A 144,179-nucleotide genomic window follows, 5' to 3' on the forward strand; every position below is an offset into this window, starting at 1 on the left:
TGAACCATTTATCCAATAACAATTAATTATTATGTTTTAATTTGGGTTCAGATTTTCCACCATCTCTGAATGCTCCTCAGCGTTACAAAGATCATTAAGGCTAATGGTAACGTTAGCCACGCAACGTGCTAACAAAGGATTCTCCTGCTACTGCATGCACTTTTAGCTAACTATTTTTATCTGCCAGTTTTAGCTATTTCACTTTTAGCATTGCTTAGCTTGGCATAGCATAACCACTTTATCTGTCTACTTCCTGTAGCTAACTATTGCAACGTTTATCTGCCCCTTTAAGCTTTTTCAGACATTTTAACTTTTAGCTACATTTAGTCATTTGTCCATAACTTTAAGCTATTAATCACTATATTCATCCGTTATTTTTAGCTAGCTAACACACCTTGCTTTTTGATAGTTAATTTAATCATTTATCTATTACAATTAAGTAGATATTTCTGACATTTATGCATTACCTTAAGCTATATACTAGATTTATTTTTATGCTATTTTTTGTTAGTTTCAAGTGACATTTTCCACCATCTCTGAATGCTCCTCAGCATCACAAAGCTCATCAAACACAATCGTAAAGTTAGCCATATTAGCCGCACAACATGCTAACATAAAGGATTTCCTGCTGTTGTGGAGAAATTGCCATCAATAATGAAAATAATGGAAATAAAAGCCAAGTCGAAAAACATTATAACAGTTTAAATCAGTGGACTTTGTTCACCCTCAAGCTTTGGTTTAAGGTTTTGAGGAAGTTACAAATAGAGAAGAAGGCTGGGGTCTTGAATTGGGCAGCATATGACCCACAATTTGAACCTGCCAGATTAGACAGGGGCTTTAAACAGTGGGTTAAGAGAGGTATCACATCATTTTGTTCCCTCACCTAAAACAATACATTTCAGAGTTATGAGTCAATTTCAGACACATGGATTGGAAAAACAGGACTTCTATAGATACCTGCAAGTCAGAGACTATTATAATAAAAAACTACAGACCAAAAAGGAGGGGGAATATAATCTGATTTCCATATTTCATGATGTGTATCAAAAAAAAGACAACAAAAAGTTGGTCTCAAGGATATACGGAAGTATACAAGCTTCTAAAAATCATTCTACGACACACATTAAACGAAAATGTGAGAGGGAGTCAGAAACACAAATATCAGAAGAGATTTGGATGGAAATATGTGAAACACAAGCGACCACTGCAAACTCAAGATCGTTGAAGAGTTCGGCTGGAAGAATGTAGTGAGATTTTTTATAACTCCTAAAATAACAGCACTGCAAACAGGCGTACAGAGCCGAGGTGTTTGTTGGAGGCAATGTGGTAACTCTATGGCTCATCACTTTCATGTTTTTTGGGCCTGCCCGAAAGTCCAGTCATACTGGAGGGAGGTGGCAGCTGAGATAAATAAAATAATAGGGGTATATCTAGATTAATCTTCTGTTACTTTATATCTTGGTAAAATACCAGCTACAGTCCTATATAGGGACAAATATTTATTGAAAATAGTTTTGGCAGGTAGGAAAGTTTTAACCCAGAAATGGTTGCAGTCGGACCCTCCAACATTGGACCAGTGGCGTGGGATCATTAAAGAAATTTATTGTATGGAGAGACTTACTTTTGTTTTAAGACTCGAACTGGAGAAATGTATCAAACGCTGGGAAAGATGGATTGTGTATGCACCTTGAATGATGTGACATTATATTGTGATGTATGTGTAAAAGAATCTTTGCTGTAATTGTGACACTCATGACGATCGCATGTTCTGTTTGTACATGCAAATGAATAAAATTTTTTAAAAAAAAGGTAAAAATAAAAAAAGAAAATAATGTATTTCGTGTTCACTGCCTTACATGCTGGGGGTGCATGAAGACTCTGTTCACTCCTACAGTCAACAAACATCTGGTGAATTTTGAAACATTTTACAGTTAGCCAAAGCAGCTGTATGAAGTAAATAAACCTGATGGAGTGTGAGGCTGCTGAACGGTTCACCTGGAAGTAGTGAACAGCTTACAAAGTTTTAGCTGGATGGCTACTGGTTCATAGTGGTACATAGCATTTAGGTCTAGTTCTCACTGACTTGTGAAGCTAATAGGCTAACTCGTTGAGGGGGTGCTGAGTAAATGTCTTCACATCTTAACTCCTCAAAGTTGTAACTGCAAAACGCAATAAAAATGGATTTTTATCGCATAGAACCTTCAGTCTTTAAGAAAAGACTGAAAACCTTCACTGAACACCTTGTACGTGAAATAAAGCAAAAAAAAAAAAAGAGAAAAAAGTCCTTTTTTGTCCACACTGCATGTAGACACCACGGTCCTATGGCAAATGGCATTTTTAGGCAAACAACTAGCCTTCATAGACCAACAACTGGCATTCCAAGGCTCGCTACTAGAAGTCCGTGGTTAGCAAGCAGCGTTAATGGGCTAACAACTGTCATTCCTAGACTAGCAACTAGCAATCCTGAGCTAGCAACTGGAATTCCAAACCTAAAATTTGAGGGCTGACAACTGGTATTCCACAATTACTGTGCTAGCAACTAGCATTCCTGGACTAGCAATTTGAATTCTAAAGCTAACAATTGGCCTTCTTAGGCTGGTCCTTAGCATCTCCAGACTTGTCGCTACCATTCCCGGGCTAACATAACATTCCCAGGATGAACTTATTTTATGTTTCTCATCCAGGTTGTTTTCTCCTGACTAGATCCTTGCTTGTGTCGAATCCACTCTCAGATTTACATCACTTTGGATAAAAGTGTCTGATAAATGAAACTGTAGAACCTTCAGATAAATACCACCATCAACCACACAGGACTGTCAGCCAGAGTTCATCCTCTGTGGGCCATGAATGCAGTGTTTCCTGAGGTGTTTGAACTTGCTGAGGAAGTCGTGCAGCACTAGGATGACTACAAGGAAGATGACGTGTAGCTTTCATTAGATGACAGTGGAGTGAAACCGGTGTTTCACAACACTGATGCAACTCTGAGTAGAAAGGACTAAAATTGCAACAGATCAGCTGCCAACAAAAGCTTTGTGTAAACAGTGAATTCCACTTGACTGTGCTTGTTTGTTTAAACTCCTTCTCCTTTCATGCTGCGAGTCAGACAAGAACCAAGCGAGGGACCTTCTCTTTATCAAAATAGTTTATTTGGAAGGCTTTTGTCACAAAAGCAAAACATATCTTGTCTCTAAATGTCCCCGTTCAACCTCTCAGACTCCTCCAACTAAAAATGTGACACAAATTAAACATCAGTTTATCACTTGAAGAGCTAATAAAACAAAATGCAGGAGATAAAAAAAAGAAAGAAGAGCAATACTTCACATCACTGTTGTCTATAATCATACGCTTGAAAGAATCTCGATGAGTTGCTATTTTTGTACAAAGTGCGACGCTACCCGAACACACAGAACGAGTCGCCAGTGTGAAGATGAACAAAACCTCTGCTTGTGATGGTCACAGGAGCCCAGAATACAGAAGCTCATGAACTTTAGATTTATACAAAGAAGCGCTGTGAAGCCTGTTGGGACAGTCACACCACTCCACACTGAGGAAAACTAAGGAAGAGACGCGAGAAGACGACGATAAAAGGGGGCAGAGAAAGACAGACGCAAGGTTCAAAGTGTATAAATCTGTTACTCGTCACGCCACATGAGGAAGATGCTTCCTTTTCTACTGAAGGAACCAAGTGAGCAGCAAGTAATCATCTCCTCAAATTCCTGAGGCGTCCCTCCTTCGCCTCTGTGGTGAGGTAAACTGTCAAAGGGAGCGACGTGGGAGCGAACAGCGCTCTGAAAACGGACCTTCTCTGAGGGCGAACAAGCACAAGATGGTTTTCGTGGTGCCACTTCCTGTTCACTTACACAACAGCCTTTTATACAAGAACCATACAACATTTTTACACGTCCGCTGGGAGGCGGCGGACTGACGCTCCGACCCTCCCGACGCCGTGCAGGCAGAACCAGGCGAGGGGTGAGCGGCCGATTATTTGGCGGGAATCTTGGCTCGTTTCCGGGCGATGGCGTCCTCCACCGCCTTCAGCTGCTTCAGGAGCTCCTCGCGGCGGGACAGTGTGTTGCTGGGTTTGCCGGAGCCCGATGCCGAGCCGGAACCGGAGGCGGCGGCCGAAGCCGAGCCAGGGGCGGCCGGCTTCCCTGATGGTGCCGATGGGCCTTTTCCAGATGACTTGGGTGGCGGAGACAGAGGACGTTTTCTAGAAAAAGAAACAAAGAGTCGGGTTTTACTCTGATGGTACGACATGAGTCAAAACAAAAGAAGAAATAACTAAATATAAACAGAATGAGAGTAAGAAACTCATGACTGTCCTGTCTCAGTATCGTCCAACTGCTATTTATATCTCTGAAAGAAGCCTGTTGTGTTGATTTATCACACCACACTGACACATGAAGAAGAACTCTCTGATTTGCACAGCTAATTATGTTTTACACCATTTATAAACTGGAGTTAACACCACTGATAAAATACATTAACTACAATACTTTTGATCCAGTATTAGATTTTTTTTTTTTTGAAAATCCACTACTCAGTTTTATTTCATCAGTTTTATCCTTAATTTAGCTTTGTATAGCTTTCCCCCCATATATCGGCTGCCTTTAGCTAACTATTTTAAACCTGTCATCTGCCACTTTTAGCAATGCTTAGCTGAAGAAAACATCACCACCATTTATCTACTACCTTTAGCTAACGATATCTGCTGTTTACCCATGACCTTTACTTACGTTTAGCTTAGCATAACTTCTTTACCATTTATCAACTACCATTAGCTAACTATTCCAACTGTTCATCTGCCACCTTTAGCAATTTTTAGCTTAGCAAAACGTCACAACCATTTATCTACTTCTTTCTATTTAAAGTCATTTATCAATCACATGCAGCTATATCTAGTTTAGCAAGACTTTATTTAACCAGTTATCTAATACCCTTAGCTAACAATTTCAACTGTTAATCCATCACTTTTAGCTGTTTAGCTTAGCATAACTTCTTTACCAGTTATCTACCATCTTTAGCTAACGATTTCAACTTTCTCCACTGTGTTGACTAGGTTTAGCTAAGCATAACATATTTTTCGACTACCTTTAGCTAACTATTTTAACTTATCGGTCACTTACAGCTGTGCTGAGCTTAGCATAACTTCACCACTATTTATTGACTACTGTTAGCTAGTCAACCGTTTATCCACTTTCTAACTTACTTTAAGCTATGCTTGGCTTGCCTCACCTTTAGCTAAAGATTTCAACTGTCTATGTATGGCTATGTTTGCGTAGCTTAGCATAACTTCACCACAATTTATTGACTACCATTAGGTAACTATTGCAACTTTCTATGCACCACTTTTAGCTATCTCTGTCATTTTTAACTAACTTGAAGCACTGTTTTAGCCCTTCATTGAGGACTGAGCTATTAATCAGTATATTTAAGGATTATTTTTAGCTAAACAACACATTAATTTTGCGAACTAACTCAACTGTCTATCCATTACAATTATGTAATTATTTGAAGAGTTCATACATTAAGCTTTAGTTGTATATTTGAATTTTGTAACAGCTTCTTTTCATTAAATTTGCTAACTAGAGGTCACCTTTCACTGCATAGCATTTAGATTATTATTGTTTTTAATTATTCAGGCCTACTTCAAAGATCTGTCTGTGCTTTAGGTCTTAAATAAACATGAAAAATACACACCAGTGACTCTTGACATTATGATATCTGCGGCCTAAAGTGCATATTGTTTCAGCTCAGGAGTGCATGACTCAAAATTAGTCATTTGTGGTGTCAACATCTTTTTGTTTATCTCAGGATCTGAACCGAAATCCACTGTATCACAAAGCTCCTGTTTCGTGGTGGGAATTTTGTGCAAGAGACAGTGAATATTGCAACACAAGCAGAGCTGCTTTAATATCTGTGTGTTTCCACTTTTGCGGCGGGTTCCTCATTTTTGGTTAAACCCTTGCAGTGAGGCTTCGTTCTCTGAAAACCCTGAAGAGTTTGGCCAGAGTCACCATGACACCTGCAGCCGATAAGGAACGAGGTGTTTGGCAGAACAGATGACCTTAAAATTTCCAGACTTCCAGATGAGCGTTGCCAGCGATAATTCTCAAAGTCTGTCTGCAATAATAAAGCGTGCAGAGGGCTGAACCAACCTGTCTCCCTGGGGGGGCATCGGGCGGGGCCCCTGGCCTCTGGGCCGGTCCATTCGAGGGGACAGCGGGGGTCGGCCGGGTATCCTCTTATCACGGCCTGAAATACACCAGTTTGAGAGTTGAGGAGGATGTTAGAGCGCAGCAGGAGGTGAAATCTCTCAACAGCTGTTAGTAGTTTTCATGGAATGTTTCTACTTCCACTTTTTGGGGCAGTAAATTAGGATGTGTTTGTTAAAGAACTTTGGTTTTCACAGCCGCATGCAGTACTTCCAAATGACAACAGGAACAAGAAGTAGTGAGATGACAGAGACTTCTGTGACGCGTTTGTCCATAAAAACACTGAGAAAGTGAAGAGCTGAAATGAAAACCTGATGCAGAGGAGTTTAAAAACGTTTTTCATCTACAACGCACCATTCTTAACACAATCAGTAATTATTGAGGGAAATAAACTGATTTTAGTCTTTCAAAATAAAAATACAGCAATACAAATACATTATTCTAAATAATTACAGTACAGAGTTCCTCAAAAGGATTTTGGGCCCATTCATTTATGTCTTCTGTCATGGACATTTGTTTTTTGCTCTGTCAAGGAACGTGGCGGAGGTATGTGACGATTGCCTTTGGTTTGTCTGTTTGTTTGCAACATTACCCAAAAACAGACAAACAGATTTGGATGAAATTTTGATAGAAGGTCAGAAACGACACAAGGACCAAGTGATTAGATTTTGGCAGTGATGCAGCTTATAGTCTGGATCCACGGATTTATGAAAGATTTCTGTATCATTGCCAGATAGCGGCAGGGCGTTGCTGTAACCATGACAACAAGTGAACACTACGTCAGTTGTCTGCTACATATTTAGGTCACGCAATTCGGTGTCCGTACATAACATACACATGCATAACACACGCCTGTGTTCAGCACAAGGTCATTTTTTATTAAAGATTTTATCCGTTGGAAATAACAGAGCGACTGGGCAGCCTTGGCGGAGTACTGCTCTGAGTGCTTTTCTAGTCATTCATATCTTTTTACTCTTTTGAATCCTAATTTGCTCAGTCGAGGACATTCCAGCCTTTCCAATCATGTCATGTGACTGGGAAGGATGAGGGGAACTTTTTTTTAACCTGAGACAAAATGGAGACTGCTGTTTTTTTTTCCATTCTATTGTTCACTACAGTGAACATGCTGTAAAATGTAAAATACAAGAAAAGCACTCAGAGCGCAGTACTCCTCCAAGGCTGCTAAGTCACTATCATTTCCCATGGATGAAATCTTTAAAAAAAATTGGTGGTCTGCAGCGGTCAATTTGTAGTAGGATCGCAATCGTGATCGTCAGCAGGCAGCTGCCGGAGTGTTCACTTGTTACAGTTACAGTGATGCTATCTTGCAATGATATGGAATCTTTAACAATTTCGTGGATCTGCACTCTAAAAAATCTAATCACTTGGTCCTTGTGTCATCTCTGACCTTTCCTGAAACTTTCATCCAAATCTGTTAGTCTGTTTTTGAGTAATGTTGCTAACAGACAGACGGACAAACCAACGCCAATCATCACATACAGTAACTCCATCGCAGAGTAAAAAATATTTTTAGAAAATTCTAAATTGTGACTTGTTGTTTTAGCTCCAAATCTTCAAATCAGAGAATTTAGACCTTTTTTTATTTTTAAAAAAAATCAAACTGACCAATTTATTTTCAAAACAGTAAATTAATTGTTGCAATAATACAAGATGTCATCTTTAATTTTCTAATTTTTAATTTCTATCTTTCAACCTTCAATCCAATTCTTTACTTTTTAAACTGCCTTTGTTTGTGTGCTAATCTAGCTAACTACTCAATTAACTTATCATTTATCATATGTGAACGCTGTTTTAAGGATGCTATATAAATGGAGTTACTAAATAAACAAGATTTAATGCGTAATATTTTACTACCACAGCGTCACTGCTCGCACTACTTCCTACTTTAATAATTATTTTACAGCCTCTTTAGTTTCAGTAATGTATCATACTTAAATTTTATTCCTTCCTAAAAGGCGCGGTACTTCCTAATGTTATGTAATTTTGTTTTGGTGAAAAAATGTCCTTATCTCACCTTATCTTATTAAAACATAGCCTGTTTAAATACACACAACCAGCACGCATGAGTACACATGGAGACATGACTGAAAACTGCAGGCAGTGATGAAGTAAAGTGCTGCTAATGTGTTAAATGCTGCTGCTGGTTGATGAGCTTTTCTTTCACCTCTGTCTGGAGACATGGCCATCCTCTTGCTGAGGGGGGAACCCGGCCGGTCTTTGTCTGAAGGAAGATACCTCTTCCTGTTGCCTTTGTCTCCCTGCCCCTGGAAAATAAAAAGATATGGAGTCAAGCAATTAAAATAAACACAGCTTACGTGAATACTGCAATTCTAAGAAATGAACAGATTTAATTAACATTTAAAGACACAGTGAGTAATTTCTGCAACCACAGGTTTCTTAATCAAACTAAGTACAAAAAATGTAGTTTGATGACATCGTAAAGTAGCAATGAATCATGGGAGTTGTTGTCTTTACCATCACTACCTGACAGGCAGAAATCTAGTTCATGGACAAAGGAAAGCTAGCTAATGCTAACAGCTAACTACCCATATAGCGACTGTAGCTAACATTATGTGGCGATTTCAGGGACTGGGTCAAAACAATCAAAACTAAAATAATATCGATCCGTCAGGAGACAGCAATACAAACAACAGAACGTTAAAAACAAGAGATGCTACCTAGCTAGCTAGTTCACCGACCTCGTCTACTTAAGCTACTTACTTTATCTTTTTTACTTTTAGCTCTGTTTAGCTTAGCACAACATCCTAAACTACCTTTAGCTAACTTTTTAAACCATTTATTCCCCACTTCCAGTGCTGTTTAGCTTATCAGAACTCCACCACTACCTCTTTCTCCTTCCTTTAGCTAACTATTTGAATCTGCCACTTTTAGCTATTATATCCATTTATTAGTTATTTTAAGCTACATTTAGCATAGCATAGCCTTTTCTCCATTTATCTACTATCTCTAGCTAACTATGTCAACTTGTTATCTGCCAGTTTCAGCTAGTTTTTACTCAGTTTAAGCTATGTTTAGCGGTTAGGGTTAGTTATGCTAACCCTAGCTTAGCATAATTCCCCACCAGTTATCTTTTATGGTTAGCTATTACATTTATCTATTACCTTTAGCTAACTACTGCAACTGTTTGTCCGTAACTTTTAGCTACTTCAACAGTTCATTCATTACCTTTTGCTCTATTTAGCCTAGCATAAGTATTACTGTATTTGCTACTTTTAGCTATCCTTTTAAACCGTTTATTTCATAGAAGTTTACACCTTTACTATACTACATATAACTTGACCACTACTTTTTCTACCACCTTTAGCTTTGCGTTTCAACTGTTTATTGGACACACGTAGCTATTTATTGCTTACTTTATGCTACATTTAGCTTAGCATAGCTCCTTCAAAACAAATCTACTACCTTTAGCTAACTATTTTATCTGTCTATCTGCCTGTTTCAGCTATGTACACCACTTAATCACTTTTAACTTTTTTTAGTTTTTACCATTTAACTAAAACCAGTAGCAAATTATTTCAATCGTTCATCTACTAGCTATTTTTGCAATTTTAAAGTATCCATTAAGTTCAATTTTTGGCACCAACACATAACTCTGAGCTACTCATTAGTGTTTTTTTATCCATTATTTTTAGCTACTCAACACTTCTAATTTTTGAAACCTAATTGAAACGTTTATCCATTAAAGTTACAGAATTATTTGGAAATTTACAAGTAAAAAAGTTTGGCATTATTATTACAAATGTCCTGTTTTGTCAACAACCCATAAATATTCATTTTACTGTCATAAAGAGGAAGGAAACCACAAAACATTCACATTGATGAAGCTGCTGTCAGAGAATTTTTCTTACATTTTTTAAATTAATAAAACTTATTAATCGGTACAGTTCTAATTACAAGGATCTTAAAACTGCTGACTGACTCTGAAACTGTTTGTTGTTGTAAAATATTTTGTTGACAGGAAACGATGGTAAAGGTCCAACCATGACTCTGCAGCTAAATGACATTTTATCCCACGTTTTGCCCCTGTAACATGTAGCAATCTACAGCTGTAACTGTGCAAATCATGCTGTGCAGATCTAATTTTACATATCTAGGCTTTCCCCTAATTTTAGGCAGTGACTAATCATATCAATGTTGGGGTTAAAACTGGGATGTGAGGCACCTGTTTTACATATGAGATAATGAAGAATGATGCATGATGAAGAAACGCTGATGTCATCTTTCGAAATGCCATTACAAGGCCTTCAATAACTGACATTTTATCATCATTCATACTTTAAACATCACATTTTGGCTGGCACAATGATAGTATTTGTTTGTGTAACGGGTTTAACTTTTCTCTCGCTTCTCCCTTTGACGTTTTTGGGGGATTTGGGTGAAGAGACGTCTTAGAAAAGATCAATAGTAACCTTGTTGAGGAGGGTGAGTTTGATGTCTTTGTGGGAACCTGAACCTCCGTAGCTTCCCGGGGGTCCCATGGAGCCGGGTGGAGGGTGCATCAAGTGGCCTCCCCTGTTTCCAGGTCCTGATCTGGGCACCGGGTTTCCTCCTCGAGGCGGAGCTCCAGACGGGTCCATCTTCCTTCGGTCGTCCTTGAAAGGTTCTTCTTTCTTGGATGGTCTGTCTGTGATGAGGAGCAATGGAGAGCACGATGAAGAACCGACAAAATGCATCTAATTTAGACTCGGTTCAGTTTTCACAAGTGAATTCTATGAATTCTCTGTTGAATAAATATGGAAACATGCATCTTAAATACAAGTGTGCTAACGAGAAACTTTTTTTTTTTGCAATAATTCAAAAGAATAAATGAAGAGTTCATTTGCAAAAACAGGTTAACTTCGTTTTATAAATTTTCAGAAAACTCTTTTTTTTATTGTTTGAGATAACACTAATAATTTATTTTTTCTCTATTTTGTCATGTATTTTTCTACTGAGTCAAATCCACTACACTTCAGTTTGATTGATATTATCTCAAGTAAACAATAAAATAAAAAGTTTTCTGAAAATTTAGCAAAACAGAGTTATCTGTTTTTGCAAATTAACTCTCCAAATAATGTAAAATTGTATCTTTTTGTCATTTCAGCTTTTCCTCTTCTGTAGGGCTGAAACGATTCCCCAAGTTATTTTGGTAATTCGATAACTGCAGTATACTATATATGTACAATACAACTGTACTACACTATACATGTACTATACTATACAAACTATAAAAACACTACTTTCATTTACTAGTAGTTTCCTACTTTTGATTGCCGTTAAGCTGCTGACTCAGATTTCCTGCAGACGTGTTTTATATCAAAAGGCATGCAATCTTTTTGAAAAAAATGCCAAAAGAAACACCTTTTAATCAGCCAGAAATGGCTAAAAACAGAAAGAACAGTCAAGTTTTCAAGTGTCTTTGAACTAATCTTGTGCCACGCATGGCTTCGTCTGGAAAAAGACACCAAAACTAAGCTTAAAATTGAGATACTTCCTTAACCCTTTACGCTTCAGTGCGTCGTAGGTGTACCGCCGGCGGTACACCTACTAATTTGCATAGGAATTTCAAGAATGTCCCCCGGCTGCAAACACGATTATACAAACACTATACGCCCATGGAAAGCTTAGATTCTCATGAATCCGCCGGTATAAACCACTTTCAGATGCGATTACCACAGCGGGTGAGAAAAACACATTTGTCCGACAAAAACGAATATTCATCCATCCGTTCTCTATACACGGCTTCAACGCACACAGCGCGACTCACATTTCCGGGTTCATTATTACACACAAAAAAAAGATTCCACAAAAAACAGCCATAATCCAACCTTTTACATCCAGACAACACAAGCCAGTAAACTGTTTTGTCCAAAACATGTCCTGAAGTCGTATAAAATCCCCGAATCGGTCGTTTTCAAGGAAATGCACCTCGCAATGCCCGTCCAATATTCCCCGTATTTTTCGTAATTTTTTTTATTTAAAAATAGAATATTAGCGATTTTTTGTACTGAAAACGGCTGGAATTGACTGAAGCTTAAAGGGTTAAAGCGCCTCTTTCTGTTACATAAAAATGTGTGTTCTTTGGTGGAACTGACAAACAATGACTGCCTCAGGTGTGACCAACAGTCAAAAAATGCAGAGTTTTCAGTTCCCGTAACTGATAGTTGGCCGCCAACGACTGATAAATCTTCAAAAAATATATAACATTCAGGGGAAGATCGGGAAACTGAACAATGTACAAAGCAGACACCAGGTGACTGATTACAAATGACAAATATTAGTTTAATTCTACATATCGTATTCTAACAAACCATTTGCATGACATGGGAAAACTAGTCATAGATGGTCCTTGAATGCACCACATGATACAAACAGTTCTGTCAGACAATAAAACTGAAGACAATAAAAACTAAGCTTTAAATTGTGATGTTTCGTGAAAATCCAGTCATTCCACATCGAAAAATCGACCAAAAACAAAACATTTGCAAAAGATTCTGTTAAAAACAGACAAAATTAAAATTCTGAGCTCCTCAACACAACAGTGACCAACAGTCAAGCGATAAAAATTCAGTGAATACTTGGTTGAACTGCAGGCAGTGTTTCCACAGAGACTGAGGAAAATCAAAGCTACTGGATGAATAAAATGAAAGCAGCATGGCTCAGAAACAGTGAACAGAGGAGAGAGTTGTTGAAGATACATTCAGCATGGAGAAACATCTTTCTAGAATTGATGCACAGAGATTGAAATGTGGTTTAAAACTTGCCCAAAATGACTTAAATTCACCTAAACGACAAAATCTTGTTTAAAATGACAAATTTCTGGATATTTTCAGGTATGGTCAAGTAAATTTGGAGCGTTTTTGAGTTATTCTGAACAATTACTGACTCATTTTGGAGATTCCTTGTTACCTTGGATCAGTTTTAGAAAAGTTTCAAATAATTTCAGACTAAAAGTAATAGAAGTTTTTGGATGAATAAAATAAATGCAGCATGTCTCAGAAATGGTGAAAAGAGGAGCAATTTGTTTGAAGATACAGCATGGAGAAACATCTTTCTACAGACGATTGTGTGAAAAAAGTTTGCAGAGGCTTTAACCCTTAAAGAGCCAGGACCAAGTATACTTGGTTTACCCTTACTCGTACACACAGCCGAAACCGAACATTCTCGGCTCTTGTTTATGATTGCTAATTAACATAAAATATGCACACACCCGCATGTTTGGTAAGATATAGACAAATTTGCTTATTTTCAAACGATAAAGCCGTATGAGCCGTTATAATGAAGCCACAATTACGAAGCTTTTATCAGGGCCGCGTACCGGCCAAAATTCACAATGGCAAACGTCTATGACAATGCGACCTCGCAAAATTTGATCGATAATTTTATGGATTAAGTGGTTTTAGTGTATGTTTTAATATATGTACTTCTCCAGAAACATGGCCTGGTAAGGGTTAATAATGGAACTAGTTATAGTAAGTACAGACGCCAATTAAGCAAATTTCAAACAGTTTCCTTTACTAGTCATATGTGGGAGTCATAGGTGTTTTGGTGGCCTCCCTCACTAGTCTCTTGTTGCTCGGTCTCTGTTTTTTAAGGACGTCCTGCTCTAGTCAGTTTACTCACGCATCGTATCCCTTCTATTTCTTAATGATGGATTTAACTGGACTCCAAGAGATATTCAAGAACTTAGAAAGTTTCTTGTGTCCATCCACCGATTTATGCTTTTTAGTAACTTTTAAACAGAGTTACTTGTAGTGTTCTTTAGTGTTCATGATGTAGTTTTATCAAGGGGTACTGACTCGCCAGTTAATGGAGCTTTCAACAGTGAAGAAAAGGGTGACAAGAATAAATAAAAACACAACCAAAAACTGTCTGAGTCCAGCGGTTTTGGATTAAGACTAGCATGTTGCGTTCACTGACCCCTGTTCTTGTCTCTCCCGTGTGGAGGCCTGTCTCGTGGCGGCCCTCGCTCCTTTCGGGGATGGTTTGGCGTCGGTGACCTGGAGCTGGCCGAGGACACCGGACTCGCCAGGTCAGCGTACATGTCCTCTGAGTCAGCACTTCGCACGGAGCTGCTGCTGGACGACGCAGACGAAACCGACGACACGCTGCTAACGCTCAGCGACCTGCGGAGGAACACCAAGCATCAAACCGCGAGTGAACAACAACAACACATGCACAAAAACAAACCCTGAACAATGAGGAGTCTACCTGGATTTCCTGGAGGGGGTTCCATGTGGAGACGGTGCATGAAAGGAAGAGGACAGATCAGAACTCATTAGCATCAGGCTACATAATCGTTACATAAACAGACTAAAACAGTGACTTAACAGGAAGTGTTCTTTTATTTTGTAGATAAAATATGGATATTTATGAAATTTTAGCTTTATATATCAAACTTTCCCAGATAAATATATTTTAAAAACTCTCCGTTGATTCACTTTAATCAAGTTTTTTTTCACATTAAATTTTTGTGGCTGTTTGAACAACAATATCTCTGCAGCTATCCCTCACTAGTCTCTTTCTTCTAACTCTTTAAGAGGATAAGAGGAGTCATGTGTGTCTTGGTGACCTCCCTTATTAGTCTCTTTCTTATAATTTCTTCAGAGGAATCATATGTCTTGGTGGCCTCCCTCGCTAGTCTCTTTCTTATGATTTCTTCAGGAGTCATAGGTGTCTTGATGGCCTCCCTCGCTAGTCTCTTTCTTATAATTTCTTCAGAGGAACCATGTGTCTTGGTGGCCTCCCTCACTAGTCTCTTTCTTATAATTTCTTCAGAAGAACCATGTGACTTGGTGGCCTCCCTCACTAGTCTCTCTCTTATAATTTCTTCAGAGGAACCATGTGACTTGGTGGCCTCCCTCACTAGTCTCTTTCTTATAATTTCTTCAGAGGAACCATGTGACTTGGTGGCCTCCCTCACTAGTCTCTTTCTTATAATTTCTTCAGAGGAACCATGTGACTTGGTGGCCTCCCTCACTAGTCTCTTTCTTATAATTTCTTCAGAAGAACCATGTGACTTGGTGGCCTCCCTCACTAGTCTCTCTCTTATAATTTCTTCAGAGGAACCATGTGACTTGGTGGCCTCCCTCACTAGTCTCTCTCTTATAATTTCTTCAGAGGAACCATGTGACTTGGTGGCCTCCCTCACTAGTCTCTTTCTTATAATTTCTTCAGAGGAACCATGTGACTTGGTGGCCTCCCTCACTAGTCTCTTTCTTATAATTTCTTCAGAGGAACCATGTGTCTTGGTGGCCTCCCTCACTAGTCTCTCTCTTATAATTTCTTCAGAGGAACCATGTGACTTGGTGGCCTCCCTCACTAGTCTCTTTCTTATAATTTCTTCAGAAGAACCATGTGACTTGGTGGCCTCCCTCACTAGTCTCTTTCTTATAATTTCTTCAGAGGAACCATGTGTCTTGGTGGCCTCCCTCACTAGTCTCTTTCTTATAATTTCTTCAGAGGAACCATGTGTCTTGGTGGCCTCCCTCACTAGTCTCTTTCTTATAATTTCTTCAGAGGAACCATGTGACTTGGTGGCCTCCCTCACTAGTCTCTCTCTTATAATTTCTTCAGAGGAACCATGTGACTTGGTGGCCTCCCTCACTAGTCTCTCTCTTATAATTTCTTCAGAGGAACCATGTGTCTTGGTGGCCTCCCTCACTAGTCTCTTTCTTATAATTTCTTCAGAGGAACCATGTGACTTGGTGGCCTCCCTCACTAGTCTCTCTCTTATAATTTCTTCAGAGGAACCATGTGTCTTGGTGGCCTCCCTCACTAGTCTCTTTCTTATAATTTCTTCAGAGGAACCATGTGTCTTGGTGGCCTCCCTCACTAGTCTCTTTCTTATAATTTCTTCAGAGGAACCATGTGACTTGGTGGCCTCCCTCACTAGTCTCTTTCTTATAATTTCTTCAGAGGAACCATGTGTCTTGGTGGCCTCCCTCACTAGTCTCTTTCTTATAATTTCTTCAGAGGAACCATGTGTCTTGGTGGCCTCCCTCACTAGTCTCTTTCTTATAATTTCTTCAGAGGAACCATGTGTCTTGGTGGCCTCCCTCACTAGTCTCTCTCTTGTAACTCTTTCACAAGAATCATAGGTGTCTTGGTGGCCTTCAAGAGGAAGTCAGTGAATTGGAAATGTTCTGGTATCCATCCTTTGATTTATGATTTGCAAAAACCTTTTCTCACATTTCTATCCAGGAGTGCTGATCCAGCAGAGACTGGACCTTCCAGATACAGGAGTCTTTACACTTCTACTGCACACAAACTGATCTTTACTTCCCTAAATGTAACAGCAACCTGTGTTGAATTATGTGAGTGATTTACATTTTAACTGACAGTATTTTGTAGAAATCTTTTTTCATGTTGACAGGAGACGGTCTTTTTTTTTTGTGGTAATTCTCATCCAAAGAGCCAAACTAAAGTGAGCTGATTCAAGTCTGAAAAGCTATTAAAAGGGAAAACTCTCAAGAAGTCTGAATACTTTTTTTTATAGAAACTGTTTATTTAGATATGCCCACGCCTCTGCATTCCAAAAGGGTTGTTGATGATCCAGCTCCTTTATCAGTCGACTGAGGAATGCAGAATATGTAAGGTCTATCTCTGACAACTGAATGGAAACTTGAGTCTTTGGTGCCGTACTGATGCTGAATCCCTATATTTTTAAGAACAAGGCAATCAACTCAAGTAAAGATGGTAAATCCCTGAATGCTTCAAGTCCAAAGTAGTGCTCTAATTGCACATGTAAATCCCATAACTGCACATGAGCAAACACCAGCATAAATTGAGGTTGTATGTGTCTTTAAAGGCAGGCTTTCGGCAGCTCCGTTTACAGTCAAGGTGTGGGCTTCTACCTGGACTTTCTGGATCCAGATCGTGAGCGTGACAAGGAGTTGGATGAAGATCTGGATCTGGAGCTGGAACCAGTATAACTGCTGCCACTTCCACTGACACTCCCACTCACAGTTCGCCTAGAAAAGACAGTCAGACCCGGTGATGAAACACAGCCGGTACTTTCTACCTTTTATGCAATCAGTCAAACTCGGGTACGTGCCAACTCCTTGTTCAGCAGCTTTAGCACACGTCAGCATTTTTACAATAGAAACAAACCGAGGTCGTAATTCTAATCACACCTATTAACACACTGTTCCAGTCTATCTCAGTCTGCCATTTTTTCCATTAACATGGCACAAAGTTTTAATGACCTCTTAGCTAATGCAGATAAGGAAAAAAAAACCTTTAATTTGAATTTACCACTCTATTAAACCAGGAGCACAGGTAATAATTTTAACCAGAAATTACAAAGACACAATTAATAAAAATAAATCAGGATATTGATACACAATAAATAAATAAATGATGTAAAACAAAAAGGTGCTCAAATTGCAAAATATCTCTCTAGGTCAAACTGAAAATAAACATTTCATTATTCATTAATATTATGGTTTAATAACCTAATGACTTTTATAGTGCAATAACATGAAGGTGTGGCAAAACTGTGCTGTAATTATTTTTTGCGTAGCTGATAAACTTAGAATTTGTGCAGCGCTTCGTTATGCACTTTAAGATCCTCGCTGATCCTGTGTTTATGTCAGGGATGATTTATTTATTCTAAGTACTGAATGAAGTTACTGTGGTGTTATTTTGCACGTAAAAACACACACAAGACTCTTATTAATCCTGCTGCAACAACATTTCAGAGGAAGTACTCGAAAACAACCGGAAGCGACAAACTAAACTCCAGTTTGTTGTGATTAAAACTTCAGCCGAACAAAGTCTCCACCTTCACTGCCCTTCCAAAATAAAAAGTCACAGTCTAATATTTAATTGGACCGCCTCTAGCTCTGAGAACAAGACTCATTCAGTGTCGCATCATTTCAATAAGCTTCTGCAACGTCACAGCATTTATTTCTGTCCAGAGAGGCATTCATTTTCTACCAAGATCTTATATTGATGATGGGAGAGTTGGACAAAGTCTTCTCCAGAACATTCCTGAGGTCTGGACTCTGTGGAGGTCAATCCATCTCATGCTCCCTGATCCACTTATTCTCAGTGTGAACCCATGAATCATTCATCTTGGAACATGTCCATGCCGTCAGGGAAGTAAACCTCCACTGATGGAAAGACCTGGTCATTCAGTATGTTCAGGTATCAGCTGACCTCATTCTTTGGGAACATAACGTTGGTGAACCTGACCAACCCCAGGCTGGTAGGCACTCGTCATGATGAGTTCATCACTTTATCTGCCTCTCTTCTTACCCTGATGCCCCCATCACTCTGGAACAGGGCAAATCCGGACTCATCAGGCCACATGACTTTCTTCCATCGCTCCAGAGACCAATCTTTATGTTGCCTAGGAAATTAAAGCCTTTTTTTTTGGTTTTCTTAGAGCTACGGCTGTTTAGTCCCAATCCCTTGAGTTCCCTTCACATTGCCCATGAACAAATGTTCTTACTTTCACTATTAAACATAGTTTAACGAGTTCTACTCTTGATTTCCTACAATCATCTAAGAGTTTGTTCCTGGAAGTTGATGGTTCTCCACTATTCTTCAGGTTCTAATAATTTGTTAGATGGTTCTTAACATGATTTTAGTCGTTTCAGAAATCTCCTTAGTTGTTTCTTTGCTTGATGCAGGTCAATAATTTGACCCTTCTGGGACAGATTAACATCCTTTCCATGACCACAGGATGCGTCTTCCAACATGGTTGTTTAAGAAATGAGAAGCTCCTCACTGCATCAGCTTAAAGAAGTTGTTGCAGCTGAAACGTATTCATCACTGCAGTAATTATCCAATGGAAGGCTCTTTATCTACTGTAGTGTATTTTTTGTGCTTGATGTGATGTTTTTAGGTGGGACACACAGCAGATTGATCGCTATGTTAAGAGTTCTCTGATGCTACTTTCACTTAGAATCTACCTGGACTTCAGAGTTTCAATGATCAATCAGATCTGCCCATAGAGACACAATAATGGGAATAAACTCGGATTACGTAAACCAGAATTCTGCTTTAAGGCTTACAGGGCACTACAGGGCCCATTTATCTTCCTTTGGGTAGACAGCAGGCGTTCCTCTGGAGATCAGATCTTATCTGTTCATCTGAGCGAAGCTGTTAAATGAAAAAGAACAACAAACAGGTGCAGGAACTGGTTTTCCTGGACAGCTTCCACGTGGAATCCATTCTGCCCACACAAACACCTACACACTACAGAAAACAGCCTCGCGCATTCTCGCTGTTCTTCCCCAACCTTTCACTCTTCTTCCTCTCTGCACTGTAAAAAATAACCGAAAAAAAACAACCAAAAACTGAAAATCCCCCAGCAAAGTTACTAAAAAATAAATATTCTGAAAAAAATCTGTGGAATGCCTGAACATAAAAAACAAACAAACTGAGATTTGGCATCTTGAAAATAATTGCAAATATCTATGATTTTTTTTTACTGATTTGAACAGCAAAAAAAAAGTATAATTTTACGGTCAAACATTTCAAAAGAGCAAGCTACCATTTGTAAAAACACACATTTTTGATGTGGACATTATGTACAGTTTTCAGCTATTTGTTTTTAGCAGTCAAAATATAAACATTTTTATTTGCGGGTTTTCCTAGATATTGTCTGTAATAAAAATCACTAAACTAACAGTTAAATTATTTACAGTATTTTTAATCCTATGTATTCTTAATTCTCCTCTTAAATAAGGGCACATATATTTAAAGAAAATAAAATATAACAACATCAACAATAATAATTATAAGAATAAATCTATATCTATATTTAGTTGATTTAACTACTGGAAAATTGTGTAATTTTATCGTCAAACATTGAAAAACAAATTATTTGTAAAAAGAAAAAATACAGATAATTGACATGGATGCCATTTCAATGCTAATTAGGCCAGTTCATTTTCAAGGATTAATGTTTAAATTAAATTTTAACTCATTTAAATGAATAATGCATTAATAAAAACCCACAAAAATCTGTAAAATGACAATTTAACTTTATTTATTTATGTCGACCAATTTCTAATTCGTAATAGTCATAACTTTTCTTCAGAATAACAGTACATATCTGTAAAATCAGAGTTTTTTTTAAGTCTATTTAACTACTGTAAAACTGTAATTCTATGATCACACATTGTAAAAAAAAAATGCTATTTGTAAAAATACACATTTTTGAAGTGAATTTTTTTTTTTTGGCCATGCAAGTTAAGATTTTTTAATGTATTTTTTACTAGATATCTTTTATTTAACAAAACATGAAAAATCTTTAAAACGTCAGTTTTCATGTGGAGATTATTTACAGTTTGGTTTGATTTGTTTACATTGAAGGTGTAAATTAATACATTTTACTGTGCTTTCACTAGATATTTGTAATTTAAGTGTAAATTTAAAGCTTAAAAAAGATAGGGGACTTTAATTTTTTACAGTGCGGCTGATTTTGCTGTCAAACAAGCACACGAACAAGTGAAGTTTGTCCTCGAGCCATCCGCCCACTTCCTCACCCACGCGAAGTCTCCGTGGTCTGTCCCTACAGTTTATTACTGAGCAACACAACTGCTGCATCACACACACATGCAAACATGGAAGTGCTAGGAAACACAGCTTTGATTATTGGTAATTTATCCATGAGCTATTGCCAGCGCAGTCAAATGTGAGGCTGGTAAACAAGCGTGCAGGCGGGCCAACGTTCTCCACCCACATGCACACACTTGGAACAGCACTGCATCCAGACAATTTTCCCAAATGCCCACGCTGTTCTCACACTGGAAAAACATCATAACCACTCTCTTAAGAGAAGTAGTTCATAAAACAATTAACTCTACAAATCATCAGTGACAGGTCTGCTCAATAAAGCGACTGATTTCACTTTGCAGGGTTTTTTCCTGCATACAGGAACGGAGGGACAAACGGAAAATGACGAACAACACTGTTTTTAATCAGCAGCATTGATCGGCTTCACTTCCTACACTCTCTGCCTGAAAATGGTGTTAATGGGAAATATTTTCGCTGTGAGATCAGTGGAACGGGAAGGAGGCAGAGCGGTTTTCCTGATTCCTGTCATTAATCAAATTCCTTTCGCTGTGATCTAACTGCACATGATCAAACAGTTTTCTTGGCTAATCTGACTGCTTAGCAGATGATGGCAAATGAAAAGAGTCAGTGCTTGAAAGTAATTCACCAGAAAACATCACAAGAGAATGATTAGTTTGGTATTTATTAGTCTCCTTTAAATTTAAGCACTTGGTTTACCGATAGTCTTCTATAATCTATCAAACTTCTCAGCATCATAAGATTCCATCACAGGAAAAAGACTGTTCTTGCATTATTAGTCTCCTCTCCCTTCCAGCACTTGGTTTACCAATAGTTAAGCTTCTATCCTGAACGGAAGGAGGTCACATCTTAAGTTCCCAGATACTCCTCAACACCAGGCATGACTCATCACTCTTAAAATGGTGATTTCAGTTTGGGAAACAGAAGCCAGATAATACTTTTAAAAGTTCCTGGCCTCACCAGAGAACCCCACAGGACAAAGATTGTTCTTCCATTATTCATCAACACAATCTCCTTTAACTTCAACCACTTGGTTCACCAATGTTCAAGCTTCTATTCCTTCATGGAACAAGGTCACATCTTGAGACCTGAGATACTCCTCAACACCATGCACGACCTTCTCATCGATCTGATAATACTGATTCAAAGTCAAATGTAGCTCTGAATCACTAAAAAGTTCTTGGCCTCAACAGATTCCGTCACCGGAGAAAGATTGTTGTTGCATTATTTTAGAACACAGTCTCCTTTAATTTCAAGCACTTGGTCTACCAATAGTCAAGCTTCTATTCCTTCATGGAACAAGGTCACATCTTGAACCTTCAGATACTCCTCGACAGCACGCATGACCTTCTGATCAATCCTGAAAAATGGTGATTCAAAGCCACATTTGGCTGCTTCTGTCACCTGTAGTGTGGTCGAACGCATTTCTTGGATTACAGTTAGTATATTAACTGTAGTCTACAGTCATGCCCCAAAATGAGGGTTAAGCCACTTGCTTCCTCTCTTTGATGTACCCTCATATTATCTCAAGATGCTTACCTGCGGGGAGGATGCTGCTGCCGCTCTTTCCGCCTGCCTTCTCTCGGGTTGGGAGGTTTTCCAGGTTCCCGAGGCGGCGGCGGTCGCCCGGCTCCACCCGGCCCCGGCCCGCCGCCAGGACCTCCGGCCTCCCGAGGATTCGGTGGAGGCTTTCCACCCTCTAGCATCGGCTTTGGAGGCCGACCCTGTGGTCCACCAGGTGGAGGAGGGCTGGGAGCCTTCTTCATGGGAGGTTTGTCCCTGCGAGGAGGGGGCATGGCACCCGGCTTCAGCGGCATGCTTTGGGAAGGAAAAGGCAACTTTTTCAAGCATGCAGACAATGATGGGTTGCAGGCATGTGCTAAAAATAAGCATGTCAGCAAAGCACATGCAACGACTTAACGAATAATCCAGGATTTTCCAGCATTGAGGAACTTTTGGGAACGGACAAGAGGTTTTAATTAATACATACACTACCATTCAAAAGTTTGGGGTCACTTAAAAGGTCCTTATTTTTGAAAGAAAAGCAGTTTTTTTCCAATGATAACATTAAATGAATGATAACTCCAGTGTAGACATTGTTAATGTGGTAAATGACTGTTCTAGCTGTAAACGGCTGATTTTTAATGGAATATCTCCATAGGGGTACAGAGGAACATTTCCAGCAACCATCACTCCTGTGTTCTAATGCTACATTGTGTTTAGCTAACGGTGTTGAAAGGCTCATTGATGATTAAAAAAACCCTTGAGCAGCTATGTTAGCACATGAATAAAAGTGTGAGATTCATGGAAAACATGAACTGTAGTGTAGATATTTTTACCCAGTTTTGTTGATCGAGATTTAATTTATTCAAGCATAATAACAACTTCTGTTCATCAAATGGTCAGAAATAATCACAAAGATCTGTTGCCTTTAATGTACGTCGATCAATATTACGATCATTCAGAGCAAAAAAACCCCTTGAAAATCAAGAAATAATTTAGGGTGGGTGGAAGCAGATGACAGAAGCGTGATTGAATATAGATTAAAAAGATGTAAGTGCTGAAGATTTACCCTTTATTTAACACAGGATGAAGGTCAGGTTTGTTCTTAGCGTTCCTCGGTGCTGCTGGACTCGGTGAAGGAGACGTGGAAAACGATCGAGACCTAGAAATCAGCAAAGGAGTCATGAAAGTGGAGTTATTTACTTACATCACATCATGCAATGGTTTTAAAACTAAGCTCAAGACTGGTTTACATATTGTCTAAAATCAGGCTTAAACTTGTCTGCTTGTGTTTATTCTGAATTCTCTTCATTTTTAACTATTCTTTTAAATGCTAATATGCAGTTTTTCTTTCTTTTCAGGCATTTAAATGCATCATGTAAGTCACTTTGAATAGACTTTGCGCATGCTCTTACTTTGGAAAAAAGTCATACTTGGCTCTCTGTTGCTCCATAAGTGAGCTGATTTCATGGCAAAGATGAAGTGGTTAAAACGGTGGGGTGATGCTATCAGCGTATGGAAAAATTTCATTAATTTAACAATGAATCAATTATTAACTGGCTGACTTTCGGTAGTTGAAATTGCTCTGCATTTGCATGCTTTGACCTTGATTTTGCATTCCTTTTTGTTGGCTCATCTGTTGGATTTTGCCTTCTGGGTATCCGAGTATTGCTCTTTGTAGATCTTTGTTTTCATAAACTCATGCTGGCATTGCTTGCATGTACTGCTGCTCCATCGGTGTCGGTAAACCTTACCCACATCTTAAATCATCCGAGTCTCCTGCTGGGAACTTTTCACATTTTACAGAAAGAGTGTGCTTTAGTCAGGTGTAAACTAACAGTGACGTCACCCGTTGGTTTCAACGCCGAGAAAATGAAGCCCGGATTTTGCTACTTCCTGGTCGCCATTTTGGATTTTTTGGAGCCAGTGACGCAAAAAGCGTCATCAAACAAACTGGACCGGAGAGCAACTAGGGACAGGATTGGCTGAGGACTCTCTTATCCCGCCCACATTTTACCGCAGAGGCTTCTGTTGCTGTCCATCAAGTATAGCCACGCCCCCTGGCTCCGCCAACTTTAACGATTTATTTAAAATTCAGTATTGATTTATTTTAAGATCGGCCACCTGATCTCTCATTTTGACCATGAAAACTAATGGGAAAAAAATCCTGAGCTGTAGAAAATCAGTCTATCAAATTTTATTTTTTCCGGTGATGAATTGAGGTCTATGGAGAAAAAGCTTTTTGGAGCCAACCCGAGCGGACGGCGTGATATTGCAAGTTTTTGACACTTCCGGGTTGGCTTCAATTCTGGAGCCAGATGCTACGTCCATCTTTATATACAGTCTATGGCTTTAGTCCTGGTGTTGAGAAAAAAATGTCTGCAGGTCGACTGGGTGTAGCAGAAAAACTGCTGAAGTGTGTTTATACACCCTGACCCAGAATTATGTCGTCCGTATGTGATTTAGTACAAACATACAATGTTAGTTTTACTGCCACATGGAACAAAGAAAAACATCCCAACATTAGTTAATCCTTAGATGCTCCAGTGATTGGACCCAGCACTCTTCCAAAAGTGGGTCCAAAAATTACCTGTATAAGAATCAATTTGTCTTTATGCCATTTTGGTTAAGAATAATAAGTTGTATTATTGTTTATATTATATTTTTGTCCACACAAGAGTGATTTCATGTTTGAAATGTGCTTATTTTTCACTTTATAATTGATTTTGATTATTGAAAAAGAAGAATATTACAGAGAACAGCAGCAGAAGAATGTCCACATCCATTTTGTCGACATTTTTCCACTCTTTTCCTCCAAGTTTGTGCATCACTTCTTGTATGATATTATCAGTGATTATGCATCCAAGGGTTAGTAAAAAGATATTTCTTTGCTGAAAGGCTTTAAATGATTCTCAAAGCTTCAGATGAATCTACGGCTGATCAACTAAGCAGCTGAAACTGATGCTGATGGAAATTAAATACGCATAAAGTTGATATAATTGCTGCTTTAATACTCTGTAGTATATATTTTCTGGATCAATCAACTGGCTGTTTTGTCACAAAATGGTGAAAAATGTTGGTCAAACGTCTTATTTTGGTCTTTTACCTGGAGCGGCTGCCGCTGAAGGAGCTTCGCTGGGAGGAGTGGCTGGAGTAGGAGCTGAACGAGGAGGAACGACTACGGGAACGAGACGAACCGGAACCTGTGTAGGACGAAGAACGAGACGAAGACCTGCAACACAAACAAGATGAACAGATTTAGACCAAACAGCGATCAAACACGGGCGTATTTTTGCATGTAAATAAACTCTTACACAAACATAAGACCTGGAGATGTACACAAATTTTATTCAGTTGCATCAATCAGTGTTGAAATCAACTTTGCATCAGCGGTTGTATTTAAAAAACATAGAATCCTCTACAAACAGCCGATCAGTTTAGTTATTTGTAACTCTAGAGGAGTGGTCATAATCCATAAAAATACAGCTATGCAATTGCAACAGCAAGACAATTTTCTACGGTCCAGACATCGTGCACATAAATAATAATCTCGTATTTTATAATTTTAAAAAATCTGTCCTAAATGAATAAAATTAGTTTTAATTCTTGAATATGTCTTTCCTTTTTCTTCTCCCTCTTTTCAAAGAAGCTCTCCATAGACGTTTGTTTTTTATTCATTTTGGCAGATTGACGGCTTCGTTGAACGGCCGATCAGGAGAATTGACAACGTCACGGGAAGACGATCTTGTCATTTTTCAAAATAAAACATGTTGCAGATTCTGCCTGAAACAAAATAAAAAACTAAATGTTTTTATTCTTTCTGGTGGTTATGGACCGCTGTTGTAGAATATAAAAGTAAAATCCAATCGTCAACATTTTTGGGAAACGGCAGATTTCTAATGGAATATCTCCATAGGGGTACAGAGGAACATTTCCAGCAACCATCACTCCTGTGTTCTAATGCTACATTGTGTTAGCTAATGGTGTTGAAAGGCTCATTGATGATTAGAAAACCCTTGTGCAGTTATGTTAGCACATGAATAAAAGTGTGAGATTTCATGGAAAACATGGAATTGTCTGGGTGACCCCAAACTTTTGAACGATAATGTACAACATTTCCAAGTATTTTAAATCCATCATTACTTACATCCATGTTCTCGAGCTTTCAGTTTTAACACCACGGAAAAAAACCAGGGACTTGTCCTTACGTAAAAGTCAAAAACTCCGTGGGAAACCTTTAGTGGGTCAATGATAAAGTAGGACATTCATCTTCATCTACTTCCTCGTTGCATCATGAGTTATCTGCTCTGCCTGGAAGGTGTTGATGTACTTCTGGTGTTCATCTGCGCTGCCTCGGGCACATTGTAGTTAGTTACAGCTTTAATTACCGCAGGTGTGGTTTGGCTTTTGACAGGCATCACACAATGATTTTTATAATAAACGCTCACCAGTCACTTTATTACTCGGTGCGCCTGTTTAATTGCTTGTCAATACAAACAGCCAATCAGCCAATCACAATGTTGCAACTCAGTGCATATAGACAGGTAGATGTGGTCAAGACAACTGGCTGAAGTTCAAACCGAGCATCAGAACGGGGAAGAAAGGGGATTTACAAAACCACCACCGTCGGCCGTGGGAAGTTGTGTAACATATTAAAAGTCGACCAACGGGTTGTTTTCCTACAGGAAGTCATGAAAAAGTTCTATCCTCCCTGCGAAGAGGTGAAACCCTGATGTGAAGATGAGTTCCTACCTGGAGGAGTTGGACAAGGAGGCCGAGGAGCCCGAAGGTCGATGTCGCCGGCGGCCTCGTGGTGGGGAACCCAGCCCAGGGCGTCTCCGGGGGGACTTGGACCGACGCCACGGGTCCTTCCATTCGTCTGGTCGCCTCATGACTGGAACAACCTCCTTCTTTGACGGAGGCTCCATCGGCCTGCTGGGAAGATTAAAAAGATGTTGTTAAAAAAAACCTCTAATCTTTCAGACATCAAGTACTAAACCCAGAAAAGTCACAAGCGTGTGCAACAACTTTGCACAAATTCTTCACCAAAATGTAGACCCAGTCTTTCAGCAAAAAGTGGTAAACCCTTGGATTCACCTGAGAGTTTTCTACCATATATATATATATATATATATATATATATATATATATATATATATATATATATATATATATATATATATATATACACACGTGGACAAAATTGTTGGTACCCCTCAGTTAAAGAAGGAAAAACCCACAATTCTCACTGAAATCACTTGAAACTCACAAAAGTAACAATAAATAAAAAATTTATTGAAAATTAAATAATCAAAAACAGCCATTACTTTTGAATTGTTGATTAACATAATTATTTAAAAAAACAAACTAATGAAACAGGCCTGGACAAAAATGATGGTACCTCTATAAAAGATTGAAAACTATTTGACCAGAGTGACATGATTAACTCAGGTGTGTCATTTAATTGACATCACAGGTGTTTCCAAACTCATAATCAGTCAGTCTGCCTATTTAAAGGGAGACAAGTAGTCACCCTGCTGTTTGGTGAAAAGGTGTGTACCACACTGAACATGGACAACAGAAAGCGAAGGAGAGAATTGTCCCAGGACATCCGAAAAAAAATTATAGACAAACATCTTAAAGGTAAAGGCTATAAGACCATCTCGAAACAGCTTGAAGTTCCTGTGACAACAGTGGCTCATATTATTCAGAAGTTCAAGACCCACGGGACAGTAGCCAACCTCCCTGGACGTGGCCGCAAGAGGAAAATTGATGACAAATTGAAGAGACGGATCGTTGGAATTGTATCCAAAGAGCCCAGAGCAACCTCCAAAGAAATTAAAGGTGAACTCCAAGGCCAAGGTACATCAGTGTCAGATCGCACCATTCGTCGTCGTTTGAGCCAAAGTGGACTTCATGGGAGACGACCAAGGAGGACACCACTGCTGAAAAAAACTCATAAAAAAGCCAGACTGGAATTTGCAAAAATGCATGTTGACAAGCCACAAAGCTTCTGGGAGAATGTCCTTTGGACAGATGAGACCAAACTGGAGCTTTTTGGTAAGGCACATCAACTCTATGTTCATAGACTCAAAAACCAAGCATACGAAGAAAAGAACACTGTCCCTACGGTGAAACATGGAGGAGGCTCAGTAATGTTTTGGGGCTGCTTTGCTGCATCTGGCACAGGGTGTCTTGAAAGTGTGCAAGGTACCATGAAATCTGAAGACTATCAAGGCATTCTGGAGAGAAATGTGCTGCCTAGTGTCAGAAAGCTTGGTCTCAGTCGCAGGTCATGGGTCTTCCAACAGGACAACGATCCAAAACACACAGCCAAAAACACCCAAGAATGGCTGAGAGAAAAGCGTTGGACTATTCTAAAGTGGCCTTCTATGAGCCCAGATCTGAATCCCATTGAACATATGTGGAAGGAGCTGAAACATGCCATTTGGAGAAGACACCCATCAAACCTGAGACAACTGGAGCTGTTTGCTCATGAGGAGTGGGCCAAAATACCTGTTGACAGCTGCAGAACGCTCATTGACAAATACAGAAATCGTTTAATTGCAGTGATTGCCTCAAAAGGTTGTGCAACAAAATATTAAGTTATGGGTACCATCATTTTTGTCCAGCCCTATTTCATTAGTTTGTTTTTTTAAATAATTATGTTAATCAACAATTCAAAAGTGATGGCTGATTTTGATTATTTAATTTTCAATAAATTTTTATTTATTGTTACTTTTGTGAGTTTCAAGTGATTTCAGTGAGAATTGTGGGTTTTTCCTTCTTTAACTGAGGGGTACCAACAATTTTGTCCACGTGTGTATATATAACCCGGGCCTTCAAATGAGTAGATGACATCTAGGGGGTGAACACGGGATGCTGGGATTCACTGCTGAACCCTCTGTAGGTGTTGTGGGCCTATCAGCAAAACACCGATGAAGGAGGGCGCCTACTTGATAACCCAGAGGATGAACTCACCCACTTGACCATCCCAGAGTCGTAGGTGTCTCATGTATGCAAGAAGGGATATCAACATCTAATCTTACACAACAGATCCAAATCTGCTGTAAAACATCTTAAGAAATCCTTACTTAGCTGTCAAACAGTTCTTAGTTTGACCTTGAAACATGCAAGAGTATTTGACTGTTCCTATTAGCCATGTTTTCCTGCTCTGCATATTGTATTTATTTGAAAATTTCCATAATTTTTCCCCCCCATTGTTTCCTTCTTATAATGAATTTAAATGAACACTACCAAGCCGTTTTAAGACAGTGGAGAAAATAAATGCAGAATTCTTCAAGAACTTTTGACGGTAGGATGAAGTACTTCAGATCAACTCCCGGCTCCAAGGTAACTTTTTCAGTAATAGGACTTTCTTTGTTGGGCACAGCAAAGCTGAATCAAGTAAATCTGTCACTAGAATCAATAATTTTACTATTTGCAGTAGAGCTGTAGATTGTAATGTTGATATCAACGAGCAATTGTTCAGGTGGCGAGGCGTTTTCGGTGTAACTGCATTTATATTCATACTTCAATGCAAACATTCAAACATTATCAGGCGTATAAAATAAATAGTTCATCCCTAAAAGTCTGAATACTTGTGATAAATAATCGCCTACTCAATATTTATATAAATAATCCTGCAGCCACAGAACAATTAAAACAACATATTCATTGCTTTCTTGGCATAGTAGCCTCATTGCAGCTTAAAGTCATGTGTTCTCCATCTACTCCTCCTCAGTTCAGCTGCTGTACATCTGTCATTTCTAGGCTCTGGTTGCAAAACAGTTTGTAAGACGGCGTGAGAGAGCGACTGCTGTTTGACTCATCAACAAGCACTGACCTAATTTCCCTTCCTTCAGTAAATTACTCCCGGAAGGCTGAAACGAATAAGAGGTCAACGAGAGGTTTGTAGACACTTATCCCGAAAGACCAAGTGTGATGAATGAAGGACGGAGAGCAAATGTCCATATATGGGTGCTATTTGAAGCAAATACGTGCACGTATGTTTAGCATAAACCGGAAAACAGCGCCAAAAATATCTCAGAATTTTTCAGCCTGGTCTCGGAAATTCTTTGTTTCTCACAGATTTACAGTTTTGATTGAGCAAGATGTTATATTTGGAAATACATATTTTATTTCTTGAGTTTTTGTTAAAGGTATTCTGTTTTTCTCACCCTACCTAAACCCCCAATGAAGTGTATGTAAACTAACCTTGCATACTGACACATCTCGTTATCATACATGGCAACAGGAAATTCTGATTTCAGCTGAAGACTATTGACTTGACCGGGGGGGGGGGGTTCTGAAGCGGAGAGATAAAAATAGAAGTCAGTTAGACTGTTAAAATGATCAAAAACATAATAATACTGCACTTGTTTAAGTCAGCAAATTTAATACAAAGTTAACTTACATGTTCTTCAATCTTTTCTCACTATCTTCAGTTCAAAATATTTCACAAATCTATAAGAGTTCTATACTACTATGTACACTATCTCTTTGCAGCAAGCTGTGCAAGTCTCTGGACAACCTTCCTTTTCAACTACTGCTGGTGGGCTTTTCTTGCAGCCATTTCCTTCTCTTTTAATGTTTCTTTTGCCTTGGCACTTGAAGTAGCTGTTGATGCTGCTAGTGTAACTAGACCCTCCAGAAAAAAGCGATTATGCGATCGCATGAATTCCCACATTAATCACCAAAATGCCGCTGATTATGCGGGGGTCAATTATTTCCCAAAAGGCCGCATAATCCCCGCAAAACAGCGCATAATTCCCGCAAGAATCTCACATTTCCACGAAAAAAAGAGAAATATGCGGGTCCCGCTTGATTTCACAATTTCCGCATAAAATGAGAAAACTATAACCGATATAAATGGAGTTGTGAGTTTTTATGTGACGCCCGGCCTGACGTCATCAGTTCGCGCATTCACACACACACTAGAAGCACGAGCTGATGCGGAGCGCAGCGCCAGTGTTGCCAATTTAGCGACTTTCTCGCTAAATCTAGCGACTTTCCAAAGCGTCCTAGCGACTTTTTCTGCCGTTTTGGAGACTGACAGGAAAACTCGGATCATTCTGCAGTTACTGTCCTCAACGAGCAGCAGGTGCTGCTGTGAGCTTCTCCCCCTCCCAAAGCACAGGCTGTCAGTCCAGTAACCCCGCAGCAGACCCAGTGTCTGATTAGAGGACACATCCCTCCGCGGCCTGACGGCAGGTGAATCGCGCATATTTTTGCATATTTCACAACTATTCGCTTGAGTTTCATTAACATCGGCGACAATAAAGTACCTAACCCCCCTGTCACGCCCTCCTGCTCCTGTGACGTGGCTCGTCAGCGGAATGACAAGCGGCTGTGTTTCCAGCACAGCCGGCGTGAATTACTAATCAGTGCAGCATAAAGCCTGTTGCTCTTCACCAATTCAACGGTGCATCATTGACTGAAGGAACCTCCCCGCTGCTCCACTTCCCCAACTACTCGCTGTTTCACCGTCTGCTGTTCATTACCCCTGGACTTTGTTTTTCCCCGGATTACATTCGTCATGCTTTGCTCCTCGGACCCTGTTTCCAGTTCCCCGTCTTCGTCACATTCATCGTCGGCTCAGTCTGCTCTGCCCTTCCTGTTGTCCATAACCCGGACAACCTGTAAGCCACCTTCCCCTCACTTCTGTTAGGTTTATGTTTAGTTTTACTTCGGCCTTCGGGTCCGTCCTTTGTTTAGTTAGTTCTGTTTATTTTATAGTTTTTTCCTCAGCCTTCTGGTCCTCCTTTAGTTGGTCAATTCGGTTTAGTTTTCCCTCCTGCTTTCTTACCTCCTGCTTATTTATTACGAATTTCTGTTTGATCTATTTTTTCTATAATTTAAAACCCTATTAATTCATCCAGCTGTCTGCGCCTGCTGCATGGGTTCACACACCCCGATTCGTGACACCCCCCTAAAATTTTCTTAGCGGATTTAGACGATTCACAGAAATGTTCAAATTTCAAATTAAATCAGCGGAAACCTGCAGACCCTCGGAAAATTGCCATGTATGCGTTATACAGACTGATATAATTTTTAATCGATACTCAATGAACTCAACAGGGGAAACTAAGCAGATGCAAATGCATGGGAAACACTACTGCTCACCATTGAAACTGACATTACCTAGAAAACCACTGACACAGTCACCTTGTTATCACTGTGACGCTGATTCATAGGCTGCTGACAGACAGTCAAATGTTATCTGCCGATAAAATAACAAGCACTTTGAAAGAGGAGGAAGGAAACAAAAACAACGAAGAGATGTGAGGCAGAAAGTTTCTATCAACTGAGAATATGACAATGAGTAAAACTCACGTTGGTTTTGGTTCAAAGGTGAATCTACATAAACAGAAACAAACACCGAGCAGTCAACCGGTTTGGAGACAGAATAAAAGGAAACCAAGTCAGTTCAAGTGGAATAACAGTCAATTATTAAATTAATAAACAAGAAAAGCACTCGGAGAGCAGTACTCCTCCAAGGCCGCTCAATCGTATCATTTCCAACTGATGAAATCTTGACAAAATTTGTGGCAGAAATCACTGCAACATAGAACGTAGAATTTAATACAGATGTACCCACAAACAGAATGACCTTGCGTTGAACACAGGCGTGTGTTCTGCATGTGTACGTTATGTACGGATACCGAATCATGTGACCTAAATATGTAGCGGGCGGTGGGAGTTGATGGGACTCAGAAACACCCCCACAATTTAATCAGTTGTTCCTTGTATCATTTTCAACGGATAAGTCCCAATAATTCCGCAACGGTGGACTGTCAGTGACGCCGTGCCGCTATCTCACAATGATACAGAAACCTTGAACAAATCTGTGGATCCAGACTATAAGCTGCATCACTGTCAAAATCTAATCACTTGGTCCTTGTGTCATTTCTGACCTATCAAAATTTCATCCAAATCCGTTAGTCCGTTTTGAGTAACGTTGCTAACAAACAGACAGACGTCGTCACATAACTCCGCTGTTCCTTGGCGGAGTAAAAATATGTTAGACAAACAACCTGCATGTCAGAAAATGTATTGTAAATTGTCATTCAACACTCGTGTTATTTCGGTAACCTGTTGTTTAAATTTTTAAAAAGTGTATTTGGCCAAAAAAGGGATTCAGATTCCAACCACTACTCGACTACTGACGAACTATCGGTTAAGCTAACTGTTTAAAACTTCATCTGTAAGTTATGTAGCATAGGCCTCGGAAATTCGCAGAAAACGCCAGAATGTTTTTGAAAAAGTGGAAAATACCTGAACACTGGGCGGTTCAACCTATTCATACAAAGATCTCGATACAATTTTCACACAACATGAAGAAACTTTGCTTGTTACGTGAGAAGAAACTCAATAGTTGAACATTAAATAGAATGATTCATAAACATTCTTCCACCTGAACTCACCATAATGACAAGTGTCTCTTTCCAGGAATATATTTTAAGGTATAAAACCCTCAGCGGCATTTTTTTCCCCATGTCTTCGTTAAAACCCAGGATGTGGAAATAGGGGGGAATCCTTGTTTGGCATCATCTGCACCTTAGGTAGCCTTTAACTTCAGGAGAGAAATGGAAAACTGTGCCAGACGCTACCATTCGTTGGCAAACATGACAAACCGCTAATCATCAGATGAGTCACATTCCAATACTTTTCTAGGTAACTATTGGTTCGATTCGCTTGTGCTGAAAAATGCAAACTGTAGTCTTAACAGTCATTTTTTGTTGCTCTTGCTTTAAAATTAGTTTTTCCCTTTTCACAAAATCTGTGCAAATTAATACTAATCAATGACAATTATTCTTAAAAAATCTACCTATAATGTGGCGTTAACTGCATTCTTTCAGGTCATTTATGGAAAAGTTTGCATTACTAACTTTAGCAATAACAGACTTTCCTACGTTGTGATTCAGGATGGACAACTGTGATCAAGGTCCATTGTCAGTGTTTCTTCATCTCTCCATTGTTTTGCCCACGTTTTCAGTCACTTCTCTTTTGAAATTGTGGAACTTTGCAAGGTATTTCTCATCAGCCTCAAAGGCAGCGACCATAACAATGACGCTCCCATCAACAAATGAGCCAGCGCCCATGTTTTGCTTTGTGTTCAGTGTTGAGTGACGTAAAGCACTTTGGCAATATCACCTGCCAGAGGCGAAGTGGAAATCCTTGTTTCTAAGAATGTTTTCACTTCATCATGTTGGAAGAGGAACTGGTTTGACTGATCTCTGACTAGTGCTCGTGCAACGTCGAAGTACAGAAACTTTGGGTCAAATTTTTCCTATTGAAGGTTTAGAAACTCAAAAAGTAAAAGATTAAAGAACAAAACCACCTGCAGTAAAAACATCTGTCCAACTCTTTCACTTGTTCAACATCTGGTTAACAAAATGCAGAACGTTAGGGCTGTAAATCACAATTACGACATATGACACTCTTGCACAATTTCAACTTAACTTAAAAGTGTGCAATTGATATGCAAAGATGTATTTACCATTTAACACAACCAGCTGTCTGCATCAGATCAGAAAAAAATGCTTAAAAAAGAATTTCACTATTTTTTCTCAACTCATCCAGAGATTTCCATCAAAAACAATTACTAGACTCTCTGTTGTTCACTGCAAACTGACATTTGAGTGCAAAAGCATCTTTCAAGTAACTTTAAGGTGATGACAGGATTGTTTGTTTGGTTATTCCCCAACTGAATTCACCAAAAACTGGTGGTGTTCATATATATAGAGGATACTTTGAGGCCAATTTGAGCTTTACTTGTCCATATGGCTGCAAGGGAGTGATGAAAATTCGATAATCCAACCAAGTCCGTTTTTTATTCGGCCCAAAGTTTGTGACCATACAGACTGTAGACAGTACATGAAAGTGTATTTTGCTGTTAAACACACTTTTATAATTCATAAAAACAGAAACTTGTAATAGAGAACTCCCTTCAGGACTTTGGGGCTGCTTTGATTGGTCCATCGATGGACCTCAAGCACTGCATGAAGTCCTAAATTCTCCAGATATCCTGGTTGATTCAACTTAGGAAGAATCTGATACTGTGAAACAGGCTGATCTATACACTTCTACAATTCATAACTAGAGAAATTGATAATTACAGATGCTGCTCCAGGACTTTGGAGGTGTTTTGATTTCTGTACTTTCCATCGACAGAGCCTAAACACAGTGGGAAGCCCTAAATTCTCCAGATATCCTGTGCTGATTCAATTCAGGAGGAATCTCTAATAGTGTGAAAGAGATCAATCTATGTCACTTCAGAACTTTGCAGGTGTTTCGATTTCTAAGTTATCCATCAACGGAGCTCAAATATTGCACGAAGTCCTAAATTCCCCAGATATCCTGTGCTGATCCAACTCTGGAAGAATCTCCGATACTGTGAAACAGACTAATCTATACACTTTCATAATTCAGAATTAAAGAAATTTGTAATTAAAGAAGCTGGTCCAGGATTTCGGCGGTGTTTTGATTTTTATACTTTCCATTGACGGAGCCTAAACACAACGGGAAGTCCTAAATTCTCCAGATACCCAACAAGGAACAATCTGTGATACAGACCAATCTGTAATTAGCTTGTACATTTTCCTCATAAAACCGCATATAAAATCAGAAAGAATCTGAAATAAAAAGTAAGTGAAAGCATAAATCTATAAATTTAAAAAAGATAAAAAATAATTACATCAGCATAGAAATACAAAATGTAAAAGTGAAAAATAAATTAAAATAGAAATAATGAATGTAGAAATTAATAAATAACTGCAGAGATAAATACATGTAGAAATAAAAAGTGTGGAGAAGAAAAAACAAATATATAAAATTAAATAAATGTAGAAGTAAAAGAGTGCAGAGATTAAAAAAATAAATGCAGAGATAACAAATTAGAGCAACGAGATAAAAAAACAAATATATAAAACTAAATGTAGAAATTAAAAAATTAGAATGCAGAGAAAAATATATCTATTAAAAATAAATAATAAATAGCTAAAAAAATGTAGAAATAAAAAAATGAAAGTGCAGGGATTAAAAAATATATTAAAAATAAATAAATGTAGAAATAAAAAAATCTATAAAAATGGAAACAAATCAAGATTTTTGCCATGTCAATTTTCTTTACTTTTAAAAAAAAATCATTCATGCATTGTTAATTTGTTCCTCTGTACTTTAACAAGTCCTAATATGTGATTAAATGTAAGACAGTAAACGGTGGTGAATGTGGTCACATGTTTTGCATTTCAGCACAAGTTAAAGCCAGAAAGTTGCCTCATTCCTTTCTCTCGTCTCAACTTGCCCACTTCTTTTTTTTTTTTAATTCTTTTGTTACAACCACACAGTGTTGAATTTCAAACTGCGACGTCAGGGTTATGCATAGTTCATCTGCTGTAAAAAATGGAGCCTCCACCCACCGGATCGGCTCGTGTTTTCCATCAGATCCCTCGGAGTGATTCATTAAACCAACAAAGGCCTGCAAACATCCTATTACAGCCTTTTGTTGAACGCTGTGGGCTTTATTGCCCAACTTCCCTTTTTTTTCTCCATTCCTTCCTCATAGGAAATATGTAATTAAGCAGGGAAAAAAAGCTGAGCTAAAAATAGTTCCCGTGAAGCATCTTGGATTACTCTTGGAGCTATAAAAAGAATCACAACAGAGCAGCTATTTTTAGCTGCACTTGATCGGGTCACTTCTTAGCTCTTGCATCACTCCTTTTGAATTTCTCACGCGCTGAGGGATACATAGCGTTTCACGTACACGCAACCATGATGCAATCTCAGGCGCAGTGTGTTTAACAAACTAACACGCGAATAATAAACCAAAACATTCTTCTCACGCTTCACTGGGCAGCCGGCGACGGACTTTTTACGAGTGCTTTCAGTGGGAATATCCATTCCATGTGTTCATTTCCTCAAAGAAACATTCATGATGCACACTTGGAGGTAAATCTTGAGGTAATATCTGCAAAAAATAAACACCTGGAGGAAAGTCCCTCACCTGCTGAGCGTAAATGTCGTAGCTGAGCACAGTTTTATGGTCTGCTGCCAAATACGTCTGTTAGCTTTATTAGTGATTAAAGCATTAATCTTTGCTCCACTGCAAACACGAGATAATTGGTGGTGATGGTGTTTAAATGATGCTCAATTGGTACGAAGAGGTCTAAAGTGAGCCAAAAAACATCCTCCACACCATTATACCACTGCCAGTCTGTAGCCATGTAATTGGCTGATTAGCTATTTGTGTTAACAAGCAATTAAACAGCTGTACCTAAAAGTGGTCGATGAGCGTTTATGTTATTAAGAAAATCATTGTTTAATGTTAGTCAAAAGCCAAACCACAACTGCAGTAATCAAAGCTATAACTCAGTAAAATGTGCCTGAGGCAGTGCAGGTGAACACCAAAAGTTCTTCAACACCTTCCAGGCAGAGCAGATAACCCATGATATGAAGAGGAAGTAGGTAGATGTACCTAATAAAGTGACTGTTGAGTATATAACAGATGTATTTGTATTTGTCGGTGTTGGTGAATATTCAGATACCAAAATTAATATCCGGATACCACCGTAGCGAACGAATATTCGGATATTTGGGTCCAGCCCTACACAGAACCTCCTCATTTTGGTGAGTTTTTCAATGAGACACGTAGAATAAAATGATCTTGATGAAATATCATGATTGAAGGTTTAGATTTTGTTTAGTTCAAGCTAAAAAAATCCAATGATTCTTTGTGTTTTCCTCTAAAAAACTGGCTGTGAATTAAGGATAACACATCCTCCCACTGACTCAGACTTCAGCTGGATTTTATAACAATGGAGTTATTGTCTAGTGACTCCAAAAAATACCTAAAAAAACAGACCAAGGTCACTGCTGTCATTTGTCAGAAGCATCTTTGCTACAGTTAGAGGCAGATTCAGTTTCTGCGTCGTCAAAAGATATCATTGTCTGGAGGATGAACTTACATGGACTGTTATCTACACCAACATGTCTTCCCGCTGACGTAGATTTTATTGGTCTTTATAACAATGGAATTTTTGCCTAAAAACACCAAAAAATACCTAAAAAAAAACAGACCAAGGTCACTGTTGTCATTTGTCAGAAGTTTCTTGGCTACAGTTTGTGGCAGATTTAGTTTTTGCATCGTCAAAAGATATTGTCTGGAGGACGAGCTAACATTGACTGTTTTATCATCTACACCAACAGGTCCTCCCACTGATGCAGACTTTGTTGGCGTTTATATCAATGGAATTATTGCTGAATGACACCAAAAAATACCTGAAACAAGCAGACGAAGGTCACTGGTGTCATTAGTCTGAAGTTTTTTGGCTACAGTTTGTGACGGATTTAGTTTCTGTGTCAAAAGATATCATTGTCTGGAGGATGAACTTCCATGGACTGTTTTATCATCTACACCAACACGTGCAGACTTTATTGGTTTTTATGACAACAAAATGAATCTGGGTGAAAAGCCACATGAGAGTTTTTCTAAAGCTTGAGAACAGTGTCAACAGAGCTCAGCCCATTTCAACTAGAATACGCTGAAAGGTTACAATGGAATTTTTTCCCAACGATCCCAAAAAACACCTAAAAAACAGAACAAAGCCTCCGCTGTCATTTGTCGGAAGCTTCTTGGCTACAGTTTTGGGTGGATTTGGTTTTTGCGCCATCAAAAGGCATCAAAGTCTGGAGGACGAACTTAGATGGACTGATAGTTTAAACCTGCGTGTCAAAGGAGTTGGTTTGGAGACTAATTAATACTTTGGACTGGCGTAAGTTCACTGGAAGAAGAAAGGTGAAACTCAAAAAGAAAACCACAACAATGTTAAACCTTCATAAAAGAAAATGTCCTTTGATGTAGCGATCATAAGAGCGGTATGTTTAAATGAACTGCTGTGTTGTTGCACCTCCCACACTCTCTGGCAAAAACTCCAAGGCTGTAAATGCCTAAGAGTCACTTTCATTTCACTGAGTTGCACAACAGACAGTATCATCATACCAGTATGCTTGTATCGGGCTGCAATTCATAAAAATATAACTTACTGCAGTTATGGTTTCGTTAAACTGTCCACTGACGCGTTTCACACATAAATTTATTCTCCAGCAGAACAATGATCCCCAACATACAGGCACAAACGAAGAGAACTATCAGTCTCACATTGCACTTTGTGTTAAGTTACTAGACAAAAGTACAAATGTCACTATCGTTAAATGGAATTTCATGTTGTTTTTACCACCAAAGACTTCCGCATGAAGCTTTGTGTGCAATCAATATCTTGACAGTCGAGTTGCATTTCATTGATGTGTGAAACTCAAAAACCTCCAGTCTAGTTTTACATGATATACCAAAACAAACTGTAGTTGAAATTCACTGTATTAGAGAAAACTGAGAAGCACTGCTGCGTCACATGATAAAAGCGGAAATGTACTGAGACTTGTTTTTGGGTGCATATTAAGAAAACTATGAAAAAACAATCCTGACTCTACGGTGTTTATTGATCAGTTGAAACCTCCACAACACCAGCAGGTTTCTGTATAGCCTGCAGTAAAAGACTATATTATCCCCATTTCTATTGGTCAAGATAAGAGAGGCAGAAATCAGTCATCAACTAATCAATTAATCTTCAACTATTTTGATAATCGATTCGAGTTTAAGATGTCAAGTCTAAATTCTGTCATTGCAACTCTGAACTGCAAACTGTTCACCGATGTGACTAATCTGCTGTATTACTGTGCCATCCAGCTATTGAAAAGGAGTTCATCATGATATTTTTTTAGGTGCTATACTAAAGTTTATTGAAGCTCTTACAAGATGATTGTGAATATTTTAGTACTGCGGATACTTCCTCTAGAAGCAGAACCTTAAAGCTCCACTCAAGTCTGCTGCTGATCACATTGACAAAGAAAAGGCCTTCTGCAGGAAAGTTCTGTGGTCAGATGCAACAAAAACTGAGCAGAAATCTGTTTAAAAGGGGGAAGGGTGAGGCCTTTAACCCCAAGAACACCCAACCTACCATCCAGCATGGTGGTGGCAGTATCATGCTCTGGACCTTTCTAGTAGTGCTTTTGAACTGGCATCAGACTGCATGTTGGACTGTCTTGGGACTGGTTTATGTTTGGTTTTGGATGAACAGTTGGTTTAGGATTTATTTCACACTGGATCTGGTCCTGGCTGAGGACTGGTTTCAGATTGTCTTGGGTAGGTCTTAGACTTTTTTTTTTTTTTAGAGTAGTCTGGGTTTGGTTGTGTCCTGATTTTGCACTGTTTTTTGTTTGTTTGTTTTTAAAAACTTTTTTAGGACTGGTTTCAAACGGTTTCTAAAACTGGTTTCAGTTGTGGCTTTGGACTGGTTTCAGATGGTCTGGAGTGGGCCTTTTTATTTAACCTCAAGAACACCAGACCTACCATCATGCATGGTGGTGGCAGTATCATGCTCTTTTTAACTGGAGCTTTACACAAAGTAAATGGAATAATGAAGAAGGAGGATTACCTCCACATTCTTCAGGAAAACCTAAAATCATCAGCAGAAGGTTGATCTTAGATGAAGTTGGGTAACATACACATCAAAATTGGTAAAGAAATGGTTCAATCAGGCTAGAATGAAGATACTAGACTGGTCTCCCCAAAGTCCTGATTTAAAGGGGAACTTTGTTTTTTTTTCAACCTGGGGTCTGTTTTCATATGTCATTTCATACATGTGAGTGATGGAGAAATGAATTTTCGACATAGCTCCAGTATTTAGCCAGGCAGGCAGCTTAGCAGCTCAGCTAGCAAAAAGTATGGGGCAACTTTCCCCCCGTGTCAAAGTCCGCCCTAACGTGCTTTTTTCCCCCCCACACTGACCGGCTCAGATAGTCTCAACGAGTGTCCCACAACATACTAGAGATGAGAAGTGAACGAAATCCTCCACATTACTTGGCGATGGCTATTTGTTGTGGTCTGTATCCAAATCTCAGGATGCGAGAAAGCAAATCTCGTTCCGAAATCGTGCGATAGCTCGCGCCAAAACCGGTGTAAATGCAAGGTGACACACAGGTGAGGAAAATTTTTGGATTTGGTGTGACATCGTATCACGACAGGCTGCATGCACGTACAGTGACGCACAAACACACAGACAAGTCTGCTAATTGTCTGTGATGACTCATGCCATCATGTGGCTGAACTGGATTCCACCTCTAGTGATTTGTTGTATTTAGCGCCACACATGTTTTACCAACAATCAGGTAGACGCCAGCCAACAGAAACCATAGCACGGGAGAGGGGAAGTGAAACGTTTCCCTGATAATCAAAGTCTACTGTGTAATTTCCCCGTTCTTGCACATCATATTCCTTCCTTTCAGGTCAAGCTGGCATATGTTACAACAAGCCTGATCCACCCAGAGCGCAAAACACTTCAGGTATTTTAAATGCTCTGCACCAACAGGTACGGATCTATCAGACCACTTCGCTAAACTGCACTTTTATCAGTGTGTACAAGCAGTTCCTGGTCGAATAAGTTTTATCTCTTTCATACCAGAAACCTAAAAATAGCAGCTAAACATGTTTGTTTTAAATAATGCAATGTAGCATGGCGGACATGGTTCAGTGACAATCTTGGAATGGAACACTGCAGTCTGGTTTCGCATAAGATACAGAAACGAAAAAGCGAGAAGAATGCATGGATCACATGAGGGAACCGGTCATTCATTCATCCTGGTCACTTATCTGTAAAAGATGCACCGGCAATCTTACTAGGTTTGACACAATAAAGTTTCTGCACAACTTTTAGTTTCACTGTTTAAGAATGCAGGAATAAATTGGGCTGTTATTTATTTGGACGCTCTCATGAGTTGGAGTTGGTTTTAGTCTGTTATTGCATTCTTCAGGAAAACCTACAATTATCAGGCAGAAAGTTGGATCTTGGATGCAGTTGGGTTCCAACAAGACAATGACCCCAAACCCCCAAGAAATGCTTCAATCAGGCCAGAATGAAGGCTTTACACTGATCTCCCCAAGGTTCTGACTTAAACCCATCAAGAAGTTGTAAACTGAAGAAGAAACAAGTCTCTGTCAGAAAGACAACAAATTTAATTGAATCGCACCATTTCTGTCAAGAGGAGTAAAAGACAAACCAGAAGATTGTGGGCAGAAATCAAAAGTGCTTAGTTGAGGTTATAATACAATAGTTTCTATGGCATCAGAAGAAACTAAATTAATTCTCTACAACCAATCCACGACTGTTAGACATGTAGACATCCGGCTGTTGTGCCTTGCCTTTGTAGGGTGGCATAAAGCATGGTGGTGGCAGTATTATCCTCTGGGGCTGTTCTGCTGCTTTACACAAAATCAGTCTATACCTCGTAAGAACTTCATGAATTTGGTTTAACGACATATTAATCAAACATAGCGAAAGGGCCGATCGAACAGAAGGTAACTTTGAACATTTCTTTAACTCAGACAGGTAAAGAGTCGCACGGAGTCACAGTTTATCAGCTGCAGGGAAATGTTTTGTCCTCTTCTTAAACATTAAAATTGAAAGTTATCAGGAATTAACTGGGCTGTTAGTTATTTGGACACTCTTATCAGTTGCTGTTAGCTTAGTTTTACTCTGCTACTGCAAGGAAAAACTACAATTATAAGGCAGATGGTTGGATCTTGGATGCAGTTGGGTTCCAACAAGACAACCACCTCAAGAAATGGTTGAATCAGGCTAGAATAAAGGTTTTACACGGGTCAAAGATACAACCAGAAGCTTGAAGCTTGCTACTAAAAGCGCTTAATGGAGGCAATAATGAATACAACAGTTTCCATGGCATCTGAATTTAATGTTCTATGACCAATCCAAGACTTTTTAAGACATGTAGATGCCCAGATTTTGTGCCTTGCCTTTCTAGGATGGTTGATGCTACGGGTACGGACCCGTACCTGTAGCATCTGTACTAGAGGTACGGACCCGTTAAGGTCACTGAAGAGCTGGCGCCGGTTAACTACTATTTGCTGCACATTACAGGCAGTTTATATGAAAGACTTTGACGGCGAACATTGTATAATTTAACCAAAAATACACCGTCTCCTCTCACACTTTAGACATTGCAGTTTTTACGCTTTTAGATGCCGTGTATAAATTGTTTGAAGTCCGGTTCCTATTAATTAGTTTACCGCGTTCAGTGGTGGAAGCGGCTGACGAACTCCATTGCAAATGTTCCCATTTAATTTCGGACGCTAATTTACAAGATAAAGTTAAAGATGTCGAATATGAAACAAACACTCGTGAATGGTGAGGAGCAGCTCTTTAATTCGGCATGAATTTAAAAAAAACCACAAACTCGATTTACTGTGATATTGTGAGATTTGTTTGTGGTTATGTAACTTAGCCATTCAACAGAGTCCGCTAACATTAAAGTGACTGATGTGCAGTGTCTGTGTTGACAGACGTAGAAAATACGTCAGGGTTTTGTTTAGGTTGTTAATATGTAATAGTCTGTCGCTACTTTTGAAGGTAAAAAAATACTTATAGTTTGCCGGCTGTTAGTTCCGCCATTTGTTTTGTTTGCTGTTTGTGCTTTATTAGAACAAGGTCGTGAATAAAGTTTTGCTATTTTTAATAGTAGTGCTGATTTCAACCCCCAAATCGCTGTCCGTGAAAAAGTCAGATAATGATATTTATAAGACATTATGCATGATAGAAAAGAGAACAGCAGATGACTGACATGACAGGCTCGGCACGCAGATTCACCTCGAATCACGGAAGCGCCTTCATCACTCGGATTACCAAACCGGCTCATTAATATTCATGTACGTCAGATTACCAGCCAATCACAAAGCGCGTTCATCAGACGGCTCATTAATATTCATGTACGTCTCATTAATATTTATGATAAGGTAAAGTGCCGTATCCGTAGGCCACAGGCTACGGGTACGGGTCCGTATCTGTAGACACTACCTTCTGGGATCGCATTCTCACCATCAAGCATGGTGGTGGCAGTATTATGCTCTGGATCTGTTTAGCTGCTTTACACAAAATCGGCCAACACCTGGTAATAACTTCATAAATTGGGTCTAACTACACATTAGTCTAACTTGGAGAAAGGATTGTTCTAACAGCAGGTAGACATGCCGTTGTAGGATGGCATCAAGCATGGTGGTGGCAGTATTATGCTCTGGGTCTGTTTTGCTGCTTTTCAGGAATAAACTGAGATTTGTAAACTTAGTTATTTGGACATTCTGATGAGCTGCTACTAGTTTAGTTTTATTCTGTTTCTGTATTACACGTCACTTGGTGTGCTGACTGGTATCACGTCAATGACAAACATGGTGTTCTTACTGTGACGTTCTCAAGCACTATGGGCGATCTTGTGTGAATGTAGACGTGAGGAACGTCCCATCACTTGAACAGACTGGTGAACCCAGCAGTAATATAAACAACACAATAAAACTTACTTTGGTGGGAGGTTGAGGGGGGACCGAGGCTTCAGTTTGTCCTCGTCCTTCTTCTCTCGGGCGTCCCTCGGAGGCCTCATCCTCGGCCTCTCCTTGTCGTCTCTCTTCATCCGGTCTCTCTCCCACTCCTCCTTCCGTCTCATCCTCTCCTTCTCCCTTTCCCTCTCCCTTTCTCGCTCCCTCTCTCTCTGCCGACGTTCTCTCTCCCGGTGGTCTCTCTCCCGTTCGCGGTCACGTTGTCGCTCACGAGGGTCTCGGTCACGTTCGCGCTCCTGTTGAGGCGGAAATCGAGAAAGACGTGTCAGTTACTGAGGAATGTGATGAACCCAGATGTTATTATTCCATGTCGAGAATAAAATTTGGGTATTTTACTCATCCCCTGAACTGCAGGGAGTGTTTAATTTGGGATGTTATGAACTCTCTAGAAACTATTACACAGTTTTCAACCATAAACGTTACTAAAACAGTGCAGAACATTTTCAGAACAAATCATTTTTTAGCTAAAACCCCTGGAACGAAAAGCAAGTTCTGGGTGTTTTTTTTTTTTGAAGAACATTGTGGGAACTAACAGAGAACCTCCTACTTAAAACATTTCTAGCACTCCGAAGAACATTTTTAGAACAAATACATCTGATTAGGCAACTCTCTTAACCCCAAGAAGGCATTTTTATTTATTTATTTTGCCCCAATAACAACATTCTACGACCTAGAACTCGGCAGAACATCATCACAACATTTTAGAACAAATGCATTTGGAAGGAAATCCTCTGAACCAGAGCAATTTCTGGGTGTTCTTGCGACTATCACATTTTCCCACCTTTCAGAAGAACATTCTTGGAACCCAAAGAGAACTTCCGACTAAAAACATGACAAAAAGGTTCAAGAACATTTTAGAACATAAAAATTTTAGCAGGAAACCCTCTGAACTCAAAGCAATTTCTTGGTGTTTTTTGCCACTGTTGTGTTGTTCTGAAGATAAGAAGATTCTAGGAAATAAACAAGAAGCTCCAACAAGAAGGCTTTACAAAACAATTTCAGAACATTTTAGAACAAATAAAATTTCTGTTTTTAAAAAAATAATAATTTAATATCCTAAACAATAATATCTTTGATGTTCAGAGAGTTCTGGAGTTCATTCTGGAGAAAGAAATCTTTTACTGAAACATCTGACTAGAAGCTGGACTGCACCTTGTGAAGTCTCCATTAAATATCTGTTTGTTGTCGTCATTAAAAAAAGACAGGTAATTTTAAGATCAGATTTGTTAACTTTTTAAAAGAAATGGGATGTCGAATGAATTCTCAAGAAGAAAGTCAGATGAGTCTCTGTTCTGACAGTTTCTAGCTCTGACAAATGGTGCAATTTGTTGTTTTTTTTTTAAGGAAACCATGCATTTCGGAGGTAGAGTTAAGAAGATACTTACACTGTAGTGATAAGGGAGAGGAGCTTCCGTGTACTGCACTCTGAAGTTTTCATACTGGCCTCCTCTCCACAGAGCCTCCATTTCATAGTCGTAGTACGGGTCAGCGTACGGGTCGCTGCAGAGGGAAATGGGGAGATATTTTACCCCACAAAGGATTCTTAGACATTTAATACGCACATAGTAAATAAATCTGTGTTGCTGGTTAACTGTCTTCTGTTAGGTGTTTTCAGAAACAGCCATAAAATAAGGAATTTTACAGAATAATGCAGATTTGGTTTGAACATAAGCAGAAATCCTCAGGAAATCATGAGGACCAAATGCTATATTTTCTGCATTCTGGTGATTTTTTTATGCACCAGTTTGTTCGTTTTCTGTCAGTTTACACTGGAAAAAAATAAATGTAAAATATTCCCAGCAATCTGCCCCTGTGTGTGTGCTTTCTCTGAAGTTCTTGTCGCTGAAAGGTATTTCATTGTCATTTAGTCAAACACAGTGAGCAAACATTTTAAAATGGAACTTCTACTATAACTTCCTGATGCAAATCTAAATGCGGCTAAGAGCTAACAATAACACCTCCCACACATTTCACAACATGTAGCGTGTGAGGACTCACGTTCTGACAAGGAGCCAAAAATGTAATTATTAATAATTTACACTTACCCATAAATAGGATCTCTGAATTCCATTTCACTGAAAGAGGAAAAAAACAGATCAGTATCAACATTTACTTTGCACTAATGGTGTGTACATTTTAAAAGCTGTGTGTGTTGAACTGCGGTGGCAACAGCAGCATGAACGTCACCAGAGTAAACAATCGATCGGTTTAGCTCATTTCTGATTGTTTAATGAATATTGTGCTTTAGGAGTGTGTTTTTGATGTAGATTGGGGCTGGAAAACAGTGGGATAAGCAGGATGGAAGGCGATAAAGAGAAAAGCTGTGATGAAATCAGAATAACTTGCATGACTGAAACGGGGAAAAAGCTGGTCGAGGCGAGATGCTCACCTTCAAATTATCTATTTTTTGTGTGTTTATTTCCGTCAAATATACTCGATTTTTTCTTTTCTTGCACCATAGCAATCTCATTGTTCTTTAAATACTATTAAAATCATTTTACTGGTCTGATTAAATCAAAACAAGCGGTTTTGAGCTAAAATAATGTTAACATTCTGACAGAAACACCTACAAAAATATACTGAAAAAATTAAACAAATCCATGTCAAATATTTAGTGCTTTTTTAATTATTTCATCGCAAATTATTTTTTAAAACAATTAGAGAATTCTAGCCATTGGTTTGTCTTATTTCTGATTATTATTTTATGAATACTATGCATTAGAAGTGTGTTTTTTGTGTAGATCAAGGCGGGACAACAGCGGGTTTAGCAGCCGATAAAGAAAAAACTGCTGCGATAAAATCAGAATGCATGATTTAAACAGGAAAAACCCGGTGGAGGTGAGATGCTAAACAGCCCATCTTCACATATTCTTTCTATCTTTTGTCCCTATGTGTTTATTTCTGTCAGATATACACTCTTTGTGGTATGCTTTTCTACCTTTCTTTTTGTTCTATATATAAAGACGGACAATCAAATCAGGGTCAAGTATGTGCTACGTAGGCGAGCAGAAGTTGTCACAAAAAAGGGAAGACCACATAGCATTATGCTAGCAGCATCAGGATGAGTGTTACAGATGTTTTAGTAACCGATGCTGGGTGTGTATCTGTTATTTCTCAGAGTAAACATCTGGTTCTGTGTCATTTAGCAGCTGAATCACCATGGTAACCAGAGGAGGGTCTGCGGCTACCACCAGGAGAAGTAACAGCAGGATTTAAAAGCGGAGAAAGGCCGTTGGTTTAGGAACACCAGGAGCGTGCTCAGTTTCTTCTTTAACATTCACATAGCTGTCCACCGGGATATTCACCCGTTTAACTGTGATGTTCTGAGGTGTCCGAGGCAGCATCTGCACCTACTTTTTTCTCATCTACAAAACAAAATTCAAAGTAAAAGGTTGCTTTGAAGACGTAGTTAATTCTACAGATTCATTTAGCAGCCGTACATCTGAGAGCAGATCCAACACAAGCAAGGATCTATATAAGAGAAAACAGCCCGGATAAGAGCCAGAAAACAAGTTCAGGTGTGAGTTAAGGAGCTCTCATCACAGATTGTGCTTAAAAGGGTTTGACCAATGTGGTTTTGAGGGCTGATACAGAATTTTAGTGTTCAAAAAAGATTGATAAATGAAATTCCGAACCACCATTAAATATTTTATATCAACAGCTTGTGATAGCGGCCTAACTAGATAATTTCAATAACAATGATTACTACAGCTGAGTATTGAGGGCTCCTTTTTAGCTCTTCCGGATCAATTAACAAGATATAAAATTCTCTTCTTACAGTTGTTCATGTGTAATAATATCATGTTAACCACTGGTCTTTTCCACCAATATCTAGTGGTGCAACGGATCATCGCTGATCTGTGATCCGTACGGATCGCTCTCTCCAGTTCAGAACACATGTGGATTGGTTGATGAAAAAAAATTTGTACGTGGTCACGCAGAGAGCGCATGTTTAATCCACACTAGTTGAGTGCAGCAGTAGTCATGGCTAGTGGAGGAGCAGAGGAACTTGAAAAACCTTCTGCGTCATTTAAGTCGTCCGTATGGGAACATTTTGGCTTCCCTGTAAAATACAGTGAAGATGGAAGAAAGGTGGCGGACATAACTGTAACGGTATGTAGGCACTGTGGCATGACAAAGCCGTATGAGAGTGGAAATACATCGAGCACGATCAACCATATGAAGCGACATCACCTGGACGTGTCAGTGACAGGAGCCAAGACGAAGGCTGTTCTACAACCGCTCATCACCGTGGCATTTAAACAGCTGATCTGAAAATTGATCCGATCCGTGACCCAAAACCGCGATACTATCCGAACCGTGAGTTTTTTGATCCATTGCACCCCTACCAATAACGTCTTGTGACTGCAATAGCTGAATTGTGGGTTATTATCTTCCATGCCGTACTTGTATACATGTAAACGCAGCATGTCATAATTGTATTTATCCATACACAGATTCATCAATGAATCTGCGTTCAGTTTATTAAGCCCTGTTGTACTTTTTGTAATTCTTGTGCTTCTTTCTGCCTCGTCTCCATCCTGCTGCTGTAACGTGAATTTCCTAAGAGAGGGATCAGTAAAGTTAATCTTATCTTATCTTATGTACAATAGAAACAGAGGTGATGACGTTACCACGTTTACTCTGAGATCGATAACAGTTTATCTTCTGATGCTCTTCTGCTTTAATTACCTTTGACTGTTCTGCATCGCCCACTAAGATCCATATCCTAAAGACTTTTTAATTATTGCTTTCCAGACTTTGTTTTGGGGTAATCTGTGGCTGCTTTCTAACTTAGTCGCTGTTAGCATAGCCTTAGCCTGATTTGTGGCGAATGCTGTGCTCCTTCAGTTTTAAAGCACCTACAGATGACAATGTTAGAGGGTAATCTGTGGCTGCTTTACAACATAGCTACTAGCTGTTAAACTGTTTACAGAGCTGGACTTTCAGAGTTTTGCAAGTGTCGCAGGAGCACTGGGAGCAGTGTGACGCTGCACAAGCACGCTACTACAACAGGGAAGTAGGCCAAATTGAATTTAGTATTTTATAGGTGCAGACACCGTTCGAAACCTACAATCAGTTGAGTCACGACAACAGCTTGCACAATAACAAATTATAGTTTCTTTTCACTGATTGAGCAAAGATGGCATGAGGTGATGATGATGTAAAGGTTATGAAAGAAATGTCAGGTGAGAAATCCGGGTAGCTGGCATAGGGCAGGGCGGAACAATGAATGGAAATCGAAGGTGCAAAATGAACGAGTTACACGTCACAGGAGCTGTGAGGTGTCACAACATTATTAATGAAGCATGTGGTGCCTCAACCTTCAAAACTACATTCTCTAGAGATAAGAGAATGTACTTGTTTGGTATTATTTCATATGCTCTTCAGCTTTGTCTGTCAAAGTAATTGCAATATGCTTTGGTTTTGCACATTACTCCATCATAATTGGGGGGTAATGACAGAAAAATCTTCTTACACAGGCGGCCCTTGACATATGTCAGAGTTCCGTTCCTACAGATTGATGTAAGTCGATTCTCGCCGTAAGCTGTAACTCGGTGAAAATGTAAACGAAGCCGTTCGATGCATCATGATATCGATCAGTTCTTCATAAAAGTCATGAATAGACTTTCATGCATGCATGAGACATTTTACAAGAAAATAACAGAACATGTTGCACTGTTTTCACAACTTGAGCTAATAAAGTCAATGTTCGTTGGTGTTTCGTCCTGTTCCAAACGTTTCATTGAATCTAATTTCACTTCCATGGTATGTTGCCAGACTTATCGATGCATTTTTATTTTGAAAAAGCCTTTATTTTGAAGTTGTCTGTTGACAGTTGCCACTTCCTGTCTACTATTTTGATGTTTAGCTTTCCACACGTATATTATTTTCCAGATGAATGGCTCTCCACTTCGTAAATTTCACAGAGGTAATGTAATTAACTTCATTTTTGGACCTACTGGTTAAATTAAAACAATTTTTTTACATGTATATCAGGGTTCTCGACAGCGCATAACGGCCCGTTACGCTGTCTAATGGGTATGTAATCTGACTTCAAATACAGCACTGAGTCCTGCCACATTCAGAAATACTCTGATGACACTGCTATCGTGGCATGTATCAGAAATGGACATGAAGCTGAATACAGAGATCTGATAAGAGCCTTCAGTGACTGGAGTCACAAAAACTGCCTGCTACTCAACGCCTCAAAGACAAAGGAAATGATCATAGATTTCTGCAGATCCAAACCCCTCTTCTTCCAGTGAACACTTGTGGCGTGGACATCGAGATGGTGACATCATATAAATATTTAGGTGCCCACCTTGATAATAAGTTGGACTGGTCTACAAACGTAGACTTCATCTACAAAAAGGGACAGAGCCGACTTTATTGCCTCAGAAGACTTCGATCTTTAGACATGTGCAGTAAGATGCTGCAGATGTTTTATCAGTCTGTGGTAGCAGGTGTCCTGTTTTATGCTGCAGTCTGCTGGGAAGGCAGCATAAAACAGAAGGATGCAAGGCGTCTGAACAAGCTGATTAAAAAAGCTGCTCTGTGGTTGGAATCAGATTGAACACATTGGAGGATGAGGTGGAGTGACAGGTATTTAGAAAGATGGAGGCCATTCTGACAAACATGGATCCTCCACTTCACATCTGCCTCAATGAACAACCAAACATCAGTGGACGGCTCCTATCCCTGCGCTGCAAGACTGAAAGATTTAGGAAATCTTTCTTGCCATCAGCAGTCAGACTATTTAATTCAAAATTAAACAGATAAGAACCCTGACAACTGAATTTCCCTTCGGGGATGAATAAAGTAATTCTGATTCTGATTCTAACCAGTTCTGATGTAACGACAAAACATCGTATGTCGAGGACCTTGTAAACCGAGGACCCTCTGTACTTGGTGCTTTTCTATGAGTTTGATTTATAAACCCAACATCTCTGCTGGGCACTTGTTTCTCTTTTGTAAAAATGCATAAAAATATCAAAGCAACGTTGAACCGTCGGGACGTGGGGCATGTTGATTTTTGGTGTACGTCAGGGTGTGACAGAAATGTCTATTTGCTGAAACGTAGCTGAACAATTTCAAGGATTGAATCACAAAGCTGTCCAGTATTTAAACACTTGTGTCATTTTTTGTATATGTATTTGTTTATTTTTTTATCTTTCTTCCTGCTGGGGCCTCTTGCCAGGTCATCACTGTAAATAACAATTTTTTCTCAACTGATCTTAAATGATAAAATAAAGAAAAAAATCTTGGTGCAATGGTACGTACAACTATAGTGCCTACAACTTCCTGTTACCAAAAGGTGGCGCTCTGACTATGATTCACTTTTTGAGTGTGCATGTCTTCAGACCCAGACTCTTGTCCAGCAAGTGAAATTTGGATCATGTGCAGTTGAGATATAAACACTTCAGTTGTCATGGCCGCAGACATGATGATGAGTCACCATGTTGTCCATGAATCATCACCAACATCTTAAGGCTTGTGTCACCTTATTTGAGGTTAATATGGTCAACGGGCTAATAATAGAACATCAAAGTGTACAACATGTCCTTTCCTTTGTGCTATGACTATGAATGAATATTACCATATGGATGTGATCAGCGCATGACTCTAATCAATCATGAAAAGTTTTAGGCAGATTACAGCAGTTCAGGGGATTTACACAGCACTTCCTGTTTTATGGTGAAGCATCAAAGCTCAGGGGGTTGCCATGGCTACGCTCTTTGACTTTTCTGGAAGATTTTGATAAGTTTTCTTTACTAAAACCTGTTGTGTATACAGGCCAAATTTAAGATCTCTTGGAGTTACCCCTATGAGGATTTAACCACTGCAAATGAGCAAAAATGACAAAAAAAAAATCTCACAGTTAAAATAAAATGTTGGACTTCCAGTTGGGTTGAGGGTATCGCCTCCATGGACTTTTTTTAGTCACCTTGACGTACTGCATCGGCCTATCACATTTGATAGATGTAAGTGAAACATCCTGTCCATAGTAATGATGGCAGGGGGCGCTATGGAGCCATTTTTTTCCCATAAACTATCAAAGTTTTTCACCAGTTCTGATGTGTGGGCAAATTTTCATGAGTTTCTGAACATGTTTGGGCCTCAAAAATGCAATTCTTTTGAGCAAAAAATACAGTAGGGCCCTATGCACAGTCGGTCTCTAATTATTAATTGTTCGTTTTAATTAGCGTAATATTCCACAGAAGCTAAGTTTTGCTACAAGCTAGTGCTGAGAACCACTCTTTTGTGAAGTCTGGCTAATCCGTCTTTGCATTGTTTATCAGAGAACTTTGTAAACTCTTGCTTTTGAAGTATTATTTGAACTACAAAGTTATTAGTAAGTGTCGTGAGTGTAGTTGGTGTGAGCAGCTCATACTCTCTGATGATGCGATAGCTGCGTTCTCTGAAGAAATCGTTCTCTTTGTCGAACTCCCTCTCATCTTCGCCGATCGTAACGTTGAATCGCTTCTCCTCGAAGTCCGGCTCCTGCTCTTTACGGATGGTGGCCTTCTTCAGCATCTACGAAAAATAAATCCTTTAAAACACTGCTGCAGCTACATTCTTAACTATGTCTCTAATTAACAGAGCTTAATCTAACTAATTACACATTAAGACCCTGCAGCTTTAATAAGTACGCAGATCGAAGTGACTAATTTTGAAGTAAAGCTACGACTCTTCGAAATATACAAGAAAAATCTGACAAATGTAAGAATTCACTGGTTGTCCTATGAGCAACTTTTGCTTTTTTCTTGCTGTGTATATGTTTTGCAGATTGTTTTGTGCCTTTTGAACTGTTTACTGGAAATTATGTTGAAAAAAAAATCTTTATTCTGCTTTATTTTATTGTTGGTGGTGAGCGATAAGTTGGTTACAGTGTGGGTTAACAGGACAAACAAATCAGATCTATATAATATAATATTCTTATTTCTGGTCTTTTCTTGCACCATCGTAACCTTACTGTTCATTAAATACGATTTATTTTATAACAAGATCAGTGATTTAAACCAGGACATAGTATAATATAAAATAATTTTAGATAATATAACAGAACATAACGTAATAGATATTGGTTTTGAGAACTATGTACACTAAAAATATGCTAAAAAAAAAAACAAACAAATCCAAGAATTCCTTGGATTCCTCATGAGTTTATTATTTGCTGTTTGTATTTTATGTAGATTTTTTTTTTGCTTTTCTGTTTGTTCTACAGTCAAATTATTTTGTTCTGTTTTATTTCATTGTTGGTGGTATAACTATCCAGTGGTTTGCCGGCTCTTCTGTTTCTAAGCAAACGGGTTTGTTGGTTTAGATTCTCCTGACAGCAGGACATACATATATACATTCCATTTAGCACAGTTTTATTTCCACTTTGCTGTGCAAGTGTTTACCTCTTTGGCGTGTCGCAGACCTCGTTCCCAGGCGCTCTCCACAGGAGGCTCCACTGGAGGAGGAGGTGGAGGAAGCTCCTCCACAGGAGGAGCAGCCTGAAACACAGACAAACTATCTTATTGGTAACAGTACTAGTACTAGGAGAAGGAGTAGTAGTAATAATAGTAGTAGCAGCAATATCTGCTCATAGAGAGATGTTGAAGCACTGTGATGCTGCAGGGAACTACTGCTGCAAAAATTATGGATTTGATTATGAACCCAGGCCATTACTGACATCGATATCGGCCATTTTTACGAAGCAAAAATAAAAATATGCGCTGATTTGGCTTTGATTCAGCCGACTCTTTCTCTCTGCAGTCACTCTGTGGTCTTAGCACTCTGCTTGCGTTTCTGATTCAGTTTTTGCAGCCTCAGAAGAAAGAGAGGCAATAAAAATACTCATACCAGAAATCCCAACAACAAAAATATTGTCCGTGATGATCAACCAGTTTGTTCTGACCGACAGAACTGAACAAGAAGCGCAAACATCTCCACAAATCACAGAGGCTAACGGCTATGCTAACAGCTAGCAGCTAAGGCAGGAGGCAGCCACAGATTACTGAGAAACAGTGACATGAAAACAATAATGACAATGATGTTTTTAAAGACACGAACCTCAGTGGACAATAGAAGCGATAGAACAGAAACAGAGATTAACTTTGATTCTCACAGCGAAAGCAGAGCATCGTAGCAGCCGCCGCCCTGCTATAAATGACAGGTTCCCTACTACAACATGCTGTAGATACATAATATTTAATGTATATATGCATAAATAATAATGACAGATTCCCTGCTGGTAATAAGTAACTTTTAATGGTTCCAGACATCGGTTATCTGTATTTCTCGATTACCAATAAACCACATCTACCCTCATAAATCTTATCAGATGATCACGAGTAAATAAAAATAACAGCGTTCCTACAAGTCCTACAGAAACACAGAGTACTGTGGAGGCGTTTTACCCAGGGGTTGTTGGGTATTAGAGGGTGAGGTCCTCCTGGAGGGGCTCCGTTGGGCGAGAAGAGGTCTGGTTTACTGATGAGGGAGTAGTTTCCTTTGTCGTTGACTCCAGGGTGGATGAACCGACAGTTCATACCCCAAGTGCAGTTTCCTGGAGGAGACAAAGTGTAAAAGTAAGATTTAAAATCAGTTACAGGCAGCGGACGTGGACTAAAACACTAAAATGATGTCGAGATGTTTTCATTTACCACCTATTTACACACTGGATTATGCTCACAGAGGTTGCTGTTTGCTATGTACAGCGTTTAAAATAGTGAGATAAAATTTACGTTTTCTTACAAAAAAACACATTAGAAATGCAGCGATCGATTAGCGGCAATTAAATTAACTGCCAACTATTCTGATAATCAATTTTATTAAATTTTTAAAGAGAAAACGTCTGAATTCTGTGACTACAGCTTCTTAAATGTGAATATTTTCGGGTTTCTTTCCGTCGCATTGACAGCAAACTGAATGTCTTTGGGCATCTCGTGCTTTGGGAACCATTTATAACCTTTTATAGAACAAAAAATCAAATCATTTCATCTAGAAAACAATCAGCAGATGAATCAATAGTGAAACGAATCACCCTAGAAGACATGACCTTGTACAGATTTATTAAAAAAAACTGCACATATGTGCTTCAAAAAGACATTTCATCCGCACAAATTTGCCATCACTCATTCATAACTGATTTTCAGAGAGTGGAATCAATGTAACAGGTTTCAAAAAACAGCAAACACTATAAATCAAGATCTTTACATGACTGCTTCCTGACATGATATCAACCAAACCGCTATGGAGATATTATAAATGTTGTGTTCAATCATAACAAACGGACAAAAACAGACATTAAAAGTCAGTTCTGTATCCAGATTATCCACTCAAACCGCTTCAGTTTTAGTCTCTAGTTTTTCCTGTCCCAAGATAAGAGTTAAAAAAAAGCACATATCAGGCTGAAGAGCTTCCTCTGCTGTAGATGAACTGAAAATAAAAGTTGAAGCAAACAGCAGCATTCTTTACGAGCTCTTAAAGTGACGACAGAACGGAACTGCAGGTTTAATAGGAGATAAAATGACAGTCATTAAACATTTATAGTGTTGAGTCAAACCCAACAGCACCTTTTGTGTTTTATATTTCATAAAAATGAACACAAATCAACGCTTATTATCTTTACTATTAGAAATAAGGCCATCATCATCATCCTTCCAAAATTGGCTAAAAAACGTCAGAAAAATCACAGATTCATTAAGGGGTTAAAGATATCAGCCGTCGGAAATGATACAACTGAGCGGCCTTCACAGACTGCTGCGCTCTCTGGCTGCTTTTCTAGTTTTTTATTTTATCATAAACTACGTAAATCCAAAATGGTACCTGGAGTATTTATACATCTGTTGTGAAGCTGTGTTCTCCGTGGGTTATTCTATCCACCATAACTTTTGTTTTTGTGGTACAACCCGCTCAACAAGCTGTGAATGTTCAGTAAAAATGTTTTCATTTCTGTGACCAAATATTTCACATTATAAAGCATTTCATAGAATATATTTTGTATTATTGTGACATTCAGCTACTTATGATTCAGAAAATATCACTAGTTGACTTCTGCTTTACCAATTTCTTTGTAAATGAGCTCAAAGACGGGACTTTCCACAGCCGCCTTCAATTATTTTAGTCATAATTCAACTCAACCGCAATCATTTGATCTATTTAGCCAATATTATAGATTCTGAATCAGTGCCAAGATGAGAAACAACAGAGAAAATTTCAGGTTTTGATCTTTAACAGTTCCCGAGATGAACGGCTTCAACGTGCAAAAAATGGGTTGAAGAACTGGGCAATGTTAAGAACAGCTTCTCTTAAAAAGTGTTTGATATATGAAGATGAAAATGCACAGATATCTTTATAAATATCCAGATTTAATGCATTGAAAAGCTCATGAAAGTCAGAGACGGTGGAGCAGAAATAAGTCTTATTATGATTTGAAGAGTTTTTGCCAATAACGCACCGTGTGTACTGGCTTACATACAAATGCCAACACGCAACGATAAAAAGCTCAAATCCGCCGTCAGCTCCTACCTTTGATGAAGAACCTGCAGATTGGACGAGGTCGGATCTTTCTGTCCGAGGGATCTTTGACCTCTCCTTCCTCCAGGTCATCGTCCTGAACACACAATCGCAAAAGAAATCATCACAAATCTGAGTAATTTACTGCAAACTACCCACTAACTGAGAAAAATCAGGCTTATGCATGCAGCCATATTGGTATTTCACGTTGTAAAGCTGATATTCTGGTGCAGGATTTGAACATATTTACTGTATTTGCAGGACAAACTGGTGAAACAGTAGAAAAGAATGATGACTGAGCTGTCAAAAATTAAGCTTACAGCTTTACAGGGGTGAGATTAAAGCCGCTAGCAGCATTTATTAACGTCTAAAACACAAAATCCCCTCCTGTAGTATGAGATTAGGACCAAATCACACCACATTTCCAGACGCTCACCTCTAGTAAGCTATGAGATTTACACTTTCTGAGCTTGTGACGCCCCCTAGAGGCAGAACAACGACAGGTCACCGTGTGGAGGTCTCACTGAAGTAAACAGCTGGTTTTGTCCAGACATTTCCAAAAAAGCTCAATCTTCATGTCTTGGTCGCTTTGTAACTTTTCAAATTTTTTGTCTCTTCTTTTTGTGTTTTCTTTTGTGGCATTTGTCTCGTTTTTGCCATTCTGGGTCTCATTTTTGTCCTTTTGTTGTCGCTTTTTCCATTTTGGGTCACGTTTTTGTTATTGTTTTGTCTGACTTTTGGCACCCTGTGACAGACTGGTGACCTGTCCAGGGTGTCCCCTGCCTTCACCTGAGTCAGCTGGGATAGGCTTCAGCACCCCCCATGACCCTAGTGAGGATAAAGTGGTGGATAGAGAATGGATAACTTTTGGCATTTGTCTCATTTTTTTTTTGCACTTTTGCTGTTTTGTGTCTCGTTTTTGTAATATTTTGTCTTGTTTTTTGTCTGGCTTGTCTCATGTGTTTGTCAACATGTTTACTATTATCATTTACTGCATTAAAATTTTGTCATGCACTTCTTCATTCATTTTGTTTCCACAGAGGTTCAGGACTGTAAATTGTAATGAAAAATGAATAGCAGTGAGTAAAAATGTGACTGGAGCAAAACAAAAAAGCTTGGAGTTGAAGTATGTTAAGAAATTGCAAATATAAGTAGTTAAATATCTGGTACGTACAGTCACAATTCCTTTTTGCAGCATTAGTATCACCTGTGGAATAACTGAGTATATGAAGATTCCAGGTTTTTAAAGTTTTCGGTCACATAAATCTTTGAGGAAACTCTACTTTTAAGGATCTTTGCCATTCTAAAGGTGACATACTGCACTGTAGACCCGTGGTTGTTCTGTGAAAAATGAACCCACAGCGATTAAAAATGTGACAAGAGCAAAATACGACTAGAAACCGCCGCTTAGAGCTCAGAGGGTTAAAAACCAAATCATAAATTCAGTGTTTTTCCCTGAAAAAGATTCCAAGTACAGACACCAGTCCAGGAAACTCAGCCAAGATTAACTCTGATGGAAATTCAAAGGAGCTGAGAAAGTGACTAGCTGCCACCTTAATGTTGACTAAACTGGTCTTTGGTGATGAAAAGGAGGTATTTAGAATTAAAGTTCAGTAAATCATGATGAGGTGACGGGTCAAAGTCACCTGTACTAGAGCAACAAAGCTGTTTCTACTATTTACACATTGAGCCTGATCCTCACAATATCTGCAGTCTCTATATTCAACAGCTGCTGTTTTACAAAATGTATTTATGAGAGGAATAAAAACACAATTAAAGGGACTGCAGGCTAAAGAACCGCCTCCAAACTCCTGGATTTACGAGACATGTTAACCTTGAAATAGTACACATGCACCAGAAGGGACAACTTTTTTATATTTTATAGGAATTGCACGTGTGTCAAAATGGCTAAATAGCGCCCCCTGCTATATTATGAAAATCCAGCCCCTGAACCACATTTGACCCACAGTTATGACATTTGCACATTTAACATGTCAGGCTGAACTGAAAAGCCTCGTGGACCTCTACCCTAAACCCAACAGAAGGTCTGCCATTTTGCTTTTGTCATTTTCAAGAGTGAATTCCTCCGAGATCAGGGGTGTCAAACATGTGGCCGGAGAGCCAAAACCGGCCCTACAGAGTGTCAATCCGGTCCGACTCATTAAAAAAAAAATTACAGAGAAGACAGTAACTGCAGATTGTAAATCTGTAAAACTACAAATTCAATACAATTTCTAGACCATGACAATGTTTTGATCAAAAAGTTAAAAAAAAATAGATGGTTTGCCATTTTGTGTCTCATTTCTCGAATGTTTTGTCTTGTTCTTGTCGTTTTGTCTTTTTTGTCTCGCTCATATCGTTTGTCTCATTTTTTGTAACTTTTCTGTCTAATATTTTATCCATTTTTTGTTTTGTTTTATGTCGTTTTGTAACTTTTCTGTCCAATATTTCGTCCCTTTTTTGTTTTGTGTCATTTGTCTCTTTTTTGTCATTTTGTTTCTTGCTTTTGCCATTTTGTGTCTCGCTTTGTTTTTGGAGTTGTTATTTTTAAGGTATTATGCTGTGATTTTACCAGTTACTTGAGATCAAATTGGGGTGAATGTGGAACCTGAACTAAGGGGGTAACTCCATGTGGCCTCAAAGGGCATTGCCATGGCAACCATGAAACAGGAAGTGCTGTCTAATCACCCTGAACGTGCTCCGATCTGCCTCAAACTTTACATGTTTGATCAGAGTCCTGCCTTGATCACATCTATGTGGTTAAATAAACTCACAGCACTAGCGCCACCTGCTGGCAACATGCAGCCAACCAACGAACAAATCAAAGTCTGATCACTTACATCGATTTCCCCTTCATCGATCTCCCCGTCGTCTTCCTCCTTCTTCTTGTCTCTGAACGAGTCTCTGCGGATCCTCTCAGGTCCTCTGGAGTCGTCTGTCCTCCTCGACTCGCCATCTTTTGGAGACGGAGGGAGGATCGGTTTCTTCTCCTTCTTCTTGTTGTTGTTGTTGATCTTGTTCTCACTCTCCTCCTCTTCATCCTCCGCCTTCGGCTCTTCCTCGTCCTCCTCCTCCTCGTGTGCCGGGATGCTGGGCTCCTCCGGTACCTCCTCGTCGTAGTCCAGCTCGTGCTCGTCGAGCTCACGAGAAACCGAAGCCGAGTCGTCCTTCATCTCCCTCGCCGCCACGGCTCTCCTCCTCTCCTCGGACCTCCTCCTCTCGTCCTCCTCTTCCTCTTTGCTCTTGTCTTCCTCCTCCTCTTCCTCGTCCACCTCGGCTGCCTCCTGCTTCCTGCAGTACCCTTCCTCCCGGTCTTCTCCGTCCTCCTCGGCCAGAAAACTCTTCCCCTGATCTGGCTCTGAGTCTGGAGACTGTGGGGTGTCAATGACTCGATCCTCTTCCTCCTTCTCCTCCTCTTCGTCTCCCTGTGGACCGTCTTCGTCCCCCTCCATGAGAACGATGGTCTCGTCCTCCTGTCTCATCCCTCCTGGTTCTCCTACAGCCTCCTCATCCTCGGGGTCGGACACAAAGTCAGGAACCACCTCGTCCTCTTCCTCCAGCTCTGAGCCTCTTTCCTGTCCATCCACCGCCTCCTCCTCCTCCTCGTCCAGGCCTCCATTTTCCTCCTCGCGAAGCAGCTCGCTGTCTGAGATGATCCTGTCCTCCTCTTCGTCAGGAGACTCCAGCAGCTCGCTGTCAGAAAGACCCTTCTCCTCCTCCTCAGGGGACTGAGGGGACTGGGTAGGGCTCTCAGGAGTATCCATTACAGAATATTCTGTTGGAAAAAGAAAAAAAAATGTAAGATAAAGTCAGCGAATAACACACCAACTGAGCCCGGATGGAAAATTTGTGTTTTCTAGGTCATAAAAAGCACATCAGGCCAAACTCCACTCAAAAATCTGTCAATTTAACGTTACATAAAGGGCACAAAAGGAAATTTATAATCTTCATTTTTGGCCTTTTCTTGGATAGAAGTGGCCTTCCCAATTTTAAATAGTATTTAAATTATCTTACTGGTCTGAGGAAATCAAAAGGAAGGACTTTATGTTTGGATGTTGTAATATTCTGACAGAATAAAACAAACCTGTGCAGGTTTTTATAAGAATATACACACGTAAACATTTAAGAATCGTTAACATGGGACAATAAAAAGTCGCAACACCTTTTCTGTAATATTTGAAAACTTAGAGTCAGACTTTCAAAATAAGACTGTTTTACAAAGCTTTAAACTTCTGCTAATGTTAGATTTTCTAAAAAATAATCAACACTCTCATTGAATACCATAACACCTTAACACAGTAGCTAACCAGCAATAAAAGTGCTTTATTGTCCCATATTGATTCCTAAAATCCATCCAGTTGGAGTTTTTAATAGAACTCAGATGTGTTTATTTAAAAAAAATTGGTCAAATTACATGAAAGTTGTCTAAATTTTCACAAAAATGATCCCAAATTTCTCAATATTTGTCAACGATGTCTCAAAACTGTTCAAATAACAAAAGAGGTCAAAAAATTACACAAATTGTTCAAAAAGACACAAAAATTGTCCAGAATTCCTCAAAAACGGTCGAAAATGACTCAAACAACGTTCAGAATAACTCAAAGAATTGTTCAAAATTACATGAAAGTTGTTCAAGATTACAAAAATGTGTCCACATTTCTCAATATTTGTCCAAAATGACTCAAAAAAGTTCAAAAATACATGTAAACTGTTCAAAATTACTCAAAAACTGCTGGAAAAGACTGAAATAAACGTTAGTAACGGCTCAAAGAAGTGATATGTTATATTCATATAATTTGTCGAGATTAACGCCTACACAGTCTGTGATACTCTGCACTGTTGGCAGCACATGTAGCAGAGCAGGAGGTGGTGCGGAGTCAAGCGGTGTCTTCAGTGAGCTGCTAACTAGTTGGTGAACTTCTTGAAAATTAAACAATAACCCCATCATGTTTACATTTTGAGATAACCAACATATTCAATCTAAACCTGTAAATATCCACGAATATTTAAAGAGAGTGGCAGATACAAATGGTAATAAATAGTACTGGCTTCTGCCCAAAAATAATCAGTCAGGTTCTACTCAGACATACTCAGCCTAGCACTAAACCATCTTAACCAAAATAAACAAAGATTACACTAACAGACAATAAGAACAGTACATTTTGACCTAAATCACATCATGTGTGATAGCAAACTCTGAAACTAAATGTTTGTGACGCTTGTTTTTGCAGTACCAACACTGGTAGATAAGTAAACACCTATTTAACTGATTGAGTCCAGCTTTACTGTACTTTATATACGATGTTAGTGTTAAATATTACTTCTATTTCTCTTTCAAATGTCAAGTAAAGTGCAAAACACGTCTGGTGAAGCTTTAACAGGATCCACTGAGGACAGACATGACATAGCGACTCTACAGGCTTGATTATTGATCGATTATTGATTTGGAAGCCCGGCTGCAGATGATTACACAGCAGGATAAAATCACTCAAAGAGGAGATACGTGGGTTGAGCTAATAAAAACAGTTCATATACCTTCTGAGAGTGAAAATACCACAAAACACCCGATTTAATCTAATTTACGGCACTTTAACTGAACTGTAACTGTTTTTAACTGCAAGTTTTTTTCAACAATTTATGTTTATTTTACAGATTGTTCAATTACAGATGGCAATTATTGGAAGATATTAATCAGAATTTAATTTCCTAAAAAAACAAATGGTAGTCAGGTTCTACTACTGTTTAGTAAATGCATCTGACAGGCAGACACACTCAATCTAATAATAAATATATCGTAACCAAGAAACGTTACACTGACAGACAATAAAGAACAGTACATATTGACCTAAATCATATAATGCGTGATGCAAACTCTGAAACTAAATGTTTGTTTTTGGCTGATTTGTCTGGGCAAAGAACACTCACTAGAATCCTCACTAAGTGGCTTTTTTAACTCTGCAAACCCACTTTGTTGTTTACAAAAACACTAAAACGACTACAGGATTTCTTTCTTGAAAGATAGCTTCTGGTGTTGCGCCAAAAAGTGATCGTCTGCCAAGAAGCTGATTGCTGAAGCTGCATCACTGAACAGATTGTTTTATCCGGGTCAAACAGTCGTAATGTGCAAATACACACATTTATACATCTCTAGTGATAGCTGAAAGGAGTTTTTTGCGATGCTTTAACGTTTCTCTTAATTTTCAAATTGTGGCTGAAGAGATATTAACAATTTACATGTACTGCAATGTTTGGTATATCTCATATCCTTGTTTATATTTACAAACTACACTGTACCTAGCATGATTTGTGGATGTTTTGCATATTGAAAATTAAGAAATCCTTTTTTGCAATCATCTTTGTCTCTGCACTGTTTTACCTGCTCAGACTACAACCAAATAAGTCAACTTTATCTGTTGAAATAACTTCTAAAATGTAAATCATCTCACATGATGCAGTTCTCCACTTGCCAAAAAGTGACTGCAGCCCGTACAGAGTGACAGAAATGTTTTAAATGCACCAAATTGACTTGATTTCATTCAGTAATATTACATTTGAAAGATTTTAGTCCATAAGTTAATTGCAAAGGAATTAGCTTTCTTATTTTGTATAGAAAATGTATTCATAAATCATATTATTAGAAGTCTAGTTTCCAAAAATAAACCAGGATAGTAGACATACCAAACACGCACAGCTTTGACATCATAAACTACACTATAGTATTAGCTATAATCGATTAAAGTCCTACCTGATTGCGCTAAAACCTGCAAAAAAAAAATGTTAAAATCACAATTATTTGGACAAAGACATACTTGATGTAACACCACAGACATTAAGGTCTGTGTATCTGCGGCTTATGGCTGCCTGGGGCACATGAATTCAGCGGTAGACACATAAATCCTGCGTGATCCAGCTGTAAAAAGCGGTTTTTGACACTTTTTGACACAATACGCTGTTAATTAACCAGCAGAGGAAGCCCTTAGCTTTAGCAGGCTAGCTGGCAGCTAGCTAGCCTAGCTTGGAAACAAGTCGTAAATCTAAAACATATCCCCATGGTTTTCACATACAGCAGCTTATGTGTTTGTTATTAGAGAATATGTAGAAGTTCACCTGCAGCGTGTTGCGGCTGTAACTTACAATAGCAGGTCGCTAGCTGCCAACCAGGCCCATAACTGGGCACAGCGCGCAGAGAGCCGGCTAACCACCAAGCGACCGGTCCTCACCGAGCCGCCGATCTTCTTTACCAAGCACTAACGTATCGACCGGTGAGCCGAACGGCGGAATTAACCGGACACCGCTCGCTTTAGCACCGACACGACTCTCCGTCTTTCAATCAACAATGTAGCCTCGCCTGAAGCTAAGCTAACGGCGCTAGCAGCCACTCTCCGCTAGCCGCTAACAGGCACACATTTCCATTCACCTTGCCGACCCGGAGCTCTTTACAGACGGCGCTGCTGCGTGAACACCCGCCCTCTCCCCGCTGGTGTCGGTCTGGACGGTCTGCAGTGAGTTTTAGACAGAATTAATTCAGAGAAAATTCAACAGCCCGCACCGCACAGCGAGAGCGGCCATTACCAGACACGTCATCAACATGCGACCATCTGTAGAGGAAAAAGCCGCGCAGAGGGTGACGTAGAGCCAGTACAGATCTGGGACCAGTGAGGAGTCGAGAGTCTGTACTGACAGAGACACAAATCTGATCTGAGAACAGCGGTTTATTAAAATATAATATAATATAATATAATATAATATAATATAATATAATATAATATAATATAATATAATATAATATAATATAATATAATGCATTATATTAAAAATAAATATATGTTTTTTTTATTCAGAGTAAAAATTTTATTTCAGGTCATTTCTTGCATTATAGTGACAGAATAACCTACAAAAAATATAATTAAAAAACGCATGTAATTGTATTTGTTTGCCATTTTTATTTTATGTCGATTGTTTAATGCTTTTTTCTGTATTATACATAAAAAACACATATGCATGTATTTAAATAATTCTTCAAAAATATTTAGTTTTTATTTTGTAACACCAGTGATTTAAATAAGGACAAAGCATATAATATAATATAATATAATATAATATAATATATGTTTATATATATATATGTTATATAATATATGTTATATTCAAAATAAAAGTTTCATTTCAGGTCTTTGCTTGTATCATAGTGACTTGGCTAATCTTTAAATAGTATTGAAATCTTTTTAATGGCCTGATCAAAACAAACAAGTGTGTGTGTGTGTGTGTGTGTGTGTGTGTGTGTGTGTGTGTGTGTGTGTGTGTGTGTGTGTATGTGTGTGTGTGTGTGTGTAAATGCTGATTTTATTGATTGGCGTGTGTAAATGCTGATTTTATTGATTGGCTCCAGTTTTTATTGTACTTTATTTACGATGTGAAAGTTAAATACCATTTCTATTTCTCTTTTAGCATTCAGAGCTTTCTTAGAATTCAGTATGGACGGACATTATATTTTGACTTCACAGGCTTGACTATTGATTGGTTATTGATTATGAAGCCAGGCTGAGGATGATAAATCACTCAGAGAAGAGATATGTGGTTTTATCTAACAAAAACTTACTGACACAATCAAATTTACAGCACTTTAACTGAACCGTAACTGATTTTAACTGTGATTTTCTCAACAATTTCCTTTTATTGCTACAGATTTTTTTTTATTTTGTTCAATTACAGATAATAACTACTGAAAGTAATAATTTGCATGTTCTTTAAATCAGTAAAAACATTATTTGGAGACGCTATGATATTTAAAAAACAAGACATTTTCTGGTATTTAAAGATGAAATAAATGTTTGTTTCCTCTTGATGTCTGCAGATATCAGCTGTTAGTTTACATGAATCATGTGTTTGATGCTTTGAACAAATGAAGACTGAAAGCATCAGGAGGAACAGAAAGCCTCGAATAAGATGAACTTCAAGCTGGACATCAGAGGATACATAGCTTCCTGTTACAGTTTCAAAATAAAATGCCCTCTTTAATTTTTCTGACATTTGTGGCTCTTTTTCAGTCACTTGTTGCAACAAAAACAGCAGCAAAAATCAGACAGGAGCCTGTAAATGAAAACTGGAGTTAGGTTTTTATCTTGTTACTGTTGGCAGTACAAGAAGCAGGCAAATTTAAATAAATGTGCTCAATTACAACCAAAAATAAATGAATACAATACATTTCCCCATTTAAAATTAAAAATCAAAAAAATTTGCCAAAAAGAAATAAAATGTTTTGTTGTTTCTATTTTTAAATGGCAGAATACTGTTTAAAATCTGTGAATAGTTTTTGAAAAAATATAGTTTACAAACTGTGAAAAAATTGATTTTTTATGCTTGTTTTTCACAGATTTTTTTCCAAAAAGTTTTTTTTTTACACTGTGGAATACTGATTAAAAACATTATTCTATAGGAACTATTTTACTCGATATTTTCTGTAATGAAACCAAACAGAGAAAATCTGTACAAAAAAGTTTAAAATGTGATTTTGCTAATTATAGCTTTAAGTTAGCAATTCAGAGAAAACCTGTAGCTGCAAATAGTTTTTTTAAAAATATTATTTTACTGTAAAAGTAATTTTACATTTTTTTCAGTGCTGCTGCTAATTATAAGTCATTGTTTTAGTAAAATTAATAGTGATATTATGATAAAATTGAAAAGTTGTGTGTCAACTGCATAATATTCTTAATTTATTTTTAAAAAGTTGAACAGTATTTTCTGATGTTTTATTGCCTTTGTTAAATATGCGTTTTTGTCATTTTATTTTGTTAGTCTTTTAATGACGTACTGTCTCTAATACATTTGTTAATGTTTTTATCTTTTACGTATTTTATGTCTTTTCTGATGTTTATTTTGTCTTTTAAAATGCTTTGTTGGCTTTTCTGATATTTCTTTCTTGGTGTTCAATACTTATCCTTTTCTGTAAAGCATCTTGTTCCTCAAACAGAAGTCTGTAAATGAAAGCCGGAGTTAGATTTTTAATCAACTGTATTTAAATCAGCTAAAAATATATTTATTTTACAGATATTTATCATTATTTTTATATGAAAAAATATGTATATTACATATTGAAAAATGATTTTCAAAGGAATGCATTTATTTTATTTTATTTTGTTTTATTTTATTTTATTTTACTTTACAGATTTTCCCTGTTTTGTCAAACCACAGGTAGTGGCTGATAAATCATGCATATAAATGCAAACTTAAATAAGTAAATATACATCTTTGTTTGTTTGTTTGTTTTTTAAACTGGAGATAACAGCCACATCATACAGGTTATTTTTACAAAAATATTTGCACTTTTACAGAGTTTGACTATAAAATTGCAGTGAATAACTGCATTTAAATCAGCTTAAAAATATAATTATTCTACACATATTTCCTGTTATTATTATTATTTCCATGATTTTTGCTGTTTTTTAATATTAAAGTATTCCACGCTTTTGCAAATGTTTTTTCAGATTTTTTGTTTAGTTTTCATGGATTTTTATTTATTAATTATTTTATTTCTTTTTATAGTGTAGTTTGTGAATTTTCCTTCAGAGCAAAATAATTTTAATCTACACAATTTCATCAGAATGTTTTCACTGATTATGCTTCATAGTTTGTTTTTTAAACTAAATTCACAAATTTATCAAATACCCGTAGTGGAATTAAAATATAAAGTAGCAGAAAATACTCGAGTAAATTAACTCAAAGCTGTACTTTAGTAACTGTAGTTGGTCATTTTAAGCTGCTGTATTTAATTAATTAATGAATTAAGCAGGAACATTTTAGTCCGTGTGGAATTTAGTTTCTCTGATTGAATCCCTGAATTCTGGTAAGTAAACTGTGCTTTTATTTTGAAGGCCAGCGCTCGGCTCTCCCTGCTGCTCAGAGATAAATGACGAAGCTGCAGCTCAGAGGTCTGTAGGAGACTCAGTCAAAGCTCGTTCAGCCGCCGACCTGCAACCAGCGACTCCTTCAGCAGAGGAAATGATTCAGTTTCACTCTGAGGAGGGAGAATCAGGATTAAAGAAGGTTCTGGAGGAAAAGATGCAAAGACTGAGCAGGTAAAGGCTTTTATTTTCTGCAGCAGTTCAGAGGGAAGAATTACAAGTTTGTCTTTTCTCCATACATCCATTAATTTATTCATGTTTTATTGCCAAACAGGTTTAAATAAAAGAGAAATTAGACTTTATTTTGGTGATTAACATTAAAGTCTGAGAAAAAAAGATTTTAAAGACAAGTGTAGCAAATCTAAGTCACAAAAAGTGAGAGAAATATTTACTGTGAGCAGAAATGCGCAAATTTATTCACCCAAGAAGTGTGTGGAATTAAGGTGTGTTTGCTGTGAACAACTAGAGTCAAAAATAATCCAATTTAAAGAGCCAGTGTTGGTGCAGGTTTCTCAATTATCTCTGGAATAAATAAAGAAATGCATGAATTCTTCTCATATTCAGATCAGTTTATTAAGTTTTACTGTTTTTGTTTCATGCAAATTACCTCCTTGTCCTTAAAATAACAATAATAACATATGTAATTCCTGTAGCTTTTTGAAGAAATAATGTAATTTATTGCTCTTTTACGGTTTAATTCTGCAGGTTAAACACCCACATGATTTTCTACACTGTAAAAAATAACCTGTTAAGAAAAATAATGAAAAATATGCCGCAATGTTCAAAAACTACAAAAATGGTGCAAATAACACCAAATATCTTTAGAATGATGACATTTTATCTGATTTCAATTCAGTAAAATGGTGTGAAAGAATACATTTCTATGATATTATGTAAAATATTGTACATTTTTTTACAGTCAACATGTAATTTAATGCATATTTTTCTGTGATTTTATGAGTTTTTATCCTTAATTTCACAAAACAATGAAGATCTTTAACATAATGGTTTAAAATCTTTTTGAACATTTCTTTTCCTTTTTCTAAAAAAAGTATAAATACACATAATGCTTTAAATACAGTCCTGGTCACCATTATTGGCACCCTTTTATTTTTTATAATATCTTCAGAAATAAATGGAAATGCACCAAATTTATATGATCGGAATATTCTAATTGGACGTCCAAAGTAATGTAACAAAAATATTATTTTTCATCTTATATGCTGTAATTTCCAAGAGGAAACAGAAAAACTGAGATGGACAGTAATAAAGGCACCTCTCCTTAACGTTTGGTTGGACTCTCTTTGGCAGCGATGACTTCCTCCAAACGTTTTATTGTAGCATCTAGAAGCAGCTCGAAAACGTTCATAATGTCTTCTTATTAATACAGTAGCTTTGAGTTCTTTTGTTCGGATGTTGATTACCTTGACAGTCAAGGTAATCAACATCAGTCTATTCACTTTATGTCTGAACAAAAGAACTCAAAACTGCAGCGTCTAGAAGCTTCTTGCTCTTCTCAGCTGCTATTTTCTCCAATTTTTTCTTTATGATTTGTTCAAGCTGTTGGACATTTGGCAGATTTCAGCCCTGCTTTAGATTTTTGGTGGGATTCAGATCATTCCTCGCTCCATTTTTCCCTTTTCAACCATTCCTGTATGTTTTCTATATGTGCTTTGAGTCTTTATCTTGCTGGAAAACCAATGATCTTCAACGCAAACCTGCTGTTCTTACACTGGGTGGCACATTTGGCTCTAAAATTCCTTGGTAGTCCTTTGATTTCATGATTCCTCCAATACCGGATGCAGCAAAGCAGCTTCATGACCTTACGGATCCTCCACCATGCTTAACTGTTGGTAGGGTGTTCTTGTTTAAGCGCTTCTTTGTGCTGTCTGTGAACAAATCTTTTTGGAGGGAATTCCAATCAATCGCTGCAGCAAAGAGAAAGAAATTCCGGCCAAAGACCGTTTGAACCTTGGAGATAGAGAGTGTTATGAGACCTCAGGTGGTCGTTGTTATGGGAGAGGTGTAGGCAGGGGTGAAAGTAGTTTTAAATTGTTGCCGGTACTGTTACGAAAACCCTCGTCTCGCTCTAACTTCATGCATTTCAAAATAGCAAAGTCAAAACACAAACAAATAAAAACATATTAATATTTTACTGTAGGCCAATGGAATAGGTAGGAATTAATAAACTTTTTGCTTTAATTGAAGCACTGATAAACATCCAGAATACAAAGCTTCACGAGCAAACACTCAGAATGGAACTAAACATCAAAACACATCGCCTAAAAGATTTTCCACAGAGGCCTAAAGTAGTTGTAGTAGTAGCAGTTAGTGTCTGATTTTCTGTGGTAACCCTTCTTCAGTGTCTCCGTCTTTTCTTTAATCAAAGAGGTTATTTTCCTCTGCATTATTGCTTTGACAAAAAAAATCTTGACTGTTTTGTAGTGCTTCTCTCCATTTTTATTTAAAATATGTATCTGTCTATGATAAAGTTGTCAATCCTGTTGGGAGTTTTTCAGCCAATCACAAGAACGTGTGGAATTTCAGGTGTAATTTATTGCTCACCCCGTCCCGGCGCAAGTGGCGCTTGTTGACGTCTATTGAGTAGTTGTGGGAAATGTCCCAGTGTAATAAATCAAACGCACCTATTTTCTATTTGGCTGCTACTGGCCATAGCAGTCGTTGTGTTACAGAAAGTAGACACACATGCGCTCTCATGTACTGCTGAGTGAACGGTCGATAGCAGGCAGCCGGGCGGTGTACCGATGGAAGAGAAGAGTACCACCACCGGGTCTTTTGCCGGTACCGTACCGGCTTACTTTCACCCCTGGATGTAGGAGGTTGGAGGTATTTAGGTGTCTTACCTGATAGGGTCTTGTAAATGAGTAGAAGCCAGTGTAAAGGGAGGACCAATCAGTTTGTAAAGCTCTCAATGGTGGGTGGAGAAAGGAGCACCGGTAGTAAGATGGATGGCTGAGTGATGGAGGACATCAAGCCTGTTGAGGGAACATCTATAGACGACATCGCCGTAGCGGAACATACCGGGCTTTGCTAAAGTTCTGTTACACTCGGTTTCATGATCTTTAGAGACGTTTACATGTCGGAGTGAAAAATTCCATTAAATAAACTGAAAGTTCTACCTTATAGGCAGGTGTCCTTAATACAATTTTTTTCTCCGGTGAAGTTGTATCAAGATGGAAGTCAAAAGAGTTGAGATATCTGCTCTCCTTTGTGCTGAACATCAGCCGGATGACCGTCCACAGAGTCGCGGAGAGGCTAAAGAATGGTGAAGATCTTTCAGGTCTTCACCATTCTTGAAAGATCACTGAAAGATCTTCACCATTCTTGAGCCTCTCCGCGACTCTGTGGACGGTCATCCGGCTGATGTTCAGCTGCTTGGCTCTGTCAGACTTGTTGTGGGCAGCACAAAGGAGAGCAGATATCTCAACTCTTTTGACTTCCATCTTGATACAACTTCACCAGAGAAAAAAATTGTATTAAGGACACCTGCCTATAAGGTAGAACTTTCAGTTTATTTAATGGAATTTTTCACTCCGACATGTAAATGTCTCTAAAGATCATGAAACCGTGTAACAGAACTTTAGCAAAGCCCGGTATAAGGATGCTCGTCTTCTCAAGAGCGTTGGTGTGCATTGCCAAAAAGTTCTATTTTTTGTTTCGTCTGTTCACAAAACATCTTCCCAGAAGGGCTGATGGTTTGTCCTGGTACTCTCTGGCAAAGATCAGTCGTTCCTTTTTATGCCTTTTCTTCAGCAGTAGGGTCTTCTTTGGCCTTCGCCATGAGGCTGCCTGGTTTCGTGTTCGTCGTTTGGTACGTGTTGAAACCATTTGTGCCTAGGGGTTCCTGAACATAACATGAAGCGCCATCCTTCCACTGGTCCCAAGCAGCCACAAAACACGTTTTCTCAAAGAAGTACGGTAAGGGTGTAAACAGAGGATGTGGTTTAGACAAAAGGAATGACAATGTGTAGCTAAAATCTAGAGTGAGCAAAACCAAAATAGGCAAGGCAAGTTTGTTTGTGTCACACCCTTCATGTCCAAGACAATTCAAAGTGCTTTAGATAAAACATTAACGCTGGTGTTGTCCTGGGGTTCAAAACTGATCCGTTTTAAAGTTTGAAAATGTGGAAAAAAATTAAACTTCTGATGTCCACATTTTCAACATTTTTGGGAAATCTTTGGACACTTTTTGGTGGATAAAAAAAGAAATGTTAAAAATGTTTTCTTTGAAGAACATTCACATAAAATCAACCAAAATCCAGCGAATTTCGCTGGATTTTGGTTGATTTTTATGTGAATGTTCTTCAAGAAAATATTAGAAGTTTTACTGATATATATGGAATCACTAGATATTTTTAGGATTTTTTTTTTTTTTGCAAGATTTGTAATCATTATTTGTAAATATTTTCAAGAATTTTCTTGCCAAATTTGGGGGATTTTTTAAAAAAAATAAAACTTTTAAGAAATTATTGGAATTTTCTTCCTGGGGGTTTTACAAATTTTCAGAAATTTGGCAATTTTTTTTTTTTGCTGAATTTTTTTGATTTGTTTTCAGACAAGGAAACATTTTTTTTGGTGCCTGTAAATGAGGACAACAGGAGGGTTAAAATATCACCGCAGTAATGTAGACGCAAATAACAAGCAAAATCCCATTAATGGGTTTAGGAAGACTGGAATAATGAAACAAAAAGTGGGAAAAGAAAAAACACAGTCTTGCCTCTATATCCTAATTTATGGCTCACTTCTCCAGTACTTCATCCTCAATGACAGACCAACAAACGAATGAGTTGTGCTGATGTGTGCTGGTTGGAAGCAGGGTGGGATGGATGGCGGTCCTCTGACCCCTCCAGACAAGACGTCATCTTTACGCCTTTAACACCGGCTTTTGTGGTGTCTTGTCCGGTCTTACGTCGACCCGTATCATCGACATCTATTTAAGTGTTTGACAGATTGGAGACACACACAGAACAAAAACACTAGACACAACCGCAGTGGTAACACCATCACAACAGATTGCTCAGGGTCAGCCTTCAGGTCTTTGGATGTTTTTTCACAGTTCGCGCCAACCTTCGAAGACTTCTCTCATCAATTTTCCTTTTTCCCCGCGACGTCCAGGCCGGTTCTTGACAGTTCCATGGTGAGCAAACTTCTTGGTACTGTTGAAACAGAGACACCAAGGTCCTTAGAGATGGCTCTAGACCGTCTAGAAGTCTGGTGTTTGCTCTTAATAACACTGCTGATGTCCTCAGACAGCCAGACAGAAGGAGTAACATGTGGCTTTTTAAAACATTAAAGTCATCACACTGATTTAAAAGGTGCCAACACCAACGTCACAGCTCAATCTTTCAGTATCACTGTTTTTTCCCCTCCCTTTTTTAATTTCTGTTTTATAATTTGTGTTCAGCATCAAACATGAGTTGTCTGCAGACCAAAGCTGCTTCAGGAGATATTCTGCATTATTTATATTTATAAATGTATATAAATTAATACCAATAATCTGTGAAATAATCCTGTTTTTTTGCTGATATAAATACATAAAAAAATAATGTCACTTTTATAGTTAAATGTTGTAAAAACAACAACAACAAATGTGAATTTTCATTTGTAAAAAATACAAAATTCATGCATTTTATAAATTATTGTCAACCATCTGTAAAATAATCCTACATTTTGCTGATATCTATACAGTAAAAAGAAGAGCAATTATTGTTTTAGGATTTATTGTTTGATGATTTTTTTAAAAAAAAAAGGGAATTACCTTTTGCAACAACCACAAAAAGACAGAGATATTTAATGGGAGCTTTCCCCCCCCCCCTTTTTTTTACAGTCAGCGATGTACAAAATGTAAAACAATATTTGTAAAAATAAATAAATAAACATCTCAAAAATTATTTAATATTTTTCATTACCTAATTTACATAATGTTTTTTAAGTAATATTAATCACCTGCTACTTTTGTCTTATGGATGTAACTACATTAAAAATAGTGTAACTTTATGGTAAATGTTGTAAAAAGCAAACTGTAAATTAGAATTTGTAAAAAAAAATACAGAATTAATACTTTCAATAAATTATTGTGACTCATCTGTTAAATAATCCTACATTTTAATGATTTATATGAAGTTTAAAAAAGTGCAATTATTGTTTTATGACTTATTGTTTGATTTCTTTTTATTCATTTAAATAATTACCATTTGCAACAACCACAAAAAATACAACTATTTAATGTGGCCTTTTTAAAAATGTATTTTTTTTTGGAGTAAACAATGCAAAAAATGTAATATAGCAATATTTTTAAAGATTTAAATATATAATAAATATATAAAATATAATAAAAAATATAAAATATAAATTTATGGTCAAACACTGTGAAAGAAAGACTTACAATTAACAATAATATTTTTTTAATTTGTGCTATTTTTTATGAATTAATGCTTTTTCGTGATTTTACATTTTGTCATCTATAATTTATTAAAACCTTTAAACTCTGTAAAAATAACAGTAAATTGCTCCAAAAACATTATTTTTTTGCATTGCAGTCTGAGGTTTCTGTGCCTTTATGAACAGATGTAATCAGATTTTATGTTTTTTTTGCTGCATCCTGAAGGAATTAAAACCAGGATTGAGCTGTTTGACTTTTTTAACTGTACGGAGGGGAAAAAATGACAAATGAAGCCAAAAGGTTTAAATGAAAATCAGATTGAATCCAGTGAGTCTGAACAGAAAAATAAAACACTTCAGAGAGAAAGGAGCTGCAGAGATTTATTTGCAGACATCAGTCCATGTTTCATTTCATGCATACTGATGTTTTTTATGTCAGAAGGTGTTTATTCCGACCTAAAAGAACCAAACTCCAGGCAGTTTCTGGCTGTTTTTACTCTCTGTGGTTCATTTTTCACCCTAATATAAAGTCTGTGTGGAAACAGAACAACACGAAGAAGGAGAGAGAAAGAAGAAATGATGAAAAAAGGACTAAAAAAAGTAGAATTTCTTTGATGATTTATTTCTCTAAAATTGAAAAATTGGACTCAGCACTCCCAGTATTTTTCCAAGTGATATAAATACTGGGAAATGAAACGGAGGCTTCATATATACAGGTATTTAACTATATTACAACCTGGATAAGCTTCTATTTATCATCTGTAGAAAGATGTTTCTCCAACAACTCTCTCCTCTGTTCACTGTTTCTGAGCCATGCTGACTTTATTTATTGATCCAGTAGCTTTGATTTTCCCCCTCAGTCTCTTGTCTTTTTTGTCTTTTGTCTAATTTTTGTCGTTTTCTGTCTTGTTTTTCTCAGTTTGTGTCTCGTTTTTGTTGCTTTGTCTCTTGTTTTTGTCATTTTGTTTTTATTTTATGTCTTTTGGGGTCTTGTTTTGTGGTTTTGTGTCTCTTTGTGGTGGTTTTATCTCCACATATTACAGATATTTTTCAATTTCCATGTTTCCAGCCTCTCCAGACTTTTCCTCTCTACTCTGCTCATCATCAGTAGAAAGATGTTTCTCCATGCTGAATGTATCTCCATCAACTCTCTCCTCTGTTCACTGTTTCTGAGCCATGCTGACTTTATTTATTCATCCAGTAGCTTTGATTTTCCTCTCAGTCTCTCCGTGGTAACGCTGCCTGCAGTTCAACCTGAAAACCCTGAATTTTTTTCCACTGACTGTTGATCTCAGCTGAGTCAGTCGTGGCTTCACAATTGCGTCACTGTCACCATGACAACAAGCGAACACCACATCAGCTGATTGTGATCCTACTACAGATCCACCTCTGAGGACTTATCAGGACTTATCCATCAGAAATGATACAAGGAACCATTAATTAAATTGTGGGGGTGTTTCTGAGTCCCATCAATTCCCACCAAACGCTACATATTTAGGTCACGTGATTCGGTATCTGTACATAACGTGCACACGCATAAAACACGCCTGTGTTCACCGCAACGGAGTTTTTATTAAAGATTTTATCCGTCAGAAATGATACAAAGACTGAGCAGCTTTGGTGGAGTACCGCTCTCTGAGTGCTTTTCTAGTTTAAGTGAGCGTTGACCTGTCTGTAGAAAATTGTCTTGCTTGAATTCGTGATGCAAAAAGGGTTGGAGACCGCTGATTTAGAGTGTTTTATAATGGTCCAGTGTGTTTTAGAGTCTTAAATTGTGTTGTATTGTGGTTTAGAGTGTTTTATTGTGGTTTAGTGTGTGTTTTAGCATGTTTTATAGTGATTTCATGTGTGTTTCAGTTTGTTAAATTGTGTTGTGTTTTTGTGTGGTTTAATGTGTTTTATAGCGGTTTTTGTGTGTTTTAGCTTGTTAAATTGTGTTTTATTGAGGTTTAGTGTGTGTTTTATTGTGTGTTTTGTAGTGGTTTAGTGTGTGTTTTATTGTGGTTCTATGTGTGTTTTACTTTGTTAAATTGTGTTTTATTGAGGTTTAGCATGTGTTTTATTGTGTGTTTTGTAGTGTTTTAGTGTGTGTTTTGTAGTGGTTTAGTGTGTGTTTTATTGTGGTTGTATGTGTGTTTTACTTTGTTAAATTGTGTTTTAGCATCTTTCAGTGTGTTTTAGTGTGGCTTACTGTGTTAAATTTGTGTATTTTTGAAGCCTGAGGGAGGAGTCCAGTATAAACAGCAGCAGCTTCCCAGCGCTGCATTAATCATCATTCTGCTGCATAAAGAACCTCATAAACCAACCTTAGAACGGTTTGAATGAAACACATTCTGTCCTGAGGTGAATGAGCAGTCAAAGCTGAAGATTCAGTTTTCCTCTTTCTGTCCTCTGTTTTTTTTTTTTGAAAGATTGTGGCTGTAACTTTATCAGAGAAGCACTAGGAGGCATCAGAAGTGCATTAAGAGCGCAGCAGCAGCCCAAAGCTTCCAGAATAATATGTTAAAATGATTTTAAATGCACTTTGTGGAGAGTTTTATTTACTGTTTCTAGTCCGAGGAGCTCCAGGAATCCTTATAAGGACTCCTGCTATTTCAATTTGTACTTTTTCTTTCACCATCAGGTCAGAAACAAGCACTTGAGTTTCATCCACACATGTGAAAAGCAGCAGAAAACCACGAGGACAGACTCGTGTTTTTGTCCTTGGACTCTGCTCTGAAGCACTTCAGCTGCCTGGAAACTCACCGTTATTGGTCTCCAGTCGACGTGTTTTCATCCAGTTTGTGAAGCTCTCAGGGACGTTTTCTGTCTTACATCAGCCCACATGAGCTCAGAAACAAAGACCAGCAGCTGTAAGAGCCCCAGGAGGTTTTATTTTCTCCACTAATGAGGTTAAAACCCTCTAATGCCGCCGGCTTTTGTTGCTGCTTTCATTGATTACAGATAATTGATCGAACCTGAGAGCAGCTGAATCTTCCATTAGCCCAACATCTGGACAAATATTGAATTTACACACACTAAAAATGATTAAAAATGGCTTTAAAAAAGTGATTTTTTAAATAGGTGTTTTAACAGTTGACATGGAAATGAATCATTTTTTTTCTGTGATTTTACTCAATATTATCTGATTTTCACTTTTCAATCCCTAATATGCACAATTTTTCTTTGAAAAAGGCACAGATCTGTCAAATAATGATATTTCTTGCTGATTTAAATATGATAAATATAGTGTCATTTATTAGTTACTATATGTAAAAAAACAGCAGATTTGTGATACATTTTTAACAGTAAAAATGTAAATTAATGCAGTTTTCTGTGAGTTTCTTATATTTTTGTGCAATTTAACAAAGTAGAGAAAATCTGTAAGAGTGTAAAAAATGATTTGCCATTTTTCAAACTTAAATACACATATTTTTTCTTTTAAATAACAACAAATATCAGTAAAATAACAATATTACTTGTACTTCTAAAAATAGTCTTAAATTTTAATGACTGTAAAAATGCAGATTTTTGATGAATTTATTTACATTTTTGACCCGTTTTTTTAAACAGTTAACATATAAATTAATATTTTTTCTCTGTGATTTACTAGACAACTATTTTATTATTCAACAAAATACAGAAAATCTGAAAAATATCCACAGAATTTATGTATTTATTTATTTTTCACCATTTTAAAATCCTTAATATGCTTTGTTTATTATAATAATTGCAAATATGTGTAAAATGCCAATATTTCTTGCTGATTTAAATACAGTAAATTTTCTGTTATTTCATGGTTAAATATTATAAAAGAACTAATTGCCATTTTTAAAAATACATTTGGACATTGTATAGATTAATATAGGCCTGTTTTTATGATTCATTTAACAAAAATTATAAATGTCGGTAAAATAATATTTGGAACAATTACTTACCATGTTTCAAATCTTAATAACTATATTTTTTATACAACAGCAGATATCTCTAAAAGAATTAATTATTGTCTGACTTAAATGCAATAAAAATAGTGTAAATAATTATTAACCATTTTTCAGATCTTAATAAATATAATTTTTCATTCAAATAACTATTATTTACCATTGTAACCCTTCATATACATAACTTTTATTCCAAACAATGCCGTTGCTGTTGCTTTATCTTTCATTTAACCTCCACATGCTTCATCTGATCCTATCAGCTTTTGATTCTTGTTTCCGAGATGCATTTTTAATCTGATTGTGGACCAATTTATGGACACCTGAGGGAACCACTGAGATGTTCTACATGTGAATGTGTCTGTTTGACATTTGTCCAATTAATTAAACTCATTTTCTATTTCTAGGTGACTCCTCAAAGGCCTGTGGAGAATACTTATACGACGCGGTGTCTTTTTCATGAAGCCAGCAAAGGTCGATGAATATCAAAGACCAGAAAACATCTGACGAATCTACTGAAAGTGTTCAAAGTTCAGGGTTTAAATGTGATCCGACGTTCTAAATGAAGAAGAAAAAACATGGCGACACTTGGGAGTTGTCCTCTTCGCCGTTCGTCTTTGACCGAATGAACGCGACCTTTGACTAAGAACCGCCAACATGGCCGACAACGGGAGCTCCAGAGTTGATACTCCGACCAACGTCTCTCTGAGCGCCGGCGTCTCTGAGTCTCTGGAGTATAAGACGGTGTCGGTGTTCCTGGTTCTGCTGGTTTGCTGCGTGGGCATTGTGGGGAACATCATGGTGGTTCTGGTGGTTCTGACCACGCGCCACATGAGGACGCCCACCAACTGCTATCTGGTGAGTCTGGCCATCGCCGACCTGACGGTTCTGGTGGCGGCCGGGCTGCCTAATGTCTCCGACAGTCTGACCGGAACCTGGAACTTCGGACACGCCGGATGTTTGGGGATCACCTACCTGCAGTACCTGGGAATCAACGTGTCATCCTGCTCCATCACCGCCTTCACCGTGGAGAGGTATGAGAGTTCTGTCTTACCAGAGAACGTTCCACCAGCTAGCAACACCAGCTAACACTGCTTACAGGTTCTAGTATTTTAAAGTTACAATCCAATGCTCAAAGAACGTCTTAAAGTTCTTCATCATTTACAGCAATGTTCCAGTGAGGTTAGAAGTCAACGAAGACTTTAGCTGCAACATTCAGAGGATGTTTGGAGAACTTTCTCCCAGCTAGCAACAGCAGCTAACACTGCTTACAGGTTCTAATATTTTAACGTTTCAATCTAATGTTCAAAGAACGTTTTCAAGTTCTTCATCAATCCCAGCTATGTTCCAGTGAGGTTAGGAGTGAACTAAGTCTTTTAGCTACAACATTCAGAGAATGTTTGGAGAACATTTCACTAACAACTTTAGGAGAACCTTAGGGGAAACTTCAGGAAACTAACCCTAAAAGGTCTTTTGAGGCTTCACTAAATAACCCTCATTGAACCTCAAGGAATGTTCTGCAAATGTTTGTTGAGAGTTTAGGAAGCGTTTGCTGCACCTCTTTAATAAACGTTTCCCTCTTTGCTAAGAAACTTTTCAGGCAACCTTTGGGAAACATTCCCTTTAAGCTTTGCTGATGGCTGTCTTGAGGTGTCACCAAAAAAAAACTCAAGAACTTACCATGAATGTTCTCATGAGGTTCCACAAAATAAGGCTTTATTGAGATTTTACCAAATAACTTTTCGGGAACCTTCAGGGAACATTCCTTCAAGGTGTATTGGAGGGTGTTTGGAGTCTGCACTAAACAACCTTCAGTGAAACTTAGGGGGAACTTCAGGGAACTAACCCTAAAGTACCTTAAAGGTTCTTTTGACGTTTCACAAAAGGCTTTGCCACATAGCCCTCTCTGAAACATTAGGGAACGTTCTCTGAAGGGTGCCAGTAGGTAACATGATGGTTTCACAAAATGAAGTTCCCTCGAGGTGTCACAAAATAACCTTAAATGAAACTTTTGAGAACTTATCCTAAAGGTTCCCTGATGGTTTTGTTGAAGTTTCCCAAAATAGCTGTCATTAAAAGTTGCCTGAAGGTTTCCAATGTTTGAAAAACATTTAAGATACTTATTGTTTCCAACGTTGCTGCAAGGTTCAGAGAATGTTTGGAGAACGTTATCAGGAACAGAGATTATGTTCAACTGCTGGATTGAAAATAATGTATTTTAATGTTCCTGCATTCCTCCCTTCATTCAAATAATGTTTTCCTGATATTATTTAGCTCTTAGATGACGTAACGTTTTATTCCTACAGAACATTTTATAAGATTCCTGCAATGTCATTTATTTAAGATAGAACATTTTGCCTTTTTCTTGAGGGAACGTTTCTCTATAAAACATTTCTTTAACAATTAAAATGAAAGATGTTTTCAATGCAACATTAAGAAAATGTTCTCAAGATTTTATCCCAGTTCTGGTACACAGACCTCCAGGATAGAGGGTTAAATATGAATAAGTTATGAACCACTGGACTAATTTAGGTTCCTCCCATTCTTCACATATAGAACCTTATGTCATCCTTGTCTTGGTAATCTATAGCTAACAGAACCACATTAATATTCTGACCTCTCCAGACACTTTCAGTTTTCATGCCACCTGCGTGCATGAATAATAAATGTGAGGCTTCACACACAGCCTGAACATCGTATTAACCTCTGAGTGATAGGAGTTTAATCAAAGCATTGAGATTCACAGTCGCTCTGACCCTGAACGTTCTCCGGATGTTCTCTGCAGGTACATCGCTATCTGCCATCCCATGAAGGCTCAGACGGTCTGCACGGTGTCAAGGGCCAAGAAGATCATCACCGGTGTTTGGATCTTCACCTGCGTCTACTGCATGCTGTGGTTCTTCCTGGTCGACATCCAGGTCAGAGAAGTATTTTGTTCTACTTTTAATTCAATGAGGTACTGATCGATTTTAATTATTCTGCAGCTTCACGGTAGGTCTGCAAACATCTGTTGTGGGTGAGGGTACCATTACCAGAAGACTCTCCTAAGGTTTTTCCAAATAACCTGAAGGAAATATTTAATCAAAGTTTCCTGAATGTTCTCTTGAGGTTTTACTTAACAACCTTAGGGAGCTTACCCTGATGGTTTCACTAATAACTTTCAGGGGACATTCCCTCGAGGTTCCTTGAGGGTTCTCTTGAGGTTTTACTAAATAATGTTAAGTGAAACTTAACCCTTTGATACAGAACATGGATCAAAAGTGACCCATATTCAATGGAAAATGGCTCTCTTGACCCATGTTGTGCATCGAAGGGTTAAGGAAAAGCTCCCCAAAGGTTCCCTTAGCGTTATCTTATTTTCCAACAAACAGCCTTAAGCGAAACTTCAGAAAATGTATCCTTAAGGTTTCCTGGAGGTTCTCTTGAGGTTTAATAGAACAATCTTTAGTGAAACTTAAGGAAACTTGCCCAAAAAGTTCTTTTAAGTTCCTTTAAGTGTTTCATAAAACTACCTCAAGAGAACCTTTAGGCAATGTTCCCTTAAGGTAATGTAAATGTTTTCTTAAGGTTTTACAAAATACATTTCAAGAATTTAAATGAAAATCTCTCTGAAGGTTTTACAAAGAAACCTGTAGGGAACATTCCTTCAAGGTTTCATGAAGGTCCCTAAATGTCCCTCTTTGAAGGTTCTGCAAAATAACTTTAAGTGAAACTTCAGGGAACGTACACTGAAGGTTCCCTGAAAAATTTCTGAGAGTTTTACAAAGTAGCCTTCTGGAAACTTTCCATTAAAGTTTCATGGAAGTTCTCTTAAAGTTTTAGGAAATAAAATTCACTGAAACTTCATGGAACTTATCCCAATGTTATCCTGAAGGTTATTTTCAGGTTTTACAAATAACCTTCAGTAAGTGTTCTCTAAATGTTATTTTGTAAAAGTTAAGCAGTCATACTCTGAAGGTTCTCTGAAAATATTATGAAAGTTTCACAAAATAACTTTCAGAAAACCTTGCTGAAATCTTCCCTGAACGTTCTCTGAAATTTCCCTGAAAACAGATGTTTTAGCAAGTAACCTTTGATAAATGTTCCTTCCTTTAACTAATATTCCCTGAAGTTCTGTTGACGTTTTTTGGAAATAACCTTTACAGCCACGCAGTGGTGTAGTCTAGTTTTTTGTAGTGAGTATACTCCAGCCTCATAAACCAAAGCCAGGTCAGGTTCTCATATGCAGGGGTGAAAGTAAGCCGGTACGGTCCAGTACTGTGTACCGGCAAAAGATCTGGTGGGTTACGTAGAACTGGAAAAAGATCCGGTGGTGGTACTCTTCTCTTCCATCGGTACACCGCCCGGCTGCCTGCTATCGACCGTTCACTCAGCAGTACATGAGAGCGCATGTGTGTCTCCTTTCCGTAACACAGTGACTGCTATGGCAGCCAATAGCAAATAGGTGCGCTTGATTTATTGCACTGGGACATTTTCTACAACTCGTCAATAAATGTCAACAAGCGCCACTTGCGCCGGGACGGGGTGAGCAATAAATTACACCTGAAATTCCACACGTTCTTGTGATTGGCTGAAAAACTCCCAGCAGGATTTACAACTTTATTATAGACAGATACATATTTTAAATAAAAACGGAGCGAAGCACTACAAAACAGTCAAGATTTTTTTTTGTCAAAGCAATAATGCAGAGGAAAATAACCTCTTTGATTAAAGAAAAGACGGAGACACTGAAGAAGGGTTACCACAGAAAATCAGACACTAACTGCTACTACTAGAACTACTTTAAGCCTCTGTGGAAAATCTTGTAGGCGATGTGTTTTGATGTTTAGTTCCATTCTGAGTGTTTGCTCGTGAAGCTTTGTATTCTGGATGTTTATCAGTGTTTCAATTAAAGCAAAAATGTTTATTAATTCCTACCTATTCCATTGGCCTACAGTAAAATATTAATGTGTTTTTATTTGTTTGTGTTTTGTTTGACTTTGCTATTTTAAAATGCATGAAGTTAGAGTGAGACGAGGGTTTTGGTAATAGTACCGGCAGCAATTTCAAACTACTTTCACCCCTGCTCATATATGTGCGTGTGCACTCACACGTGCGCACACACACACACACACACACACACACACATATGTTTGTTTTTCTATACCGGTGGGGACTTACCATTGACTCCCATTCATATCTAACTCCTAACCCTAACCCTAACCTTAACCATCACCAAATCAATGCCTAACCCTAAACAAACGTTTTTGCACTTTTACATTTTTTATTAACAACGATATGGCCAAGAAAACGGTGTTGCCACCCGTGGGGACCTCATTTTAGGTCCCCACCGTAAGACAAGTCCCCACCTTTATAGCAAATAGTCAGGTCAAAGTCCCCACCGGAATAGCAGAAACAAGTACACACACACACACACACACACACACACACACACACACGTTTGTACTTCTATCTTAGTGAGGACATCCATAGGCGTAATGCATTTCCTAGAGCCTTACCCTAACCTTAACCATCACAACTGATTGCCTAAACTTAATCCTTACCCTAACCCTAACCAAACCTCAATTCATACCTGTTCTCTAAAAACAAGTCTTCACCCTCAAACATGGCTGTTTCAAAGTGAGGACCGGCCAAAATGTCCTCACTTTGTAAAAATGTCCTCACTTTGATAGTTAAATGCAGAAAATGGTCCTCACAATGTAGCAAGTACAAGAACACACACACACGCACAGACACACAGCAGCACCAACACCAACAGCAGCTCCTTTATTTCAACCAAACCAGTTAGATAGTTATAGACGTTATAGCATCAGCAGCTCCTCCTCCTGCCATCAGGTAGAGCTGATGTTTCCTCTTCATCAGGTAGAGCTGATGTTTCCTCTTCATCAGGTAGAGCTGATGTTTCCTCTCCATCAGGTAGAGCTGATGTTTCCTCTTCACCAGGTAGAGCTGATGTTTCCTCTTCATCAGGTAGAGCTGATGTTTCCTCTCCATCAGGTAGAGCTGATGTTTCCTCTTCATCAGGTAGAGCTGATGTTTCCTCTTCATCAGGTAGAGCTGATGTTTCCTCTCCATCAGGTAGAGCTGATGTTTCCTCTTCACCAGGTAGAGCTGATGTTTCCTCTCCATCAGGTAGAGCTGATGTTTCCTCTCCATCAGGTAGAGCTGATGTTTCCTCTCCATCAGGTAGAGCTGATGTTTCCTCTCCATCAGGTAGAGCTGATGTTTCCTCTCCATCAGGTAGAGCTGATGTTTCCTCTCCATCAGGTAGAGCTGATGTTTCCTCTCCATCAGGTAGAGCTGATGTTTCCTCTCCATCAGGTAGAGCTGATGTTTCCTCTTCATCAGGTAGAGCTGATGTTTCCTCTTCATCAGGTAGACCTGATGTTTCCTCTTCATCAGGTAGAGCTGATGTTTCCTCTCCATCAGGTAGACCTGATGTTTCCTCTTCATCAGGTAGACCTGATGTTTCCTCTTCATCAGGTAGACCTGATGTTTCCTCTCCATCAGGTAGAGCTGATGTTTCCTCTTCATCAGGTAGACCTGATGTTTCCTCTTCATCAGGTAGAGCTGATGTTTCCTCTCCATCAGGTAGACCTGATGTTTCCTCTTCATCAGGTAGACCTGATGTTTCCTCTTCATCAGGTAGAGCTGATGTTTCCTCTCCATCAGGCTCCCTTTCCTAAATGTTAACCTTATCTCCAGCTGTAGTGTTCCCTAAAGCGGCAGTATTCACAGGACAAGCAACAGACTTATTAAAACACTGAAATAGTTTCATTTGGCTTTGCTTTCTTTTTCTTATTTTTTCTCCACCGACTGGTGTTGGATCATTAGAGGTTGTTGACTCATGTCCCTCTTCTTCTAAGCCAGGGGTATTCAATTACAATTCAGAGGTCCAGTCAGAGAAAATGTATTAAAGCAAAGGTCCAGAACATCATATTGTCTAACTTGAGTTACTGTGATATATGCTGATGTAACCTGGTAGTTACATTAGGGTCTGCATGTAATCAAAAACTGACCGTCAAATAAATTCAGTACGGTTCAAAAACATTTTGACATTTATTAATAAATAACTTATATATAACTGTATATCTTAAAATAAAGTGTAGAACTTTTTTTTTTTTTAAAGTGGCTGAACAACCTGAACCAACTTCTATACATCTTTAACAATAATTAAATCTCATAAATGTAAACATTTGAACCCTTTCACATTGTTTTCTTGTCTTCTATCACTCCCCTTATATCTCTGCTGCTTAATGGGAGAACTGAGCTGCTGCTTGTCCTGCCAGTGTTTTGAATCATGGCCTGAATGGTGTCAGAGCTGTTCTCAAACATATTTAGAGGAGCTCATTGGTGAGTCTGCAACAATATTTAGTTTTGATTATGTTCATAGTTGAGAAAGCTGCCTTACAGCTGTTTGCTGAGCCAAACATGTTCAGCATGTGACCACAGTCTGTCCTCTCGAGATGTATAAGGCACAAAAGATACGACTCTCAGAGTCGATGCTTTGTAGTGAATCTGAAGAGCCGACTCCTAACGTATTTAATGGAGTATGGAGTTTAACACTGTCCGAGCAGAAAACATGTTACTGGATCCTAGATTAAAGAAGCTTGCCTTCAGTGACAACAGAGCTGTTGATGAGACACTTCAGAGAATAAGAGCAGCAGTCTGACACCTCCACCATTAGAGGACCAAGTGGAGGAGGAACCTCAAACTTCTGCTGTGTGGAGGCTCTTTGATGGAAGAGCTACAGGAGATGATTCAGGAGAAATCCTACAGCTGATGTGGTAATGGAGGATCATATCTAGAGGAAGCCCTCATCCAACCAGCAGACGACCCACTGAGCTGGAGCAGGACAAGGCCTCAGTCTGCCCCACCTGGTGAAGGTGATGGAGGAGAGACAACTTCTTCCATCTGAGAGAATCTTCTCAAAAACACGGCAGATATTCACTGAAAGAAGAAATGTATCAGCCCATCTAAGCTCGGGCTTCTGATTTTTATGAATGTCAACCTACACTGAGGACATTTATACTGTTTGAATACTGAGTCTGGTTCTGGTTCTGTTCTGGTTCTGTGGGTTCATGTGCAGAGTTTTGTTCATTTGTTTTTTGTGCAAAAAAGTTTGACTGAAATATTAAACAAAAGCAAGAATACCTGTTTTTGTAACAAAACAAATGCACAAAATGAGTCAATTATAAGGCTTCTCATACAAACACTGAATGAAAAAGAGTTTGTCAAAACACAAATGATTCATATTTGCCTGGTTAGGATAAAACATGAGTCTAAAAATAATATTAAATTAGGAGCCGTTTGGGAGCAGAAAGAACCGGCTTTTCTTTGGAAGCAGTGCCAAAAGCTCTCTGAAAAGAGCCGAACTTCCATCACTACTGTCCTCTCTGTCGCTCATCTCTCAGCTGCTTTTTGAAGGCAGAGCTGCGATGGAATGCAGCGACGTTATTGGCTGAGCAGCGTCACATGGGATGCCTGAACTCGTACATAATTGGTCTGTGTGTTTCTGAGCTGACAGACCAATGATAAACACTGGAAAGCTGCACCGGTAAAATACAAGCCACCTGTCAAATTTACACCCGTATAGACGGCGTCTGGATCCAGACCGCGGTCGGCCTTTAGTGAGCCCTGTTCTCAGCCAGACACCTTCCCCCGCCCCATCCAGCTTCACCGCTTCCTGACACAACGAGAGGCATTTATGAACGGGAAAGTGAACGTTATGTCAAAAAACATACTGATACATATGTTTGCACATCTTTAAGTGGTTATATGGAAATTTGGGACCTTTTCTAGTGAGTATATGGTGTATACCTGCGTATCACATAGACTACACCCCTACAGCAACATCAGGAAATGTTCCCTGAAGATTGCATGAAGGTTTCCTTGATGTTTCACAAGACAGACTTCAGAGGATGTTTCTAGAAGGTTTCCCCAAGTTTCTCTTACGGTTTAACAACATAACCTTTAACTCTTGGGGACATATCTTAAAGGTTTTCCTAAAGTTTCACAAAAAACCTAAAGTGAAACTTCTGGAAACCTTTTCTTAAGGTTGCCTGTAGGTACCCTGAAGGTTTCATAAGACAGCCTTCGAGTGATGCCCTAAAGATTTCCCCAAAATTCTATTGAGGTTTTCCAAAGAAACCTTCAGGAAAGTTTGTTCAAGGTTTCATCAAGATTCTCTTGAGACTGAACAATGCAGTCTTCAGTAAAACTTTGGGGGATGCTTCCTGAAGGTTCTCTATAGGTTCTCTTGAGGTTGAGGTACAAAGCTTCAGGGAATGTTCTTTTAAGGTTCCCTGAAGGTTTCCCAAAGGTTCTCTTCAGGTTTTACAATGCTCCTGACTGAAACTTCAGGGAACATAACCTAGGTTCCCTGAAGGTTTCACAATACCGCCAACAGGAAATGTTTTTTGACAAGTTTCCCAAGGTTCTCTTGAGGTTTTTACAAAAATAGTCCTCAGTGAAACTTAGGAAACATTTATGAAGGTTCCCTGAAGGTTCTCTTGAAGTTTCACAAAATAACTATCAGAGAACGTTCCCTAAATGTTCCCTGTAGGTTCCTGTTTGCAGATTAAAAACTGCAGTGACTTTATGAAAACTAATAACCTTCAATTTGTGATTCCGGAGACATTTCTGAGTTGTGGTTTTAAAACATGTAACAACAAGATGTATCTGCCGTCACTTACATGAAGAATAAGAACCACCGGACTGACAGAGCATGTAATTACACATCATGTATGTGCCATTACAGTGTTTCAGCAGGAGCATGAGTCATGGACGCTTCAAGGAGCTGTTCTGCACAAATGTCGGTTAAATTGCAGCTTTTAAAGAGCCTCGTTCCATCTCAGAGTGGGGTCATTATGTTGGAACATCATTAGATGCTGCTGGGCTGCACCTGGTCATTACCTCCATCGTATCTGTCAATCAGGTTGGCGAGGACGGACACCAGCAGTGTGGATACAGAGTGAAGAGGGAACTCTATCTGCCCATCTACCTCATTGACTTCGCCATCTTCTACGTGATCCCGCTGCTGCTCGCCATCGTCCTGTACGGCCTCATAGCACGAGTCCTCTACCTCAGGTAATGATGGACGGAATTATAAAGTAGAGTCATGGGGTTTTTAAACACATTTACCAGTTGGGGAGTCGAATAATAGACACTTAAGAATAAGGATTTCTCTGTCTCTTGTGTTTAACAGTTCCATTTCTGATCGAGCCCCTGTAACTCTCATCAGTACATGTGGCAAAACCTACTTAATTCATACACTTGAGGTCCAGTTGGATCCCAAATGATTTTTCTTTATATAAACCACAAACCTGGTTGGAATGCAAAGCTTTGGCCTATGTGATGGCAACTGTGTGGGTGACAACTACCTAAAAGACTGAAAAATCCAACTTACAAATAAAAAAATAAGACAAGTTAGATACGGACCCTAAGTGTATTGATGAGGGTTAAGAGAATGTCATATACAGGATGAACATCAACAACTAAACACCTTTTTAGATGTTAAACTGCCCTAATTAGCCGTTTCAATGGCTTGGTAACACTTCTGAGCAGGATTTTTAAGATCAACCAGATCAGACTCCTGTGTAAACAAGGTTGCAGGTCACTAAATGTCACAAAAGTCTCAGTCATGGTGCCCCTTTACCTTAAAAAGTTTGGCGGTTTTGCTTAAAATGAAAGCTTAAGATACATTTCTCATGACAGGCTATACCTTTACTCTACTCATACAAACAGTTTCAATTGGAGATGTCCTGATTGGATGTTAAAGATCAGGATTGGGGATGAAAAAAGGAGTTCTTTTGTTAATCAATATCGAAACCAATATTTACAGTGGTTGTAAATGGAGAGGGCAACTTGTGGTAGGATGTTAAACGTACCTGATAGAAACAATTTGCTGTAATTAAATGCAGCATTTTCTATACGTAGTGCCGTCCTGTTCGATCTAATTCTGGTTGGAGGTCATTAAATGTCACAAAAGTCTCTGTCATGGCGCCCCTTTACGAGCTAAACTCCCACAATGCTCTCTAACATGGGGTTGCTAAAGTAATAAATGATAAAAATCAGACGTTACAGCTCATACTTTAAGCATTTATCATCTCGGGAATTATCATTGGTTTTATCAGCTATAAAATTTTCTTTGATAAAACTTTATGAGGACATAACCCCAGTTTAAGCACAACGGTGTGATTGGCTGGATGTTTCCTGGTTTGGCTGTTACGAAGCTGGTGATTGGCTGTTGAGGAAAACACTACCTGCAGTTCAACCTAAAAACTCTGAATTTTTGTCACGGAATTACTGGTCACAGCTGTGTCAGTCTTGGATTTTCAGTTGCGGTGAGAAGCACAGAATTTTATTATTTTGGCAGTGTTTGGTGATACTACACAGCTTATTTTTGTCATTTAAAAAAAAAGAAATGTAAAATAAAATGATTTTAAGTGGAATATTGGGATTGTTTCCCAATATGTCACAGATGAGTAGTTGAGGGACTGTCAGAAAATTAAAAATTCTAAATTTATCTCTGTTTTTAAAGTTTCTGGCTGATCAGTTGTGTCATTTTGGTGTTTTAAAAGAACGAAAAAACCCAGTAATATTCCTTTGAAACCCTGGCAGTAGGTGTTGGAGTTCACAGGACTGATGCTGACATTGACGATGTTTTCCTGTTCCTAACGTGAATCATTCACTGAATCTTTAGTGTCTTTGGTATGCAGTTGCATGTACAAAGTCTCCACATGTTAAATACTAATAAAATAAGATAACTCTTGAGATACTGAAATGGGCAGCACCTCAACACGGCAGGAAGTCACCATCTGGACTCGTCTTAGATTATCGTATTAGAAGCCTTTTCAGGAAAATGCCTCCAGCGTAAATCAAAGTGATGCATTGTGTGTGGTTGGATTGATTTTCTGTTGTTTAAGTGGTTTTCTAACAAGATTTTCCACCCAGACTTCATTTACAATAATATTTCCAGAATGAAAATTCCTTAAAAAAGCTGATTTTTCATGCTTACATGGAGCTTTGATGTCAGTCTCCATCTGAAGCTTAATGCTCTAACATCCATCAGATGAGGCTTTTTGCAGGATTCTGAAGCCTCCCAGCGTCTTTATTTAATTAACAAATCAATCAGATCAATGCTTTCCTGTTGTTCTAACCGTCCTGCCGGTGTTTTGCAGCCCGCTGCCCAACCAACCCGACGCCACGACGCTGCGACGAAGCTGCCGTGAGCCCCCCGAAACCTCCAAAGGAGGCCGTCAGGGTCGGCCGAAGAGCGCCATGTCGTCCAGGAAACAGGTCGGAGCTCCGTCCAGCTTTCTTACCTCCTTTTCCAAACAATAACCTCGTCTGCAATCTCTTTTTGCGCCGTCTTAACTGGGCACTGATTGCCGGTCGATAGCGTCGCTCACATTTGACCTTCTGGGGAAACCATGATTTCCTCCGAGCTGCCGGCTGATGGTAGTCCTGTTTTCTGCCTATAATCACAGCAGTAATGGTTTCTTCACCTCCAGGCCGAGCAGTCCGAGATTCTTCTTTCTCTCTGGATTGCGGGTTTTACTCTGCAGAGCTGCTTTGTCTCTCGGATGTAAAACGCACTCATCATCTCCGGCTGTTCGGCTACCTTTCTGTTCCTCCGTCCTCTCAGTGGGGTCACGGTGAAGTTGCTTTTAGCCCACGAGGAACTCGCTGTGCCTTCAGTTCATTCTGTTCTTTTGAAAAAGATGTCTGGCATTTAAAAAGGTGCAGCAGAGACATGTTTAGCCTAAAAATATTCACTGAAAAGCCTCATGGGTGTTTTTTTTGCTTTAGATTTGCAGTAAATCTTACTACCTGCTTTTTGGATGAGGCAAAGATCAAATACATGTATATGTATGTATATAAATGAAGCAAAGGAAATGACCAGACATGAATAAAGAAGTAGAATAAAGATAATAATGAAGACTGTGTTTATCGTCACGTGTATAGATATAGAACGATGGGTAGAATTATGTTGGTGTTAAAAGTTATACTAATAATTTTTTTTTCCACTTGAAGAGTTATAAAGAGAGCAGTTTCTTTTGCAATTGAGACAATGAAACCAGCACATTTTGGATTTTAAAGATTGGGATTGGGCACGATGAAGGTGTTTTTTAGCTGATTGATACCTGATCCTTTCTTTATAGTGGTCGTAAAGGGAGTGGCAGGATGCTAGCGGTGCATGTTTCAAACAAATTGCTCAACAAAAGCAGCATTTTATACATTGAACGCTGTCCTTTTTGATCCATTTCTGGTTGGAGGTCATTAAATGTCACAAAAGTCTCTGTCATGGTGCCCCTTTACCTTAAAGAGTTTGGCGATTTTGTTAAAGCTAAGGTTTAGGATAGATTTTTCCTGTCAGGCTATACTTCTACTCTACTCATACAAATGGTTTCCGTTGGAGATGTCCTGACTGGATTTTATAGGTTGGGATTGGCGATGATGAAGGCGTTTTTTTTAGACGATCGATATCGAACTGAACCTGATCCTTTCTTTATAGTGGTTGTAAAGGGAGTGGCAGGATGCTAGCGGTGCATGTTTCAAACAATTTGCTCAACAAAAGCAGCATTTTATACATTGAACGCTGTCCTTTTTGATCCATTTCTGGTTGGAGGTCATTAAATGTCACAACAGACTCTGTCATGGTGCCCCTTTAATGAGGTAAACTCCCATAATGTTCTCCAACATGAGCTGCCCGTTGGATTTCCAGGTTTATCTGTAATTATGAACAGATGCATGTTGATAGCTGTGCACAGGTAACATTCAGGTCATTATATCTCCAGATTCAAGAACATAAAGTCTTTTTTACTGTAGACAATGCAGCTAGAATTCATTTTGTTCTAAATACTTGTGGAGAAATTCAATATATCTACTAAAATCACAGGAAAAAATGTATTAATTTACATGTTGACTGTTAAAAAAAACAAAAATAATTAAAAATCAAAGTTTTTACAAATTTGTGACCATAAAATGACAGTTTTGCTGTCTTTAAATGTGATGTTCACAGTTTTGAACATCACAGTGAATTTCTGGCACTTTGCTGCCAGATTTCTGACATTTTTCAGTAGATTTTCTTCTTTTACCACGCTCTGTTCAGTTGATTTATTGTAGTAAAGCTTCCAGGCTTTCATTTCCTTCGAATTGTTTGTCTTCACGATAAAAACTTTGTTTACCTGACGTTCCTGGAAAACCTTCAGCTGCAGAAAAGCAAACTTTGTCCAGAATCAGAACCACTTCAGCTGAAACCGTACGACGGAGCAGTTTTATGCAACAGCCCGGCTGCAGAAAGAACAATTACTGTCATTATAGTGAAACTGATTCTGCTTTGTGTCGCTGTGAGAGAAATAGAAAGGTCACATCTGCAACATAAAGAGGTAGAAACAGGAAATGCATCAGCTAAACAGACTCAGGTAGAACAAACTGTTTCTGTTAGTAGAAATGACTATAAAATCATTGACTTACTGTTTCTGTGTCAGTAAATACTGTAACGCTGCGCTGAAAAGGTTATAAACGGTGAGATGTTTAATCTGCCAACAGTTTCCCAACTCATTTAAAGGTCAACACTCAGATAAATGCCTGCTGCTGATCTGCTCATTGCTTCTGGAGAACATTTACAGAAAACCTGTCCTTCCTTTTGGATTTATGAACCTTTTCATCTACACTTTGCTTCCAGAGACAAAAAAGTGTAAACCCAGTGTGACTCTAAGAGCAGAAACGTTGGTCCTGTCCTGCAGACATGTTGTGGTATTTTAATAGGACAATGAAAAGGTCACAGAAAAAGACAAGTTATGCTGAAAGGCACAAAAACAAATAGAAAAAATAGATGCACTGTATTTAAATCAGCAAAAATCTCATTATTTCATAGATAATTACTGTTATTTTCACCAGAGTCACAGTTTTTTAATGTTAAAGTATTTGAAAATTACATTTTTATTTTTTAGAATATCAACTTTTTTGTTTTCTAGCATGCTTGCTGTCAATTTTTATGCATTTTTGCAGGATTTTTTTTCCAGATGGTAGCCAAAGAAATACAACTTTTCTTCAATTCAATTGTTCAGTTCTTCTTTTAAGGTTTCTAACTGTGTCATTCTACACAGAAGACTTTTCTGAATTCAGTACAGTGAAGAAAAATGTGACAGGAGAAAAAAAACACCAAGAAGTTGCTTGGAGTTCAGAAGGCTCCTAGCAAAAATGTACACCCCCTGTCAAAAGTATTGAGACACTTTCTCATTCAAATAAATTAGAACCTGTCCCAAAACTTTTGACAGGGGGTGTATGTTCTAAGCATGTTCTTCAAAGTTCTTGTGATGTTTTTAGTTGAAAGTTTCTCTTTTAGATCCTTGAATGTTTACCTTAAATTTGGAAAATTGTGACAGGAGCCAATAAACACCCAGAAATTGCTCAGGGTTCAGAGGGTTCCCAGCAAAACTGTATCTGTTCTAAACATGTTCATCAGTGTCTTGGTTGTAGGTTCTCTTTTAGTTCCCTAAATGTTCATCTTAAAGGTGGAAAAATGTGACAGCACCAAAAGACACCAAGAAATTGCTTGGGGTTCAACGGTTTCTAACTAAAAAATATTATATTGGTTCTAAAAATGTTCTGCTAAGTTCTAGTAATGTTTTAAGTAGTAAGTTCTCTTTTCAGTTCCCTAAATGTTCTCCTTATAGGTGGAAAAATATAACAAGAGAAACTAAAAGAGAACTTCCTGGAGTTCACAGCCAACAAAACACCCTAAATTGCTTGAGGTTCAGAGGGTTCTTAGCTAAAATGTGTATGTTCTACAAATGTTCTTCCAAGTTCTAGTAGTGTTTGTAGTTGGAAGTTCTCTTTTAGTTCCCTAAATGTTCATATTAAAGGTGGAAAAATGTGACAGGAGCAAAAGACACAGAGAAATTACTTGGGGTTTGAGGGTTCCTAGCTGAAATAATTTGTTCTAAAAATGTTCTTGAACCTTTTTGTCACGTTTTTAGTTGGAAGTTGTCTTTGGGTTCCCAGAATGTTCTCCTGAAAGGCAAAAAAATGTGACAAGAGCAACAAAACACCCAGAAATTGCTCGGGTTCAGAGTGTTCCCAATGAAAACTTGAGACAGAGAAAGTTCCTCAAAGTTCTAGTAACGATTTAAGTAGTAAGTTCTCTTTTAGATCCTAGAATGTTCTTCTGAAAGGTGGAAAAATGTGACAGAAGCAAAAGCGGGAAAGAAATTTAAGAAAATAGGTGTTTAAAAACATTTTTCAAGGTTCTTGTGGTGTTTTTAGTTGGAGGTTCTCTTTTAGTTTCCTGGATGTTTTCCTAATGGGTGGAAAAACACGACAAGAGTAACGAAACAACTAGACATTAACTGGAGTTCTAAGGGTTCTCAGCCACAAACTATATGTTCTAAAAATGTTTGACAAAGTTCTTGTAATGTTCGTTGTTGGAGGTTCTCTTTTAGTTCCCTAAATGTTCATCTTAAAGGTGAAGAAATGTAACAGCAGTGAAAAACAGTGAGGAATTGCTTGAGGTTCAGAGGGCTTCTCGATAAAGTGCATTTCTTCTTAAAACGTTCTGAGAATGTTCTGCAAAGTTCCTGTAATGTTTTAAGTAGGAAGTTCTCTTTGGATTCCCTAAATGTTCTTCTTATAGGTGGAAAAATAAGACAAGGGCAAGAAAACACCGAGAACCTGCTTGGAGTTCAAATGTACGTATTCTAAAAATGTAAAAATGTGACGTCCAGAACACGTTGGGGGTTCTGCGGGTTCAAACCAACTCATTACTTCTTGTCTAAATGACGACAGAACATGAAAAAGCCGAAGCTGCAGGACGTTTCCTCTGATATCTGCTGCCTTCATGTCTCTCTCCTGGTTCTCTCAGCGGGAGGAACCAGAACCGGAGCGTCTTCCTCCGACGGTTTCCAATTAGAGACCCTCGATGCTCGCTGAGGCAAATCACTTCTGACCCTGATGCTGCTTCACATCTTTTTATTTCCAGCTTGCTCCTGCTGGAGCTGTTAAACCACAAAACGTCTGCATGTGTTTCTGCAGCAGCTCAGAGATCAACATACCGAGAGAAATCTTTAGTGCCCAGCATCCTTCACGGGTTGTTTGCTCTAAAGAGCTGTGGAAGAAGATTTCAGATCTTTGAAAATACATTGAAAGTTAAATTTGAGGATTAATAGTGAAAACATTGCTGTAGCTGCTGCAGGTAAATGAAGTTTATTTGTACAGAACACACAGAGAAGTCATACAAACAGTCACTGGTACTCTGGATGCTCATTTTGAGCAGAAAAAAAGTTCAAAACAACACCAGCTTTATCTAGATTGCCTTGAAAGTTTCCCAAAGTGACAAAGATGTGTCTAAAATACATAAAACTGATCCAAAATGAAAAAAATCCAAATCAAAATGACCTAAAAATGGTTCAAAATGACTACATTTTTCCAAAATTACTCAACACCTGTCTGAAGAACTAAAAAATTAACCAAATGAACAAAAAAAAAGTGTCCAAAATCACTCAGAAATGTAACTCTGAGCATCAGTATTATGGGATGTATCGTAGTTTGAACAGTACAACTGCAGCAGTATAATGCCACTGGAAACAGTCATTGGTACCATGGATGCGTTTCTGTTTCAGTTTGGACAAAATTACTCAAAAAATGTCCAAAAATGTCCCATAACTTGTTCAAAATGGAAAAAAAAGGGTGAGGAAATGAGCCAAACATTGTTCAAAATGTCCTAAACCTATTCAAATAGGTTCAAAAGCTTTCCAAAACGACAAAAAGATTCCCAAAGATGGCTCAGAATTTGTCCAAGATGACTTGAAACCTTTCTAAAGTAACTAAAGAATTGGTCGAAATGAATCAAAAACGGTCCAAAAATGGACTCAGAACTTGACCAAAATGACATAAGCTCATCCAAAACACTTCCTGAACATGAAATTTATGTACACATTTTGTAACCAACATTGAGCATCAGTATTCATAGTGTAATTTCATTTTTGAAGAGGGAAACTGCAGCACTTTAATGACATCATTGGTATCTTGGATGTGTTTCTGTTTTCTGATAACTCAACTCCTTTCATTTTGGACAGATTTTTGTTTGATTTCGAGCAAACGCTGAGTCCACTTGGACAAAGTAGAACTAGTATTGGACACATCTGGGTAATTTGGGATAATTTTCCATCATTTGAAGAAGTTTTTAAAGACTTTTGGACAGTTTTTTAGTTGTTTTTAACTATTTTTGAGTAATTTTGGATGATTTACATGCTATTTTCAGCAATATTAAGTAAAGTTTTTATATGATTTTGGACAACTTTCCTGTCATTTGGAGCAAGCTTTGAAGTAACTGTCAACAATTTTTTGAATAATTCTATCTAAAGAAGGAGAATTCTGGGTAAACTTTCAAGGCTCCTATCAGCATGTGTGATAGCCGGTTGGTCAGAACAATTCTAGACAATGGAAAGAGCATTTTATTGAAAACAATTGTACATTTTGGGTTTTTTTCAAGTATCCTTGGACAATTTCAGCCATTTTTGTCAAATTTTGAGCCAATTTTTTGGTACTTTTAAAGACTTTATAATCATTTTCCCAGTAACATGGGACAGATGGTTGTTTAGAATTAGCTCTAGACAATGAAAAGGACCATTTTTCTCTTGAAGATTCAGCTGTGAGAGCAACCTCTGGACTCGTGGAAACCTTCAGCCGACCTTCACAGCGAGCCTTTCGTCGTGTTTTACCTCCAGACCTGCACACTTCTTCCAGCCAGACGAGTCGATCCTAATCTCTGTTCGAATCCCTTCATCATCTGGGAGCAGCAGATTTGCATAATGTGATTTGGGATGTACGCTGAAGTGCTGCTCAGTTCTTCAACAGACCCTTCAGTCGCCGTTTGATCGTCCGGATCCGCCTGATGGAGGCCGATAAACTCATGTACCAGAGAACGGAGCTCTGCGACGGCAGATTAAGTCCTAATCTCTGAGGGTTTCTGTGATCCGGTGGAGTGCAGGGTCAGGGCGTTCGGTCGTCGTCTTGCTGAGCTGATTCCATCTCCGGCAGATTCTCCTCCGTCAGCAGAAGAACAGCGTTTGTTTGTAGCGTCTCGCCACATAATTACAGTCATAATATGCAGATTGGATCCACTGTGAGTCATCATGGAAGATAATCAGAAGGCTTCCTCCCGTCTTCTTTGTGTTTAATTACACTTGGAGAAAATGCTCCTCAAACAAGAAACAAAAAAACTTATTTCAGGGAATTTTTACCCTGAAATAAGTGAAAAAATCTGTCAATAGAACAAGTGAAGAAATGGCTTGGTAAGATTTCTTGAAATAAGATGTGATATTTAGAATATTGAGATCTTAAAATTAGCTGGGAAAAATTATTTTAAACTTTATTTTACCAGGATTGTCAAGCTTAGGTGTCTTAACCCTCCTTCATTTACGGCACCAAAAATAAAGTTTCTTTGTCTGAAAAAAATTCAAAAATTCTGCAAAAACAATCCCCAAATTTATAAAAAAAAATTTGCTAAATCTTCAGGAAGAAAATTCCTTAAAAGTTTCCCTTAATTTTTTTTTAAATCTTCAAATTTGGCAAGAAATAAATATAAAATGCAGCCAAAAAATAAAAATAAATTTAAAAAATTGTAAATATTTTCAAAAAATGAATAAAAATCTTCCAAAAAAATCCTAAAAATATCTAAAGTGATTCCATATATACAACAGTAAAAGTTCTAATATTTTCTTGAAGAACATTCGGGAAAAAATCAACCATTTTTTTTCTCGAATGTTCTTTGAGAAACATTTTTTTAACATTTCTTTTTTTTTCCGCCAAAAAAAATGTTAAAAAATTTTCCCAAAGAATTTTGAAAATGTGGAAGTTTCACTGTAAAAAAAAAAAAAAAATTATATATTTTCCAGATTTTAAAACTTTAAAATGGTTCAATTTGACCTGCAGGACGACACGAGGGTTAAAGCAAGATAATTTCCAGTTTGCTTGTCTTAACAAGATATTTCAGATGCATCATCTTAAAACAAGCCCCTCCGTCTTGTTGAAATGTCTTGTTAGGTGAACTTATGATAAATCAAGTGGGATGAGCCATTTCGACTAAAAATAAGAGAAACAGACTTGCAGTTTTTGCAATGTAAACATTTTTGCTGTGTTTTTAATCCACCTGCTGAGCTTCCAGGACCTGCAGCCTTCTTGCTAATGGCATGTAGCGGTGGAGAGGCGTGTGAGTGATACCTGGGATCAGCCTGCAGTGCCGGGGTTCTAGTTCTTATTTATTTCCTCCGTCAGGGCGGTCACGCTCCAGCTGGGCGCGACGGATGGAGCGAGGTGTGAGGCTTTATTGGCGCCCGATAAGACTAATGGCTGGAGTCCAACAGGCCACTGGATGGACGCCCTCTGTCCTCTATTCAGCGGCTCAGGAGTGCATGAGAGTGTTGCCATGGCGACGAGGCGGCGCTGATGCAGGTCGAGACGAGCAGAAGGATGCCGAGGACAAAGAACCGTCTTCCTGATGAGACACTTTGACATTTTAGGTTGGACGTCGCTGCTGTTTTTAATTCAGTGTTGAATATAAAACACCTTAAAACATTAATATACCGATAAAATATCCATCGTATGAAGGTAAAAGTTTGTGTTTGGTCATCAAGTTATTGCACATTTGTGTCTTTTTTAGGGCCGGGACTTCAATGCCTTCATTTTGATGAATCAATTACAGAAAAAAATGGGATAAAAAAATGCATTTAATCGCGCTTTTCTCACTTTTCTAATTTGTAGCACACTGGTAACACTGATGAACACTCCAGCCCAGTAGGTGGCGGTAATGAACCTAAAGTCTGTTTGGTGAACAGTGAAGGATGAAGAGACGCATTGTTTGGAGCAAATTGTGAAACAAAGACTTCTCTGATGACCACCTCAATGTAAAACATGTTGCTGTTAGCACCAGAGCTAACGTTAGCTCTGGTGCTGGTATCGGCTAATGGTGTAGCTATCCCATAATAGACCACTGTTCAAGACAGAAAAAGTTTACGAAAAGTCGTAAAATGTTGAATTTAATCACTATAATTGCCTTTTGAATTTGCAATAATCTGTGAATGTAGTAGATGAAAAATGCAGATTAATAAAAATGAAAAACATTCTTGTTGTTTAAGTTTTTTAAAAAATGTGTATTCCTAAAAAAAACAAGAACCATGAAAATGACGCAAGTTTTTAGACCCAGAAACTATGAAAACAGAATGAATGTGTGGATTTTCAACTTTTTGAAGGTCCTTGAACTACTTATGTTTGTGTTATATACCACACAGTGGAAAAAAAACAACTAAATCCAGACTTTAAATCATCAAACTCACCTTTTTCTGTATTTATTTATATATAAGCACCATTTTCAACCCTTAATAAACAGAATTTTTCTTTCAAATAACAGGAAATATCTGTATAAAGTGATATTTTTTGAAGATTTAATAGAGCAAAACAGTATAATTTTGCTTTTAAGCTAATCACTATTCATAAAAATACTAATTTTTTACATTATTTTAGGTCTTAACCTGCATTTTTTAGGGCTTACATGTAAATTATTACTCTGTCATTTTTAGTGGTTATTATCTGTAATTTAACAAAAGTGAAAACATACACTTCCAAACAGCAAAAAAACTTTCAAGTTTTTGTACGTCTTGCAACACGTTTCACCTTCATAAATCTTATTTTTCTCCTCTCTATTCTGCTTCCTCCTGTTCTCTCTGATTCATTGCTTCCTCTCTTTATTATTTCATTTCGTCTCCTGGCCTCCTCTTTGTTTTTAACCTCACAAATGACTCAATTAGGCGACGCGCTCCAGTTAAGCATCTCTTAGCTGCTCTCAACATATTAATTAGTGTGTCACACTCTCTCTAACACAATCTGCAGCCCGGCGATGCTCCACCGCTCAAATAATGACTCCAGTAATCGCCAACAACCAGAGCTAATGATGATGAATCACAGCCACATTTCTGCACGCCGGGTTTGTTGATTTTCTACAACAGCTTCGACTATTTCAGGAGCGTAACGTAAACCTGCGACTGTCTGGAACACCGTGGAGGATTCAGGTTTAGGAGTATTTACCAAATACTACAGAATTTGCTGATGGATTTCTGGAGCCTAAAGAAGAGAACCGGATGTGGTTTTTAGTGGTAACCAGAAGAAAGACTCCCTGTTGGATGGAAATGTTGCATAAATTGAATAAATTATTGTTTATGGTGCATTAGTTTGTCTCATTTCATGTCTCTCTAACTTGCATCTGTCCAAAAAAAGCTTAAAATGTCAAAACAGTAACATGAAAATAGGAAAATTACTTTGTATTTTCATAGATTGTATGGGAGCAATTGGATACACACTGTAAAAAACAGTTTTTAAATAACAATTTGCTGCTATTTTACAGCTTGTTTTCAGAATGCTATTTTTTCTGAATTTTTCTGTCTTTATCACTAAGAATCATGTGTGAAATTTCAGATATTTAAACAGATATTTACTGATATTTTCACTGTTTTCACAGTATTTTTGTAATGCATTTCTGTTTTCTGTCTAAATCACGTGTAAAATTATATAGAAAACAGATCTCTTGCTTCTTGGTGGAATAACTCACAAAGTTTTGCTCATTTTGCAGTGAACCACATAATAAATGAAACAGCAGAACTTCCTGTTTAAGATGATACCAGTTGTTTCGCTGTGTAAGAAAGATTAATCGAGTAATCTAGTTCAGAAATTACAGCAGAACTATGTATGATCATCTGCATAAAATTAACATTGCATCCTAATCTGTACAAAAAATGTTGTGGTAGGAGAGTCATTAAAGTCATGGACAGTTCTAAGCTTCAGGTTCTATTCATACAAACATCTAATTTAACTAGATTGTAGTTCTAACTTCCTGTATTTCTGCTTCCTCCCTGCAGGTGACTAAGATGTTGGCTGTGGTCGTGATCTTGTTTGCTCTGCTCTGGATGCCCTACCGGACTCTGGTTCTGATCAACTCCTTCGTGTCCACTCCTTACCTGGACGCCTGGTTCCTGCTCTTCTGTCGGATCTGCATCTACGCCAACAGCGCCATAAACCCGGTGATTTACAACGCCATGTCCCAGAAGTTCCGCTCAGCGTTCAGGGGCCTCTATCGATGCCAACAATTGGAGGGGAACCAGAGGACGCTGTCGACCCTCCACCCCGGCTTCGGTACCATCCGAGACGTCCGCTGCACCCAGAGCAAGAGCAACGGGCCCGAGGAAAAGGCGAAGAGAACCGTCCTGGTACCTGAAATCGAGGAAAAGCAGAACGGAAGAGGTCATCAGGAGATTAACGGAAAGGAAACTGACCATCTGACAAGTGAAGAGGAGTCAGATCAGCCTGCGACTAACAATACGATGGTTAGTTTTGCAGACAAACCAACAAGAGACGATCAGCAGGAAAATGTGTAAATATCAACAAGTTGTGGAACATGTAGGAATCTGAATAAAAGTCCAACGAACGAAAACCCAAGACCTGCTTTGATGACAGAGGAACAGAGAATTCATCCGACTCTGTGGATACGTCTTTCTCGTGAGATGTTCAGGGGTTTCTTGGAGTTCTTGGACTTTTACGTTTCATCTGAAGATCTTTACTTTCTGCTCAAAATACAAACAGCAGACTGGATCTCATCAGGTTGCTTTCGAGTCTTGAGTCTGACAAACTGGATGAAATGAAATGTAGTATGAAAGTATAATCCTGCCACTGGACGCGTACTGCAGGCGGCTTGATCTGCATGTTACTGTTTTCTTACCTCCAGGTAGCAACTCACCACGCTGACACTTTCAAGTTTTGCTTGGATTGTGCAGTTTGGGTGGATTCTTCATTTTAATGGCAATTTTTGTCTATTTGCATGCAAATATTAAAACAGAATTTGCCGTCAAGTCGGAAAAGGGTTAAGGTTAGGGTAAACATCCTTCGCTTAGCGCCGCCCACAACGACTGTGATTAGCTTAAAGAAACGCAAATAAACCAGACTTTTTACCACCTACAGCAGCATAATAGTGAGGTGCCAAGAGAATGGTCTGGCAAACTGAGACTAGGTCAGTCCAAACCTTTAAGCATGTTCCGACCACCAGAACCGACCCTGTAGAACCTCTTTCTGGGCTGTTTCTGGCTGAGAAAAAGTACCGAGTGCAAGGTAGGTACTTAACTCATAAAGGACAACAAGTGCCATTTTTTTTAGTCGAGTATCAGTCGTCTTCTTACTAACGCCACCATCAAAAATGTTAATTTCAGTAAACACGCCAACAAAAAACACTGATTGTTCTACTTCCTGTTCTATTTTTAAACACACACACACACACACACACACACATATAATTTTAACATTACACAAGTACTCTTATTTTACAGTTTTTATCTGGCACACTTGACTCTATATTTTCAGTTTTTTCAGGGGATTTTTTTTTTACGGTGTACCTGAAGGCCCCTTTTCAGCTCTTTTCTGTCGATGCTTTGGGCCAACAACCTCCAAAAAGTGCGCAGCTCTCCGTTCTTTGCCCTTTTAGGTATTTATTCTTGTCTTGTTTGAACTCTTGGGGTTGGAGTAGCGTCAAGCGCAATTTTTCAGTCAAGATGCAGTCTTACCCTCAGTAACATCACCACTAACTAAGGTAAAATCCACTGTATACACCAACAACATTCCTACATAAAGCCAGAGTCATATCCAGTAACGACTATTTGCTTTGGTGCACTTGGAGATAACATTGTGGTCAAAGCTGCTGGATTCAACATCACAAGCAAAACAGAAAGACTAAAAAGGGTCGATCTTGTAATTGCTTGCACCACTTGTGGAACATCACCTATATCAAACGAATACAAGCACAAATAGGTAATAATTTGCTTTATAAAAGGCCATAAACAGTGACAGTGTTCTTTTCCAACATCTACACTGGCGTTCAAACTAAATTTTACACGTTTGTACATCACGTGGGAGAACATAATGACGTTATAGCATTAGTGACCATGCTCTGTAATCTTTAAAAAGGTAGAATAATCCAAAAAAAAGTGAGAAGCACACATTCGTAAACAGTCAAACTTAACTACATCATCAATGCAGTTTCATTTAGAAGATTCTCAGGTAGGAGTTTATTGCCTGTGATGCACTGAAGACGCCACGTTTTCACATTTCTGCTTCGTGTGATCAGATCGGTCTCTTTGGTCATTCTTAAAGTAGATTTTGATTATTCATTATTCATATATTTTATTCAATGCATTTTATAAATATTGCAGATTAGGGCGCGCAAAACTGACGTTAGCTTTCCATTTACTGTATAATGTGAATCTTATGAGAATGGTGAGTTCATAGACGAACCGCGTTTAGTAATATCATCACCAGTATATATATATATATATATATATATATATATATATATACACACATTAAAATCATTGTCAGTGTTATCATTGTCATTTTAAAGAGAAAAAAACAAACAAAAAACCAGACTTGTAGATTTTTAATTGTTTTTTTAGTAGTGTTTTGTCGAGGAGTACACCATGTTTTGGGGAACTTGCATGGAAGCAAATAACAGTTAGATTTTAATTATATAAGGGACTGATTATATGTACAATATTGGATCACCTCCCAAAAATTTCATTATTTCTGATGCTGAACAGTTGAATATTTCCTTTTATGATTGATCCAAAACATACATTTTAGAAAGACGATATTGAAAATTTAGGCTCCAAAGTGGAAACTCAATGCAACTAAAGTAAAAAAAAAAAACACCTTCAATCCCAGAAATTAGTAATTGCATAAATATGGTTCTAAAATGAGATGTGAACAGTTAGAACTTCCCCAGTTTTGATCCTGTAGGCTCTTTCAATGCCTGCATCATGGCTCCATGTAGAAAAGAAGACTTCAGAGATGGAAACAGATCCAGTAATATTAATTAAAAGTCAGCGGAAACACAGCTGCAGCAGTAATCAGCAGGTATAGAAGGAGCCGTAGTACCACTAATCATGGCTGCAGCTGTCGTCCTCCTAAAATAACTCCACAGATAATAAACTATTTCCACAATTGGGCTTTAAATAACGGACGGCAGCTGCTTCAGCACTGACACAGCGGTTATAATTGGACATCAGAGTTTCTTTGAAGCTCAGACAGTGTGAAGGACAGTTCATAATGGGCAACGTCCAAGAAAAAACAACTTGTCTTTGCTCTTCCCAAGATTTAAGTTCGCTAAAGAACACGAAAAGAAGCCTGATGACTGTTGGGAGAACATTCTTTGGTCAAATGAAGACGACTTTGATAAATAACTCGGACTGGATTCATCGTGTTTGGTGTTTCCATAGACTATATAAAAAGATGGACATAGCATCTGGCTCCAAAATTGAAGCCCACCCGGAAGTGTCAAAAACTTGCAATATCACGCCGTCCGCTAGGGTTGGCTCCAAAAAGCTTTTTCTCCATAGACCCCAATTCATTTTTGGAAAAAATAAAATTTGATAGACTGATTTTCTACAGCTCAGGACTTTTTTCCCGTTAGTTTTCATGGTCAAAATGAGAGATCAGGTGGCCGATCTTAAAATAAATCAATACTGAATTTTAAATAAATCCTTAAAGTTGGCGGAGCCAGGGGGCGTGGCTATACTTGATTGACTGGTCCTGCCCCTAGTTGCTCTAAGGTCCAGCCTGTTTGATGACGCTTTTTACGTCACTGGCTCCAAAAAATCCAAAACGGCGACCAGGAAGTAGCAAAATCCGGGCTTCGTTTTCTCACCATTGAAACCAACGGGTGACGTCACGGTTAGTTCACGCCTGGGTGTTTCCAGGACTACCACAATGAATGCATCATCCTGACAGTGAAGAACGAGGAGATGACAAGAAGAAAAACAAAAATCTGGACAAGTATGTTGGCCGACTAGAGTCCAATAGATATTCTATGGTTTATTTTAAAAAGAGTATTGAAGAATTATAAGACCAAGATCAGTTTGTTCAGCTCAGAGGGAGTCCAACATGTTTGGTGTGAGCCTGACCAGGACTACCACAGTTAACCTTCATGTTGTCCTGAGGGTCAAACTGACCCGTTTTAAAGCTTGAAAATGTAGGGGGGAAAAATATTTTCACAGTGAAACTTCTGATGTCAACATTTTCAACATTTTTGGGAAAACTTTGAACATTTTTGGTGGAAAAAAGAAATGTTTAAAGTGTTTCTTAAGAACATTCACATAAAAATCAACCAAAATCCACTGGATTTTGGTTGATTTTTATGTGAATGTTCTTGAAGAAAATATTAGAAATTTTACTGATATATATGTAATCACTTTAGATATTTTTAGTATTTATTTGGAAGATTTTTACTCATTTTTAAAAAATATTTACAAGAATTTTCTTGCCAAATATGGGAGATTTTTTTAAAATAAAACTTTTAAGGAATTATTGGAATTTTCTTCCTGAAGGTTTGACAAATTTTCATAAATTTGGGGAATTTTTTGCTGAATATTTTGGATTTTTTTCAGACAAGAAAACAATATTTTTTGGTGCCTGTAAATGAGGACAACAGGAGGGTTAAAGCATAGTCCTGACAGTGAAGAACGGAGGTGGGAGTGCGATGTATGGGGCTGAATATGTTCACAAAAAATAAAGTTGAACATACAAATTACTGAAAAACCTCAATCTAAGTAATCTGAAGTGTTAGTTTTTAATTTTACATTTCAGCTTTAGTACAACTTTGAATCATTTGATACTGCAGTGACTGAAAGCCGTGTCAATCAACCACATTTATTGACCCCTACTTGGGTGTTTGTAAATGTTGACGCATTCATCGGTGTTTAAGTTCCACGGTGCGTTATTCAGCTCCTTATAAATTTAAATATTTACTGGGATTATTTGCTTCCATAAAACTGTCCCAGAAGTCAGCTGACCCTTTAACTGAAGCCACCAGCCTCCATGTGTCCCAGCAAATTCTCGGCTCCACCATGCTAACCCATGCTAACACGTTAGCACCTCAGTTGTGTAGACAGTGTTCGGTGATGTTAGCTTCCTGCTGCTACATTTACTGTGTAAATAAGTGAGGACTTTTTATTCTTTTATTTAGTGTGTGGGTTTAAAAATGAGCTCTAGATGTTTTATTTCTGTAAATACCGATGTGACGGTGTTGGTTTATTTTTATGAAATGTGCTGCATGTCGACACTGACGGATTTCTTGGTGCAATTAGCGCACAAAATTAATTTATGTTTTAACTTATTGCAACTTTATTTAACTGTGAAGGCAGCTGGATTTGAGTCTGCTCTGAGCTGCAACAAGAAAAGTCAAAAAAGATAAAAAATAATCTATATATAAATGAATGCAGAAGTGGTGTACATCTTAGAAGTGCTTTAATGTTCCCAAAAAATAGCTTTACCGCTGCACAGGAGGAAAAAAAGTGTTACAAAAAGTGTGCATCTGTGCAGCAACAGTGATGTTTCATGAATATTTACAGGTGTTTTAAACCTTGAGGCTGTATTCAATGACTTTGGGCCATTTATACTAAAATAAAACCAAAAAAAAAGTAAAATTCTAATGGATCAATGTTCAACCAACCAACTAAATTAAGTTACTGGAATTAGCTTTCCATCTTCATTAAAAGGTATTCTTTATTACAACTTATTTATGTTAAGTTTTTAAGTTGTTTGCCTGTAAACTATCAAGCTGTTCCAACCAGTGTTTACACTTTTTAAAAAATGAATTTTAAAGTGTTATTTACCTAATTAGCATAATAAACAATGCTAATTACAATTAAGTTGCTGCAGTTACCTTTAGCTTTAGTGCTATTTTTGCTTTCTCTTGTTAATGTTCAGTAGTAGCTTAAAAAATCATTTAAAAAAAGACTGAACTGCAGTATTTGTATTTGAAATCACAATATTTAAACCCCTATAGCAACCATAATGTAATTATGGCCAATAACGTAATAATTTTGGCCATTGTAAATGTAATAAAGCCAATCATGTAGTAATGTATTTTCAAGAAAATGCATTTCAGTTTATGTTTTATTACGTTTTCGGCTGCAGTTATTTCATTTTCAAAGGATCCTTTTAATGCTAGGCAATTAATAACATTGATTACATTATTGGCTAAAAAACTTTATTACATTATTGGAAAGTATTAGGGTCCGAACACCAACAGTGCAAGGAACCTAATGTAACGCAGGGTTTTTTCTTATACTTCTTCGGATGAAAGAAATGCATCTTTGAGGCCCTAAAATAATTGGAAATGCATGAAATTTGCAAACCAAAAAAAGAAGGCTATTTTAAGGGAAATAAACATATATGTGGCAAAATGGCTCAACAGCGCCCCCTGCAGTATTATAAAAATTCAGCCCGTGACCACGTTTTGCACAAAAAAGCCTCCTGCACAAATACCCGTAACCCAACAGGAAGTCGGCCATTTTGAATTATGTGTGTCAAATTTTAAATGATTTTGGACCCATTTTTGCACATTTTCAAAAGCTATAAACTCAAACAGGGTCAATTTGGCCAGGATGTACACCAGGCGAGGGCGGCCATTTTGAATGTTTTGCCAAGGAACAGGAGGTGCTGTTTAACTAACCTGTACATGCTTCAATCTGCCTCAAACTTTACATGTGTGATCGGAGTCTGACCCTCATCACATCCATAGGCCGATATACATTCATAGTCATGGTCCAACCTAGTGGTCATGGCATATTCTGCACTGCAAGCAGCATTAATGGAAGCTATAAACTCAAACAGGGTCAATTTGGCCAGGATGTACACCAGGCGAGGGTGGCCATTTTGGATGTTTTGCCATGGAACAGGAAGTGCTGTATAACTCGCCTGTACATGCTCCAATTTGAATCAAACTTTACATGTGTGATCAGAGTCCTGCCCTCATCACATCCACAAGTTAAAATACACTCTCAGTCGCAGCGCCACCTGGTGGACATGCTTGGATTTGCTGACCAACAAGGATGTGAGGACCTGATCGACGCTGCTTGCAGCTTTAATTAATCAAAATGGCCAAAATTATTATGTTATTGGTTGCTACAATCCCAAACAAATTTGAGATTAAATTACACTTGGTATTAAATTAATGTAATTACTAAATATATTATGTAAATCAAGCCCATTAAAATAATGTTTGACTCTTTAAAGTTTAATATAAATCAATAAATTTGACTTTTAATCATACATTTTAAAAGTAATAACAGGAATATGTCCATTGAAGTGTTAGCGAAAAGCTACACAATCGCATATTATCATTTTAAATAGTTTTTTTAGCAGCTAAATGCACCAAAGTGTTCAATATTTAACTCTTAAATCTGTTTATCACAGCGTCTCTCTGAAAGCTGCAGCCGGCTGCAGATGGAAATGAAGGAGATAAAAGTGGAGTTTGTGGTTCATTAAGCAAATCAGTTAACTAAGAAAGACAGAAACGCTTCACGATTGCCATGATGTAACCCCTGCTAGCAGCCTTTAGTAGAATTATTATTATTTAACCTGTTTCTTCTGACAATAAACAGGCAAATTAATGCTTTCTTCGATAATTTGATGGGATATTAGCTGCAGTTTCAAAAAAGAGAATACAATGGTGAAAAATGACAGCTACTACCAGTGGAAAGATGCATATTCATGTCTAAATTTCAAAATAAAAGCAGCAGTATTATACTCTTTAGTAAGCCTATTTCTTCTGACAATTAACATGTAAATTAATGCTTTTTTCCCCTATAATTTCACAGGATGTTGGCTGCAATATGACAAAACAGGGAAAGATAATGGTGAAAAATGACACTTACCAGCAATTCCTGCAGTATAAAGATGTATATTCATGTCTAAATTTCAAAATAAAACAGCAGCATACAGAGAAAAAACAAGGATCTGCACAACCAGTAATAAAACATAAAGCACAACAATAATATCTGACTTCAGCTGCATTCATGAGAAGCAGACAGCATTTTTAAAAAGTTGGAACAATCATTTATTCCTCTGCTGTCGACTCATATTTGATGAAAAAGTTCAGTCACAAAGTGCAGAAAAGGTTTAAAAACGTCCCAGCGGTGGACACGTAGACCAAATCTGGTGCTTTTTTTTTGACCGAAATGAACATTTTCTGTGATATTTAAATGAATCTTCCTCATTTTCAAAAGATAAAGCGGTCAAATCTGATCTGCAGGACTTTATTTAGTTATTTCCTCTGCGTTTAAATCGGTGTTTGATTGAAAATGAAGTTCTTTTCTTTGTAACCTGTAATGCGAAAACTGTTGTTGTGATTTTAAAGTGTTTATTTCCTATATGGTGTGTGTGTGTGTGTCTGTACAGTGTGTGTGTGTGTGTGTGTGTTCATGCACTGCCTGCAGGAGGGTTTGCAATCAGGGAAACACAATTATCGTAACAAAGTCTCTCGGAGTGACTCACCTCAGATCGACTGGGTTTTCTATGATATTTTTAGGTGATTACGGTGTTTATTGGCGGTGCAGAACTCCTAACGACACACTGCTGAATGTGAGAGTGATTATTTAGCCCTGGAGAGCTGCTGGTCTGTTGTGCTTTGTCGTAATCGCCGGTTTGAAAAGTGGCTTTAAGTGTGTTGTTGCAGTCAGACGGCTGTTGTTCTGAAGTTTTCTCCGCTCGGTGGGTTCGTAGTTTGCATGTGCAGTAAAGTGGCTTTAATTCAGCATCTAAAGTCAATAAAAAGACGTCTGTTCAAGCGTCTCCAGACTGTTTTTACTGGAAATTATGAAGAGAGTGTTTGAAAACTAAGCAAAATGTTTGAATCTATATGACTCTAATGATAAAAACTCAATTCAATGTGTGTTTATTGTGTTTATATGATCTAATTAAGTTCCTTTACAATACTTTTGTTTGGGTTATTTCGTCTCAAATCTTTAGGTTCCTTCTGCTCAAACATCTCCTGATAGATTGTAACTTTTTTTATTATAAACTTTGGATATTTAAAACACTATCAGTGAAATTGTAGCTTCATACATCAAATAATTTCTGAGATATTTTTCTTTTTTCCTCACTTTCAGCAGGTTTATTCGAATATGTGAGATCCAAAGTGAGAAGTCTGTGAGATATTGTTGTTCAAACAGACTCAAAGTTCAATGTGAGAAAAAAAAAACCTGCCGGAAGTGGGTCGACGGGCTGTTTCTGGGAGAAAAAGATCTCAAAAAGTGTTTGATATATGAAGCTAAAACTTCACAAACATCTTTATAAATATCCATATTTTATGCTGTAAGAGTTCCAGAAAAATCAGAGATGATGGAGCAGATTTTAGTATTATTATTTTTATTAATTTGTGGTGAATTTGAACATAGAAACACGTACAATGAAGTGATTCTGACAAAATTTTACAAACATTAAAGCTTCAAATCCTGAGTGTTATTTTTTCCTTTTTACAGTTGATAAACAGCCGGCCGATAAATTGCGTCATTGTGGTAATTTTTTAAGCGACATCGGGCCTTTTACCTCCGCCTGCAGGTGTTGAGATTCAGAATATTAATATTTTTGGCTGCTCCATCCTGATCAGAAGCCAAATTTCTCTGTTAGATGAATTTATGAGGTTATTTATCAGAATGCTGAATCACTGCATGTCAACTATAACAGCTGCTTGTCATCATGTGGCTCTTTGTGTGAAAAATGGTGCAAAAAACCCAAATTAGCATATTCAAATTACTCTTATCTCCAACCAGCAGCTGGAAACTCAAAGATGTTGAATTTGTTATGGTATAAAACCAGACAATATTCACTTTTAATGCACTGGTGCCAAATTTGGTGCATTTTTTCCTTTTCAAAAAACAACAAAAATGACAAATTTACCATCACTTTGACAGATTAATGCAACTTTTCTCCATCTTCAGTTTCACCAGATGATATACTGTATGTCGTAAATCTGCACTATAGAGTGTAAATAAAATAAAATAGAATTGAATAGATGTTCCTTGGTCTAATCAATAAGATCCGCCTTTATCAATCCCACAGTGGTGCAATTCACAGTGTTACAGCAGCAAAAAGGATATGGAAACATTTAAGAAATATCAGCAGAAAAATAAAATCAAAAAAGTATACATAAGTTCCAGTTTAGATGGTCCAATTCTACAGCATATGGAGGTAATATTCCTTAGTAGAAAAACTTACTATATATTCCTCAACCTTCTCACTGAACATGCGAACTAAATGCAGTTAATTACTTTCTCCACCTCTTATCTAATAAATCTCCCCAATGAAGCTGACTTGTAAACTCGAACTGACTCCCCCAGGGTTCATCAAGTTTGTGTTTTTACTTCCTACCTTTGTCTCCGTTTCCCTCCTCTTTTAGCCCTCCTGTTATCCTCATTTACAGGCACCAAAAAATATCATTCCCTCGTGTGAAAAAAAAAAAAAATCAGCGAAAAATTCTTGAAATTTTTTTTTTTTTTAAAAAGCAAAATCTTCAGGAACAAAAACAGTTTCCCTTAAAAGTTTTATGTAAAAGAAAAATCACCAAATTTGTCAAGAAATACAAATTTTAAAAATAAAATAAATAACAATTGTAAATATTTTCAAAAATTGAATAAAAGTCTTCCAAAAAAAAATCCTAAAAATATCTAAAGTGATTCTATATATATCAGTAAAAGAACATTTAGAAAAAATATCAACAAAAAAAATGTGTATTTTTTTTCCTACATTTTCAAACTTTAAAATGGGTCAATTTGATCCACAGGACATCACCAGGGTTAATTTCACCTACAAGTGTTTAAACAGTGTTGTCTTTATCAGTTTGCTCTGTTTTTTATTCCTATTTAGTCTCCTGGTGCTCATCAAGTTTCTGTTTTTACTTGTCCACTTTGTCTCTGTTTCCCTCCTCTTTTAAATCTGCCAACAACAAATGTTTACCTCAGAGGGGACGGCGAGGTTAATTAAACCATGAAAACTTTGGTTTATTCCACTGCTTCATATGCTTTTCCTTTTCCTCTCTCCTATATGATCAGAGATGGAACCGATCGATCATTTCTGTCTCCATGTCACTCATCTGAGACGACTCTGGTGCATCTCCGAACTGTCGGCATTGATTTGATACGACCGACAGTAAGAGAGCAAAGAGCAGCGATTCACACTGAGAGCAATAAATAGGATAATAGCTGCACTGCAGAGCAGAGGAGAAAGCAGCGTGTGATAAATGTGAAATCACTCGCTGCCGCGTTGGAGAACGCTGGGCTAAACTGAATCTAACAGGAGAATTGTGATTTAAGAACTTGGAAAATTTGATGCCTTTTTGAGCTGAAAACAAGAATGACACTGTAAAAAATACAATTTTAGTTTTGCAAAACAGTTCACAAAGTCATGACTGGATTCAGGCAGTGAAGATTATTTTTGATGACTTTATACTGATAAACTAAAATAGGCTCTTTTTTAAACATAGTGAAGGAACTGACAAAAACAGATGCAAGTTTTTTCAAAAAAGGAGGGAAACAGAGACAAAAGGACGTAGTAAAACACAAGACTTTATACTGATACCACAAAATAGATAACTTTTGTAGACCGTTTTTAAACATTTTACATATTTAGATACTTCCTACATCACTAACTAAATACATGTAGGTTCCCATGACAACTTACAAGTTATGTTTTCCACTACTGTAACGCCACAGCTTGGTTAAGTAGCAATAAGTAGCAGAATCCTGTTTTGGAGTACAGTGAAGGACATTAAAGGGCTAATTGCCCAACATATCTTCACAGGAAATTATAATAGTGGTGATTCAGAGGCTTAAAGATTCACCGTGTCCTCTTATACCACCAAGAGTCTGTCTTGAGACTCTAGAAATCAGATTTTTCATTTAAAAGTAGTGAGAAAATCATGTAAAACTTCAGAGAAAATGGATTAAATTCATGTAAAGAATTTGTTAAATGTTGTTTTGTTGAAATACTACAAAAGATTCTAAACATCCGAACTGCATATTGGTGTCAAACAGTTAAGATGTGAAAAAATGGTATGATTCTGCAACAAAAAGGCTCCAATAGTTGTATAAATTTGAGCACAGTATAAGATATTCTTGCAGGTATAACCTCAAGGGAGAATCTGAAAAGAATTGGTTTAGGTGTGAACATCACCTCCTCTGCACCAGGTTAGCGTCGCAGCATCAGTCACCATCACCATCTAGCTGGTTAGAAGACTTTCTGGATTTAAGTTCAACCTTGTTTCTTAGTTCAGGGTCTGGTCACCAAAACAACTGCAAGTCATTCAAACATCCCAAGTGTTGGATGAACGCCACCATCTGTACAGACAAAACTATCTGTACACTCAGAGCTGATTGGGAAGACAAGACACTGGTGAAATCATCAGTGTGGTCAAAAGAGGAGGGAAACAGAGACAAAGGTAAGACGTAAAAACACTAGAGACACACTAGGACAGGAGTCTTAACAGTAAATTAACCGAACAAAAACCGAATGAGGAGGCCTTTTTGACACTGAAAACTTTGGATGTAGCTTCAGCCCTCTGGTCACCAAAATAGCTGCGAGTCCTCCAAACATCCAAAGTGTTGGAGAGACAACACCATCTGTACAGATAAAACTATTTATAAACTGAGTGGGAAAACAAGACACTGATGAAAATTATCAGGGCGATCAAAAGAGGAGAGAAATGGGGAAAAGGGGAAGACACAAAAACAGAAGATACACACTAGGATAGGAGTCTTGTCAGTGAAAAAAAACCTAACAGAAACCACCATGACAAGTTCTTTATGACACTAAAAACTCTTGATTGAGGCTCAATCCTGCTTTGAAATTCAGTTCTTGGGTCACTATAAAATGACTGAGTCCTCCAAACATCCACAGTGTTGGACAGACAGCACCATCTGTACAGACAGAACTATTTATGCACTGATTGGGAAGACAAGACACTGGTGAAAATCATCAGGACAATCAAAAGAGGAGGGAAATGAAACCAAACAAAAGCTTGAGACAGGCTGGGATAAGAATCTTTACAAAATAAAATGATTAAAATAAACAAACAAAATCAAAGACTCAACCTGGGACCAGTCTTGTTTCTTACTTCAGACTTCTGGTCACTAAAATAACTGTGAGTCATCCAAACATCCAAAGTGTGGGACAGATGTCACCACCTGTACAGACAGAATTATTTATAAACTGACTGGGGAGACACTGGTGAAAATCATTAGGGTGATCAAAAGAGGAGGGAAACAGACAAAAGGAGGAAGTAAAAACATTCAAGAGACACTAGGACAGGAATCACTATGGGAAATAAACCAAAGAAAATCCTGAGACACCCTTGGACAAGAATCTATACAAAATAAAATTGCAAAACAAACAAAATCAAAGACTCAATATCGGCTCAATTGCTTCTTACTTCAGACATAACTGTGAGTCATCCAACCATCCAAAGTCTTGGACAGACGTCACCATCTGCACAGACAAAAATATTTATACAGTGATTGGGAAGACAAGACACTGGTGAAAATCATCAGGGCTATCAAAAGAGGAGGGAAACAAAGACAAAGGGAGAACGTAAAAACACCGGAGAGACTCAATCCTTCCTACTTCAGATTCCTGGTCTCCAAAATAACTGTGAGTCATCCAAAGTGTTGGACGGACGTCACCGTCTCTACACTCGGTTGTTATCAGAACGTAAACGGAGCTCCGACAATCAGAGATTCTGGTCCGGCTGAGCTCCTCCGTCTCCCCTCAGATTTAAAAATAACCCTCTTGGTTTCATTTCCGTTGACAGATGCCCCTCCGCCTCCTCCCTCGGTGACCTCGGCAGTAAGAAGATGGGCCGTCGAAAGCAGCGTTTCATCGCGGAAATAAAGCGGCGAGAGAGACAAAGATGGTAATAAAGAGCTGCGAGGCGGCGATAAGGAGGAGATGAGTTGGACTCTAATCTGTCGATATCTGCCAAGTGAAATCAACACCAGGCCTGAGGCAGGAGGGGCATTACTATACATACAAAGCACACGGAAAACACACGTTTACTGCTCTTTTTAGTCATGTAGTCATTCTATTCAAGTCAATGAACTGCATTAATCTCGCCTCATTTACAAATTGCCGTCCTTGATGATGTGGAAATATTGTTCACCTGCATTTATGCAACATAAAGCATATTTAATGGAACTTAATTGAGATAGAGCAACACAAATAAACAATAATGACTTCCAGGAAATAACTACAGCCATGTGTGGACATTAAGATTCAGACGTTCATAAAATCATAGCATTAAATCCATACAGGAGCGTCTCCGGTGTGGTGTTCTGCTGTTTGGGTGGATGTTTCCTCTCCGTTAATACCGAGAACAAACAGCAGCTTGTGAACAAGCAAACAGAAATGAAGCTGCAGCTCTGCATTAAAACATGAAGCAGCAGGATTAACGTTCAGTCTTTTCTTTACCGGCTTCACAGGTGGCAGCTGCTGCATCATTTATACATTATGTTTGGAGCCTGAATATGACTATTTAACGCTGCGACTGTTAACACACATCTGAACCTTCTGCTGCATCCAGTCAGCGTTTACTGTGTGTTCATTCAGGTTGTTTCTGTTCACGCTGCCTGCGTAGTGTTTATTATTGACCTGCTTTTACAGTATTCCTGTGGGTATTCACCACATCTGTGTGTGTAACGAACATACGAACACAGCGGGGGTCTGCAGGTCTCATGACCCGACAGGTGAGTTAATGAGGTCACGGTAAATAACAGCAGCTGCAGGTGAAGAGAGGAGCTGCAAACAAATAAATAAACAAAAGCATTAACGGGTATGTTTACATAGCAAATAACATCATGTAGTTCTAACCTTAATATTTTAATTAGTCAGGTAAATGTGTATAATCAACAAATCCTGTAGGGTCTCAGCCATAAGATAAAATTATATTGTGGGATCTTAATATTTAAAATAGTTCAGTAAACTTATCTAATCAACAATATTGTAGGATCTTAACTTTATTACTTCAATTTAGGGCCATTACCTTAATATTTAAAATAGTTTGGTAAACTTATATGTTGAATAATATTGTAGGGTCCAAATGTTAATATTTAAATTGGTCAAGTTAGTTTGTATGTTTGCATAAATCTTATTGTACGCTCATGACTTTAATATTTAAAATGGTTTGTTAAACTTACATGATGAATAATATTGTAGGGTCTAAACTTTAGTATTTTAATTAGCCGAGTTATTCTGTATGTGTAAATAAATGGTATTGTAGGGTGATGACCGTAATAAACGAGTTACTTATGTAATAAATAACATTGTATGATCTTAACTTTAATAAGTAAATGTAACTGATAAATTTGTATAATAATATTGTAAGGTCTTAATATTGGTGTTTTTATGATTAAAGTCAATTTACACAATTAGCAACATAGTAGGATCCTAACCATAATATTTATAAATGAAAGAATAAAAATGTAAAACATTACCCGAGTTATTTTGTATATTCATCATATATATATATATATATATATATATATATACATTGTAGGGTCATAATCATGCTATTTAAGCAAGCTACTTCCAAATAAATCTAATTTTAATTAGTCAGTTTACTGTATAAATAATGGACTTAATATTTAATAGTTACTTTAATAATAAATAATATTGTAGGATCTTAACTTTAATATTTATATCTATCTGTAAATTTGCATAATAACATTATAAGGTCTTAATATATTGTAGGGTCTTAAGTATAAAATTTAAATTAGTAATGATAAATAATAAATATTGTAGGGTCTAAACTCTGAAAATCCAAATTGGATTTAAAAGTCCAAATCTAAATATTTAAATGATTCAGGTAAGTTTACCTCTTTAATAATATTGTAGGGTCTTAAGAGTAAGATTTTTACCTAATTAAATTTAAATATTAATATTGTAGGGTCTTAAAAATGTGTGTTTAATTCATCAGGTACATTTGTTTAAAAATAATGTTGTAGGTTCTTAAGTGTAGTATTTAAATGAGGTACATTTACATAATAAATAACATTGTAGGGTCTGTTGTTATGTAAATGAATCAGGTTAATTTGTATATTAAATATCTTTTCTACAATAAAAGAATTTGTAGGGTCTTAGCCTTAAATTTTATTTGTTTGACACAGAATGCATTCAATCATAAAAAGAGAAAAAATATAAATTCCCACAAATGACAACAAACTGGAATCAACATGTTCAGCATCACTGTGTGTGGTTTTTTTAGTTCAGTTTGAAGGGTTGGTGCATTTTGATCACTGCGGTACTCATAACAGCAATAGAAGAAACATATCTGGGGTCAGGTTTGGTTTATGTCTGACGTAACTGAGGGATGTTTGGAGGATCTGTTGTGTGAAGCGGGTCAGTCGGGTCAGCAGAAACGTCAGAACCATGATGGTAATGAGATGTTTGTCTGACAGAGTTTCCCAACAGCTGCACAGAAAACCTGCCGCACACCTGAGGGCTAAACAAGGCTTTTCTGGTGAACAGAAACAGAGAAAACACAGAGAAAGCATGGAGAAAACACAGAGAAAATATAGAAAAAACACGGAGAAAATACAGAGAAAATATAGAAAAGTAAAGAGAAAATGCAGAGAAACATAAAGAAAATACAGAGAAGAGACTGACAAAATAGAGAAAAAATAGAGAAAAAATACTCAGAAAATAAAGAGACAATCTAGAAAAAATAAAGAGAAAATACAGAGAAAACACAGAAAAAGTATAGAAAAACCACAGAGAAAATACAGAAAGAAACAGACAGAAAATACGAAAAAAAGAAAAAATACATTAAAAATACAGAATTTTTTTAGAGAAAATACAGAAAAATAAAGAAAATATACATTAAAAATACAGAGAAAATATTGAGAAAATACAGAAAAATAAAGAAAATATACATTAAAAATATAGAGAAAATACAGAAAAATACAGAGAAAATATAAAGAAAATATACAAAAATAAAAAGAAAATACGTTTTAAAAAATACTGAGAAATTACAGAGAAAAAGAGGAAACGGAGAGAAAATGCAGAGAAAATACATAAAAAATACATATAAAACACAGAGAAAACAGATAAAATACAAACCAATTACAGAAAAAATACAGAGAAAATACAGAGAAGAAGCAGAGAAAAAAATGCTGGTAAAACTCCAGAATCCTGTATTTGACTCGGACAGTGACGGACAAAAGGGTTGCTGTGACGAGATTAGGAGGAACTTTGTTGATCCTCCAGGCAGAAACAGACGGTAAGAAGGCTAAAAAAGAACCCACAAAACACACAGCGCTGTTTCTGAGGTCATATATGTAGAAAAAAATGCTTTAATGAAGATTATTGTATTTGTTTTGTATATTATTTCTCATTTCAGTGTCTGTCAGTTTAAAGAGAAATGCTTTAAACTGTCATTTAAACACTTTATTAGATGCACCTGTTCAGCTGCTCGTTAACACAATTACCTCATCAGCCAATCACACGGCAGCAACTTAAGGCCTTTAGGCAGAAAGTCGGCCTTCTGAAGTTAAAACCGACTCAGAATGGACCATCCAACTTTGGATAAACTTCACTCATTTCCGATGGATTTCATCTCATTTTGGACACAATTTAGACACATTTTAGATAAGTTTAATCATTTTGGATTATTTTTGAGCAATTACTGGGCAGATTTATGTCAGTGTGGACACATTTTGAGTATAATTTTGTGTATTTGCAATGATTTGTGCAGCGAGAAGCAGAACTGTGCATAATTTAGTGTATGATTTGCTATAAATTATAACTTTTTTATATTGAAATGCATTAAATCTGGACTGTATAAGCTTTGAAGTGGCTGTATTACTGAGAAATGACAGTTTAAATGATTTAAAGACACTCTATATGTGATATTTAGAGTTATACGGGCTGAAAGTATTTTATTTTAATCAGGAAATGGGAACTAAACTACACTGCTCAAAAAAAATTTAAGAAACAATTTGAAAATAAATCATATTTCAATACGGGGGAAAAACAAACTGGATATTAGCATTGATATGGACTGGATAATGTGTTAGGAATGAAAAGTGCCACATTGTTTGATGGGAATGAAAATTATCAACCCCCCAGGAGGGCTAAATTCAAGACATCCCAAAAATCAAAGTGAAAAACTGATGTGGCAGGATGGTCCATTTTGCTGAAATTACTTGGCAGCAGCTCAAAACGGTATTCAGTAGTTTGTATGGCCTCCATGTGCTTGTATGATGACTGACGATGCCGGGACAAGCTCTGAATGAGACGACAGATGGTGTCCTGGGGTATCTCCTCCCAGAACTGGACCAGGGCATCGCTGAGCTCCTGGACAGTCTGAGGAGCAACCTGATGGTGTCGGATGGAACAAAACATAATGTTCCAAAGGTGTTCTATTGGATTCAGGTCAGGTGAGCATGGGGGCCAGCTAATGGTATCAGTTCCTTCATCCTCCAGGAACTGCATGAGTTCTCTTACCACATAAGACTGGGCATTGTCGTGCACCAGAAGGAATCCAGGCCCACTGCACCAATGTAGGGTCTGACAATGGGTCAAAGGATTTCATCCTGATACCTAATGGCAGTCAGAATGCCATTGTCCAGCCTGTAGAGGTCTGTGCGTCCCTCCATGGATATGCCTCCCCACACCATCACTGACCCACCACCAAACCCGTCATGCTGAACAATGTTACAGGCAGCATAACGTTCTCCACGGCTTCTCCAGACCCTTTCATGTCTGTCACATGTGCTCAGGGTGAACCTGCTCTCATCTGTGAAAAGCACAGGGCACCACTGGCAGACCTGCAAATTCCTGTGTTCTATGGCAAATGCCAGCCGAGCTCCACGGTGCCGGTCAGCGAGCACAGCGGGCACTAGAGGATGCTGGGCCCTCAGACCATCTCATTACATCTCTTTCTGATTGTTTGATCAGAGACATTCACACCAGTGGTCTGCTGGAGGTCATTTTGTAGAGCTATTGCAGTGCTCATCCTGTTCCTCCATGCACAAAGGCGCAGATAGCTGTCCTGCTGATCGGTTGAGGACCTTCAACAGCCCTGTCAAGCTCTCCCAGACTAACTGCCTGTCTCCTGGAATCTCCTCCATGCTGCTGAGAATGTGCTGGGAGACACAGCAAACCTTCTGGCAATGGCACGCACTGATATTTCATCCTGGAGGAGTTGGACTGTCTGTGGAACCTCTGTAGGGTCCAGGGATCGCCTCATGCTACCAGAAGTGACACTTACCCTAGCCAAATGCAAAACTAGTGAAAAACAGTCAGAAAACATTAGGAAGGAAAAAATGCCAGCAGCCTTCACCTGTAAACTCATTCCTGTTTTGGGGGTTGTCTCATTGTTACCCCTCTAGTGCATCTGTTGTTAATTTTATGAACACCAAAGCAGCTGAAACTGACTAAAAAGCTCCTCAGTTACTTTCTTGACCAGATCAGTATCCCACATGTTTCACTGATTTGATGCAATACTTAGATTAAAAAGTTTTCCTTTAATTTTTTTGAGCAGTGTGCTTTTTTGTGGCTTCTGTTGTGTTTCTTCTGCAGCAGACTCAGTTTAATGTGATCTTTTGCCATTTTGTCTCACAGGTTAAACTCTGAATGTTTCTTTCAAAGCTTTTTTCTGACCTCTGCCACCTACATGCAGCTCTGATTTAAAACATGCTGGGAGCTCCGTGGGGGAATCAGAAACACCTTTTCACCAGATCAAGCTCAGAGAAAAAAGGAATGTTTCTCCCGCCTTTCCTCCTGATGGCTGCAGATAGTCGCTGAGAGGAAAGCTTTAAATCTGCAGACGAGGCGACTTCCCTCCTGTGGATTACCGACGACCAGCCGAGCAGACGAGTGTCGTCCAATCTGAGCATCAGCGGAGGTAAAAAGAAAAATGAAATAAGAAATTCTGCGATTGATTTCTGAGCTATCAGCAGCCGGCAGCAGGACTCAGAGGAGAAAACCTCCGAGCAGCTGAATTAAACATCAGTGGTGTTAATATGCAGCTTCACAGAGCTGGTAAATACGCAGAAACAGACTAAATACACTAAAACCACACCAGAGTGACCAGATGTGTGGCTGACAGGAGTCACAGCTGTGTTCCTGAGCAACAAGGAGGAAATAAAACACAAAATAGCAAGACGGACGTGAGCTTTTACATTAGAAGAACACAAGATCAGCAGAGGTAAATTTGAAGTTAAAAATACATAAAAATGTTTCTATTAATGAATAAAACCTAAATGTTAAACCTGAAACTGTATTTATTAAACCAGGAAGAACCCTGACATTAAAATCTCTTTAAAAGTCAAGAAGGTGCAAAAAAAATGTCATTTATCAACCAGAAACTGTAAAAAACAGAAAAAATTACTGCTTTTTTTTCAACATTTAATGAAAGTGGCATGCATACAGACTTTTATATTTGCAATTTGTGCGCAAAACAGACAGTCTAAGCACACTGGGATTGTTGAAGTCAAGTAAAAACATCAAATCAAAACAGGAAGTGCAAATTTTCAAAACACTCCACAAGAGTTACACATGCAGAGGATACTGTAGACATACACTACTGTTCAAACGTTTAGGGTCATCCAGACAATTTCATGTTTCCCATTAAAACCCACACTTTTATCCATGTGCTAACATAACTGTACAAGGGTTTTCTAATCATCAATGAGCCTTTCAGCACCATTAGCTAACACAATGTAGCATTAGAACACAGGAGTGATGGTTGCTGGAAATGTTCCTCTGTACCCCTATGGAGATATTCCATTAAAAATCAGCTGTTTCCAGCTAGAATAGTCATTTAGCACATTAACTATGTCTACACTGGATTAATTCATTGAAAAAAGCTGCTTTTCTTTCAAAAATAAGGACATTTCTGAGTGACCCTAAACCTTTAAACGGTAGTGGACATCATGTCTTATTGCACGGGAAGTAGAGGGAATTTATGATAAAAGCTAGTAAAGTGTAGCCCCATTGGAAAAATTAACCAGATCTCGGCTTACAATTGTGATATTTCATCATAAATCGCTTCATTCTACGGGTTTCATTCAAAAAAGCACACAAAAATCAAGTGTTTGCACCAGATTTGGTGAAAAAACAAAGAAATCTGAGCTCCTCATTACAGCTGACTCAACTGTGACCAACAAATTTAGAGACGATTTGGTTGAACTGCAGGTATTTCGATAGAGACCGAGAGGAAAATCAAACCTACTGGATCAAAATGACATAAATAGGACATAAAACAACAAAAATAAGATGCATAATGACATAAACAAGAAACAAAGCAACAAAAACAAGACATAAAAAATGCGACAAAATGGCAAAACAGACTCAAAACTGACATGACAAGAGAGACTGAGATGAAAAACAAAAGAGATGAAAAACAAAACTACTGGATCAATAAAATAAAGTCAGCATGGCTCAGAAACAGTGAACAGAGGAGAGAGTTGTTGGAGATACATTCAGCATGGAGAAACATCAAAGTAAGAGACATTAGAACTAGATTTTTATTGTCAAATTTCAATGTAATATATATATAAAAAGATGGCAAAAGAGAACAAAATGATCAAATAAAGTAGTTGTTGAGTTAGCAGAAGGTAAATCTGTGGGATACCTTTTAGAATAAAGTCTTAAAATCCAGTGTAATGTGCCAGAAATAGGCTTTTGACAGGCCATGAGAGCCTGAATTTCTTCTTTATCACCTGCAAGACAAGTCCCTCAGTCATTCACCAAGCTACTTTAGCGAGCCAAGTCATTTACATTCCTGTTTGGGTAACCCAGGATTCACAGAACATCCTGGGTTACTGGTAGCAACCTGAGGATGCTACGATTTAGTGGCATCTCCAGGTTATCTCAGGCTAACTACTACTTACTGTATTATTTTAAAGTGAGAGTGTGCAACTTACCTGCACATTATAAAAACTGTATATCAAAAGGTTTTTCAGTTATCCTAAAAAATGCTGCTGACTAGCTAAGGAATGCTAATGCTAATCTGCAGCCAACAGACTGTGCATAAAGACGTTCCCAGATTGGCTTTTTATAGAATGTTCTATGACATGTTCCTTAAAGAAAAGGGCAAGACGTTCCACTTGAAATAATCTGACAACAGAACCTTAAATATTTCTGTAGAACTTGTAGGTGATGCTCTATAACGTTGTTAGAACATTTCCTGTCAGCTGGGAACTAAAATGTACGACTTTTTCATTATATTGTTCCTCAAGCTTTGACTTTCTTGCTCATGTATCTGTTGCTGTCTGCAGGATGTAGTAGAACTTCATAGTATTTTTTGCATACTACTGACATACTGCATGTTTCTCTGGAGTTCTATACCACTCTACTACTGCAGTACTATGGATCCTGGAACCCACAGACTCCTCCAACCTCTCAGTCAGTTATTTTTAACTCACTTCCTGCGTCACTGCTTGGCTCTGTGTTGTCAGTTTGTGCTGTTTATCTGCTAACGAGACTCACGTTGTGTTTTAATCATGGCAGAACGTCTTGGTCAAACAGAGTTCAGGTTCTCCAGCTCCGTGCACTAATCAGCGCTGTGCTCGTGGAGGCTTGCTGAAGTGGGATACGTTCACTCAGCGCTAATTAATAGCCGCCTTTTAAGCCACTCACAGCGTTAATCAGTTGCCTTATTAGCTGCGGCATCGAGCTCGATGACCCACGAGACGGATGCACTCGGAGACGATGGCGGCGGCGGCGTACCGAACAGGAAGCTGAGATTCTGGTCGGGGACGTCTGAAAGCCGAGTTCACCGCAGAATGAACTCAGTGACTCAATTAGTAACAGCCTGGAGAGATTCTGACCCTCTGTAACCTCCCATTTCCCTCATCATTCCCCGGCTCAAATCAGCCCGTTTTGCTGCTCCACCGTCTCTGATTTGCCTGAAGATTTTAGAGCCTGAAATGTGGACAATTATAAAGATATCAGGGAAATTTTAACTCCACGTATCCAATCATTTCTGTAGCACAATTTTTCAAGAATTGTTCACCAACCGACTTTCAGCACTTAATTTCATACATTGAAATATGAGGATGTTTGAAAGACTTGATTATTTTCTCAATTAGGATAAGACTAGAGATGAGAACAGATGAAATGAGATAAGATGATGAGATGAGATTTAATTAGATAAAAGATATGAGATAAGATGAGACAAGACTAGATGAGATAAGATGAGACAAAATGTGATAAAGTGAGATGAGATAATATAAATATATGAGATAAGATGAGATAAAAATATGAGATGTAAAAAGATAAGTTAGCTGAGATACAATAAATATATGAGAAGGGATAAGATAAGATAATATAAAAGATATGAGATGACAGAAGACATGAGATAAGATGAGATAAATGATATGAGATAAGAGAAGATATGATGAGATGAGTTAAGATAATATAAATGTATGAGGTAAGAAAATATGATGATGAGATGAGATGAGATAAGACAAAAGATATGAGATGAACTGAAATATAATAGGAGGAAAGATATAAGATAAAACAGATAAGACAAATGAGATAAGGTGAAATATGGTAAGAATAGATAAAATGAGATACCTTTAAATGAGATACGATAAAATACAAGCTATTTTTATTTACGAAACATGTGAGATAAGACAAGATAAGAGGTGAGATGATAAAGATATGAGATGAAATGAGATAAGACGAAAGAGATGAGATACGATAAGACAAAATGGCATAACCTAAGACAAGATAAAAGAAATGAAATGAGATCAGATAAGCCTTCATTAGTCTTACATCGGGGAAATTTGCTTCGTTACAGCAGCAAGGATAGTGCAAACAGAGGTAATACTGTTCCATTACTTTCTATGTAACACTTAAAGTTCCATTGGGTTTTATTACATCAATTTATTATGCATGAAGGAACAAGTATTTGATGGTTCTTTGAGGTACTTTGGAGATTCATTAAAGACGTAGTGAAAGAAACATCTTTAGAATCTCTGTAATTATTTTTAGATATCTGTAAGGGCTCAGAAACTTTTATTTTGAAACTACAAAATGGTTCTTTTATGGCTTCACCAAGAAGAACCATTGTTGGTTCCAGTTAATATCTTTTTTTCTGTTTGTTTAGCAGCAGAAAAAAACCTCCACTGCAGCATCAATACATCAAAATAATGTGAAAGAAAGCTCTGATTCAAACCCTAGACTGTGTAAAAAAAAAATACAGTCTGACCATGGCTGAGCAGTGGAAAGACTTTTTCAGCCTGGAAGTACTCTGCAGGTAATCCATCATTCTGAGAGCTACAGCTACACAGTACAGTTTTCCCAGAGCTTCAGTCCTGTCGGTTTATAAATGACCGAGCTGTAAGTTCTCCTGAGGTCAACTGTCAGCTCTGAATAGATGTGAAGGTCGTGTTTGGATCAGTTAGATCGCCTGGTGAGACAGCAGAGATCTGAAATGGATGTTTGGATGTTGGAGCTCCTCAAGTTGGTTTGTTGAGAGAAATATGTTGCACAAACTGCTCAGAATATTGGAAAGACTTTAAATCTCCTGTAAGAGCTGCTATTCAGACAGCAGAGAGTTTTTAGTGGAGGTTTTGTAAATTTTACTGGAGTAAAAACTGCTACGGAAACTCATCCCAACCCACATTTTATTTGTACTAGTATAGCACCTGATTATGTTTGTATTTCTTATATTTCTTAGTTAAGCTGCTGAAAGTTTTTGACAGGTTTTGAATTAATTTAGATGAGTTTGTGTCATTTTGGTCAAGTTTTGAGTGTTAATGGACTGTTTAAGATCCATTATGAACACATTTTGAGTCATTTTAGACATTTTTTTTGGCGTTTTGCGAAACCTTCAATACAGTTTAGATGAGTTCGAGGTATTTTTGGCTCATTTCAGATCATTTCTTGAGTCTTTTTTCACAGATTTTGGACAATTGTTGTCATTTTGGAAGGGATTAGAAGCAATCTGGATAGGTTTAAGGCATTTTGGACAATCTCTTAGGTAAACTGCTCCAGTTTTTGGTAGGTGTAAAATAAATTTCGATGAGTTTGTGTCATTTTGGTCTTGATTGAAGTCAAACTGGACTATTTTTGATTTACTCTGAGCAAGTTTGAAGTCATTTTGGACATTTTGTTTGGCATTTGCAAAAGCTTTAAGGCAATTTAGGTGGATTTGAGGTATTTGTGGCTCATTTTAGATAATTTTTTGAGTCCTTTTGGACAAATTATGATACATTTTGGACATTTTTTTTCTCATTTTGGAAAAGTTTAGAGGTAGTTTAGACAAGTTTGAAGTATTGTGAACAATCTTTTGAGGACTTTCAGTTGATATGTAAAAAACATGTCCATCAGTAGAAAATACTGACATTAATACTGCACAGATTCTTCCATAGGTAGCACAAAGCTCTGTTGTGCAGACTGTTTTCAGTGTAAAATATGAGCTTTTATTAGCTGTAATCTGATGCTTGTGTTCTTCCGGCTCCTCTCTTTGATTTTAACAGGATCCAAGTGATTCTTTTCCTTGCTGAATAAATAGTAAAAACACCTCATCTTCTAAAAATGAAGCGACATATTTGCGGTTCAGTTGCAGCTCTGAGCTCGGGGCTAAACGCCTCCGGCTGAGTTTACATTAAAATGTGGCGTCAGCGTTCACCGAGCTTCAGGAAGAATCAGCAGAAAAGGCTAATTAATGCCTGTTTACATCCAGTTCTGTTATGTAAATACGACCAGATGGAGCGAACAGCGTGTGGAGATAACCGCTCTGCAGAATAATAAGAAGCAACAACCTCAGAGAGTTAGAAACACGATGGAAATCTGGCCTTTTTGTTCTTTTAGCGCCTTAATGTGAAGCTCTGGAGCAGAAGCTTCAGTAGACGTTGAGTTTATGTTCATCATTTCCACGTTTATTCTGCTTCCGCTGCACTTTATCATCCATTTATCGGCCTCATACGAGCGGGAAATCTTCATTTTTTCTTATTTTTGTCGATATTTCATGTGATTTTCTTCCCCCGAGAGGAAACTGTTGGCATTTCCACTCTGGAGTTTTTTTGTTTTAAATGAGCCAATTAAAAATGTGCAAACCCAACGTTGGGGTCACTTCAGTTGGTGGTGCTGCTCATTTATTTGTTATATATATTTGTAATTAAATTATTTCGGCTGAATTTAGAGAGATTTGTGTTTTTAGGTGACAAAGTATGATACATTTTGGACAACTGTTGTCATTTTGGAAAGATTTAGAAGAGATTTGGACAAATTTAAGGCATTTTGGAGAATTTTGGCCATTTTTTTGCATTTTACAAAAATATAGAGGTAATTTAGGTGAGTTTGAAGAACTTTTGGCTCTTTTCAGATCATTTCTTGAGTCATTTTTGACAAATTATGATGCATTTTGGAAAGAACTGGAAACAGTCTGGATTAGTTTGAAGCCTTTTGAACAATTTCTTAGTTAAACTGCTGCAGTTTTTGACAGGTTTTGAATACATTTGATGGTTTATATCATTTTGGTCTGGAGTGTTGGGGTCAGTTCCATTAGTGGTGTTGCTCCACTGCATCAGATTTAGTTCATTTATTTGTTATATATAATTAAAGCTCAAATATTTCAGCTGAATTTAGAGAATTTTGTACTTTGCAAAAGCTGAGAGACAATTTAGGTGAGTTTGAGGTATTTTTTGGCTCATTTCTTGAGCCATTTTTGACAAAATTATGATACATTTATTTGAATTTAATGATATTACAAAATGAAATTGTTTGTTTTCTATTAGATAGTTTAAATAATCTTAAAGCTGCTGTCCGGAGTTTCCGTTTGTTTTCAATTTATGTATCATTGTTTAACAAAGCTTAAATGTGTTAGTCTAGTTCGATACTATAATATAATGTTAGTATGACGCGATATGAAAATTTATTCCTGAGCTCTGCCTTCCTCTCATAGACCCCCATGTTATTCCAAAAGCGCCGGTCGCTGCCGACCAATCAAGTTCGAGCTTCAGCTTTGTCATGCTGTCAATCAACGGTTACGCGCACAGCAAGCAAGCCCATGCAGAGGTGGGCGAGCTACGCACTACGCAACCACGAGCACATTTGTTTTGCTTGTGGAGGAGAGAGCATCAGGGCTCAGCAACTTCCAGAAAAGTTACCAATCCCACGGCTTGTCAGGCCAAGAGACTGCAGGACGTTTTTTGGCTCGGGGTGCTCGCGTCGCTCCCCGACCACGGCCTCCATAGCCCGCCTGACGGCTTCGTTTAGATGCCCGACCTCTGGAGGAAGATGTTGGGGCGTCTGGGACATACTCTTCATCAAAGGAGTCATGCAATTCTGAACTCTAGATAGAAATAAATAATGTAACACACATACACGCGTAAATGCACTAAGTTTGATAAACAACGTCATCGAGAGGGATACACGAGTGTAATCACATATTGAAACTTTACTCGTTCGTCCTAGCAGATTCATGTTATTTTGGTATTAGGACAAGTTAGACTCAATACAGCATTCTAACGTAATTCCTTTATTATTTACTAAATGTACTAAATGCAGAAGAGGGGAAAACAGCACAACAGGCAAGATGCTGCAGCACTCCGGGCACTTCTCTCATGTACTCCACGCGTGCACAAATAAAGGGGCGAAATCAGAGGGAGGGACCAACAGTGTTTTGGGAGACGCTGCGATTCAAACTCCGGACACGAGCTTTAAAGTGTTTTTTCAAAGGTGAAAATACAAGAACTCCCAGGTGTGACAACAAATGAAAATCTCAAAATGATCCATCAGACATTTGGCAGATCTGTTGGCAGCTCATTTAAAATAAATTCTCTGGACTCCAGCGACCTGCAGGGGGATTTTTATTGTTCACTGATGTTGTCACTCAGCTCTTTTCTAACATCCATCCATTGCTGCCTCCTGTGGATCCATCCATTCAATGCAACAATAAACGAGCATCAGCCGACAATCTTGACGCTGACATTTTAGTCCTAAAAGCTTCTGAATCAACTCAGATGTCAAAAGATGAGAAAACAAAGTCACATTTAGATGATATTTATGCAGGAATTTGAACGTTTTCTTCTTCTTTAGCTTTTCACAGTTAAATCATAGTCAATTAAATTTGGATTTTTTGAAAAAAAAAAAAGGCTTCAACTTAACATGAAAACACTGTCACGAGTTCATTTTAATTCGCTATGAAGAAATGGGAGGAATATGAAACATGAATAAATCTGATTGGAACAAGTCGTCCAAGAAAGAAGGAGGCCACCAAGACACCTATGACTCCTCTGAAGGAGTTACAAGCTTCAGCAGCTGAGATTGGAGAGACTGTTCATACAACAACTGTTGACCGTCCAATCAAAACTTTATGTGAGAGTGACAAAAAGACACTGCTGATGTTAAATCTGGACGAGAGTTCACCAGAAGACGTGGAGATTCTGAAGTCACCTGGAAGAAGATTCTTTAAGCTGAAGAGAATAAATTGAGCTTTTGTGAATTCAGACTAGATGTTCAGTGTTTTTCAGATGCCAAACACTGATCATCACAAACACAACATCCCCATTGTACAGTAGTGAAGTATCATGATGTGAAGCACGGTGGTGGCAGCATCATGATGTGAAGCATGATGGTGGCAGCATCATGATGTGAAGCATGGTGGTGGCAGCATCATGATGTGAAGCACGGTGGTGGCAGCATCATGATGTGAAACACGGTGGTGGCAGCATCATGATGTGAAGCACGGTGATGGCAGCATCATGATGTGAAGCACGGTGGTGGCAGCATCATGATGTGATGTGAAGCACGGTGGTGGCAGCATCATGATGTGAAGCACGGTGGTGGCAGCATCATGATGTGAAGCACGGTGGTGGCAGCATCATGACGTGAGCATGGTGGTGGCAGCATCATGACGTGAGCATGGTGGTGGCAGCATCATGACATGAAGCATGGTGGTGGTAGCATCATGATGTGAACCACGATGGTGGCAGCATCATGACGTGAGCATGGTGGTGGCAGCATCATGACATGAAGCATGGTGGTGGCAGCATCATGACGTGAGCATGGTGGTGGCAGCATCATGATGTGAACCACGATGGTGGCAGCATCATGACGTGAGCATGGTGGTGGCAGCATCATGACATGAAGCATGGTGGTGGTAGCATCATGATGTGAAGCACGGTGGTGGCAGCAGGTCCTGGAAGGCTTTTAAAGGTAGAGGGTAAAATGAATGCAGCAAAGTCTAGAGAAATCCTGGAGGAAAACCTGATGCAGTCTGAAGAGAACTGAGACTTGGAGATTTGTTTTCCACCAATACAAACATCCAAAGCTACGTAGAAATAGTTTAAAGACAACAAGGTGAAAGTTCTGGAGGCTGAGTCAGAGTCCAGACCTCAATCCAAGTGAGAATTTGTGGCTGTTTACTCATGATGTCTGTGTAACCTGACAGAGTTTGAGCAGTTTGACAGAAGATTTGTTCTTTTTCTCAGCAAAAGGAAGGTGAAGGTCAGGATTAGGTTTAGGACATGACAGAGGATACGGTTGAAGTAAATCTAGACTGATATTCAGTGAATCTAACATCCTCTGAAGTGACAGAAACACGGCTGAGTGTCCTCAGACTAGTTTTTGGGAACCATGTTATCTTCAGGCTGTTGTTTACTTTTGTTTGGCTCAAACTGACGAACCAGAAGCTGACAGAAGAGACGAAGAGACCGACACAACACCATCAGTGATGCAGGAAGAGGAACTAGACCAACTGCTGCAGAGATCATCCCTAAATCTCCAGAGAAAAACTTTATCCACCGAGGATTTTATCTGTCAGATGACTGTCTGTGGAAATGACTGTTTGACTGTTTTCAGACGAGGCTGTCCTTTGAGGCATCCGTTTACTCTCAGTTTGAATGATAGCAGTATATTACATTTTTGTTATTAAAAAAGATTAAATATTAAAATACAATAAAGTTGTTTTAAAAAGTCTTATGAGAAAACTTTCCTTAGAATTTGGAAACGGTACTTCCTCGAAATATAATTTTTTTATGTTTTAAATATATACACCAGGTCTCAGTTTACGACGTCCTCGACCTATGGCGTTTTGTGGTTACGTCGCCATCTCTCATAAACTTATTAAGAAACTCTTGTTCCATCATTTGGAAATACGGCGTTTGCGACATTAAAACTAATTTTGCATGGGAACTAGCTGACGAGTGGAGTGGACAAATACATCGTCAGACAGAGCTACACGAGGAAGACGGCTTTGTTTACATTCGCCCATTGTACGCCACATTGGATTGTGCTACATTCGCCTTCTTTCGTTTGCTCTTCGTTATAGCTCCCAAGTGTAAGTCAGACTCTTCTGATGACAGTGATTCTGATAAAAGGAAAGCCATCACCATGGAAGTGAAATTAAATATATTAAAACAGTATTTATGTAAGTTCAAACTTATGGAAAAAATTGCGTTACTTTGTGACGTAGGAATGGAATTCAGACGTACGTCAAGGACTCCTTGTATCATGAATCTGAAGCCATAATATGGAATTTTCTGAAAAAAGCTAAAATATGATGCACAAATATACCTTGGTAATTTGTGCCATTCTGCTACAAATCCACTGTCCTACTAGATTATGGCTCTGGACAGTATGCATTAACCACCACAGAACAGTATTAAATAGTAAGAGGCTCCACCTAGTGGTGCAACTAGGTACTGCAATTCTATTTATATAGCACCAATTGACAACGCACCATCTCATTTCACTTAACATAGTGAACTGGAGACAACAAATTCACACATTTTAAGCCCAACAGTCCAAACTCCCTATGAGAAGCTAATCTAATACATTCTCAGACACGCTTGTCCTTTGTCTTTGGTCTTATAGACTAATTTTGTTTTAATCTCGTAATTATTAACAGCAATCATCAAGACAAGAACAAGTGAGCTGCTGTTTTTAGATGAACTGATATGTTGGTTGTTAAACTGTGATACAACAAATCTGCTGTTTGTAAAGTTTGAACTCAGCTTTTTGAGCAAAATAGAATAGGATAGAGTGCCATGGTTGTCATTACACAATATAAAATGCCATAGAGAGCTGCTCCTTAAAAATGAAAACACAAATATTACACAATAAACAGTCCACATTGTCTGTTGATGTTGCTAGGCACTGCTTTATTGGCAATAAAGGCTTGTCTGATTCTGATTTATTCAGTGTTGCCCCAGCGTATTGCGCTACAGTGTGTTGGATTTAGAGGTCAATGCATGTTGGAGTTCAGGGAGGTTATGGCTTTAGGGAAGATGCTGTTCTTCAGTTTATTGGTTCTAGATTTGATGCACCTGTAGCGCCTACTGGAGGGCAACAGGTTAAACAGTGGAACACCAGGGTGCCGCCACACTGACTGCTTCTTTGACATGATGTCGGTCCATTTGGAGTCGACTTTAAACGCTAAATAAGTCCATCCTAGCGGTCTTCATTGGGTTGAAGCAGTTCAAAGTTGTCAAAACACGCTGGTGTTCCTGTTGCTGCCTTAAATAATGGATTAATCCTGGAAGGCTGTTGATGTTTTTTCTTTATTGCCTATCGACCAACTAATGGACCACTTAGACACTACAGCTCCACCTGAGATGTCACAGAGGTCAGGGTCTTTAAAAGTGTTGGTATATGAAGATATTAAGACAGTTCCAGCGCTGATGAGGCTGCAGACCAAACCTCCGCCTTCACATTTCTCTCAGCGGATCAGTACAATGAGGCTGAAGTGGCTGCCAGAGCTGGAATTAAACAGTAATAATCCCTCCGGGTGAGAAGCTATCGGAGACCCTGATGACTCTCAATGGAAGTGACTGAAAGCCTCCTCCTTCCAGAACCTAATGAAAATGGGCTTTTATCCGATGATCTCTCTGTCTTCCTGCTCCGCCGGGCTGATTAGCAATGCAGAGTGTGGACAGGTTTAGGATCGGTCCAGGAAGATACCAGATCCTGATTGTTCCCTGATTAATTCCTCTTTAGTGGAAGTGTGCAGAATGGAAGTGGGGAAGAATGAAGGAGGACCTCTGTCATTATCGGATGTGGCCCGCGAATGAGAGACACATTTTATTAATAATTCTCTATCAAACAAACGCAGTGCAGACACTTCCAGACTTGATTAGAGGGCCGGATTAACGCCTGATTCAGATTCATGGAGGGAGGCGGGCGACGCTTTTCTTCACGCTTTGGGCTCGAGATAAAAGTTCTTGCTTTGCATTAAGAGAAAATCCTAGAAATGTACAGAGAATCGTAAACAGCACTGAGAGGAGAAGCAGGTTTGGAAGGGGAAAAAGTACAGGAAAAGCAAGTTTTACTTCGAACAAGCAGCAAGGCTTCAGTTAAACATGCAGTTTCTCATTTTTCCTCACTGTGGGCTCATCTTTCACCTCAATATTAAATCTTAAAGTCCAATATGACTGAAACTCTGCTCTTATATTACTGCTGACCATAAATGGAAGAATTATGACCCTGAAGTCGGCAATAAAATAGGCATTCTGAGTTTGCCACACAACAGAAAAACACCACCTGGGTAGTTCTTTCGTCCATGGACTCATTTTTCTTTACAAACTAAAATCCTGCAACTCGATGGAAACAGAACAACCATGAAGGGAGGGAGAGAATGAAGAAAAAAACTAAAAAATATGTTGAATTTCTAAGATTACTTGCTTCACAAAACCTTTAAAGGGGAACTTCGTTTTTTTTTCAACCTGGGGTCTGTTTTCATGTCATTTCATACATGTGAGTGATGGAGAAATGAATTTTCAACATAGCTCCAGTATTTAGCCAGGCAGGTAGCTTAGCAGCTCAGCTAGCAGCTCAGCTAACGAAAAGTATGGGGCAACTTGCCCCCCCTGTGTCAAAGTCCACCCTAACGTGCTTTTTTCCCCACACTGACCGGCTCAGATAGTCTCAACGAGTGTTCCACAACATACTAGAGATGAGAAGTGAACGAAAAAAGAAAGCAAATCTCTTTCCGAAATCGCGCGATTTCGGAACGAGATTTGCTTTCTAGCGTCCTGAGATTTGGATACAGACCACAACAAAGAGCGATCGCCAGGTAATGTGGAGGATTTCGTTCACTTTTCATCTCTAGTATGTTGTGGGACACTCATTGAGACTATCTGAGCCGGTCAGTGTGGGGCAAAAGCACGTTAGGGTGGACTTTGACACGGGGGGGCAAGTTGCCCCATACTTTTCGCTAGCTGAGCTGCTAGCTGAGCTGCTAAGCTGCCTGCCTGGCTAAATACTGGAGCTATGTCGAAAATTCATTTCTCCATCACTCACATGTATGAAATGACATGAAAACAGACCCCAGGTTGAAAAAAAACAAAGTTCCCCTTTAAAAGTCCAGGTTCGGTATCTGCGACATTTCTCCTAGTGCTCACAGTAAGTTTTAGTTTCCTCTCAGGCTAAAATTGTACAAAATAATTCGGAAACGTAACCAAAATAATATAAAATTAACCCAAAATTCCTCAAAAATAGCCTAAAATGAACCAAAAACTGTCCAAAATTACTTGAAACCTGATTGAAATGACTCAAAATGTGTTTAAAATGACAGATTTTGAGTCATTTGGACAAGATTTTTTATCACTTCTGACATTTTTTAGTCCAGATTTGAGTCTTTGCTCATCATTTCTATAAAGATGTTTCTCCATGCTGAATGTATCTTCCAACAACCTCAGTCTTTCTTATCATCTCAGTTTTATGTGTTTTCTGTCATTTTATCTTCCTTTTATGCCATTTTGCATCTTATTCATGTCTTCTTGTGTCTCTTTGTGGTTCTTTTGTCTCCACATTCTATAGATATTTATGTATTTCCATGTTTCCAGCCTCCATAGATTTTTCTCTCTACTCTGCTCATCAACTGTAGAAAGATGTTTCTCCATGCTGAATGTATCTTCCAACAACTTGCTCCTCTGTTCTTCATCAAAAATGAACTGAACACTGTCCACAATGACTTGAAACTTGTTCGAAATGACTCAAAATGTGCTTAAAATGATTGGCTGACAGGCAATGTTTCCACAGAGAGGAAAATCAAAGCTACTCATTGGTTCTTTTTTGAGTAATTTTGGACCAGTTTTATGTCATTTTGGACACATTTCAAATTATTTTGTACAATTTTAGCCATGAGAGGAAATCAAAGCTACAGGATGAATAAAATAAATGCAGCATGGCTCAGAAACAGTGAACAGAGGAGAGAGTTGTTGGAGATACATTCAGCATGGAGAAACATCTTTCTACAGATGATGCAGTTTATAGGGGTTATAATATGTAAATAGTTAACTATCTACAGTATATAGAGCCAATTTTTTTCCAGTATTAATGACACCTGTGGAACTTGGAAAGCTGCACATATTCAAATTTTATTTCTTCTTTTTTTCCTACATGTCATTTCTGTCATTCTATTCTTCATTTCTCTCCTTCTTCATGGTTGTTCTGTTTCCATAGAAGTTCAGGACTTTATGTTACAGAGAAAAATGTTTTCATTGAGACAGAAACCACCCAGAAACTTTTCTCTGGAGTTTCTGTGGTTTGACAATCTCAGAACACATTTTATTCCTGTTTTGCAGCAACTTTAGGCCCATAAATCCTCCGTCCATGTGGCCAAGGTTTTCTGTCAGACTGGACTTTAGGTTGTCAGCATTCGTCTGGTTCCTGGAGGCAGCAGAGTCCAGCAGAAAATCGATTTGTATCAAATCATGAAAATTACCAGTAGGTTTGTTTTCGCGACGCACACTTAATGAAAGAGTAAAATGTGATTTAGCGCGACTGGCTGCGAGGTGTTGGGCTGGAATTAGAAATAACTGAATGAAAGGAGGCAAACCATCAGGAAACCTGAGTCCAGACAACTCCCACACAGAGCTGCACATCGTCCATCAGCCCGGCCAGACGTTCACAGCCAGCAGGAATAAAACACCGGCAGCACATTAAAGCTGCAGGTCCACCAGCTCAGCACCGCTTTACTGCAACATTTACAGCCTGAAGTGTCGACGGAGGCATCATGTTTCATTATCAATCAGCTGCTTTATTATCTAATTACCCTGTAATAACCAAATAATGCCGACACAGACGCTCTGAGAGGGAACAGAAGGACTTTGAAACACTCCCACTGATTCAGTCTGCAGCAAATGATGTTTAAATTATTTATTTACAATTAATTCATGTTTTAGTGGTTTAGATAGTTTCAACTGCAAACGGATGGATGGATGGATGGATGGTGCTGGATGGTAGATGGATGGATGATGGTTGGATGTCAGATGGATGGACGTCAGATGGATGGATGATGGTTGGATGTATGGATGGATGATGGTTCAATCGTCGATGAATGGTAGATGTGGGATGATGGATGGATGATGATTGGATGGCAGATGGTTGGATGGATGATTGGATGGCAGACGGATGGATGGATGATGGTTGGATAGCAGATGGATGGATGTCAGATGGATGTATGGATGATGGTTGGATGTATTAATGGATGATGGTGCGATCGTAGATGAATGGTAGATGTTGGATGATGGATGGATGTCAGATGGATGGATGGATGGATGGCAGATGTTGGATGATGGATGGATGATGTTTGATCGTAGATGAATGGTAGATGTTGGATGATAGATGGATGGATGGATGATGGTAGGATGGCAGATGGATGGATGGATGGATGGATGAATGGATGGATGGATGATGATGGTTGGATAGCAGATGTTGGATGATGGATGGATGTCAGATGGATGGATGGATGGATGGCAGATGTTGGATGATGGATGGATGATGTTTGATCGTAGATGAATGGTAGATGTTGGATGATAGATGGATGGATGGATGATGGTAGGATGGCAGATGGATGGATGGATGGATGGATGGATGAAGGAATGGATGGATGGATGATGATGGTTGGATAGCAGATGTTGGATGATGGCTGGATGATGGTTGGATGATGGACAAGTTTCAATGGTTAGTTTGAGAACGTCTTTCCTTTTTGTTCTGTAATATTGTTTTATAAAACGTTCTCAACAGCAACATGTGGAGAACATCTGGCAAAACGTTTCACTTTTGGTAACAGACGTTTGTATAAAGAACATTCTGTCCTCTGATGCCTCAAAAACTTTTTTTTATCACAGAAACATTCATTTAAATGATGAATATCCTTAAAACGTCCCTAGAACATTAGTTGAGATGTTTATATAATATATTACGTGTTTGTTTTTCACCATCCATGTTCTAATCAGCTGATGTCCTCACAGATTATAGAAAATCCTACAGCTGCAGCTTTAAGAGTGGTTACTGGAGCCGAGAAGCTCCTGGATTAGTCGCTGCTGCTAATAACGGTCTCCAGAGCTCCGACTTCAAGTAGAGAAAAGACAAAAGGCTGAAACATGGAGGCACTTTGATGCTCTGCAGCCTTTTATTTCTGCTTTCCTTCTGCCTAAGAGGCTCCTCTTTGCAGGGAAAAAGCTTTTTACCGGCTGAGCCAAACAAACGGACGTCAGTGTCCATCAGGCAGCCGGGCAAAGTGAAGAAATCCCAGACAATGAGGAGCAACTTTAGAAAGAAAAGCACAAAGAAGAAGCCGTTAGTTCCAGCAGGAATGACAGGAAAGTGTCATCTGGGAGGAGAAATATTAAAAACAGCTGCAGGTGTTTTGTCTGGATTTCATAATCTTCTGTTCCCTCAGTGTCCTCGCTGCCTGTCAGACTCTCAGAAACAGGAATTTAAAAAAGGCTTGAATCAATATTAAAACACTTTTTAAAAATAATTTCTCTCTTCAGACTCGATTCCTCTTTAAATAAATGGAACTAAAGCTTCACGACATAACGTTTCAGCATCGACAGCAGCAGGTTGTTCCATAGAAAGTCAGATGAATAAAGTCGTTAAAGCTGTTAAGTCTTTTTTGCTGATTGATGCTCAAAGAAACCGTCTGATCGAACATAATTCACTCTGATTTGATGCTTGTTGCATACACTGAGCTTTGGTTTTTTTTTTTTGTATTTTAAAAGTCCTGCTTAATTCTGTCTTCTGAGGCCTTGACAACATCTTTCGAACGTTGGTTTGAGAACATCTGTATGTGTTGTTCTGTAATGTTTTCTAAAAGAACATTCAGACATTAATATAAAGAACATTCTGTCTTCTGAGACCTTGATAATGATTGGAAATATTTTTTGAATGTTGGTTTGAGAACATTTTTGTTGTTGTTCTGCAATGTTGTTTAGTAGAACATTCTCAACAGCAACATCCACAAAACATCCGGCAAAACGTTCCACTTTTGGTAAAATATCACAAACATTCTGTCTTCTGAGGCCTTAAAAACTTCTAGAAAACATTTTTGGAATGTTGGTTTGAGAACATATGTCTTTGTTGTTCTGTAATATTCTTTTCTAGAAGAATGTACTAACATTTATATGAAGAGCATTCTGTCTCCTGAGGGCTCAATAACGTTTTTGAATGTTGGTTTGAGAACATCTTTCTTTGTTCTGTAATATTGTTTTCTGGAAGAATGTTCTCAACAGCATCGTGAAAACAAACATCCCTCAAAACATTCCACATTTGGTAACATATTAGAGAATATTCTGTCTTCTGAGGTCTCAATAACGTCTTGAAAATATTTTTTGAACATTGGTTTGAGGACATTTTTCTTTGTTGTTCTGTAACGTTGTTCTCTAGAAGAGCATTCTCAACAGCAACGTCCACCAAACATCCAGAAAAGCGTTCCACTTTTGGTAAAATATCACAAAACTTTCTGTCTTCTGAGGCCTTGAAAATGTCTTGAAAACATTCTTTGAACATTGGTTTGAGAGCGTCTTTTTTGTTGTTGTTCTGTAATATTCTTTTCTAGTTCTCAACAGCAGCAAACATATGGCAAAACGTTCCACAGACATTTTTATGAAGCACATTCTGTCTTCTGAAAACTCGAAAAATGTTTTTTTGAACATTGTTTGAGACCGTCTTTCTTCATTTTCTGAAATATTGTCTTATGGAAGAACGCTCACAGCAGCAGCACCCACCTCCATGCGGCAAAAAGCTAAGTTTATCGACCACATCTGAGCAGCAAAATGAGAAAAAAAAAACAGCAGAGAAACACTGACAAGAGATAAAAATGAGCTTTTTAAATGTTTGCACCGTTTTTACTGCTGGAATGCTGCACATTTCCCCACTGTGGGATTTAATAAAGGCTTATCTTATCTAATCTCTTCTCTCAGCGGCAGAAAAGATGATTTTGTCCAGAAACCAGTAGCATTTTCATTTTTAAGCCTCACTGCTGATGAGGTTGTGGAATAAGTGACTGTCAGATTGATAAACAGCTCTAGATTCCAGGACTGTGGCATTAATGGGAATATTTTAAAAACCTCCAGAACTCATGTTTTTACGAAATCACCCCAGACATTGTAGAAGAGTTTTTATTGCTCATACAGTCTGTGCAGGGACTGTGATCAAAGCTGTGAAATAAAAATAAGACTTTATAAAATGAACAATTCTTCTAAAAGAAACAACAATAGAAAACAAGAGAAAAAGTTACCCTGACACCTTTCTACCACCTTATTATAAATAATAAGATAAGATGGATGGATGGATGGATGGATGGATGGATGGATGGATGGATGGATGGATGGATGGATGGATGGATGGACCATTGTTGGATTTATGGATAATTGCTGAATGGATGGATGATAGATGAATGGATGATTGTTAGATGGATGGATGGATGTTTGTTGGATGGATGACTGCTGGATGGATGGACAATGGATGGATGATTGTTGGATGGATGGACATTTGTTGGATGGACATTTATTGGATGGATGGACAATGGATGGATGATTGTTGGATGGATGGACATTTGTTGGATGGATGGACAATGGATGTATGATTGTTGGATGGATGGATGGATGGATGGATGACTGTTGGATGGATGGATGATTGTTGGATGGATTGACAATGGAAGAAAGAACGATTGTTGGATGGATGGATGATTGTAAGATGGATGGATGACTGTAAGATGGACGACGGAGGGATGGACCATTGTTGGATGGACGATGGAGGGACGGATGTTTGATGGATGGCTGGATGATTGTTGGATGGATGAATGTTGGATGGACAACGGAGAGATGGACGATTCTTGGATGGATGGATGATTGTAAGATGGACGACAATGAAGGGAAGGACGGCTGTTGGATGATAGATAGATAGATAGATAGATAGATAGATAGATAGATAGATAGATAGATAGATAGATAGATAGATAGATAGATAGATACTAAAAGGCAGTGTACATTTATGAGCTCTTTCCAGATGGAGTTATTTGGGTTTTTTTTTAACACTGCAATAAATATATCACAGAAAACCTCATTATTCCAGTGACAGTGTTTTTTTTAAAAGGTTCCAAAAGTCAAAGATGATTCAGGGACTAAAAACATGAATCTGTAGCTGAATAAATTATATGAAATATCTTCACACACCAGTGTTTCTCCAGTTTCTGTTTCAGAGCTGTATTTAAAGTTATGTTTTTTAATGAAGCTGTCCCAGTGGAATACTGTGGACCAGCTGGACAGTGAGACTCTGCATAAATTGGACTTTTCGCTTCATTAATGAGGACCAACAGCTGAAAAATGTCTGTTTCTATTCCTCCTGGAGGATCTTAAAGTGAGGAGATCTCAGCAGCAGGACGACAGGAGCTGTTTGGAAGCTACCAGAACGTCTCATTTCTTTGCTCCAGTTTTCTGTGGAATGAACTCGTTGGCTCCTCTAACTGGATCAGAAGCTTTAAGCAGAGTCAGTGTGAAGACCTGAACAAGTGTCCACTGACGCCCACACACTGAATCACATCAAGCTCCACTCAGAGATAAACAGCAAACTGACACTGCTGGTCCTGCTGTGATCCTGTCTGGAGAAGAAAAGTACAACATGGTGGAAAATCTGTGTCATGTAACCTCTGACAGGGAAAGGTGATGGAAAAATCATCTGCTACTCGGGAGTTTTACCGTAAAAGAGAAATCGACTGTCTCTGATCCACCTGAGATTATTATAGCATAAGATCTAGATATTTATAAAGATTTCTGTGAAATTTTATGCTGCATTTTAAATATCGTCTGAGTAAATGTTCTTTTAAAAATGCATCTATCGACCCATGTTCAGCAGGTTTTTCTCACAGTGAAATTTGTGTCTGTTTGAATGATGATATCTCAGAAACTATTAAAGATTTTTTTTAAAAAATCACTGTAACAAGTATTCAATCATTCATCAACAAAGAAAGTACAAGATTTACAAAACAAACACATGGATGTATGTATGTATGGATGCATGTATGTATGTATGTGTGTGTGGATGGATGGATGGATGGATGGATGGATGGATGGATGGATGGATGGATGTGTGTGTGGGTGGATGTGTGCATGCATGTATGTATGTATGTATGTATGGATGGATAGATGGATGGATGGATGGGTGTATGGATGGATGGATGTATGCGTGTGTGGATGGATGGATGAATGTATGGATGGATGGATGGAAAGATGGCTAATGGATGAATGAAAAATGACAGATGGAGGAATGGTTGGATGGATGGTTGGATGAAAGGTTGGTTGGATGGATGGATGAATGGTTGGATGGATGGCTAACGGATGGATGGATGATGGATGGATGAATGGTTGGATGGATGAATTAATGGTTGGATGGATAATAGATGGATGAATGGATGGATGAAAAATGGATGGATGGATGATGATAGTTGTATGTACATACGTATGTATATATGGATGGATGGCTAACGTATGGATGGATGATGGTTGGATGGTTGATGGATGGATGAATGGATGGATGATGGATGGTGGATGGATGGATGGATAATAGATCTGTGTTTGATGGATGAATGGATGGATGGATGGATGGATGGATGGATGGATGGATGGATGGATGGATGGATGATTGATGATGATGAATGGATAGATGATGGTTGGATGGTGGATGGGTGGATGGATAATAGATCTGTGTTTGATGGATGAATGGATGGATGGATGGATGGATGGATGATTGATGATGATGAATGGATAGATGATGGTTGGATGGTGGATGGGTGGATTAAAGTAATAAACAATACATTGACTAGACTAGAACATGCAAATAAGTGAATAAATGGAGAAATCAATAAATAAATTTAGTTCTAAGTAAAACTTAGCCAATAAATATTATATATTCATAAACTGATGTATAAATAAAAGGTAAAAGAGAAAAAAGCAAACAAACAAAATAATCTGATCATGTCATTAAATCAACCTACACACACTTTATCTGGTTGCCATGGTGAACATTAAGCAATTGAGATGCTTTGTTCCTTCTTATGTGCTTCCTCTACGGCCCCCCCACAGAGGGACACCGTCACCGTGGTGACCACTGATGCCTCCAAATGTCAACAGCATCATCATCAGCATCAGCATCATCATCGCTATCAACATTATCATCTCCTCCCACGCTGCTGTACGTCTGTCTGAGGCGATGATCAGCAGCAGCAGGATGAACCTCACTTCAGGGATTTTAAATCATTTTAGCTCATTTCTCCTCAAAAGGTCAACCAGTCAGAGGCTGCATGTAACAATAAAACAAAACTAAGCATGTAGAATACTTTTAATATGAAATACTTTGTCATAAAAATGAAAAGAAAGTTTTTACTAAACTTTGTGAGTGATTGAGGAGCCATAATTATTACTATGATTGGTAGTGTACCCCAAGAAATAATTACTTTAAAGAATGTGAAACAACTTAATTTTATCAGTAATCGGTTAAGAAATTAGTTTAAAAATTTGCACAACTTTAGTGTTTGACCAATGGCATCAACCAACTTCAGCCATGACTTATGATACTGCCACCATGCTTCATTTATGAAGATAAACTCTGAAGATGGTAATGGGTCAGACCCAAAGACAACAAACAAGCCCCAACTCATGATGCTGCGGCCACTATGCTTCATTTTTGAAGGTAAATTCTAAGATAGCAAACTCTTCCGACCGAAAGACAACAAACAAGCCCCAACTCATGATGCTACCGCTACCATGCTAACCCTATCTATGAAGATGAATTCTAAGATAGCAAACTGTATAAACCCAAAGGCAACTAATAAACACTGATTTATAATACTGCCACCACCATGCTTCATCTATGAAGACAAACTCTGAGATAGCAGACTGTTCCGACCCAAAGGCAACAAATAAGCGCTGACTCATGATGCTGCCACCACCATGCTCCATCTTTGAAGATAACCTTTGATGATAGAAAACTATTCAGACCCAAAATTCAAAAAAACAAGCCCCAACTCATGATGCTGCAGCCACCATGCTTCATCTTTGAAGATAGACTTTGATGATAGTAATCTGTTTAGACTCAAAGACAACAAATAAGTCCTAACTTATGATGCTGCCACCACCATGCCTTACCTTTGGGGGAGGTTTTTGTTTTTTGTTTTTTTGCTGCACTGCTACATTTTGGTCAAAATTAACTACTCAGACTTAGTTTTATCAATCCATAGAACATTTTCCCCGATATTGTGTTGTTGTTTTTATTTGTATGCGTAGAGCAGAAGGTTCCTCCGTCATTTCCCCCACATTCAGACACTTTCTGTAAACATGACAGACAAAGAAAAGGTTCCAGTTGGGGGCAACAAATGCGTTAAAGAAGTATCAAAGTTGCAGAGGACGGAGTCACCGCTTCAAGTCACAACTTAATGAATAAAATTAAAACTCAGGTGGCCCTTTAGCCTCGTGGTGATGTGACAGGCGTCGTATCGAAGCGACCGTACGTACAACTTTGTCTCGAGCTGTGATTCTGCCGTGGATCAACATATGAAAATATCCCCAAGGATCCTTCAAACACAGGTACCATC

General features: G+C 38.2%; 2 protein-coding genes across 3 annotated transcripts; one reads left to right on the forward strand and one right to left on the reverse strand.

Moving 5' to 3' along the window:
* Positions 1 to 3,124: 3,124 nt before the first annotated feature.
* On the reverse strand, positions 3,125 to 64,851 carry zc3h18 (zinc finger CCCH-type containing 18). 2 transcript variants are annotated; one of them, XM_051952594.1, is made up of 20 exons: positions 64,676 to 64,851; positions 60,099 to 61,033; positions 57,271 to 57,355; positions 55,158 to 55,306; positions 54,156 to 54,251; positions 53,144 to 53,286; positions 46,794 to 46,823; positions 46,134 to 46,248; positions 44,713 to 44,984; positions 27,042 to 27,224; positions 25,396 to 25,521; positions 23,359 to 23,451; positions 22,326 to 22,565; positions 17,093 to 17,209; positions 14,448 to 14,456; positions 14,157 to 14,362; positions 10,667 to 10,881; positions 8,401 to 8,500; positions 6,159 to 6,255; positions 3,125 to 4,210 (listed from the first exon to the last, which is right to left on the reverse strand). In XM_051952594.1, exons 2-20 carry the CDS (start codon positions 61,020 to 61,022, stop codon positions 3,982 to 3,984), a joined length of 3,429 nt encoding a protein of 1,142 aa, XP_051808554.1. In that variant the 5' UTR covers positions 61,023 to 61,033; positions 64,676 to 64,851; the 3' UTR covers positions 3,125 to 3,981. The 2 variants fall into 2 exon arrangements, with proteins under 2 accessions (XP_051808554.1, XP_022065205.2); XM_022209513.2 differs by having other exon boundaries at positions 22,326 to 22,604.
* A 3,334-nt stretch (positions 64,852 to 68,185) lies between these two features.
* Positions 68,186 to 110,144, forward strand: trhr2 (thyrotropin releasing hormone receptor 2). The gene is made up of 6 exons (XM_022209521.2): positions 68,186 to 68,333; positions 78,886 to 79,512; positions 81,264 to 81,396; positions 88,416 to 88,567; positions 90,661 to 90,778; positions 101,395 to 110,144. Exons 2-6 carry the CDS (start codon positions 79,136 to 79,138, stop codon positions 101,908 to 101,910), a joined length of 1,296 nt encoding a protein of 431 aa, XP_022065213.1. The 5' UTR covers positions 68,186 to 68,333; positions 78,886 to 79,135; the 3' UTR covers positions 101,911 to 110,144.
* The last annotated feature ends 34,035 nt before the right edge of the window (positions 110,145 to 144,179 follow it).

This window comes from Acanthochromis polyacanthus, chromosome 8 (genome assembly GCF_021347895.1).
Source record: "Acanthochromis polyacanthus isolate Apoly-LR-REF ecotype Palm Island chromosome 8, KAUST_Apoly_ChrSc, whole genome shotgun sequence".
In the NCBI taxonomy this organism is placed as follows: Eukaryota; Metazoa; Chordata; class Actinopteri; family Pomacentridae; genus Acanthochromis; species Acanthochromis polyacanthus.

Coding starts and splice junctions, on each gene's coding strand:
- trhr2 (XM_022209521.2), top strand. CDS start 79,136: ATGGCCGACAACGGGAGCTCCAGAGTTGATACTCCGACCAACGTCTCT. Junction 79,513..81,263: donor ACCGCCTTCACCGTGGAGAG/GTATGAGAGTTC, acceptor TGTTCTCTGCAG/GTACATCGCTATCTGCCATC. Junction 81,397..88,415: donor TCTTCCTGGTCGACATCCAG/GTCAGAGAAGTA, acceptor TCTGTCAATCAG/GTTGGCGAGGACGGACACCA.
- zc3h18 (XM_022209513.2), bottom strand. CDS start 61,022: ATGGATACTCCTGAGAGCCCTACCCAGTCCCCTCAGTCCCCTGAGGAG. Junction 44,985..46,133: donor CTCTCCCTTATCACTACAGT/GTAAGTATCTTC, acceptor CCGCCTCAACAG/GAGCGCGAACGTGACCGAGA. Junction 25,522..27,041: donor TCCTTGTCCAACTCCTCCAG/GTAGGAACTCAT, acceptor TTTGTGTTGCAG/GTCTTCGTCTCGTTCTTCGT.